Raw genomic sequence first — 117805 nt, 5'->3', positions numbered from 1 at the left:
CTGTACGGTTACTGTATAGTGCTAACAGAGCCACTTTTAACTGTCCTGGGGGCCTAGCTAAGCTGACAATCGTACCTCGACAAAAAAAAAAGAAATGTGACTAGAGTCTGTGCGGAAACAGAAAGTCGTAGAATGTGTCCGCACAGACTATCTCCATAAAGATACATTATTTTCTGTCGACCATTATCTTGGCTAGACCCCCTGACCTTGTCTTGTCATCTTGGCTAGGCCCCCTGACCTTGTTTTTACAGTAATGTTTAAATTACTTTAAATTGTTATCCAACACGCCATTATGTAACCATATTACTGCGAATAAACCATTTGTATGTGAACAGTACGGGCGATGGTCAAATAAGACCAGCCCTAGTAGCACGGTCGCATTTTTATCGTTTGTCACCATGCCTGTCACGTTCTAACAAGTACATATGTAAGTGAGAAAGTGAAGGGCGTAGTGATAGTCGATAAAAATGGAACCGTGCTGAGCCCGCAGAATTGCTCAAAAATATCGACAGAAAAAATTATATAGAGTTTGTAGTTTGCCAATTTGAATTTACTTCAGTTTCGACATTCATTGGTTCATTTTATATTATTAGTGATTTAGATTTTATGATTATTACGAATTACGTGCAGAGAAAATGGATTACGAGTATAACCATTTTATTAGGTCAGAAAACCAATTTAAAAAAAGTCAAAGTACTATTCATTTCATTACATCGTTTGTCCTAAAATTCGTACTAAATTATAAATCAATATCACGTATAATAAAAAAATATATGGCATAATAATGTTATAATTATGACTGTACGTGTTTATGACAACGTAGTATGACTACAATATGTTAGGACAATAGTACAGTCAGCATTCAAAGTGGTCATAAATATCTCAACGCAAAAAAAAAACGATATTATTCAATATCAAGAAAACATACGCATCGCGAACTACATTTTAAATAATGTATAATATAAACATCCATTTTAATGTTATTATTATCATACATTTCTAATTTTCTACGTATACTTGGATTAGCTTAGCTTTTCAATTTTAGGATGTACAGTCGCTATCAAATATATCGGAGCGGCCGAGGTGCTCAAAAATATCTGAACATGCACTCTACCGCCTTGGAAATAGACGCGTGTTCAGATATTTGTGAGTACCTTGGCCGCTCCGATATATCTGCTGGCGAGTGTACTCAGTGTACTCACAGCAAGAGAATTATATTATAATGATCCCAATATTGTTTTATAGTACGTCGGCGGTAAACAAGCTTACAGAATAGATGGTAAGCGGTTACCATAGCCTATGGACGCTTGCAACACATACATACTGTACTCCCTTGAGAAAATCGTGAAATAAAGTTACGGGGTCTTTGGAATAAATTGTCAAAAAAACGTAATTTTACTTGGCAGAATGCCTAAAAGTATTGAAAAAAAAATGTTTGTACGTATTATCAAAGATAATTTGAAATCGTCGGAGTAATTATGTACCCACAGTACATTTACTGCCATCTTTAGACAGAAGATTAAAACTGTTAGAACGCCTTTTGACATTGATCATTATTCTTTCACTGATGTGTTCATTTATTAAATATAATAAATTAACGCCATCTACTCGAGACTAGGCCAAAGGTATGGTGCAATCTTTTTAGAGCGATGGCGTTAATTATTGACATTTAACAAATTAACACATATCAGTGAAAGAATAAGGATCAAAGTCAAATGGCGTTCTAACAGTTTTAATCTTCTGTCGAAAGATGGCAGTAAATGTACTGTGGCTACATAATTTACTATGACAGTAACTCTCTATACACTCTATCGTCTTTGTTATTATGTATGTCACTTCGCTTTCTGTGTGTGTTCGCCTTTAATATTTTCACATCACGTTTGACAAATTCATTCGGAATCTTAGGCCCTCAGCACACGAGGCGTAGGCGTGAGCGTCGCGTGTAGGGATTGCAATCCGGTCCGGCGGATCCGGTAATCCGGTACATTTTTCAAGCTACCGGATCCGGCAAATTTTACCGGATCCGGTAAAAGGAATAAAAGCGCTAAAATATAAAATTACAGCTTAAAACACTGCTAAAATTTAAAAGTTCTCGCCAATATTCGGACGTAATTATATTTTAATGCTCCCCTCCCCGCGTTCCCGCTCGCAAACAGCAACACAACTTGTTTGTTAGTTGACGCCAGTCTTCTACCGACGAAATATGTGTCGTCGTAGTGTTGGTTGAGATTCCCGTGCACCGTAAGTAAGTACTGAATTGTTTTATATTTAATTAATTGTGTTGTTACATGATAATATAACGTACATGTTGTTTCGTTTAATTTAGTACAAACCATTGTAGCCCAGTTATAATAAGTGTTAACTGCATTTAAAATAGAATTAAGAAATATTTATAAGACTTCATTCAGCAGTCAAGTTAAATGTTTTGTCGAATTTAAAGTAAATAGAATATGTTATTTTGTTATTATTATGCTATTAAATAAAGCGAACAATTGAAAGCACCTTTTTGTGGGATTTGTGGGGCTATACATATTTTAAGAGAAAAAAGATTTTAATTTTGAGACTGATTATTATAATAAGACTTAGTGGTTACGTAATAAAAACATTGATTTTTGAAACCTCAAACTGTCGTTTTATTAACCCATTGGAAAAAGATCCTTAACTGCGCATATAACGCTAAAAAATATAATAAAATACGTGACTGGACGAAATTTTCATCCGCAATACCTATCCGGCCAGATCCGGCCGGATCCCCGGATTGAGGCCAAAATCCGGCCGGATTCAAAACCAGACCGGATTGCAATCCCGGGAGCTAAAAAAAGAACGACTATATCGTCGGCTGACAAGCAAGTCACTAAGTACTATCAAAAAATTAAAGTAACAATGCACTCTATTACACTTGTAACACGGTTTATTGTCCAATAATTTCAATGGTGTTAGCTAGTGACTTTTACTTGTCACCCGACGATATACGGCAATGGTTTTTATCAGCTGTCACAAAGACATGTTGACAGGTAAGTGAAATGAGGCATTTTGTCACAGTAGAATCCGCTTATAATGACATCGAAGGGAAGTGACAAACACGTCATACTAAGCGGATGTCATATAAAGCATAGTGGATTAATTTCTTATTATTGTTAATTTTTCCTTTGTAAGAAATGAGTTTTAATAACCTGGAACCAATTGTCAACTTGTCACCGAGAGTCAAAACTAAATCAACTTAAACGCCACGCACGCACCAAACGTCCTCGCAGGGATATAATTATGTGGGGACGGCCACGAAAACCAGCGAAGTGTCAGTATAACCGGACATTATTTCATGAAAATAGGATTTTTAGGTCATAGTAAGCGGTTTGTCACTATAAGCGAAGTCATCTTATCCGACTTTGTCACTAAGAATTTTCTATGAAAACCAAACTTCGCACAGTAATTGCGTCATAGTAAGCGGTTGGTCAGTATAGGCGGAGTCATAATATACGGATTCCACTGTATTTATGTTTTCATTCGGTTACTAAAACCAGGGAGTTCAAATGATATAACCACGAAAGCAAAAAAATACCACGTGTTACTAAATATTAAATAATATTTACAATATATGCCTAATAAATATAATACATGGCGGTCAAACTTAATCGTAATTTTAATGATTAAATAGTTGATTGAACTATGTCATCATTTTAATAATGAAACGTCAGTAAAATGGTTATTTAATTTAGTACAAATCAGTTAGGTAGGTAATAGGTGCAAGCATTGTAAAAAACAATTATATGGGACTTTAGAGGAACGCTAAAAAAATGGGTTTAATCACTCGATTACAGCACTAAAGTAATTTCAAAATAAGTAATTAAACTTTTTTTTGTGTTCCTCTAAATTTGTCCACGAGTGTATATGGAGCGGCGTGTCCGTGTCAGTGAGTAAAAAGTACCCACCACTCATAATCACATTTTTTTTATTTATAAATAAGAATAGTACGCATATAAAAAAAACCTAGGAATTCGCAGCAACGCTCCTAGGAGGAAACATTTATACACTTTTCGAAATAAATTCGTAAACGATATTAATATTAAAAAAATAAATGAAAATAATTTAATGGCAATGGCACATGCTACTCAATTCCATAATTAAACATAAGAAAGGAAAAATATATGATTCATTTTATATCTACACATTAAATACGAATTTTATAATAGTGGAAAGATTTTGGGATTATTCTTATTTCGAATACTGTCAAATTTAACATCTGTGACGAGTAAATTTGACAGTTACTATTTCTATTGAATTTGGACTGCGAATGTTATATTATGTTATGTTATGTGTTATAAAGAGGAAAGGGGCGACCACTTCTCCATACAAACGTAGTCACCATTTTCCTCTTCGGATGACATAATGGATAGTATTTCTACATAATTTGATGTATATTAACAATAGCTATGCCCCTTTAGATTTTTTGATTAATGTAAGAATTAGGAGCGGAAAACCAATTAAATACAAATTTTACGTTTTTATTTTAAATAGGGTAAATCGCCAGTAACTGGCCACCCTAAACAGAATTCATTTCAGTATAAACAGAATTCATTTCAGTATAAGGCGGCTAGTTATTGAAGGCTGGCCCGTTATTGAAACCTTATACTAAAATGAATTCTGTTTATATGTGAACAGAATTCATTTGGTGACCAATTACTAACAGTGGCCAGTTACTGGCGAACTACCCTACATCTAACTCTTATATTAATTTAAAATCCGAAAAAAAATCAAATGAAGGGGCATAGCACATATTTTTATATATTTCTTAACGTATTTCCTTGCCCAAATCCAATAGAACATTGGAACCACATCGAAAACGGTCTAGCCTTACCTACGCGTAACTACACGTTATATACAGGACCTGTATTACTCCTTAACGCCTAACATTAATTACCACGAGAATATTTGGGTTTCAAATGAATTATGTATTTTAGGTCTGTCCAAATTGAAAATAACATTAAAAATGAGAGTATTTTATGAGCTTCGTTAGATATTAATTTATATGTTTATTTTGTCTTGAAATGGTTTAAAATATGCATGAAATTTTTTGGGGATAAATTTGAAGGTAAAAGTAACTTAAATTTGCGTTTAGTTGTTGTCCATATGAGTGAAAGCACATTAATTTCAGCATATTTATTAAAACTTATTAAAGTTTCATATATCTATCAGAATTCTATACAAATTCAGCCCCAAAAGTACACGTAAAATTATTAAACTATCTGGACAGACCTTTACAATAAAACAGATATTAATAAGTAAAAAAGTTAAGTAAAGTCCCTCTTGTATGTAGTAATTACTTGACATTATATATTTTAAATTATTAATCACTTATTTCAAACAACATATTAAAACGGTTAGTACCTTTGCTGCATAATATTATTACTTCGTCAATTACTAGCCACTGTTTAGTATCTAGCCACCCTAAACTAAAAATGAATACTATTCTAAAGTCCGTCAACCAAATCTTGTCAGTAGTAAAAGGCGGCAAATTTGAAAAATCGCGGGTTAGCAACACTGTGTTCAAATAATTCCAAAACGCGTGTCATCTGTGTTTTATCTGTGGAACGTGGATCCTGAATGACAGCCGTCACCTTATTTGTTTTCATTTGGTTTTCATTCTGAATCGTTTCTGTTTCAAGAGATATTTCTGCTGTCACCATTAAATACCAATACATTAAATAAGAATAAGCAAAGCTAAGGGGCCTACAATGTACAATCATAACCGTCCATAGGCCCACATGTCTAATATTTTCAGCAATCAGTTGTGACTATTTACAAAGGTAAACCTTTTAAACAGTATTAAGAGCCTTGATTATATCGCCGTTCTTTCGCAATATCTACCTAATCCATACATGTTTGTTGCAGGATTAAATCTTGCCCAATATAAGGCGTTCGTAGTAGGTAGTATATTTTCAGACAATACTTACCTATGGCGGTTTATGTACGTGTACAACGCAACCAAGTCGAAAAGTGACCCTTATCTTATTTACCTTTAAATTAAATAAACACCCAAATATCAGTTGTTTTATTTTTAATATGTATATTGTACAATATATACCAATCAAAAAAATTACACAGGTATGTCATATTCATCCAGAACAGTACACTAATTTACATTAACAAGTGGCATATTATATTGTAAATAACAAATATATGCACTATCTAATTATCTGCATTTTGATATGATTTTATTTTAGTAAACTTAGAAGACATAGATAGGGAACAAAGAGAATATAAGCACTACGGTAGGGAGTTGTTTTTGATATCTTCAAATTTGTTCATCATTTTGATTAACATTGTTTTAACATCGCTTTTAAATTGTCCGTCCATGTTTCAATTTTTTTCAATAAACCGCGAGTGACAATTTGAATTGACGTACGCAGGGCGCGCTCAGCGGAAAAAAAACTGTTGGTTCGATGTACATTGCTGCTTTTCTTAGCGCAATACTGCTCTTTGAGTGTTGCCCTACTTTAGTTTGCTTTACATTGCTACTGACAAGATTTGGTTGACGGACTATATAAACAGAATTCATTTTAGTATAAGGTGGCTAGTTATTGAAACCTTATACTAAGATGAATTCTGTTTATAGGTGAAAAGAAATCATTTTTGGGTGGCCAGTTATCGACGATTTACCCTACTCAACAGGAAATTATAGGGCGGATCAAATTTGAAGATATGTTGTATATCACGCGCTCAGTCGGCCATTATGGAAATGGCTTATAACTATCACAAAATGCATGTATTTAAGTAAAATCAGGGTTTTCTAAGAGCGAGTCGTTTAGCAGTTGAGTTCTCCATGATAAGCTATATAAAACGTATATATATATATATATATATATATATATAAGAGGGGCTTTACTTGAGTCAAAGAGAATACGGTGTATAGAGAGTTACTGTCATAGTAAATTATGTAGGCACAGTACATTTACTGCCATCTTTCGACAGGAGATTAAAACGTTTACAACGCCATATGACTTTGATCCTTATTCTTTCACTGATGTGTTAAATAAAAATTAACGCCATCTACTCGACAGTATGCCAAAGGTATGGTGCAATCTTTTCGAGCGATGGCGCCATACCTTTGGCCTATTATCAAGTAAATGGTGTTACTTTTTGATATTTAACAAACTAACACATATCAGTGAAAGAATAAGGATCAAAGTCAAATGGCGTTCCAACAGTATTAATCTTCTGTCGAAAGATGGCAGTAAATGTACTGTGCCTACATAATGTACTTTGACAATTCGCCTCTATTTCTAATTCTCTTTAGTAAGTTTTACTAGCACGTTCGAATTTAAACTCAAAACTAAATCCCATTTGAAATGTCGACACCAGTCTACCGGTTTCACTATTACAATAGTTAAATATTATTGCCATGATGGTGACACTTACGTACTGCGCTATGCGGGCGCAGCGTCCTATATTTGGCAGCGTTCAGAGCTCAGTCCTGTAAATAAAATATTTAATTTTAATTAATGTATTTAAAGAATAAAATAAGTTTTTTGTCAGAAATTGCATTGTTGATACAAGATTTTATTGCTGACTGTACATATCCTTCCACAGGCAAATAGTACTCATCGAGACAATAGAGTGACTATCTTATCTGACTGTATTTAAAATACATTATTTTACACCACACATGAAATAAAGCACCAGAATTAGAAGAAATAGAGAAACGTAGACAGCAGTTATTAACACGCTTTTATTAGGTCGACCTGTATGTAACTATGTAATGGAATCTTGCAAGTTAAATTTGATCCACTTCCCGGTTTCCGATTGAGCTGAAATTCTGCATACACATGTAAGTCGGGTGACGATGCAATATTATGGTACCATCGAGCTGATCTGATGATGTAATTATTTTTGAAAAGATGTGTCCCGCCGAGTTTGTTGCCGGTCCCATAATGGGATACCCTCCTCCAATTGAGGGGGGATTTAAATCTTCTCGGGGCAGAGGTGTAGGGTTGGAGCCGGTCTACCTAGCTTTATTTGACGTTCATAAGCGCATTGTAATTATGCCTACTTGAATAAACTATCTTTTATCTTATCTTATCTTTATGGAGACAGGAGGTGGCCATAGGAACTCTGTGATGAAACAACGCAACCTAATTGTGTTAGGGGGTTTTAGAATTGTCTCGATGAGTATTAGTTGTCTGTCGTAAGAAAAGTACAGTCAGCGATAAAAGCGTGTACCAAAAATGAAATTTTTGCCAAAAACTTATTTTTAGACACAATTTCTATTTTAAAACCCGTATGAAACTATAAAGAGTAGGTAATTTGATTGTGACGTCACATGCTAGTGTTTCATATAAATTACTTAGTAGCAAAATCGTTTTGACAGTTCGAAACTGATTTGACTAGAAGTGAAATACCCTATTATGTATGTTTTTAACCTTATAATGTTACTGTTGTATGAACACTAAGTTCACCACGAAAAAATAAATGACTTATGATTTATACAGCAACACTCGAACACCGGTGGGCCTTATTACAACAGGCATAAGGTCCACAGGATTCTGACTCTTGGAGACCCTATACATCTCTAAGGATAATTTGATAAACTATGTTATCTTATAGTTTTGACACTTAGACATTTACACCTCTAAATAAGTTTAGATTTTATCTTTTTCTATGTATCTATTTTTTTTTATAATATTACTATAGGTTTTTTTATGTAATTCGACATTAAGAGACCTTATACATCTCTAAGTAATTGTAATACGTTAGAATGATTTGGTAGTTGCAGTTAGTTGTATTTTATAATTGTTGATGTATTTTTTTTTGCTTGTATGTAAATTCAATGTTGACGCGTAAAAGTGCCCTTGTAAATTTTTATATATCAAAGGAATATATATTGTTACTGGTGAATTCTCAATACAACTTGATACTCCAGTGCCGCTTAAAGATGTAGTCGCGTTACGGTAGATGTCGCTATACGCCACCCCAAAAGGCGTGTATGCATAAGCATAGAGAAAAAATACATAGAGTGCTCACTCCATACATCAGTTCAGACTATTAATTTCAGTGTCTACATCTAGCATCGAGTAGCGGAACTATCAGTACTGCTACTTGACAATAGATGTAGCACCGACCGGAAAGTCTTATCTCAACAGCATAAGACTTTCCAGTCGGTGGCTACATCTATTGTCAAGTAGCAGTACTGACAGTTCCGCTACTCGATGCTAGATGCTAATAGTCTTTTTGGTACTAAAACTGATGTATGGAGTGAGCACTCTATGTATTTTTTCTCTATGGCATAAGGGAAGGAATGGAAAGATTTGCGAGGTCCTGGTAGGCTTCCGTAGCTCAATTGGTTAAGAGCAACACACGGATTGTGGAGGATGCGGGTTCAAGTCCTGCCGGAAGCGTGACTTTTTCAATTTTTTTCCTTTTAGATAAAAATTTGGAATATCGCTCGCAGACGTATCTGCTAGTTTAAAAATTGATTTAGTGCCCTTGTGGCCTATTTGCTGAATAAATGTTGAAGTTGAAGGGAGCGGCGGGTATAGTTTGTAGCTTTCTAATAGACCCCGAAGGCTAATCCTATTGTCTATTGTTAAGTAAAACCGCTCGTGCCACGTGCCACAACCACCTGCATAAAAAATCGGTACTTCGGTTACTGAGTGCCGGCGAGTCGGACGCTACAGAACCAGTCTAAAATGTGTCATCGAGATGCGTAACAAAGGCGCGTTATCGGAGAGCGCACCTACACTGGTTTTTTGAGCGTTGGACTAGCCCGCGCTCAGGTGCCAAATAGAATAATTAGGACCCTTTTTTGCAGGTAAGTAGCACGTGCGGTTTTACTGAACAATAGACAATAGGATTAGCCTTCGGGGTCTATTAGAAAGCTACAAACTATACCGTTACAGGAAGAGCACGGGGCGGTCCTGCGCGCGCTCGGAGCCGCTCGAGTGCGAGTGGGAGCGGCGGCCCGTCTGTCCCGCTCCCGCGCCGCCCTCGGCCGCCACCGAAGCCCCGGACCCGGACGATGCGGACTTGGCCTCGTTCTCCCGAGTGCCTGAAGTTGAAAACCAGGGTTGACATTAATCAATCAATTATTTATAGTATTTTTTCTACTCCCGTACCTTTATTTGTCATTTAAAGGGTCATGCACACACCTTTAAAACCCTACCTTATAGTTGTCAAGACAAGTCTTTAGTCTATTCCCCAAAAAAGCATTTGTGCATACACGCAGTATCTTTTTGGCACTTTCGATGCTTCGTGTAATGACCACTTAAAAAATATTGAATGAAATCGTCAGGTGACAAGCAAAACTCACTAATTGCCACCACAAGTTCATAGCCATAGTGAACCATATTAGTACTAAAAGAAGGTTAATTTTTGTTTAAATATTTTTTAATAATTAGTGAGTTTTGCTTGTCACCTGACGAAATACATTGTTGCCAACCTTATTTTAAATGTCATCTCTGACAAATGAGTGAACCATTGACATGTATTTTTTTTTTAATTTCATTCATTCATTCTTTACCCGCCCGTACCCTCCATTTTTGCTACTTCTTGAATTAAAAATATTTGTTAAATTTACTATTTTATTTCAAAGTAAGTGCTTAAACAACGTTGCATACAATACTTTTTCTACGACCAAGCACTTACTTTGAAATAAAATTGTAAATTTAACAAATATTTTTAATTCAAGAAGTAGCAAAAAGCGGCCAAGTGCGAGTCGGACTCGCCCATGAAGGGTTCCGTATTTAGGCGATTTATGACGTATAAAAAAAAACTACTTACTAGATGTCGTTCAAACCAATTTTCGGTGGAAGTTTACATGGTAATGTACATCATATATTTTTTTTAGTTTTATCATTCTCTTATTTTAGAAGTTAGGGGGGGGGGGGGGGGGGACACACACATTTTACCACTTTGGAAGTGTCTCTCGCGCAAACTATTAAGTTTAGAAAAAAATGATATTAGAAACCTCAATATCATTTTTGAAGACCTATCCATAGATACCCCACACGTATGGGTTTGATGAAAAAAAAAATTTTGAGTTTCAGTTCGAAGTATGGGGAACCCCAAAAATTTATTGTTTTTTTTTCTATTTTTGTGTGAAAATCTTAATGCGGTTCACAGAATACATCTACTTACCAAGTTTCAACAGTATAGTTCTTATAGTTTCGGAGAAAAGTGGCTGTGACATACGGACGGACAGACAAACGGACAGACAGACGGACAGACAGACAGACATGACGAATCTATAAGGGTTCCGTTTTTTGCCATTTGGCTACGGAACCCTAAAAATGGAGGGTACAGGCGGGAAAAGAATGAATGAATGAATGAATGAAATAAAAAAAAATAAGATAGATGACATTTAAAATAAGGTTGGCAACAATGTATTTCGTCAGGTGACAAGCAAAACTCACCAATTACTAAAAAATATTTAAACAAAAATCAACCTTCTTTTTAGTACTAATATGGTTCACTATGGCTATGAACTTGTGGTGGTAATTAGTGAGTTTTGCTTGTCACCTGACGAAATACATTGTTGCCAACATTGTTTTTTAAATATTACTTATGGGTTTCACAGGGGAACGAAAATGTGATTATTTTTGCGCTACGACGCACGGTTTAGGGGATACAGCCCTATAAAGATGAAAACTGATGATGATGATGATGATTAACCAAAACATGTCTATGGTTCACTCATCTGTCAGAAATGACAATTAAAATTAGGTTGGCAACAATGTATTCCATACAATATGTTTTAAGTGGTCATTACACGAAGTATCGAAAAAGTGCCAAAAAGATACTGCGTGTATGCACAAATGCTTTTTTGGGGAATAGACTAAAGACTTGTCTTGACAACTATAAGGTAGGGTTTTAAAGGTGTGTGCACGACCCTTTAAATGACAAATAAAGGTACGGGAGTAGAAAAAATATAATGTTACCGGCGTGTTCCTTGGTCGTGAGGTCCGAGCCCGCACTAGAGCCCCCGCTACCAGACAGCACGCTTTCCTCGCGGTTGTACCTGCACACAAAATAGGATATTTTTTTTATAATAATACCATAGAGAAAAAAATACATAGAGTGCTCACTCCATACATCAGTTTTAGTACCAAAAAGACTATTAGCATCTAGCATCGAGTAGCGGAACTATCAGTACTGCTACTTGACAATAGATGTAGCACCGACCGGAAAGTCTTATGCTGTTGAGATAAGACTTTCCGGTCGGTGCTACATCTATTGTCAAATAGCAGTACTGATAGTTCCGCTACTCGATGCTAGATGTAGATACTGAAATTAATAGTCTGAACTGATGTATGGAGTGAGCACTCTTGTCTTACTTATTTCTCTATGATAATACTAACGACGATGTTTTTCGGAACTTATGTACGAAATATCATTTGATATTTACCAGTCGCTTTTCGGTGAAGGAAAACATCGTGAGGTAACCGGACTAATCCCGATACGGGCCTAGTTTACCCTCCGGGTTGGAAGGTCAGATGGCAGTCGCTTTCGTAAAAACTAGTGCCCACGCCAATTACTGGGATTAGTTGCCAAGCGGACCTCAGGCTCCCATGAGCCGTGGCAAAATGCCGGGACGACGCGAGGAAGATGATGATAATAATAGTAACGCGCCCCGGCTTCGCACGGGTTAACAAATTATACATAAACCTTCCTCTTGAATCACTCTCTCTATTAAAAAAAAACCGCATCAAAATCCGTTGCGTAGTTTTAAAGATCTAAGCATACAGACAGACAGCGGGAAGCGACTTTGTTTTATACTATGTAGTGATTATACACAATAGGTATTTTTTAATAGATAGAGTGACTCAAGAGGAAGGTTTATGCATAATTTGTTAACCCGTGCGAAGCCTGGGCGGGTCGCTAGTAATTTATATTACGCATCTGTAATAATGTATGTTATGTATGTTCAATACAAATTAAGAATATGTGAGCTTGGGCAGGCGTGGCTCACTCCGCGATTTCGTCGCTTTGCTACAGGTATAGTTTGTAGCTTTCTAATAGAGCCCGATGGCTAATCCTATTGTCTATTGTTAAGTAAAACCGCTCGTGCCACGTGCCACAACCACCTGCATAAAAAATCGCTCGTTCTCTTTACCCAGGTAATTGAAATACAACTCCTATGGAAATTGCAATAAGATTCAAAATGAACTAATGGATAAATATTTTGTTACGATGTGTGCGGTCAGACTTCGGTTACTGAGTGCCGGCGAGTCGAACGCTACAGAACCAGTCTAAAATGTGTTATCGAGATGCGTAACAAAGGCGCGTTATCGGAGAGCGCACCTACACTGGTTTTTTGAGCGTTGGACTAGCCCGCGCTCAGGTGCCAAATAGAATAATGAAGACCCTTTTTTGCAGGTAAGTAGCACGTGCGGTTTTACTGAACAATAGACAATAGGATAAGCCTTCGGGCTCTACTAGAAAGCTACAAACTATAGCTAAAAGTACATCCGTTCCGCCCCAATTTTGGGGAAAGCCATAAGCCGCGCGTGGCGCTGTCGCCACCTAGCGGCCATATCTGTGCTGATCGTAACAGACGCGTTTTGTTAGAGAGTGAGTCTTCTGTACTTAGTACTATTATTTATTCTGTGGTTAGGCTACATACTTTATTTTTCAATTATTAATCACGTTAATATTTCTAACCGTTTGTGAGATACAGTTTGTTAAACATTAGTGCAAAAATCTGCATGTTTCAACCCTAGCAAGTAGATCCGAGCACCAAATGTAACTTTAGTCAAGTTAATTACATGTGTCAGTTGAAAATGTAAAAGGGCGTTTTTTTTTTGTTGTCCCCTACACTTTTTTTTCAAATTTGGGATTTTTTATGTTATTTCTACTCAGAATAACGAGCTCTTTCTATCCTAATAGGAGAAAAGTGTCCTAAGGTTTTTATTTCCATTACGTCACCATTTTTCATAGACTTTGTATGGCGGTCGCGGAATGGAAAGATCGAAAAATGTATGGAAATTTTGGGACACTTTTTTTCTCCTATTAGGATAGACAGAGCTCGTGATTCTGAGTAGAAATAACATAAAAAATCCCAAATTTAAAAAAAAGTGTAGGGGACAACAAAAAAAACGCCCAAATAACTCTATAAATAACTTTGTAGTGGTAGGGTTGTCACTGATATAAAAATATTTCATTTTTAAATGATTTGCTGTACTTTTTAATCCAGCTTTACGATTATAACTCGATTGTAGATCACTTATAGTTCGTTTTTTTTAGCATTAGAAAGAACTTGCAAGAAGGTAAGCGATCTTGACATGTCTTTTAATTGAAAAACGCTTTTTAAAAATCAAAAACTATTACTTATGAAAGCAGAAGAATATAAATGATCGTATTAGATTCATAATTGTTACATATTTGCCGTAACTTATTTTTAAAATGTGTTTTTCAATTAAAAGACACGTCAAGACTGTTTACCTTATTTCTAATGCTAAAAAAACGAACTATAGATAACACTATCGTTTCAGCTCAGTCTCTAGAAATGTTTCACCCTGTATAAGTATAACTAACCCGTATATGGTGTGCTCGCTAGTGACACAGGACGTGTATTTGAACGGGATCGGCTGGTATCCGTACGAGCCAGCGTACGGCAGGTAGCCGGGTCCCATCATGCTGCGGAACAGACAAACATACAAACATCGTTCTATTGTAATCCTAGATGAATAAGCCAAAATATACTTGGTCAAGCCATAGAGAAATATAGTAAGACAAGAGTGCTCACTCCATACATCAGTTTTGGTACCAAAAAGACTAGTATTTTCAGTGTCGACATCTAGCATCGAGTAGCGGAATTATCAGTACCAAAACTGATGTATGGAGTGAGCAATCTATGTATTTTTTCTCTATGGTCAAGCAAATCTTGTCAGTAGAAAAGGGCGGCAAATTTGAAAAATCGCGGGTTAGCAACACCACTTTTGAATTGTTCGAAAATCGCGTGTCATTTATCTTATCTGTGGAACTGTTTTGTTTACATTTGATCGTTGTCCGATGTACATTGCTGCTTTTTGTTCGTCTCCTAGGGACACCATACTTTAGTTTGCTTTACATTGCTACTGACGTATCCAGCTTGGCTTGACAGACTATATATGGTATTTTTATATTAGATATTGAAACGATATGGATCGGATATGTCAGTGTCAAAAGTGACAGTGACGTTTCTTCATACATACATACATCATACATATCGTTTTAATATGTAATATTTGACGTATCTTATTGTTCGAATACGGCTGTTATATTTCATAATCATAATCATTTATTGTATAATACCACCAATAATAATTTGTATAATTTGACGACCAGTCTGGCCTAGTGGGTAGTGACCCTGCCTATGAAGCCGATGGTCCCGGGTTCGAATCCTGGTAAGGGCATTTATTTGTATGATGATACAGATATTTGTTCCTGAGTCATGGTTGTTTTCTATGTATTTAAGTATTTATATATTATATATATCGTTGTCTGAGTACCCACAACACAAGCCTTCTTGAGCTTACCGTGGGGCTTAGTCAATTTGTGTAAGAATGTCCCTATAATATTTATTTATTTATTTATAATATTAATATTACATGTCAATATAATGTATGTAGTCTTTTAGAGCAAAAGACATCAACGCGCCTCTGACTCAATATATTGCACTTCGTTTCTGGAGGTTACTTACTGGGGGTTGGGTAAAGGGGCTAGAGTGTCGCTGGCCAAGCTGTCAGCGTCAGGGGCACGCAGCCTCAACGCCGCCATGTCGCAGCACAGCTCGCCGCCAACATAATAGCACTGTTCGGAGAATGTGATCTTGTTCACTGTGTGCCGAATGAACCCCGCCTGGAAACGAAATAATGTTTTTTTTTATGCCTGTATGTTTTCATTTCAATTATGTAATATGTTGTGGCGTTAAATAAATGTATTTTCTTTCTTTCTTTCTTTCAAATAGGACTGAGCGTGAGCGAGATGGATGTGCGAGCTCGGGACCGCAGATATCATGAGTTTATGTGTTTTAATAATAAAAAAGGGGCCAAGTGCGAGTCGGACTCGCCCATGAAGGGTTCCGTATTTAGGCGATTTATGACGTATAAAAAAAAAACTACTTACTAGATCTCGTTCAAACCAATTTTCGGTGGAAGTTTACATGGTAATGTACATCATATATTTTTTTTAGTTTTATCATTCTCTTATTTTAGAAGTTACAGGGGGGGACACACATTTTACCACTTTGGAACTGTCTCTCGCGCAAACTATTCAGTTTAGAAAAAAATGATATTAGAAACCTCAATATCATTTTTGAAGACCTATCCATAGATACCCCACACGTATGGGTTTGATGAAAAAAAAAATTTCGAGTTTCAGTTCGAAGTATGGGGAACCCCAAAAATTTATCGTTTATTTTTTATTTTTGTGTGAAAATCTTAATGCGGTTCACATAATACATCTACTTACCAAGTTTCTACAGTATAGTTCTTATAGTTTCGGAGAAAAGTGGCTGTGACATGACGAATCTATAAGGGTTCCGTTTTTTGCCATTCGGCTACGGAACCCTAAAAAGTTGGAAGTGATACCTTGAGCATGTGCGAGGCGTATTTCCTGGCGTCCCGTCGGTCTGCGATCCCGGCCACGTGCTGCAGGATCCAGTCCACCACGTCAGCCCCGATGAACGCGTTCGGTATCGTGATCTTGAGCCACATTCTGTCCCGGATCTCTAGCCCTGGACATAGAGAAATAAGTAAGACAAGAGTGCTCACTCCATACATCAGTTCAGACTATTAATTTCAGTGTCTACATCTAGCATCGAGTAGCGGAACTATCAGTACTGCTATTTGACAATAGATGTAGCACCGACCGGAAAGTCTTATCTCAACAGCATAAGACTTTCCGGTCGGTGCTACATCTATTGTCAAGTAGCAGTACTGATAGTTCCGCTACTCGATGCTAGATGCTAATAGTCTTTTTGGTACTAAAACTGATGTATGGAGTGAGCACTCTATGTATTTTTTTCTCTATGCCCTGGAACATGTACCACATACCACTCATTTCTGACATTTCGTACCAGGGATGTTGCGAACATCCGCATCCGCAACCGCGGAACTTCCGCATTATTTTCAACATCCGAATCTGCATCCGCATCCGCATAAAATCGATGCGGAGCTTATGCGGATGCGGATGTCGAACAAGTCGGTACAGGAATGTCTTAGCGGCGGCGTAAGTGCTAGGAAATTACGTCATTACCTATAACGAAATCGTCTAGATCCAGAAAAGTCGGCCAAGTTACTGTTTAGTAAATATAACGCACCTATATTCTTGCTCAAATACTAAACGTTTCGTTTTTTTTTAATGAAATAATACTAAAAATGTGATATTTGACGTTTTCGAAGTACCTAATCTTGACATCCGCATCCGCATCCGCATCCGCGGATGTGAGACTTTAAATATCCGCATCCGCATCCGCGAATGTCAAAAAATCGGCATCCGCAACATCCCTGTTTCGTACTTATTTAAAAAAAAAAATTAAACTGTTTAAAAATATAAAACAGTTTCATATGCAGGGCAGGCATGAGTTTAAATAAAGTTGTTATAAATTGTGATATTGACATATATAGTGATAGCATACCAGTAATAAAAAATAAATTAACTAGATACTTCATGGGTGACAATAATTCTGGCGCAGGTCAGGGCTCGGTGCATTATTGAATGTGTATTACTCGCAAAAGGTTTTTTCTTTTTTCTTCTCTTCACTTATTTTTGTAAACATAGATCATATACATATAGATCATCTGTTCTTATGCTTTGTGAACTTGTTTTTTTTTTTTTTTTTTTTTTTTTTTTTTTTTTTTTTTTTTAATTAGTATGCAGTTTGGTCGACCTTGTGACCAGCGACTGCTCTTGTTGGGAGAAGATTGGTAACGTGGCCGTAAGGGCCACGTCACCACCAAGGACGAAAGGGAAAGGAAATTCACAGGAGTAAGAAAAGAGAAAAGCAAGAATAGAGAAGAGAAGAGAAGTTAATTTGTAGCAAAAACAATAACGCTAGGTTTGTGAACTTGTATGTGTAACTAAGTTGGGCAAAAACTTTTTATAATTTATTGTATTTCTATAAGTGAGAACCTACAATTGGCTCTGTGATTCTATTTTAATTTCTGGATATATGTAGCGCTGTTGGTTTTCCATGTACTAAAATAAAATAAATTATTATAAATAAAATTTACAATATTTTTGGAAACTTAACCTAATCTACACTATATTAGGTTAGAATTGAGTGGTTGGGTTCGTGATAAGGCATTTTTTTGAAGTGAAAACTTCTTTAGCGGCGCTGGACACTTTTTGAGGTGGGGAAAAAATGATAAACTCGAGACAGCGTAAGGCGATCACGTGACCGTAAGGGGCGTAAGGTTTAGATGGCCACTCATAATTTAGATGGCATTTAAATCAATAAAGAAAAACTCAATGTTATTTGACATTTATGTTGCGGACTCCTTTTCAAGACTCTTCTTTATGTAAATAAACATGTCAATGAAAAAGTGTGATCTTATTTGAGAATGATAATAATTTATCGAACGAGCGAGCGAAGCGAAGTGATCGAACGAGCGAGCGAAGCGAAGTGAAGTTCTTACATTCGACTTGGGACACGCGGCACGTCCCGGCATTTCGATGTTTTTAAGCTGAACTATCAGAGGATAGTTTGATACACAATAACTTAAGTAAATTTGTTCTAATTTAAATGAAATTGGGTAAACGTGTAGTCGAGGGCATTATATTTTAGTCATTAAATTATGAGCAGGCTCGATCAAGGGGTTATTGAGCTAGAAGAGCTTAGAAGGCTAAAAAGCTATTTGTGAGGGGTCTTGCTATTCTGGTCGTCTTTTTTGCAAGAAAGTATGGTCGAGTTTGGTATCAAATGAAAGTGCTCGGTTTAGATATTTGTAATTATTCGCACGTGGTTTTCTATTGTTTTCGATCCTTTGCCGACTAAGTACCTAGGTGCATTAAATTGATCTATCTTTTTGGCGAACCGCGAGTTCTCAGTTCGGGGCGAACTACTAGTTTATTTATTATTTATATTAGGGTCTCTTAATGAAAAATGGGACCCACGGAAAGAGATACGTACAAGAATAGAGATAGCAAGAAGCACATTCATGAAAATGAACAAGCTATTCACCAACAAAGACATAAACCTGAAACTCAGATAGAGAATGGTTAAATGTTACGTGTTATCTGTATTTATGTATGGCGTCGAAGGCTGGACCATAAACCGAACCATAGAGGCAAAAATAAACGCTTTTGAAATGTGGCTCTATCGAAGAATGCTAAAAATATCATGGAGAGATCGAATAACAAATGTAGAAGTTTTGCAAAGAATGAAGAAAAAATTAGAACTTTTGGAAACAGTAAAGAAAAGAAAAATCTCATATTTTGGACATATATACCGTAACAATAAATATCAAATTCTAAGGGAAATAATAGAAGGCAAAATAAAGGGCAAAAGAGGAAGAAGGAAGCTAGCCTGGATGAATAATATTAAAAGCTGCACTCATATTAATGACGCTGCCAACCTGAGCATAATGGCACAGGATAGGAATAAGTTCCGAGAGATGGTCGCCGACGTCCGATGAGGACATGGCACAACAAGAAGATATTAACCCTTAAATGCATAGTGATGCATTTATACACACAACATAAACATCAAATGTTATGCATTATTAAACAAATTCTATTTGTTCTTGTATATTATTTCAATAGTAAAACTAATAAATTTTCCGAATTATTACATAAATTTACGCAGTATTTTAATTTATAAAAGTTACATTTGTTTATAGACGAAATGTCGGAAAACTTGGAAAAACCTGGAAGTTGATGATTTTTAGTATGTGATTTTGGGCAGATTTTTCGGGGTTTGTAATTATTTTATATTTACAAATTTTATCATAGGAACATCACAAATAGTGTACCTTTCTGTTGGCAGTTAAGATTTTTCCTATACCCCTTACTAATAGCTATATATTTCCAAAAATATGATTTAGACTATACAACTTTTAACACTGATTTCCCAGTGAAAATCGATGATATATTTTTTTTTACTATTTTTCCTAGAAACGGCAAACAATTATGTGATATATATATTAATTTCGGGCAAAACGAAAAAATCATGTATTTAAGGGTTAGGGTGGGTGACTGACCGGAGTCGGGCCGGAGCATGGCCCGCACCACCAGCGCCATGTCGCAGCTGACGGACAGCTGGGGCTCCAGGCCTCCGGCGGGCAGCGTGCTGGCGTCCGACGCGCCGCGCTCCGAGCCCGCGCCCAGCCCCGGCAGCGCCGACAGCGGCGGCGGCGGCGGCGGGTACGCTTCCCGCAGCGCCTGCGTGTGCGCCACCCACGCGCCTGAAACAAACCAATAGGGATGATGACCAGTGATCGGAATTGGTAGTGCCATTTTACGGGACTTCGGTGCGTAAGCTTATTATGGATATACCTTTTCACCCCGGGTTTTCATATTACCTACTTCAATAGGGATGATGAGTAATGATGACACATGTTGAATTTTATAACAAAATGTAGTAAAATAGTCAAACGAGCAATTTATCACAATAATGTGGATATTAAAATAAAATATTGAAAAATTACAAAAATACAGGACGTGAAAGTTTCAAAATTTAAGTTCTTTTTAAACTTCCAAAAACTTGGAAGATACAACTAAACGGAGTAGCCATTAACAGAATTTCCCCTCTGTCGAAAATAGGCGGCCAACGGTCATACACAATGTATGGACTGACGTTTATCTGACATGGCTATTTTTACGTTACGTATACATTTGACGTTCCCCTCCCCCGCAAAAATCGGCAGACTGTTTTGTACAGAAAATTACAGACATGGCGTCTCCGTTTGATTATATCCTCCAAGATTTGGAACATGAAAATATTGAAAATATTCTGATGATGGGTACCGAAGTTTACCACAGGAACTAAAAGTAAATGTCTGTGTAAATAAGTTTTTGGCAAAAAAAAAACATTTTTGGTACAAGCTTTTATCGATGACTGTACTTTTCTTTCCACAGACAACTAATACTCATCGGGACGATAGGGATGATGACACATGTTGAATTTTATAACAAAATCTAGTAAAATAGTCAAACGAGCAATTTATCACAATAATGTGGATATTAAAATAAAATATTGAAAAATTACAAAATTACAGGACCTGAAGAGTCGTGTAATGTATGATTCCAACACATTCTACGACTTTCTGTTTCCGCACAGACTCTAGTCACATTTCATTTTTTTTTGTCGAGGTACGATTGTCAGCTTATCTAGGCCCCCAGGACAGTTAAAAGTGGCTCTGTTAGTACTATACAGTAACCGTACAGTAATGAATTTATTCATTTTAGTATAAGGTTTCAATAACTGGCCAGCTTTCAATAAATGGCCACCAAAAAAGGGCCAGTTACTGGCCAATTACCTACATGATTTCTATAAAAATGCCGAATGGATCTACTTATTTTAAGGGAATGCATTTATTTAATATTTAATATACGTCCTGGCTAAGGCTTCTGTTTTACATTAGTGTTTCAGTCGTAAGGATTTGGAACATGAAAATATTGAAAATATTCTGATGATGGGTACCGAAGTTTACCACAGGAACTAAAAGTAATGTCTGTGTAAATAAGTTTTTGGCAAAAAAAACATTTTTGGTACAAGCTTTTATCGATGACTGTACTTTTCTTTCCACAGACAACTAATACTCATCGAGACATCAGGGATGATGACACATGTTGAATTTTATAACAAAATCTAGTAAAATAGTCAAACGAGCAATTTATCACAATAATGTGGATATTAAAATAAAATATTGAAAAATTACAAAAATACAGGACGTGAAAGTTTCAAAATTTAAGTTTTTTTTAACTTCCGAAAACGATAAAAGTAAGGGTACCGTTCGATTCCTTACATTTCATCCAAAAAAATATTGTATAGCAACTATATACATAAACGCAATATTTCACCGACAAAAACGCAATTTTTTTGTTTTGTCCATACTACAAGATGGGCGATGACGTCACGGCCTCTGGCCGTTTTGTATAGGGCGTTTCGCGAGTGAAGTGCGACTGTCGGACTTTGACTACAATTTCTGACTTTTGTGTTACTTTAATGCAATGGGTCCCATATAGACATTTGATCCTAAAAACAAACCCGATCGATTGATACCATAAAAAAAAATTAGTCATGTAGCCTATTATAATTAGGGATGTGTCGACTAGTCGGGAAAGCCGACTATACGGCCACACTTGTAGTCGGCGATTAGTCGGCATATTATTAATTACAGAAAACAGTACATAAATAAAATAACAAGCCAAGATTAATACAATACAATACAAATCCTCTTTATTGCACAACCTCAGAATGTACATGGAAACACAAATAATACATGAAGACAGAGGTAAACAACAGGCGGTCTTATCGCTAAAGAGCGATCTCTTCCAGACAACCTTTAGGTAGTGGAGAAATGAAAAATGATATAATTAGGAGGTGCAAAAAAAACTAAATTTTTAACTAGAAAGAATACCTTTAAATTTTAGTTCTACAACAATAATACAATACATAAACTTACATACTACTAAAATTATTTATACCTACCTACACACTGTATACACAACACATATACATATAATACATATATACAATACTATAATTAATCAAATGTTACATGCCCATTTTACTCAAATACGTATCTAGGGTACAAAATGAGCGTGTGTTCATATTAAATTCACGTATAGGGTGTATCGTCGCAGTAGCACAGAACATCTTTCAGTTGATATTGAAAGCGCGACGACGCAAGGAGCAAAAAAATGTTTTTCTAATGCATGCGGACTTGGATAAAGCTACTACAGTTGCCATACCAATGTAATCGGTTTATCGGGAAGTAACGATTATGAACTTGGCCGACTAGCCGACTAGTCGGCCGACTAATCGGCCATCCGAGCGTCGATTAGTCGGCTAGTCGGCCAAAACTATAGTCGGTACATCACTGATTATAATCTGAAATACACGTCTTCACGCTCCGACAGCGTCCTGGAAATTATTGCGGACGAGTTCTGTCCGTATGTCACATTTTGCTGCGGACTTCATGCGCCCGGCAGCACTGTGGTAGACACATTGAGAAGTAGATGATGGTTGCCAATGTGCCTACCACAGTTGCTATAATGTTTTATATTTTAATGTTATATGTCTTAATGTTTGTTTGTTTAATGTTGATATGTTGCTATTTGTACTTATGAGAGTTATGTTATGAGTCACACAGTTACTTGGAATAAATGTTTTTTTTTAAAGGCGTTAAAGAAAATAAGTTTTTGTCAAAAATATATATGTTACAAGATTTTATCGCTGACTGTACTTTTCTTTCCACGGGCGACTAATATTCATCGAGAAAACTCTAACAACCCCAAACACAATTAGGCTGCGTTGTTTTATCACAGAGTTCCTATGGCCACCTCCTGTCTCCATCATCAGATCAGCTCGATGGTACCGTAATATTGCATTGTCACCAGACTTACATATGTATGCAAATTTTCATCTTCATCGGAAACCGGGAAGCGGGTCAGATTTAACTTACAACACTCCAATATAATAAATAATAAGTAATAAAATATTTTGAGCCTATATACGTCCCACTGCTGGGCACAGGCCTCCTCTCATGCGCGAGAGGGCTCGGGCTATAGTCCCCACGCTAACCCAATGCGGATTGGGGACTTCACGTACACCTTTGAATTTCTTCGCAGATTTATGCAGGTTTCCTCACGATGTTTCCTTCACCGAAAAGCTAGTGGTAAATATCAAATGATATTTCGTACATAAGTTCCGAAAAACTCATTGGTACGAGCCAGGATTTAAACCCGCGACCTCCGGATTGAAAGTCGGGCATCATATCCACTCGGCCACCACCGCTTCACTCCAATATAAAACTTTTTTTTCTCTCATTTTATCTGCACTGCTGCTGCTGGCTGTTTTAGCCATAATCAGATGTTATGTCTTTTTTGAGGTTTTTGAGAGATATTCCATTAAATACTCTCTCTTGACTTTGATAGAATTTATCTTCTAGTGCCACTTAGTGCCTCTGGTCTAGCCGCAGTATTTGCCACCTTTTCAGCCTACTCGGATTGTCATTGGTGTTTACCAAGTCTCTTGCAATATAAAACTGTTTAAAAATTACCAGGGTCAATAGGTCTGACGGGCTCGGTCCTTGGTATGGTGAAGTACCCCTTCGGGTTGGGGTCCCAGCATTTGGCAACCACCAGCTTGATGGGCCCCGGCTTCTGCACCACCTCCCTTAGCACACGCACTGCTTCATCGTTCGTCATGTCTTCGAAGTTCACATCGTTAACCTGAAATTCATATAATTCATACTAATATTATAAATGCAAAAGTGTGTCTGTCTGCTACCTCTTAACGCGTAAACTGCTGAACCGATTTAGAAATTTGGTATAGAGATAGTTTGTGTCCCGGGGAAGTACATAGGATAGTTTTAATCCCAGAAGTCATCCTTTAAGGGGGTGAAAAAGGGGGTGGAAGTTTGTACTGGGAATCGATAAAAAGCAGACTGGATCAAAAATAAGCTACCCACATTACTAACACCACGCGGACGAAGTCCTAGCTAAACTTAGCTAGAACCCTACATGGCTCAACAATCACAGAACGTGAAACGTGACTGACGTGACGTGAGTATGTACATACTATATACGCAATTTTCAAAACTATTCCACTTACGAAGTTATCCCAATTCACCTCATAAGATCCTTTAGTTGCATTTCAAAAATAACTAATATGAATAACACTTTGTTAAATTTTTTGTTTTTTTAATAAATGCTAGTGCCCCGCCCCGGCTTTGCACTGGTTACACAAAACCTTAACAAATTATACACCTAAACCTCAAGAATCACTCTCTTGATAGGCGAAAACCGCATGAAAATATGTTCAGTAGTTTTTGAGTTTATCGCGAACATATATACACACACAAACAGACGTGGCGGGGGACTGTCTTTTATAAGGTGTAGTGATTTTACTATCTCCTAATCCTTACCTAATCTATCTACAACCATACATCACTCTGGGTTTGTCTGGACATTGGATGATGGTAACAATATAATTCAGAATATCAAAATCTTATTCTTTAAGAATCACAATATAAATGGCCATAATAACAACATCCTGTTGTCTACAGTAATGTAATAATGATGTATCCTGTGTCACTTAGACTCACATTACATACTGAGCTGGGAAGAAATTGACTTACCAAGGATATCAAGAGCCAGGCTACTGAATTCAAAGATTTCAAAAGTAAAGATAGGCCTGCTCATAATGCAGAGTGAACATGCGCACCAAAAAAATGTGCACAAACACCCTTTGCACACCAATTTTCTTACCCACTTCGTAGTGCCCAAAAGGCCCGTATTTAGGAAGTATATAATTCAATGATTAAATTATGACGGTGAAGGTGAAATATTATATACGAACATAATTCTTACCTGCAGTATCATGTCTCCTGGCTCTATTCTTCCGTCCAGGGCCACCGCACCTCCTTTCATGATACTCCCAACATAGATCCCACCATCCCCGCCCTTATTTGACTGCCCCACTATTGAGATACCAAGAAAATTCACTGTATCCATGTTTAATGTCACCGTTATAATGTGCATGGACATTGTGGAGTCCGTTATAGATGAGTAGGATGAGGTTCTAGACATTACTTGAGGTCGCTTTCGTCGCCGTTGAGGTCTTTTTCTGTTACTGACTTGTAAATGTGATACGCTGCTGCATTCAGTTAGTGCTCTGTCTACTGAGGCGTTTGTGTGTCTCCCTGTCGTTGTGGTGATCTCTGATTGGCTATCGAAGAGACTCGTAGAGTCCAGGTCAGAGCTAAGGACAGAGGCGGTCTCGTATTCCAACCCATGGTTGCCGTACTTGGAATGACCATTTATTCTCAAGCCTCTGTATTTGTATTTGTCGCAGGACGCTCTGTGGCCGGGGCGGGAACTTATCGTACTGTCCGTATCCGTGCAGGTGTCCCGTGTGAGAGGCGCCGACGGAGCCCCGTGGGCGGCAGTCTTCGCTTTCCCTGCATTGCTGTCCGTGCACTGTGATGCTCCGTCGGACGGGTTAGAGCCCTCCGCGGACACCAGCCACGACACAACACGACCGTTAAAACACGGCAGATGAGCGTTGTCATCAACTATTTCTTCTTTAACAACACCGAAATCATCGTCCATAGATTTGAAGAAAAATTTGTAGTTCGGCCTATTCAACTGGTTCTTGAAGTCTACTAACGTCACTTTCTCCGGGGATATGGGGATTTTTACTAAATACGGCGTCTCCTCGTCGTCTATGTAGTAAATAACTTTTGTTTCCTCCATTTTAGAGCATTTATTATTGATAAAAAACAACACCCTTACGATCTATAAATATCAGTCGCCATCACAAAATATGGCGATAAACTAGTTCTGACTTTTGCCGTAGCGCTGCCATCGAGTTTTTCCTTCTAGTCCGAATTGCATGTAAGTATCAACCGGAATTATTTATTGATTTATACCAAGTTATTAAGGTATAGCCGGTCAAACAAGTTTGTCAGTAGAAAAAGGCGCGAAATTCAATTTTTCTATGGGATGATAAACCTTCGCGCCTACATTTTTTAAATTTGCCGCTCTTTTCTACTAACGGAAATGGCTTAAAGCTTTGGTTTCCTCCGAAAGCGGTGCCGTCATATAGCGGCCGTCTCCATACAAATACTACGACATCCATATTTAGCCGTATAATTTAGTATGGAGACGGCCGCTATATGACGGCACCGCTATCCTAGGAAAACCGATCTTAACAGACTTTTTTTTCAGTTAAGAATTTCTGAAAGACTAAAAAACAACGTCTTTGGAATCAAGGTCATACCAAATTTGTCAGCAAATAGGAACTTAAAAAACTATACTAATCTTTTTCTTTTGGGTGCTAGTACTAGTGTAAGACAAAGATATACTTGGTCAAGCAGATCTTGTCAGTAGAAAAAGGCGGCAAATTTAAAAAATGTAGGCGCGAATTGGGCGCGAAGGGATATCGTCCCATAGAAAATTTGAATTTCGCGCCTTTTTTTACTGATAAGATTTGGTTGACCAGCTGTATTTCTTTGATTTTGTGTCAAATACTATACGTATAACACACGTATAACGAAATGGTACGAAGTCGAGGACGTCAAAGTCAATTTGGCATTTGGCATTTTTTGAATTTTCAAAACAAACTCACGTGTTGGTTATGCATGTTGTATTAGTAAATTAAAATATATTTTATGGACCCTAGATATTAAATAAGGAAACCGGAAAAATGCAAATAAAACAAGAAGATACGGAGATAGACATATTTGTCGCCACTAAAATAGGTTCATTCAAACGTAAGTAGCGTGCTACCGTGGTAGGTATTTCAATGTACAACTGTCGATGGTAATAGATGCTGGATATTTATTGTATTTAAACCGAATTAACTTAAGTTTAAACTAAAGTAACACCTAATATAAATGTCATTATCTACATAATAATTTAAAAGAGAGCCAGACACGTCTTATTCCAGATTAAACATCGAACTAACCTTATTATATTAGGTCCCTTGTAAAATCATTTTTAACATTAATGTGTTTATTGTTGTGTTGTATTTTATTTCTATCATATATGTTGTCGTAAGTTTCTTTCACACGCACTGAAGTGAGCACATTTGTTAATTACTCTGCATAAAGAATGTGACTAATGGAGGAAATTTTTGGCTAGCCTCCGCAAGAGAACATTATGTGTGACTGAATTGAAAGGTCTAGAAGAAATTTCTTTTATCAATAAGACCACTTGTTTACATAAACTTCAAATTGTTCCAATTCCAAATTATTTGTTAAACATAGGTAGGTATGTACAACAGTAGGTCTTAAATGTATAATATATAGTTTGTCAAAGGACTGTCTCATTTCAAACATAGATAGAGAGAATCATACTATCTTTGTCTTACACTAGTACTAGCGCCCAAAAGAAAAGGATGAGTATAGTTTTTTTTGTTCTTACTGACAAATTGGTTTGACCAACTATAGTATCACTTTTGGAAATGCGAGTAATCGAGTATACATGTGTAAGCTAGAGATAGACCAAGATAACTGCTGCAAATTAGACAGCACAGAGTGTGCAAGTGTTATCATAAATGTCAAATGTCTATTAAATAATGACCTAATAACACTTGCACAGTCTGTGCTAACAAACACTGCAGAGTTATTTTGGTCCAACTCTTACTTTGCACTGTCTTGAACCAAACAAACTGAAGAGGTGTCATTATAAACGTCATATTTTGTCATTACTCATTGCAAATGCCATGCACACTTAGCTTAGTCTGTTTCTTATTGTAATCACCTGTTTAATATTACCTATTATTATTTGGAGCCTGTCCTGTCCCACTGCTGGGCAAAGGCCTCCCCCCAATTTCTCCACAAATCTCCGTCTAGTGCAGTGGTTCCTAACCTTTTCAGTCCGGTCACCCCTAGGACTAACTAGGGAACCTGATTTAACCCCTCCTCCCAATGGTAATAAAGAATAAAACGTGTACGTTTGTTGTATTGTTATATTAGGTTAGCTTATTACCCCCGTAAAATACCAGTTTTACCCCCAGGTTAGGAACCACTGGTCTAGTGCTATGTCTGGCCACTCCTTTAAAAAGGAGTCCAGTTCATCCCGCGAGGCAGGGTCTGCCAGATCCCCGGTTTGAGTTTTCGGGCTCCCACTCTGACGTGATTTTGCCCCACGACTCACTCGGCATTCTTAATATTACATCTCCAAATATTTCCAGATGTGAAATACCACACGGACGCTTCAAAGAATAATAAGAAGTGCGTAGAGAACCTGGTGGACATCAAGTCTCTGCAGAAAGATGAAGGCGTCACGTGCATGGAGTGGGGGAACCCGGAGCAGACCGAGATACTGCTGGGGAAAAAGAATCAACAGGTATTAGCCCCTAGCCAGGCGTGGCTCACTCCGCGATTTCGTCACTTTGCTACAGGTAGCTAAAAGTACACCAATTTTCGGTAAAGCCATAAGCCGCGCGTGGCGCTGTCGCCACCTAGCGGCCATATCTGTGCTGATCGTAACAGACGCGTTTTGTTAGAGAGTGAGTCTTCTGTACTTAGTACTATTATTTATTCTGTGCACTAGCGGAGTACCATACAAGAAACATTGCTTTGGTTTCATTGTACCTTAATTTCATTTTCTCATTTACCAAAATTCCTACATTTCAAAATGGAATTGTATCAAAATAACTGAATCTCAGAATAAAATAAATAAATAAATATTATAGGGATGGGAAAGAAGGTCAAACAATCTTGATGTGTCTTTTTATTTTAAAATATTGAAAAAAGCTTAAAAAATGAGATATTATGAAAGCAAAAGAATGTAAAAGATCGTATATGATTTATAATTATAACATATACATTATAATAATATGTAATAACTGTGTATGTAACTGTATGTGTAATTATATGCTGTTTGTTTCCCTTTGCAATAATATAAAAATAAAAAAATATTTGCTGTGACTTATTTTTCAATGGTGATTTTTAAGAGCCCATCAACGTGCACACTAGCGCCACTGCCAAATAATCGTTATTATTTAAATTTAACGAAATATATTTAAAAAAAGGGGGCCGCTACGTGCTGCATCTTGTATTAAAGTACCTTTTAAATACATCAAACTAGTTTCTATGTTGCTGGATTCGTCCATCTATGCGTCCAAAGTTAATTAAAACGGCCGTTTTTGGTTTGATAGGCTCTTAATAAGAAGACATGTCAAGATCACTTACCTTCTTTCTAATGCTAAAAAAGCGGCCAAGTGCGAGTCGGACTCGCCCATGAAGGGTTCCGTATTTAGGCGATTTATGACGTATAAAAAAAAAACTACTTACTAGATCTCGTTCAAACCAATTTTCGGTGGAAGTTTACATGGTAATGTACATCATATATTTTTTTTAGTTTTATCATTCTGTTATTTTAGAAGTTACAGGGGGGGGGGAACACACATTTTACCACTTTGGAAGTGTCTCTCGCGCAAACTATTCAGTTTAGAAAAAAATGATATTAGAAACCTCAATATCATTTTTGAAGACCTAGATACCCCACACGTATGGGTTTGATGAAAAAAAAATTTTTTTGAGTTTCAGTTCTAAGTATAGGAAACCCCAAAAATTTATTGTTTTTTTTCTATTTTTGTGTGAAAATCTTAATGCGGTTCACAGAATACATCTACTTACCAAGTTTCAACAGTATAGTTCTTATAGTTTCGGAGAAAAGTGACTGTGACATACACGGACAGACGGACAGACAGACATGACGAATCTATAAGGGTTCCGTTTTTTGCCATTTGGCTACGGAACCCTAAAAACGAACTGTATTTAACTATAAGCCCTTTTTTTCAGATTCAGGTTCATAGTTCAGACGGAACTCTCCTTCGCACCTACACTGCCGACCATGGGACAGGGCATGTAGTCGGCGTCGGACGGTGCCGACGACTGATCAGCGCGCTAAGCACTGGCGTTGTTAAGGTAACTACATACTTCCAATTCTTGGCACCTACACTGTCAACCATGGGACAATGTCGAAGACTCGCTAGCGCACTTAGTACTGGTGTTGTCAAGGTAATTACTTCCAATTCTTGGCACCTACACTGTCAACCATGGGACAAGTGTCAAAGACTGATCAGCGCGCTTATTACTGGTGTTGTCAAGGTAATTACTTCCAATTCTTGACACCTACACTGTCAAGCATGGGACAAGTGTCAAAGACTGATCAGCGCGCTTAGTACTGGTGTTGTCAAGGTAATTACTTCCAATTCTTGACACCTACACTGTCAACCATGGGACAAGTGTCAAAGACTAATCAGCGCGCTTAGTACTGGTGTTGTCAAGGTAATTACTTCCAATTCTTGGCACCTACACTGTCAACCATGGGACAAGTGTCAAAGACTGATCAGCGCGCTTAGTACTGGTGTTATCAAGGTAATTACTTCCAATTCTTTACACCTACACTGTCAACCATGGGACAAGTGTCAAAGACTGATCAGCGCGCTTAGCACTGGTGTTATCAAGGTAATTACTTCCAATTTTTGGCACCTACACTGTCAACCATGGGACAAGTGTCAAAGACTGATCAGCGCGCTTAGTACTGGTGTTGTCAAGGTAATTACTTCCAATTCTTGGCACCTACACTGTCAACCATGGGACAAGTGTCAAAGACTGGTTAGCGCGCTCAGCACTGGTGTTGTCAAGGTAATTACTTCCATTTCTTAGCACCTACACTGTCAACCATGGGACAAGTGTCCAAGACTGATCAGCGTGCTCAGTACTGGTGTTATCAAGGTAATTATTTCCAATTCATGGCACCTACACTGTCAACCATGGGACAAGTGTCAAAGACTGGTTAGCGCGCTTAGTACTGGTGTTGTCAAGGTAATTACTTCCATTTGTTAGCACCTACACTGTCAACCATGGGACAAGTGTCAAAGACTGGTTAGCGCGCTCAGCACTGGTGTTGTCAAGGTAATTACTTCCATTTCTTAGCACCTACACTGTCAACCATAGGACAAGTGTCAAAGACTGATCAGCGTGCTTAGTACTGGTGTTATCAAGGTAATTATTTCCAATTCATGGCACCTACACTGTCAACCATGGGACAAGTGTCAAAGACTGGTTAGCGCACTTAGTACTGGTTGTCAAGGTAACAACAAGTTCATAGTTCAGATGGAACTCTTCACCTTATACTGCCGACCATGGGACCGGACATATCGGTGTCGGGCACAGGCGTTGTTAAGGTATTTGTTATACTTATCCATAACTAAGACTATCTCCATATCATCTAAATCGGTTCAGCAGTAAGGGCTCATTTAGACGGCGCGCGCCGAACTCGTAAACGATTTTGGGCGTTTTTTTTTTGTTGTCCCCTACACTTTTATTTCAAATTTGGGATTTTTTATGTTATTTCTACTCAGAATCACGAGCTCTTTCTATCCTAATAGGAGAAAAAAAGTGTCCCAAAATTTCCATACATTTTTCGATCTTTCCATTACGCGACCGCCATACAAAGTCTATGAAAAATGGTGACGGAATGGAAATAAAAACCTTAAACACTTTTTTTCTCCTATTAGGATAGAAAGAGCTCGTGATTCTGAGTAGAAATAACATAAAAAATCCCAAATTTGAAAAAAAAGTGTAGGGGACACCAAAAAAAACGCCCTTTTAGTTACATTGCGCACCATGGAGGTTACATCAATTCAGCCGACCGATCAAATGACGCAATGTAATGAAACTCGCATGCGAGTTCTCGCACCGTCTAGATGAGCCCTTAGGGGTCGTTCAGAAATCATGTGGTCATGTTTAGCCTATTTTTTTATGATGCGAGCTTTTCTTATTAATGAACTTGCGATAAATGTTTTTATTCGGTAAATACGCATATAAAATAGAGCGAATTATTTGATCTGATTAAATTTTTGAGTAATATTGTTGTTTTTGGCTTTCCCGCTTCGAAAAAAAATTACACGTGATATCTTCTCTGACCATCTTATCTTATCTTATCTATTTATAGATATGGAAGAAGAAGGAGGAGGTGCTAATCGACACGGGAGGTAAATTGGACCGGATGAGGGTGTGCGCCGAACAACAACTATTTGCCACGGGTACGTTTTACCTATGCATCCTCTTCATACAGGGTGACCGTAGCCAGAGGGTATTTGACTGTATTTAAAATAAATTATTTCACACCATGCATGAAATAAAGCACCAGATAATTATTAGAAAAACACAGATAGCAGTTATTTTTAAACACAAGTTCTATTTAATTAATCGGATAGAAATTGAAAAAGTAGGTGAGTGACTGACATCCCGATGTAATGTTTCATATAAATCCCATATTAGAAATTTGTTTTGACAGTTCTAAAATAGTACATTATTGTCGAGGTTCGGAAGTAGCTACTTGCAGGCTGAGGATTCGTTTTAAACGGACGACCTTGGGAGTCCGTTTAATTGAATCCGAAGCCAGCAAGTAGCCTTCCAGCCGAGTCATATATAGGGCTTTTCTCAAAAATGGTGCAAGAAATAGAAATATTTTACAGAACTTACAGAAGCAACGTTCTAATGTTCACAGAAAAAAATACAACTATTAAAAAAATTTGCTTGCCGCCTTTAAAAAAAAAAAAGAAGTGTATTTTTCTGCTGAAAATACGCCAACCTATTTGAGACACCTAAATATTTGCGGTACCAACATTAAGCCTGTAACAGACTATCGCACCGCACCGCGACCTTGGAGCGTCGCACCCATAAGTGAGAGCGAGAAAGAGATATCTGTTTCTCGCTCTCACTTATGGGTGTATTATAAATTTATCTATGATTGTTCTAATTATAAAATGGTGGTGCCTCTTTAACTTTGCTCACCCGTTACCATCAAGATGTTCTCTCTTTGACTCCCCAATCCAAGTGAACGAGTCTGCACAACTGTCCATTTAACTCCCACTTACCCCTACCACTTGCTAACTCAAGTGTTGCCAGGTAAGTCATTAAACATTACCCATTACCCTAATATTACATTCAGGTATTTTCAGAAAGTTGCCAAGTAAAATTCATATTTGCTTACACTTTTTGATATAATTACCAAAAATCATGACATTCGGCCATCCTACTTCGTGCATGACTCCGGCGCACGAAACTCAATTTAAGGTTGAAAAGAAAATAGCTAAGAAAGCGCCTTTAGAAACACTTATAAAACATTTCTTATACACTGAAATAAATCGTACCTACTCCATGAAATTCCTCTGAGATCGAAATGCTTATTCAGCTTCTTATACCTAGTTGTAAACAATAACATTAAATGTGTAAACTTTGTTTTAAATCAATATGTTTGAGCTCGCGTCTATCATGACATTCGGCCTTCAGTTCTTTCCTTTCTTTATGTTTACTGTCAATTGCATATGTTTAGCTTTATGAGAATTTGACTTGTAGTTAATTATTTACTTGATGTTTACTACGTGTCTTACAAACGCTTAAAACATTTTTCATCATACAGCGATATAGGTTTATGCAATAAATAGATTTTATTCAATGAATTCGATAGTCTTCAAGTAAAATATGATATTGTACCTTTAAAAGTTTAAATTTTAATATTATGAACACAAACTATTTTTTTTATTGTATTAAAATATCTTGATAATTTAAAACAACACTACAAAGCAACAATGTAAAGAAAGTCTAAGCTTCTTACAGCTACAAAACTGCATTCGAAACACATAAACTACTCGAGGTTCATAAAATCAATCCATTATGTAGGTACTTAGGTACCTACTATTGAAATAAAATAAAGACAACTTACGTTTTTATTCTACCGATCGAATCTAAAAATCTTATTGTGGGTTAGTGGTACGTTAACACTTCTGAAATATTATAAATTTATCTATGATTGTTCTAATTATAAAATGGTGGTGCCTCTTTAACTTTGCTCACCCGTTACCATCAAGATGTTCTCTCTTTGACTCCCCAATCCAAGTGAACGAGTCTGCACAACTGTCCATTTAACTCCCACTTACCCCTACCACTTGCTAACTCAAGTGTTGCCAGGTAAGTCATTAAACATTACCCATTACCCTAATATTAAATTCAGGTATTTTCAGAAAGTTGCCAAGTAAAATTCATATTTGCTTACACTTTTTGATATAATTACCAAAAATCATGACAGGTGCGACGCTCCAAGGTCGCGGTGCTGTGCGATAGTCTGTTATAGGCTTTATAATAATAAGTGCTGATCATCTGTTTGGCTGTTTAAGGGACCTATGCCTTCATTTGATATGGCCATTTAAAGTTTTAAAAAGTTTGGAACTCGTTAAATAATGGAATTTGTATGCGACATTGCAGTCCCGAAATCGAGACTGCAATGTTTTTAACTTTTTAATTTTTTGAATGACCATAAACTACGCACTTCGCGACCTATTTTTTAACCGTCCATTTTTGAGAAAAAGAAATTAATTTGACTAGTAGCTGCTAGTAGGAAAGTACCCTATTGGACAAACCCTGAATTCCCACGTAGGGTTACTTCCAAAGAACGTAATTTTTTTAATAGAACAAAATAATACACTTTTCGTCGGGTAGTTGCACAAATCTCTGTTCTGACATTTTGCTGGGACATCAGTTAGCCGCGACCACGACCAGGGAACTGTGTCGAAACGTCGGTAAATCATGGTAATAAAATAAATGTTGCGATACACCCGTCTATAAATGTGAGTTAAATTTGACCCACTTCCCCATTTCCGATTGAGCTGAAAATTTGCATACATATATGTAAATCGGGTAACAATGCAATATTATGGTACCATCGAGCAGGTCTGATGATGGAGACAGGAGGTGGCCATAGGAACTCTGTGATGAAACAACGCAACCTAATTATGTTAGGGGTTTTTAGAATTGTCTCGATGATTATTAGTTGCCTGTCGTAAGAAAAGTGCAGTCAGCGAGAAATGCTTGTACCAAAAATGAAATTTTTGCCAAAAACTTATTATTTCCAGGAGGCGAAGAAAACGACCTGAAAATCTACCGCATCGGCGAGCCCGAGCCCATATTCAGCGCCAAAAACCTGGCCCATGACTGGCTCCAACTGCGCCGAGACATCTGGGTGTCTGACCTGTGCTGGTGCGGCCAGGGCGGCCAGCTGGCTGCCGTGTGCTCCCGTCATGGCTATATCAGGTACGTTGGTAATAGAACCCATCTTCAGCGCCAATAACCTGGCCCATGACTGGCTCCAACTGCGCCGAGACATCTGGGTGTCTGACCTGTGCTGGTGCGGCCAGGGCGGTCACCTGGCTGCCGTGTGCTCCCGCCATGGCTATATCAGGTACGTTAGTAATAGAACCCATCTTCAGCGATAATAACCTGGCCCATGACTGGCTCCAACTGCGCCGAGACATCTGGGTGTCTGACCTGTGCTGGTGCGGCCAGGGCGGTCAGCTGGCTGCCGTGTGCTCCCGTCATGGCTATATCAGGTACGTTGGTAATAGAACCCATCTTCAGCGATAATAACCTGGCCCATGACTGGCTCCAACTGCGCCGAGACATCTGGGTGTCTGACCTGTGCTGGTGCGGCCAGGGCGGCCAGCTGGCTGCCGTGTGCTCCCGTCATGGCTATATCAGGTACGTTAGTAATAGAACCCATCTTCAGCGATAATAACCTGGCCCATGACTGGCTCCAACTGCGCCGAGACATCTGGGTGTCTGACCTGTGCTGGTGCGGCCAGGGCGGCCAGCTGGCTGCCGTGTGCTCCCGCCATGGCTATATCAGGTACGTTAGTAATATAACCCATCTTCAGCGCCAATAACCTGGCCCATGACTGGCTCCAACTGCGCCGAGACATCTGGGTGTCTGACCTGTGCTGGTGCGGCCAGGGCGGCCAGCTGGCTGCCGTGTGCTCCCGTCATGGCTATATCAGGTACGTTAGTAATAGAACCCATCTTCAGCGATAATAACCTGGCCCATGACTGGCTCCAACTGCGCCGAGACATCTGGGTGTCTGACCAGGGACCGGAAAACCCCTTTTAAAGATTAATCGTATCGATAAAGTAACCCTATTAAATGCTTACCCAGAGGTCATGGTTACCCTATCGTTTGGCTTACCCTATCGTTATGGAAACCATTTTGAATATGATTAATCATATTAGATGTGGTTACCAAATCAAATAGGGTGTAGATAAGGTAGTTAAGCCTATAATATTTACCGCTTACCCCTTCATAGGGTAACCCTTTTTCCGTCTCTTTTCTACGTAGGCGGCGATTCTACCTTTCTCATTGAACAGAACAGGATAGATAGAGATAGGTAGGCGGGGGGCGGGGGGGGCGGCAGCCGCAAAAGCGAAACAAGTGGAGTGAATTGGAGCAGTCACATCACATTCTGGAATCCTCTCTAATTACTCGTGTTACTCGCGTCCTGAGTTTGGTGACACGACGTCATGGAATATACAGGATGGATTTTCTTTTTGGGTCAGTGAGGGCAGCTACCAGATCCCGTGCTGCTACGAGAAAACGGTCTAAGAAGACCTTCCCTCGATTTCAAATTAATGAAGATTGGCTTTTACAGGTTTTGGAAAAAACATACAGGGTGAGAGGAAAAGGTCATTTTTGACAAACTTTTTTTTTGATGCCAATCGATCCAATTCCCATTAAGGATCAAAAGCTTGTATGGAACCAAAAAAAAAATTTCCGGCTAGAAAAGCCACAAATTTAGGAAAACTTTTCCCATACAATTTGTATGAAAATGAAAACTTTTATTTTTCAGATGCTATTTTTGTATGCCAATCGATTCCATTCCTATCCAGTATCATTCGTTTCCTAGGGGTCAACTTACGGTAATGTACTAAAAAGCCACAAATTAATAAATACTTTTTCCATACATTTACTATGGATATGTTTTTGGTTCCATACAAGCTTTTGATCCTCAATAGGAATGGGATCGATTGGCATCAAAAAAAAAGTTTGTCAAAAATGACCTTTTCCTCTCACCCTGTATGTTTTTTCCAAAAAAAATAAAACCGACTTCAAAAAGAATGAAATAAAATATTATCCTTTTTGAAGTCTATGCGTTACCAACCATATGTTTGAAGTCGGTGCCAAGCCAAGTAGTAACAATACCAGTTAAAAATGGGATTTATAGCCGTAAAGCTGATTATTTTTGACTGGTATGGTATTGTTACTACTTGGCTTGGCACCGACTTCAAACAAATCAGTTGGTAACGCATATACTTCAAAAAGGATAATATTTTATTTCATTCTTTTTGAAGTCGGTTTTATTTTTTTTGTAAAAAGTTTTTATTTTTCCATTTTTAGTTTTAACGCATTGTTAATAGCGCGACACATGAATGAAAAAAATCGGACTACTCTGTAAAAAGTTATGCGTGGTCATACGTTACAATCGGTGAGTGAAAAATCAATCATCCCCTATTTTCCTACCCTTAAGGTTGGATTTTTTTTCCAAATTTATATGGGACCAACTTCGGGGTATACCAAATCCAATAAAAAAATAATTATCAAAATCGAACTACTCTGTAAAAAAAAATGTGATCATACATAAAAAAAAAATACGCGTCGACTTGAGAACCTCCTCCGTTTTTTCGTCAGTTAAAAAGGGTTAAAAAGGCGGGGGTTGAAAGTTTGTTTGGGGTTCAAATTTTATTTTAAGCTATGAATTTGTAACTTCGTAAAAAGTTATTTCATTAAAAAAGAAGAAAACCTATCTCAGCATTTTTCTAAAATTCATCCTTTAAGTTAAGGTGATGAAAAAGGGGTTGAAGATTTGTATGGAAGTCAGACATTTTTTTAAGTGCGCGACTTGAATCTTTGTAAAATGGCATATTATTAAAATACGAGAAAAGTCATGTCAGCGTTTTTAAAAATTCGTCTCTTAAAGGGTCGAAGGGGGGTTGAAAATTTTATAGGGTTCAAATTTTATTTAAAGCTACAAAGTTGAAATTTCGTAAAAAGGTATTTTATCAAAATAAAACTAATTTCAGAGTTTTTGATAATTCATCCCCCGAGGTGGTGAAAACGGGGTTGAATTTTTTTTTTGTTTTTCGTGTTTTTTAAATATTATTTAAGGGTTTCAAAGGGGAACGAAAATTTGATTATTTTTGCGCTACGACGCACGGTTTAGGAGATACAGCATTATAAAGTTTTTTTTTTGTTTTTTTTTATTTCTCTTTTGTTTTTTTTTTTAATATTAATTAGGGGCTTCCTACAGAGGAATGAACATTTTAATATTTTTGCGCTACGACGCACGGTTTAGGAGATACAACCCATAAACATTTTTCTTTCTTTTTTTTAATTTCTTTTTTTGTTTTTCGTGTTTTTTAAATATTACTTACGGGATTCAAAGGGGAACGAAAATTTGATTATTTTTGCGCTACGACGCACGGTTTAGGAGATACAGCATTATAAAGTTTTTTTTTTGTTTTTTATTATTTCTTTTTTGTTTTTTTTTTTTTATTTTTTTATATTAATTAGGGGTTTCTTACACAGGAATAAACATTTTATTATTTTTGCGTTACGACGCACGGTTTAGGAGATACAACCCATAAACATTTTTCTTTCTTTTTTTTAATTTTTTTTTAGTTTTTTGTGTTTTTTAAATGTTACTGACAGGTTTCAAAGGGGAACGAAAATTTGATTATTTTTGCGCTACGACGCACGGTTTAGGAGATACAGCCCTATAAAGATGAAAACTGATGATGATGATGATGATTAACCAAAACATGTCTATGGTTCACTCATCTGTCAGAAATGACAATTAAAATTAGGTTGCCAACAATGTATTCCATACAATATTTTTTAAGTGGTGATTATACGAAGTATCGTAAAAGTGCCAAAAAGATACTGCGTGTATGCACAAATACTTTTTTGGGGAATAGACTAAAGACTTGTCTTGACAACTATAAGAGAGGGGTTTAAAGGTGTGTGTACGACCCTTTAAATGACAAATAAAAGTACTGGAGTAGAAAAAACATTTTTTTTTATTTTGGCCATATGAAACGTAGAAATGTAGGTATTTTATTATTTACTAAGTCCAGCCCCCTACTAAATAACTATGATTTTTAAGCCGGGACAATTTCCTTATCGGCCGGGACGCCGGGACACCGTGCTTCAAACCGGGACATGTCCCGGCGAACCGGGACGTATGGCAACCCTACCTTAGGGGCTTGAAACTTCGTAGGTTGTGAATAGGGTTGCCAACTATTTTTTGGTAGAATATAGTATTTTCCAGAATAGGGCATCAAAAATATAGTACATTTCAAAAAAATATGGTACTTTTAGATAAAATACTAAACATAAGTGTAACATACGTTTAATCAGAAATATAGTATTATAGCGTACTATATATTTTTCCAAAAGTATATAGTACAGAGAGCCAAAATATAGTACAATACTATATAATATAGTACGGTTGGCAACCCTAGTTGTGAAAGACAAGTCTCATGCGTTGTATAATATTAATAATTAACAACTGATTAACCGTCCTACTGCAATCTTTTGCTGCATAATGTTCTAAGCTAACGTAGAATATATATATAACCACCAAGTGAAGTAAGTATTCACAATATTTTGCAATTTAAATTTCCGCCGACCGCAACGCACTATTACGAGCTCCGTCCGAACAATTCTATAAACACAAACAGCAAGCTCGGACTTGTTCGCCGCCGCCGCCCGGCAAATCACAACGATATTTTCGCGCACGGACAAGCAATAATAGCATCTTGATCAAAGGCGTAAGCGCTACGGCTAATGCATAAAGTCTGTTTATTTGTGTGTGTAGGCTCGCTCGTGCCGCCATACTTGTACCTATTGTCAACCATGCGCTTGGATGTTGCTGCAATAATCAGCCGAAAGCCTTGGTCACAGAGATTAAAATAGCTTGATCGCATTTGAAACCCACTTCATAGGGAAACTTTAATAAAGGGTTTTTGGTTTTGGTAAGCGCTTACCCGAGTTAACTGTATTCAATTTGGTAATTTTTTCGTTTGGGTAAGTCAATGATGTGCTTTCCGAATTGATAGGGTTTTTAAAAACCACTCTATCATGAACCCGGGGTAAAACCCTCTTCAGGGTAAGCGGTTCCGGTCCCTGTGTCTGACCTGTGCTGGTGCGGCCAGGGCGGCCAGCTGGCTGCCGTGTGCTCCCGTCATGGCTATATCAGGTACGTTAGTAATATAACCCATCTTCAGCGCCAATAACCTGGCCCATGACTGGCTCCAACTGCGCCGAGACATCTGGGTGTCTGACCTGTGCTGGTGCGGCCAGGGCGGTCAGCTGGCTGCCGTGTGTATAGTATTTTTCAAATTTGATGGTTTTTTTTAATACCACGTCCGTGGCAAACAAGCATACGCCTGATGGTCACCGTAGCCTATGGACAACTGCAACTCCAGAGGTGTTACATGCGCGTTGCCGTCCCTAACATCGCATACCCTCTGGGTACGCTGACAGGTGTCATTTCAATACAATTTTGCGAGATTTGGCGTTTTTAACACTTATAGAGATTTCACTCATAGAGTTTAAAATATACTATCGGTTGATCGTAATTAGATAAGATTATTTTTATTTCACGGTTTAAATTACAATACAAATTTGCCTGGCCATAAGAATTGACTAACGCACGGGTTAACAAATTATACATAAACCTTCCCCTTGAATCACTCTATCTATTTAAAAAAATCCGTTGCGTAGTTTTAAAGATCTAAGCATACATTCAGACAGACAGCGAGAAGCGACTTTGTTTTATAGTATGTGGTACACAGGAAATACGCCCATTTTCCGTATGTTATTAGTAGAGATGCACCGGATATCCGGTTACTATCCGGTATCCGGCCTATCCGGCCGTTATTTTAGTATCCGGCCGGATACCGGAAGTGACCTACTATCTGGCCGGATACCGGATAGTATAATTAACACATTTTGGGGTAAAAAATGGAATCTAAAAAACAGTCACGGTCATAATCGAATCAGTTTATTCTTTTAAAACAATATTAACTTAATATTTTCTTTAATAAAACAATTTTAATTAAGTTTGATGATCATTAAAAAAACGAGTTATTTGTCTTTAATATTGGAAATCCATCAAAGGCCAATTGTGATAAGTAATGACATGATAAAACCCTTTACGATCCTAGAAATGTGTCCGCGCGAACGTTCACTACGAAACAGGACGACGCGCACCTGCAAAACTCAAAATATAGGTATAGTTCCGCCGGCCGAATATCCGGCGGCCGGATACCGGAAATTCGGCCAGTGTCCAGGCCGGATATCCGGTATCCGGCCAAACAACTATCCGTTGCATCTCTAGTTATTAGAGCGGTTTCTTGTTTGTCGCAGGTTGTACGACGCGCGCGCTCAGCGCCGCCCGGTCACCAACATCGACCTGGACAAGATGGCGGCCACCTGTATAGCACCTGGGCAAGACGAGAGGTCAGTTAACTATTAAAATATAAATATTAATATTAGGGGACATCTTAGGGGTCGTCTAAAAATCGTGTGATCGTTTAGAGGGGGGGTGGGGGTAAGGAAAATATCACGATGGAGGAGGGGGGGTCAGAGAAGATGTCACTTGTAATTTTTTTTTTCAAAGCGGGAAAGTTAAAAACAACAATATTACTAAAATTTTAATCAGATCAAATATAAATCCGCTCTATTATAAAATAGATATTATATATTTGTATTATAAGCAGATTTTTACGATGCCTGTTTTTGAGAGAAAGCATCTTGAACATATACGCAATACAGAAGACACGCGACATTAGACTTGCTTAGCGTCTTAAGAGTACCCGCATCATAATTATCACGTGATCTTGTGGGGTTGGGTTGGGGTCAAAAATAGGCCAAATATGATCACATGATTTTTGGACGACCCCTTACACAGATCGTAGCCTCAAATTAAGCAAAGCTTATCGCTTGAATATGTAAGAGTGATAGAGAGGTTAGATAACAAAATGTCGGCTCTTTCGTTTGCGGTGACCTCAGATTGTGAGTGATTGTGATAGTCGCGCCCCCTACGCAGAGTATCGCGTAATATTCCTAACATACCGTAAAATGGGGTGAGTATGGATAAAACTGACATTCAAACCTTGATAAAACTTTATTTTTACATATGGCAAACTGATTTTTATACATAATAAACGGTCTGTATTTTATTTTTTTAAGATTTTGTGTAGTTTCATTTTATAACTTTAAAGATAGACACGAAGGTACTAAGGTGAGTTTTGAAATTTGTTGGATCGACACTTTGGGATTATGAATAAATAAATAATAATGGACATTTTTACACAAGTTGACTAAGCCCCACGGTAAGCTCAAGAAGGCTTGTATTGTGGAATATTATAATAGCTTGATTTAAACTGTTTAAACCAGTGGTTCCTAACCTTTTCAGTCCGGTTACCCCTATGACTAACTAGGGAACCTGATTTTACCCCTCCTCCCAATGGTAATAAAAAATGAAACGTGTACGTTTGTGGTATTGTTATATTAGGTTAGCTTATTACCCCCGTAAAATACCAGTTTTACCCCCACAGGGGTAATTACCCCCAGGTTAGGATCCACTGGTTTACACGACAACGGTTTCATTCACTTGAATTTTTAGTCGCCACTGGCGACACGTTTCGGGCCCCTCGGGGGCATAAATTAGTTTAAAATATGTCTCACGAAAGTTTAATATCGATAGCTCGATTTGTTATTAGAATATATATATTTGGCAGTTCGTTAGGGTTATTTTAAAAAGAAGGTCTATTCTTAATTAAATTCGTGTGAAAGTTAGGTTAAGCTATCTCATGATTTGTTACTTTTTACAGTTGTTATACCTACTCAGATAGCATTTCATAGTATTAAGTTTATTACAAAATATGTTTTGCATATAGGAAACTATAGGTCTACATTATAAAAAATTCTAGCTGTTTAGCTTATTTACCTACATGTTTATAAGACTGTTTGTTTCTAAATAAAAAAAAAAATATATATATATATATATAATTTACGTAGCGGGAGCCCGTAAAAACCAACTCGCCCCGCTGTCATCCCTTCTCTCCCCATTCATAACCTCCCTCGTAATCCCTACTCGCCCCGTTTTACGGTACTCGTGACGTTTAAGACAAGTGATGGTGGGCTTCGGTCGCGGGCAGCTCCACGCCGTCGACTTCCGCGCCGCCCGCCTGCACTCGGGCTTCAAGGGCGCCACCGGCGCGGTGGCGGCCGTCGCGCAGGCGCACCGCCGCGTGTACAGCGCCAGCCTCGACCGCCATCTGCGCGTGCACTGCTACAACACCAAGCGGCTGCTGTACAAGGTGGGGAACGGATTCCATTTTTTACGCCATAATGTGTTAATTTTACTATCCGGTATCCGGCCGGATAGTAGGTCACTATCCGGTATCCGGCCGGATACTAAAATAACGGCCGGATAGGCCGGATACCGGATAGTAACCGGATATCCGGTGCATCTCTAGTGTACAGCGCCAGCCTCGACCGCCATCTGCGCGTGCACTGCTGCAACACCAAGCGGCTGCTGTACAAGGTGGGGAACATTTATCAATGTGACGTTGTCTATGAAAAGGGACCTTGTGTCGCGCACCAGCACGGCCGCGTGTACAGCGCCAGCCTCGACCGCCATCTGCGCGTGCACTGCTACAACACCAAGCGGCTGCTGTACAAGGTGGGGAACGGATTCCATTTTTTACGCCATAATGTGTTAATTTTACTATCCGGTATCCGGCCGGATAGTATGTCACTATCCGGTATCCGGCCGGATACTAATATAACGGCCGGATAGGCCGGATACCGGATAGTAACCGGATATCCGGTGCATCTCTAGTGTACAGCACCAGCCTCGACCGCCATCTGCGCGTGCACTGCTACAACACCAAGCGGCTGCTGTACAAGGTGGGGAACGGATTCCATTTTTTACGCCATAATGTGTTAATTTTACTATCCGGTATCCGGCCGGATAGTAGGTCACTATCCGGTATCCGGCCGGATACTAAAATAACGGCCGGATAGGCCGGATACCGGATAGTAACCGGATATCCGGTGCATCTCTAGTGTACAGCGCCAGCCTCGACCGCCATCTGCGCGTGCACTGCTGCAACACCAAGCGGCTGCTGTACAAGGTGGGGAACATTTATCAATAAAATTAAATACTCTTTTACTTCTATAAATGGGTTTCTACAAATTCACATTACACATTCTTACATAATATAGTATTTTATGCAACCGTTGTTTAAGAGGGGTCAAAAAAGGCGAGTGGCGTGAGTAACAATTTGAGGCGAAGCCGAAAATTGTTAATAAAGACGCCACGAGTATTTTTTGACTCAGTTAAACAACGTTGCATACAATACTTTTTCTACGACCAAGCACTTACTTTGATATAAGTAAAAGTACTTAGATATGAATAAAATTGTAAATTTAGCAAATATTTTTCATTCAAGTAGTAGCAAAGAATGGAGGGTACGGGCGGGAAAAGAATGAAATCAAAAATCATATCTATGGTTCACTCATCTGTCAGAAATGACAATTAAAATTAGGTTGGCAACAATGTATTTCAATCAATATTTTTTATGTGGTGATTACACGAAGTATCGTAAAAGTGCCAAAAAGATACTGCGTGTATGCACAAATACTTTTTTGGGGAATAGACTAAAGACTTGTCTTGACAACTATAAGATAGGGATTTAAAAGTGTGTGCACGACCCTTTAAATGACAAATAAAAGTACGGGAGTAGAAAAAGTAATAAAATACACACATTAAAATCCATACTAATATTATAGATGTGAAAGTGTGTCTGTCTGTCTGTTACCTCTTCACGCTTAAACCGCTGAACCGATTTAGTTGAAATTTGGTATGAAGATAGTTTGAGTCCCGGGGAAGGACATAGGATACTTTTTATCTCAGAACTCACCCCTTAGGGGGGTGGAAATTTGTATGGGCAATCAATAACCGCTGAACCGATTTAGTTGAAATTTGGTATGGAGATAATTTGAGTCCCGGGGAAGGACATAGGGTAGTTTTTATCCCAAGAATCTTCCTTTAAGGGGGTGAAAAGGAGGGTGGACGTTTGTATGGGGAATCGTTAAAAAACAGATTGGGTAAAAATAAGCTACCCAAATTACTAACTCCACGCAGAAGAAGTCGCGGGCAAAAGCTAGTTAACATATAACTAGGACAGTTCACATAGACGGCTCTAACGCGAAACTTATTCAATTACTAAGGTAATAAAGATTTAAATATCGCGTTAGACCCGTCTATCAATGTGAGTTAATATGTGTTCAAAAAGCGAAAGTTCACACACAATAAATAAATAACTTCAATATATATAACTAAATAAAATCTTACTCTAACAGTAAGTAACAGCGAGTACTCCTACTGGGTCTAAAATTTTGAAAAATATACAAAATAGCTCTTTACCTATAGATGACAGGAAAACCTGTTAGAAATGTGCAGTCAAGCGTGAGTCAGACTTAATGCACGGAACCCTTGGAACGCGAGTCCGACTCGCACTTGGCCGGTTTTTTATATGTCTATGTTTGTAAATACTTAATAAATATATATGTATTTCTCGCAGCAATACTTGACCTCTAAGCTGACCGGGCTCCTGATACAGACAGAGGGCAGCACTGCTCTCCGCGCCGCACCGGAAGTCAAGGAGGAACCCGAGTGTCGAGACGAGATGGACCAGCTCTTCCAACACATGGATACCATTCAGTAAGATTATTTACAGTACATATGGTGCTACTTTCCCGAACTAGTGCGGGAAATAGCACTTTCCTTGCGTATGTCGAAAGTTTAAAGTACTGTAATACGTTGTACGATCATAGAGAAATAAGTAAGAGTGCTCACTCCATACATCAGTTCAGACTATTAATTTCAGTGTCTACATCTAGCATCGAGTAGCGGAACTATCAGTACTGCTATTTGACAATAGATGTAGCACCGAACGGAAAGTCTTATCTCAACAGCATAAGACTTTCCGGTCGGTGCTACATCTATTGTCAAGTAGCAGTACTGATAGTTCCGCTACTCGATGCTAGATGCTAATAGTCTTTTTGGTACTAAAACTGATGTATGGAGTGAGCACTCTATGTATTTTTTTTCTCTATGGTACGATACACGTGCGAATGGGTAATTCACAACGCATGTCGATTTATAGCCACTCGTTTCGAATTTCCTCTTTTCCGCACTTGTATCGTAAATAACTATTTTATTTCTCATGCTCTCAAATTAGATCGCTGTTGTTCTAAGAAGTGTGCAGAAAATGGTACATTTCTGCACTAGAGCATTTTACTTTCCAATTAGGGTTTTTTTCTTATTTTTTACCATATAAGCAATAAAAATTTGGTAGTAGATTTGGTGTACAATTTGCATTGTGATAATTAATTCCCAACCCAAAGTTTTACCCTACGGGACATGTATCGTACAACGTTTTACAGTACATATGAACCTTTAACTTTTCAACATAGTTACGTAATGTGCTAATTATCGCACTAGTGCGGTAAAGTAGTACCATATGTACCTGTGAAAGTAGATTATACAACAAGGGCATAAAATACACATCTTATGCAATCAATGAATGTGTTTGATACATAAACGTATAAGTATAACGACACATTTACTTTATCATACGTAATCACTAATAAAATAAATAATAAATAATTTTTGTACTGATCCAGAGGCCGTGTGTTCAGGTCTCACCCAAGACAGTAGTTTTTCCACTTTTAAATTTATTCTAAGCTTAATAGCATCGATCGCAGACTTTCCTGCTTGTTAAAAATTAAAAACAAATAATATTTTCACAGAGAAAAACCAAAAAGGAAAAAGCTACCACCAGTACCTGCCCCATCCAAGAAAGCTAAACCGTCGCTAGAGGGCAGCACCATAGACCTGGACGATGAACATAACCAAGGGGATCAAGAAGATGCCATCAAGAAGTTGCTGAGAAGCACCGAGAAGCAGAAGAGAAGGATGGAGAAGAAAAAGAAAGAGAAGAAAGCTAAAAGCGTGTTCCATAATGCTTAGAATAAATTGTTACCTACATCATATTTTATTTTATTTCATTATTATTACCACAGAATAAGTAATAGCATAGAGAAATAAGTAAGACAAGAGTGCTCACTCCATACATCAGTTCAGACTATTAATTTCAGTGTCTACATCTAGCATCGAGTAGCGGAACTATCAGTACTGCTATTTGACAATAGATGTAGCACCGACCGGAAAGTCTTATCTCAACAGCATAAGACTTTCCGGTCGGTGCTACATCTATTGTCAAGTAGCAGTACTGATAGTTCCGCTACTCGATGCTAGATGCTAATAGTCTTTTTGGTACTAAAACTGATGTATGGAGTGAGCACTCTATGTATTTTTTTCTCTATGGTAATAGTACCGTACAGAAAAGACACTTCCTACAAAACCGAAGTTTGACAGCGATTCAGGGTCGAATCATGATATCCCTTTCTAACTTATGGCACTATCCCTTTCGGCTATTTAGGGTTGTCAAAATTCAAGTAAATATCTGTGGTCGTGCACGCAAAGGGACGTCAAGTTGTGTCAACCCTAATAATTGCTCGGAGCAATGCTGAGCCGAACGGAGCCGAGTTATCCTGAGTTGTTATTATGAGAAAGACAGAGAACATATCATGCGTTAGAGTGGGACAACGTTTTAGTAATCTAGTAATATTATTGTATATTTTGTGTAGTGTACCTAAATAGTGCATAATTTGAAGGGTCCACGGAAAGAACATGTCTATAGTCACATTTTTCGAAAAATGAGATTTTAATGTCAAATCTCAAAGCTCTTAATGAACTATTAGTTATATCTTTTGCTACCACTGTATAATAAATGTAACAACTTTATTTTTAGTTAAATAATACCTGGTCACGGAATTACCATACGTTTTGACATTGTTCCAAATTTTAAAACCGCGATTACTCAAAATGTCACTAGTGTGACTAGACATGTTCTTTCCGTGTACCCTTCATTTGATAAACTCTTGTTTGATAAACATTTCTTTTAGGGGAAATATATTCAGTGAAAAATGTACCATTTTGTGTTATTTCAAAGTTGATATCGTCGGGTGACAAGCAAAAGTTACTAAGTACTATCAAACAATTAAATTAACAATGCACTTTATTACCCTTTATTGGTTTAGTTTAGTTTAACACGGTTTATAGTCCAATAATTTCAATGGTGTTAGTTAGTGACTGTTAATTGTCACCCGACGATATTAACCCAAAAGTCGATAGTTGAAAAGTAAAAGTATATCGTACACTTTTTTCTGAAGACGTTCTCGTATCAAATAAAATAAAACTTTATGTAAATAATTTATTTACCACTGGTACATTAAATTCGAAATAATTCTTAACAGTACCTATTTTCAATACAAAAATATATAGGTACATATAAACATTAATGATTACAAAAATTATGTTTGATTATGATATAAAAAATGTATAATAAAAAAAACCTCTTGTTTAAATATAAAAATTATTGCGGTGATCATACAGTAAGTATTACAGAAAAAAGTGCTCGGAAATTTCACAGGAAACTATATAATTACACTTTTATTTCGGAAATGGAAAATTTCGATTTCCATACAAAAATATGAAATGAAAAATGAAAAACACATGGTGTTAGGCTTCTGACAAAGCTAAGAAGCCGCTATTTGTCGAGATAACGTTTGATAATGATACTTTGAACTTAGCTTTTTTTACGCTATATACAGGATATCAGGAAACATCGACTATCCAAAATAACCCAAGAAAATTAGAAAAATCTGTTAGGCTACAAATATTAATATAATAGGAGTGTCTACAATTTAAAATAAGGATAGAACTAAACGAAGGTCGACCAGTATTTAGTTATTAAGGATCATTAAAAAAATATTACTCGTTAGAGGGGCGCGCGGGGAGGGGCGGAGGGGAGGGGTATTACTTACCGCGAAATCCGTTTTTCGCAAATCGCGGGGATCTTTCTCTTTTACTCCAAACTAAGGCGTAACTAGAGTGACAGAGAAAAATGCCCGCAATTTGCAAACTTCTATTTTCACGGTTATAGCCCAGATTTTGATCATATTTGGTATCTTTGAATTTAACTTTGTTCATCCATTCTGGGCGGAATAAATATGAAATCCCAATTTGGGATACTAAAAAATGTACCTATGTATTTTTTACGTTGAATTACGAAAATACCATACATTTCGTTAAGTTTTTCTCGTGAAAGTGCGCGTATATTGTACAGTCAACTGCAATTATATGTTACACACGAAGGCCGCAAAAATATCTGACACGATCTAATTTGTAGAGCCATAAGAACGTGACACATTTTTGCGGCCTTCAAAGAGTACCTAACATATTCATGAACCTATAACATATTATTGCAGGTGACTGTACAGAAAAGGGAAATATAAGATGACTGTAAAAGTATAGGGAACACCTCAATGAAACAACAAGATCGAGCAATGACTGTCTGTTTATTTTTAGAGGCGGGTAGCTCTCACCAAGTATCCTTACCCACATATACATAATATGACATCTTCCCTTTTCAAAAACAAAAAGAGAAAAAAAAATTAAATATCAAATATCATGCAACATGTTTTTTTTTTTTACATTTTTGATTTTATATTAATATGACATGACATGACAGACTTCTGAAATAAATTTAATTATTTTACAGTCTCTATTAATAATAGCTAGTATGTACTTAATTGTAATTGCATAATAATAACAAGTAACATACAAACATAACACACGGAATAATTGCACATTAGGTTAACAATGTGTTTGGTTTTATAATAACAAAAGTACGTTTTCCATAATAAGTAATATTACTTCGAACATATAATTTCAACAACTCTCATTCACAATTAACTGCATGAATGTCAGATACTTATTTAAAATATACAATAATGAACTTCTCCCCATCATTACATTAATGTTTTAAGGATTATCTACTTAAAACAATATTTTACATTACTAATAACATAAAAACTTACATGCGTACTTAATACATACTAACTAGTTCATGCAGCATACCTACACATAAAATAGTATTGCAGTTTTATTTACTACACGTTAATTAAGTTTTACTTATAGGCTGATTTCAATGCTTATTACGACAAATAAGTTGTTTATAATTTGTAATGAATACAATAGGTATTCTATGTTGATTATTTTAGTACATAGAAGTTATTTGGGATGCGTCTCCCGTCCTCCGTTGAGCATAGACATCTGTTGTTAGATCCAGTTACCCCATCTATCTGGAGCCCTCACTATCCTGCCGGAACGAGTAACAATATTATTACCGTTAGTTGGTATTGGTACAGTGTTGTTTACAATGTGCGGGGCAGCGCTTGATAACGGGGACGGCATTACGTCATCTAAATCAAAGAATAAATCCATATCAGGCGAGTCACTTCTGTGCGGCGAGTCGCTAATAATATGTCGACGATTTCTAATTATTTCGTTACCGTTTAACAATTTAATTTTATAACTGCGTGGGCCTAAAACTTTTGATATAGTTCCAGATGACCAACCTTTTTTATTTGGATCCAATAGAACTTTAACCTTGTCCGCCACTGATAAACTAGGCAAGTTTTTAGCGTTACGATCGTAGTATTTTTTCTGTATGTGCTTTTTATTAAGTAACTTATTTTTTACGTAGTTTTGAATTTTTGGTTTTAATAGCTTTGGACACATTGGAATTATACTTCTCATTTTTCTACTTTGCAGGAGTTGAGCTGGCGATGCTAAATCATTAGATAAAGGCGTATTTAAATATTCTAGAAGGCCCAGCCTGTAATCGGTGCGATTTTCACTCGTTTTAATTATAATATTTTTAACAGTTTGAACTGTCCTCTCTATCTGACCGTTAGACTGTGAATATCTTGGAGACGACTTTTTATGAGTGAATTGCCATTCATCAGCAAATTTTTTGAAACTTAAAGATGTAAACTGTGGTCCACCGTCTGACATCACTATGCTAGGTATCCCTTGGCGGCAAAATATATCTTTAAGTGATGATATTACGTAATCAGATGTTGTTGACGACAGCCTAGTAATTTCAATAAACTTGCTGTAGTAGTCGACTAATAATAAATAGTCAACCCCTTGTGTCTGAAACAAATCCACGCCTATCTTGACCCACGGTTCATCTGGAATTTCATGTGGAATCAATTCTTCCTTTTGATTATTTTTTCTATGCGACAAACAGATGTTACAATTATTTATCAAATTATCTATGTCATTAGTGATGCATGGCCAAAACATTATTTCTCTCGCTCGTAATTTACATTTTTCCTTGCCCATATGTCCTATATGTAGTTTTGTTAACATATCCTTTCTTAGGGACCTAGGTATGACTATCCTATCACCTTTCCAAACTAACCCCTGTGCCACAGTTAACTCATCCCTGTACGTCCAATAGGGCCTTAATACGTCAACTAAATCTTTTCTATCATCCGGCCACCCTTTTAAAATACATTTTCTTAACTGCACCAATTCGTCGTCGGTATCAGTTTGTTTTTGTAACGCGACAAACTGGTGGTCGGTGAAGTGGTCGACGGCGACCACGGCCAGCGCTCGCTCCACAGCACACACCTCGTCGTGCAGCGCCTCGCGGCCAGCATGCTCAACGCTCGCGCTCGGCTCGTATGCGCGCGACAGCGTGTCCGCTATATACAGATGTTTACCCGGCTTATATACCAATTTAAACGTATAACGCTGCAACCTTAATAACATTCTTTGTAAGCGAGATGGCGAGTCCACTATGGGCTTTTTAATTATACTAATTAATGGTTTATGATCGGTCTCGATCGTAATATCCGATCTTCCATATATGTACGGATAAAATCGCTCACATGCAAACAAACAAGCATACAATTCCTTTTCAATCTGAGCGTATCGTTGCTCCGTTTTGGTTAACGACTTGGAAGCATAGCATACGGGTAGGTTATGTTGCATCAGACAACAGCCAAGGCCGCTTTTACTCGCATCTACTGAAACAGTTATTGGCTCATTCATGCTATAATACTGTAACACTGGTCTCTTCATCAAGCATTCTTTAAGATCATTAAAACATCTACTCTGAGACTCATCCCAATGCCATTCAACTTCCTTTTTTAATAACTCTCTTAATGGTTGAGTCTTATCTGATAAGTTTGGTATGAACGTTCCCACGTACGTAATAAGCCCTAGAAATCGTTCAATATCTTTCCTATTCATGGGTGTAGGCATATTTTTTATTGCTGTTATGTGTGAGTCATCCGGACTCAGACCGTCCTTTGTTATGCGATGTCCTAAATACTTTATCTCTTGCAAACCAAACCGACATTTATTTCTATTAAGCTTAAGGTTCACTTTCACACACCTCTCTAACACATTTTTCAACCGCTGATCATGCTCTTCCTTAGTACGGCCATACACCAATAAATCATCTATGTACATACATACCCCTTCAATATCATCAAAATTTTCATATATCTTTTTGTGAAACACTTCAGACGCAGAACAGATTCCATATGGCATTCTTAAAAACTTGTACCTTCCAAAAGGCGTGTTAAATGTACAATACCTACTAGTATCGTCTAGCCGCACCTGCCAGAAACCTGAGCTCGCGTCAAGGGTACTAAAGTACCTCGCGCCTGACAAATTTGACACAATCTCATCGATGGTTGGAAGTCGAAAGTGTTCCCGCTTTATAGCGTTATTTAGCTCTTTTGGATCCAAGCAAATTCGCAAATCTCCGTTAGATTTTTTAACTACCGTTATGCTACTAACCCAGTCCGAAGGACCCTCAACTTTAGCAATTATATCCTGAGCCTCCATCTCTATCAACTTATTTTTTACCGCATCTTTTATCGCAAATGGTAATTTCCTCGGTGCATGAATGACCGGAACCGCATCTGATTTTAATTGAATTTTATACTCGCCAGGAAGACATCCTATACCATGAAAAACATCATTGTATTCGTTTATAAAATCCGGAATATTATCATTAGCCTGCTCGACAGACATAACTCGCCTGACCAAATTTAGCTCTTTACACGCATCCCGTCCCAGTATCGGCGAGGAATTTAAATCAACAATTTTAAACTGTAATACATATAAATCATTTTTGTATCTGACTCGTAAGAAAATCTTTCCTATGACATTAATACCAGCACCCGAGTATTCAGTCAGTCTTGTATTTGTTTTTAACAAATCCTCACTCGAAATACCTAATTTTATCAAATAATCTTTGGGGAGTATGTTAACCTCTGCTCCCGTATCTAATTTAAAACACACAGGTACATTATTTATTTTTAATTCCGTGTTCCACTCCTCACAACAGTCACAACATCGGTTTTTAATATTATTTACCTGGTCCTCGGACTCTTCCACCATGTACACCCTGCACATCCTGGCAAAATGATTCGGTCTGGAACATTTCATGCAGCTCCTGCCATATGCCGGACAGTCGTACTTCTTGTGAACGCCGCCGCACTGGCCGCACCCGCCTCCGCGATGCGCGTACGGCGCGCGGTGCTGAGCGCCGGCCGGGCCCGCCGCGCCCGGCGCGCCGCCACGCCCCGAGCCAGGCGCCCATCCGCGCCCGCGCCATCCTCGTCCGGTACCCGTCCTACGACTCGATTTTGCCTCGACTCTTGCACCTGACCGACTCGACTCGTACACTTCTTTGTTAGCTACCGCACAGACTTCGTTACCTTTATTCTCACTTGTACACTCTCGTTTAATGTCCTCCGAATACATTTTCGACACTATGGCAGCCCGACATATTTCTAACGCTTTGTTTAGCGTTAGGTCGTCCTCGCGTAGCAACCGCTCCCTAATCGCTGCGCTCACGATTCCGCATACCAGCCTATCTTTTATTAATCCGTCGTTTAGGGTACCAAACTCGCATGACTGAGCCAATTTTCTCAATTCAAAGACGTACTGGTCTATGGACTCATGTTCACCTTGTTGACGAGTAAAAAACCGATGACGCTCGACCGTTACGTTTTTTTTCGCTTTAAAATGATTATCGACTAGAGCTATTACGGCCGCTAGTGTTGTACATTTCGTCGTACTTTGTTCTATTATCTCACGGCACTGTTCCCCTACGACGTGTAAAAATATGTTCATTTGTATTTCTTCCGTTTTCTTATTAAGTTCGCATGCCTTCACGTATATTTGAAAACCATTCTTCCACTTCTCCCAAGATTCACACAAACTGCCGAACGCCATATTGGTTACATTTTCCTCAAACTTAAACGGCAACGGGGGAGTAAGAACCGATTCCATCTTGGTTTTTTTTCCGAATTTCTTACAATCTTAACTTTCTTTTTGTCTTCCGCTTTCTAATTTATCACTTTTTATCACTTTTTATCACTTTAACCGGCTGCGCCATGTAAAAGTATAGGGAACACCTCAATGAAACAACAAGATCGAGCAATGACTGTCTGTTTATTTTTAGAGGCGGGTAGCTCTCACCAAGTATCCTTACCCACATATACATAATATGACAATCCACTTTATCAAAATCCAATTTTATCAAAATCTGACAATAAATTAAAACAGACAACTAACAAAAAATGGTTCTAAGTTTGTGAATTCGGAGCATTTTTTTTATATATATTTGTCTGCTGTTTGGTATTGTGTTAAGTATAGTGTTGTTATATTGTGTAATTCGACATTTAGAAACCGTATACGTCTCTAATGAATTATTTAATATCTAATTGAATCGTACATATTTTTTTAATGATTTATTTTTATTGCCTATTTGCTGAATAAATGTTGGAGGTTATGTATAAGGTCCAAAAGGTCTCGTGATTCTGGCCGCGTAGCCACCATGCCAATCGCTAACGCTACGTAGGGAACGAAACGCAACTGTCACTATCACACTAATATAGAAGAGTGATAGAGAGACAAAGCGATTCGATGGCGAAGCGATAGCGATCGTCACCTTGGCTAGGCCGCCTGAGTAGAAATACTCGTAACATACGAATCCCCAAATTTGTCCCCGAAAAAAAAGTGTAGTGTAAGTACAACTTGAAAATAAAGAAAATATGGCCCATGTGGGGTTGATATAAGATGCATTTATAAAACTGCTAAAAACAAGCTCTACGTATAGGGTCATTGCGCCAGTTTCCGTCCATGCTCTAGTTTTCGTCCACTTGACAGATTAGCAAATAATTTATTTTTCACCTCAGCAGCTCGAACAAGGGTACTTTGCTATTTAAAAACAGTGAGCAAAATCGCATTTTGCTCACTGAGTGAGACAAAATGACATTCAAGTGACCTTAATATTCAAATGTCATTTCAACATGCGGGGTCTAATACAAGTTGGAAATACTTGGATTCTATTATCTCTGTCCCTTTCACGTTAGCACAAAGAAAGAGACAAAAAAAGTTCAAACAACATTCAACGGTATATATTGACGGTTTATAATAGACCCCCGAAAAACGTCAGAACGCATCGTTCCAAAACACATACGAGTATGAATTCTTAATAATTCATTAATGAAAATAAAGTTTAAGATATGATAGAAACTGATAAAAACTTTTACGTAATTTATTGTACGATTAAAATAATGAACTCAAAAAATACACAGAATATCACGTAAAATAAATAATTATACTTTTAAGAATCTCTACTATAGTTTACAAATAGTAAGTATCAGCAATTCGGACCGTATCTTACAATGTTTTTTTTTTACAAAAAAAAAGTTGTCGATTGAAGTGTCAATCAATTGATGGTCGTTGTTTCCATATAATTAATTAATTACCTATTTTACTGAAATTTACTAAGTTTTGTTTTTGTGTTTGATTGTGGTAATTAAACTTAATTGTTAGTATATCTTAAGAAAATATGAGTGAATAGGTAAGTGGTGAAGAAGGATTACATTTCCCAGGTTGCCTAATATGTTCTCACTGCTGAGGTGAAAAGTTTTGTGAACTACACGAGATCAAAGTTATTTACATCTCGTGCGCTTTTGAGTCCTTTACTACGCTCAAGATTCTAAATTAGATTATAGAATCTTTCGCTTGCACGGGACTCAAAATAAGCACTCGAAGAAATATCAAACTTTGATCTCTTGTTGTACAAATAACTATTCTTTTTAAGTTGCTACTTGCAATTTTTATGTAAGTAGATAGATATATTACTTTGACATTAAGGATCGCAATACGTACAAATTTGTGCAGCAATGTAGGTTTTTATATTCAAATTTCGTCAAGTGACGAAAACTAACGTAACACACCTACCCTGCGAAAAGAAAAATCGTAACCGAGTAAAAGTTTTTTTTTATAACATTTAACTTATTTGAGTCATTTGATACGTTAATAGTGTTAATCATGTGCTAATATAATTATTATCTTATCATGATATATGTATCTTTTATCAATACTAAATACCGGTCAAGCGAGTAATTTTGTATTTGACCATTTCTTATCTACCGATATACAATGTTCAAATTATCTTAAAACAAAATAATACTATAAGATAATGATAATGAAAGATAACGTATCGTGTACGATAAGTTGAATATAATATTATTTTATAAGACAAGCGAATGAGAAAGACATACATAATAGTGATGGGTAGGACATCAATTTAAAATGAGTTTGTATGAGTACCTCATTTTCTAAAATGAGGTGTTACAATGTCTTACTTCAAATGAGGTGAGGTACTAGCATATTTTCAGCGTCGACTATTCCATTAATTCCAACGGCGACAAAAATATTTAATGCATATACATATTTATGTATTCATCACTTCCTTTATAAATAAATAAATAGTAACATTTAATTGGAGTGCAATTCTGGAGGTTAAGAATAGAACTTTTAGGAGAAAGATAATTTTAGAATCAAGTAAAATGAATAGAGGAGTGAAGTAAGACATTTTTGCGGTACGAAGTACTGCGATAAATTAACAAAATGAGTGGTACAAATGAGGTACCTCACGAGTGAGCGACTCAACACTAAACATAATAAATTTATTTTCAACTGGTAATTCAGCGGTAACGTATTTTGCATCCTGTATATTTCTATACAGACCGACGTTTAAAGTGGAGTCCAGACGAGACACTTTTTCGCCAAACTGATGAAATTGTCCGATCTAATCAGGCCGTGCGGACGCAAACACCAATTTGATTCCCCGATCAAATCAGCAGGTGCGGACACAAAAATGCCAATTTTCGAAGTTGGTATATATGGAATGCAAATTGGTGATTAAATTGTGTACGTGTGGACGCTAGATGGGATTGTCGCCAATTATTTTTCACCTCAGCAGCTCGAACAAGGGTACTTTGCTACTTAAAAACAGTGAGCAAAAATGACTGTTTTTAAGTAGCAAAGTACCCTTGTTCAAGCTGCTGAGGTGAAAACTTAATTGTTGGTATATCTTAAGAAAACATGAGTGAATCGAGGTAAGTGATGAAGAAGGAATACATTTTTCGGGTTCTCTATTATGTTCTCACTGCTGAGGTGAAGTTTTGTGAACTACGCGAGATCAAAGTTATTTACATCTCGTGCGCTTTTGAGTCCCTTACTACGCTCAAGATTCTAAATTAGATTCACTCGCTACGTTCGTGAATCTAGTATAGAATCTTTCACTTGCACGGGACTCAAAATAAGCACTCGAAGAAATATCAAACTTTGATCTCTTGTCGTACAAATAACTATTCCTGAGCAAATCGGTCGATTTGCTCAGCTTGTCTGGATACGGCTTGATAGTGATTGTACGTTTTTATTATTAACTCGTCTTTAACTCCCCTGATACTTGTACAACGAACATTTCCTCTTATCTCGAGGGCTTAATGAAACAAAGACATTGTGTTTTTTGCGCAACTGGAAATTATTGCTTCAGTAGAAGGAAAATTAGCGGAATAATCAGTTTTAGTAGCGACTTTATTACCTAGATTGATTATGGTACTTTAAGTGAACTAGATAATACACTTGCACCATTCCACTAACCCAGTTTAACCGGTTAAACCCTGAGTTACCATGGTTACCAGCACAAATTGATACCGGGTTAACGGTTTAACCGCTTAACCCCGGGTTAGTGGGATGGTGCAAGTGAGCCTAAGCGCCAGTTACACCATCTCACTAATCCGGGGTTAAACCTTTAACCCAGTGTCAAATTGTACTAGTAACCATGGTGACTATAGGTTTAACCAGTTAACCCCGGGTTAGTGTGATGGTGCAAGTGGACATGGTATTGAGTAATTCAGGAAATGGGCTCTAAGTCTAACTAATTACATAATTAATAATTAAATAAACCATAACTTAGTTTGTGCAATATTTATTAACATTAAAATAGGATATTTTTTTACAATATAAAAGTAAAATTACTTATCCTTAGTGTACAATAAAGTACTAAGTATAGTTTTCCATTTCGAAACATAAATAAATCAAGTTTTAATATTTATACGTAATACTTATCGTAATTTGTTCTAAATTTAGTACGCCGGGACGTACAAGGTTAAACTGATAAAACAATGCATTATATTTGGCAGTTTAAAATGTGACCATTATATCGCAAATGCGTATACTCTAACTAAATGATAATTATTAATACGGTAAATATAAAATACCTATGTGAAAATCACTACAAAGTTACACCAAAAATAAGTGATTTTTGTCATAATTTTGGGCACTAAGGTACATTCGGATAATTTCAAATATTGACTCTTAATTTGATGGAATAGGGACTTATCTACTAGTCAAATCAGTTTCTTTTTAAAAACTAAAACTATCAAAACGATAATTGCCGATATGAAATTTATAAGAAAACTGCAGTGACATCGGATGATGGTAGCACGTAGGAGGAAACGGGGTCATTCGAAGCATGATTTTTGGATGATTTTATGGCTTTCTTTTGTGCAGGGTGTGAGTGAAGTGAAATCATTTATTTTATATACAGGAAACATCCCTGGTAAAGGTGATTGTTTTTAATTCTGAAGTATTCCGAATGAGCCGAATACACTCTAAGGTATAAAAACTTACAATACATATAATATCTTTAATTTAATTTAAGGTTGAAAGTATTTTTGAAGTGAAAACTTCTTTAGCGGCGCTGGGCACCTTTTGAGGTGGGGAAAAAATGATAAACTCGAGACAGCGTAAGGCGATCACGTGACCGTAAGCCGGTGCCTGTGTGACGAAGCCTTAAGATAGAAAATCTTATAGATAAAAAGTATTAAAACAGTCAATTAAACTAGCTATATATATAACCTGAAGTTTATTTACCTCAGATAAATAGCTACACAAATAAAACGGTTGTTTTAACATTTCTTATCTATATCATTCATAACTTTGTGAACAAATCAAATTATTATATTAAATATTTTGATTTGTGTTCTTTAAGTAGTCACACTAATATTATATAAATTATAAACAGATGGGATCTCATATATAGTGTGTCAAATGTCTGTTTGATGTCAAACATAGACAGAGAGAATCATACTATCTTTGTCTTACACTAGTACTAGCACTCAAAAGAAAAAGATAGATATAGTTTTTTTTGTTCCTATTTACTGACAAGACCCAGTATATTAAAGAAACAAGAGAGATTTTTTTCACTTTTTCTTTAATAAATATATAACATTTACTTCAGTTTATTTATCTATAACATGGGTTTTTTTTTGCTGTTCAGATATTTATTATTGAGCTATTAGGTTGATATCTATTTAAGTATTATTGCTTTGAACATTTCTTAACTAGGGGTCCCGTTGTTTCCCATAAAGTTTTAAGTCATACCGCGGTATTCGGAAAACAAGATCCGTTCTAGACTACAGAACGATACGATATGGGCTAGATACGTTGTAGTTTAGATTTCAACTAGTTCTCTTTTGCAGCTCAATTCGGGCAACAAATGTCACTTTTACGTTAAAATATCGTATTAATATCTTGTGCAAATCGTTCAAGAGTATCCTATAGATAGGTTAGGTTAGGTTTGTTTTATGGCAATCCTGAAAAATGACGCGTTTCTGAACCAAATGAATTATGACTAACGAAAATGCGGGCAAACAATACCTAGGTACATTATGGCTTAAAACTATTTCGGAAACAATAGTCTTAACTTATTACTTTACCTCTTAACTATCTATAACATTTTTATGACCTTATGACTGTTGTATACTTTCCTAATTGCGTGAGGGGACGCGTAATATCCTCTGTAGCTTCAATCTCATATTTTTGTTATTTGTGACGATACCTGTAACAAAAATGGTCTTATTCATATTACAATTTACAATTCATGCTAATATCAGTGTGTCCCTAGCCATTGGACATAGCCGAAATGTACATATGCATTAGGGCAGCGGTCGGCAACCTTTTAGCAGCCAAGGGCCACATAGTAGTTAACGTAGTTGATGCGGGCCGTACTTTGTTAATATTTATGACTTTATCAGACATTGTCGTTTGTCAATATAACATACAAAATAGCCAAGGAGGCTCGCGGCCCGCAAGTGACAGGTTCACGGGCCGCAGGGGCCGACCGCTGCATTAGGGTATTTAGAACCAGAGGGCCTACCGCGAACCACGTTAGACGTGTTGCCTCTCTGTCGCACTTGTAAATTCGTACGTAAGTGTGACAGGGAGGCAACACGTCGAACGTGGTTCGCGGTAGGCCCTCTGTGTACAAACAAAGTATCATAACAACCGGTGTAGCGGTTACGAAGAAATTAAGTAATTACGATTTCTTTACTTAGGATCAGCCTGTATGTAGCTCCTTAGGTAATGTAATACATACATGCTCATATACTCAATAGTATGAAACCTTCTTCGACCATTTTGATTATCTTTTTTAGGGTTCCGTACCCAAAGGGTAAAAACGGGACCCTATTACTAAGACTCCGCTGTCCGTCCGTCCGTCCGTCTGTCACCAGGCTGTATCTCACGACCCGTGATAGCTAGACAGTTGAAATTTTCACAAATGATGTATTTCTGTTGCCGCTATAACGACAAATACTAAAAACAGAATAAAATAAAGATTTAATTGGGGCTCCCATACAACAAACGTGATTTTTGACCGAAGTTAAGCAACGTCGGGCGGGGTCAGTACTTGGATGGGTGACCGTTTTTTTTGCTTGTTTTGCTCTATTTTTTGTTGATGGTGCGGAACCCTCCCCTCCGTGCGCGAGCCCGACTCGCACTTGGCCGGTTTTTTTATTAATTCCTCATACAAACTTAGTCTGTTCGGAAAGAGAAGAGTCGCGGAATGTATTGGGCCTCATACATTCCGCGACTCTTCTCTTTCCGCACAGACTCTAACACTCAGTATTGGCATTGTCACACCATAAATTATGAAGGCTGTAAACATTACATAAGAGCCTCGAATTGAGACGTGACATGGCCGAGGTCGGACCTCAAATAGCACCGCAGCATACGTGCTAAATAGCCATTACGCCATTCTGACAAACGAATTTTACTATTGTTTGTTTATATCGAAAAACCATTAATATAATTACCCTAACCTTCCTCCAAATTGCCTATCATGACAAACATTGACTGGCCAAAAATACAAACCAAAATCAGCGATGTCTACCTAATTAATAAATTAATAATATTGTTCGCGTTTCTCCCATTATTACAAATATCTGGGAGACAGAGCTTTGCTCGGATAACATATGAAAACTCAAAAATGCGCGTTTTCCCAGAGATAACACCTAGCTAGATCGATTTAGCAATAAGTATAGCAAATTTCGTCGAAATCATTAGAGCCGTTTCCGCGAATGGCAGCACAGCGGCCGGCGCGTTCCAGACTGCGGTTTCTACACTTCGGAGAACAAAATAAATAAAAAAGCTACAGTCTACGCTCGACAGTTATTTACGATACAAGTGCGGAAAAGAGGAAAAAGGATACCTATATTAAACCACGACCGAAGGGAGTGTTTTAAATCGACACGAGTTGCGAATTACCTATTCGCACGTTTATCGTACAACGTTTTACAGTACATATGGCACTTTAAACTTTCGACATACGCACGGAAAGTGCTCTTTCCCGCACTAGTTCCAGAAAGAAAGATTTAGATATTTATTCTCATAATATGAAATTACATTATAAATTATGCTAAACTAATCTACATGCATTTATATTATGATCGTCATTAATATTAACATGATATTATATACCTCGTGGTGCACGCATTACCGTTGCACGAAGCCTCACCGAGTGCGTAGCTAAGGTTGTTGTTGAAAATTCTTTTCAGGCTTGGGAGCGTCTACTCACGTTTCCTTACAAAGTTTTACATGCAGATAGATCCAACAAATCGTCACTCACCTCTCAGATAAAAAGTAATACGTTTTCTATATCCGACTCGCCTTTCATCTCGCAAGGTCGTGACATCAATACTCGCACTCCTGTGAGTTCACTGGCTTTTAAAGTTAAGTCCATCGAAAATAAACTTTCGGAGGGAGACGTGAGGGGAGCTGCCCGGCTTCTTTTCTCGTGCGACGACTTAGCTACGCACTCTCCCGAGACTTATGCCGCCCTGAGGGAAAAACACCCAGTCCCAGCTGCCACTTCGAGCCTTCCAGATCCCCCCGCCACCGACGATCCCACAGTTATCGTGTCAGAGGACGCAGTTCAGTTGGCAATATGGTCATTTCCCAACGGATCTGCCGGCGGGATGGACGGGCTAACTCCCCAGCACCTTAAGGACCTAATCAATACACCATTAGGTGACAGTTCTGCCTTGGTAAAAGAAATAACAGGACTTATCAATCTAATGCTTGCAGGACTCGTGCACGCCGAGATAGCCCCACTTTTGTATGGCGCCAACCTAGTAGCTCTCGCAAAAAAGGATGGCGGTATTCGTCCGATTGCTGTGGGATGCACGTACAGACGTTTGGCCTCAAAGCTGTGTTGTAAGAAATTTAATGATAAACTTACACATCTGTTTAAGCCTAAGCAGCTAGGTTTTGGTGTAAAAGGGGGGTGTGAGGCTGCAGTGCATGCTGCACGCACGTTTTTAAATGGTCCGGATTTCGAAATTTTTGTAAAAATAGATGTAAAAAACGCTTTTAATTCGGTCGATCGCGGTGCTCTGCTAGCAGCGGTGAAAAAAGAACTGCCAGACCTCTACAAATACATTTGGCAATGTTACGGAGCACCGTCAAAATTGCTATTTGGAGATAACATTATTTCATCGAGCATGGGCTGCCAACAAGGGGACCCGCTTGGGCCAGCCATCTTTAGTCTAGTCATCCACCCCATCATATCAGGTTTAAAGTCCAAATTCAACATATGGTATTTAGACGACGGATCCCTTGGAGGAGACGCTGTAACTGTTTTAGAAGACTTAATATGTATCGAAGAAAAGTTCTCAGAAATCGGACTCTCACTAAATTATACCAAATGTGAAATTTTTTTCCCTGAAAATCTTCCTTCGGACATAAAAAATGACTTTTTAGCAAATTTTAACGAAGTTTTACCAAATATTTCAGTTCACTCAAAATCATCCCTCACTCTTTTGGGCTCACCGATCTTTGACGAAGCTATCGCACCTGTGATTAACAATAAACTAAATCTTTTTAACAGTACATCAGAGTTACTTTTCAAAATAAACCCGCATATAGCTCTCTTCATCATCCGTTTCTGTCTATTCACCCCAAAATTTATGTATCTGCTACGCAGCTGCCCAATTTGGAAGTTTCCCTCTATTCTTTCTTCCATTGACACCTCCCTTCAGGCCACGCTATCCAAAATTTTAAATATACAGTTTGATACTAGGTCATGGACCCAGGCGGTTCTCCCAATTAGGTTTGGGGGGCTCGGAGTTCGCACTTCGGCCAGCTCGGCTTTACCTGCTTTTCTGTCTTCCGTGTACGGCTCGCTGTCTCTCATCGGTGTTATTTTAAACCTTCCTCAGACACTCGATGATGAGGTAGCGAGCCTCAGGGAGGCCAGAGAAGCATGGTGTCATTCATGCCCGAGTGCGGACATCCCAGACGACAGGCACATTCAACGGGCTTGGGACTCCCCTCGCCTAGAGGTAGTCCATGCCACACTCATAGACAACAGCCCGGACGACTTTGATCACGCTCGAATTCTGGCAGTTTCGGCCCCCGAGTCGGGCCACTGGTTACAGGCTCTCCCTTCCAAGGCAATAGGCACGGTTCTGGACCCAAGTAGCCTAAGAATAGCAATAGGCTTGAGGCTTGGGTCCAGAATTTGCGTTTCCCACACATGTGCCTGCGGCAAAAGCGTGGACCAGCTGGGTCGGCATGGCCTCTCTTGCGCAAAAAGCGCCGGCCGCATGTATCGCCACGGCACTATCAACGATTTGGTCCGTCGCGCGCTTGCCACCGTCTCTGTGCCTGCAGTTTTAGAACCAGTGGGCATGGCTAGAGACGACGGCAGGCGTCCCGACGGAGCCACGTTAGTGCCGTGGAAATTAGGAAGAGCCCTGTTGTGGGACGCGACGTGCGTTGACACCCTTGCACAGTCCCACATCGGGGCGACTCGCATCCAGGCTGGCGCTGCGGCTGACCGGGCCCAGATTCTCAAGCGCCGCAAATACTCGTCCTTAGTTAACGACTATGAGTTTGCGGCGCTTGCAGTTGAGACTCTGGGACCTTGGTCATCCGACATGAAGGCATTTATGAAGGCTTTGTCGGCGCGGCTGGTCGATTCCACAGGGGACCGTAGGGCTGGCGCGTACCTCCCTCAGCGTATCGCGCTAGCGGTACAGAGAGGTAACGCCGCCAGTGTAATGGGGTCCATGCCGCAGGCCGAACTGTTGGACGGGGCATTTCTTTTATGATTGGGTCTTTTATAGGTTTTTTGTAATTTAGTATTAGTTTTTAGTTCTAATTTAGTTTTATTTTATAGATAAGTTAGTTTTTTTTTTTTTTTTTTTGAATGTACAATATCTTGTTCATAAATTTATTAGATACAAATTAAAAATGTCTGAAAAATAATCAATCATCTGTCAACAATTTTATCCATTCATGTCAAAACAAAATACGGGAATAACTAAACTAAGTACGAGTATCTCTTAATGATCGTCATGTTCTAAATACAATAAATACTAGGTATACACACTGGTATACATTACGTTGAATATCAACCTACCTACCTACTCATTTACTGAATAAAGTGGTATGATATGTAGGTACTGTAAAGAAAATGAAGCAAGTAGAAGTTTTGTATGTAAACCTTCTACTCGCTGATCTGATAGGTCGTTATCTCCATAAAAACAGTAAACTAGTACAAAGAAGACTTAAGTAAAAAGTAACAATAAAAAAACCGGAAAGTCCGGATCCGGGTATAGTTATCAGAAAGTAAATAAAAAAACCGGCCAAGTGCGAGTCGGACTCGCGTTCCAAGGGTTCCGTACATTAAGTCCGACTCACGCTTGACTGCACATTTCTAATAGGTTTTCCTGTCATCTATAGGTAAAGAACTATTTTGTGTATTATAGTATAAGGGGGGGGGGGGGGAATGGTCATTTTTTGCCTATTTTCTTGAATAACTGCTAAACTATTCGTCCTAAAATTATAAAAAATATATATTTGAAATCCTTACAATGAGCTATTTCATTTGATATGTAACATGACATAGTTTTTTAATTTTCTCATTTACCCCCCCACAAATGGCCTCCATATTTAAAATTCATTTATTTACGTTACACGTCCATCTTTGGGTCACAAACTTACATATGTATGCGAAATTTCAACTTAATTGGTCCAGTAGTTTCGGAGAAAATAGGCTGTGACAGACAGACGCACGAGTGATCCTATTAAGGTTCCGTTTTTTCCTTTTGAGGTACGGAACCCTAATAACTGATATGAATCACGTAAGGAAAACCCATACTGATGTACATATTACGTGAGTGTGTATTTGCGGAGCTCAATGGCTATGTGTTATGTCAAAGGTCTATGAAGTATTAGTGGAATCCAGGCGAGACAATTTTTCGCCAATCTGATGAAATTGTCCGATCGAATCCGGCCGTGTGGACGCAAACGCCAATTTGATTCCCCGATTAAATGCGTCCAATGTCATATAATAATATATTTAAGTTGTTTATTTATATATCTAATCTAATAAATACGATTTTCTGCGTTTACACAATTTTACACTTACACTGTTCCGCGTAACTTGATTTCATACATTTTTTTCATGGTTAAGACGAAAATTGACGACCTCGAGAAATTTGTATGGAAGGCAATACAAACGTAGGCCTCATTTTCCTCTCTGGATATTAACATTATAGAAAGTATGTTTACACAATTTGATGTACACGACCCGCCCCGGCTTCGCACGGGTTAAAAAATTATACATAAACCTTCCTCTTGAATCACTCTATCTATTAAAAAAACCGCATCAAAGTCCGTTGATGACAATTGACACTGTAAATGTTGTATTGACTTGTATTGAGGCTTGGGACCCTTATTAAGACTTTCTCACAGAAACTATTCGAGTATAGTTTCTGTGAGAAACTCGGCAGCAAGGCAGGTCTGTATGTTGAGAAAACGAAAAACCTTCAGTCAAACTTGTATAGGAGCATGGTAGCATGCTTTTAAGGAAATCGCACTGATGAAATCAAGTCTAAAATCGATTTTGGCGCTTTGCTTAACAAAACTGTTTCGATAAAGTCGAAGACAGACAGATGGAAACTGCTGGAGTCCTCCTGGCCCCTTTCTCTTGGCACCGGAAACACAAGCTCGTTCAGGCGCAGCGGGTTTATTTGTCCCATTTTGTTTATTAGGGGCTTGGCGAACGAGTTCGTCTTTGTAAGACGGAACTTCGGTTTTGAGCGGAGCACACGGGACCTTGTCTGCCGTCGCCTTGGCGACGGAGGAATCCTTAACCGAAAGCAAGAGTTTAGCGGTCTGCTCGTGCTGTTGCACCATAGCTATAAGCGCCTGCGTACCTCAATGGGGCCATGGCCTCAATGGGGACAGGGAAAACTGGTACCGTGGTACACGTGGCGCCGGACGGCAGCGGCGTGGCGCCCGGCCGGCGTCGGCTTGGCGGGCTGCATCGACGCGGCCGCTGGCGATATCATTGGGAACGGCAACAGGTAAGTTTTCTTACGAACAGAACATGGGTGCCATTGCAAAGGACGACAGCGTCGTACTTGCAGCATCGATGTAATTGCCGGCGCTATCATCGCAATCTTAATAAGTCTTAATAGGCCTACTTACAGAAAACATTTTTGAATGTTTTTTATTTTATTTTGAAGTGTGTAAATTTACGCAGACAATGGCTAGATGCTAGTCTTAAATATGATAAAAACTTAAGTAATTTACAATACATACTTCTATGAAGTCTGGCTGCCCTGCGCCCGGATGCTGCTCGACCGCGACAGCCTTTTCCCGATAGTCTGAACGTGGAACCCTATCTCCAGCAGCGCGTCATGGTCCAGGATCTTCCTTCCGTCAAACAAGTACGCTGGCTTCATCATCACATCGAATATCTTCTTATAATCCAGCTCTTTAAACTCATCCCATTCTGTACAGAGCACTATAGCATGCGCTCCCGAGACCGCCGAGTACGCTGAGTCGTGAATTTCTACATTCTTCTTTACCGATTCAGGATCAGATGTTACAGATGGATGCGTTAGTTCATATAGCATCTGCTCTTTCTCTACTTTCGGATCATAGATGTGCAGTTTGGCTCCCTCATCTAATAATGTCGTAGAAACAAGAATAGCGGGAGACTCTCTAGTGTCACCAGTGTTTTTCTTAAATGAGAAGCCAAGTATAGCTATCTTTTTATCTGAAACTGTATTGAAGAGTGATTCGATAACTTTCCGAGTGAATCTGGTCTTCTGGTAATCATTCAAGCTGATAACCTGCTGCCAATAAGCAGCTACTTCTGGTAAGTTTAGACATTCACATAAATAGATTAGATTGAGGATGTCTTTTTGAAAGCAGCTGCCTCCAAAGCCGACGGAGGCTTCTAGGAACTTGGGACCGATTCGGGAGTCTCTACCGACGGCCCTGGCTACCTCTGACACGTCAGCCCCGGTAGCTTCACAGACAGCTGTCAGGGAGTTGATACTAGAGATTCTTTGAGCAAGAAAAGCGTTAGCGGCAAGTTTAGACAGCTCGGAACTCCAAGTGTTGGTTGTCAGGATGTTTTTAGCGGGTATCCAGTGCTCGTACACCCAGCATAGCTCCTGCACAGCTCGCTGGCCATCGGGTGTGTCCTCTCCACCAATCAGGACTCGGTCAGCTTCCACCAAGTCGACTATAGCCGTACCTTCAGCCAGGAACTCCGGATTAGACAGTATTTGGTAGTTGACGCCAGGTTTGGTGTTCGCGCGTAATATTTTCATGATGATCTCCGCAGCTTTCACCGGTACAGTGCTTTTTTCGACCACTATCTTATTACTAGTGGCTATATCCGCAATCATACGCGCAGCCCCTTCTATATACCTCAAATCCGCTGCGCGACCTTTTCCATTACCTATAGTCTTCGTAGGAGTGTTGACAGAGATGAATATCAGATCGGCTTCCTGGATACTGGTCGCTATGTCCGTAGAAAAGAATAGATTCCGCCCTCTGCATTCCTTCACGACGTCGTCTAACCCAGGCTCATATATTGGTAATTTCTCCGAATTCCACTGGTTTATACGATCTATACTTTTGTCGCACACAGTCACTTTGATGTCCGGGCATTTAAGAGCTATAACGCTGCAGGTAGGCCCGCCGACGTATCCCGCTCCCAAACAGCAAATCTTTTTAATCACCATTTTAATTCAAAACACGACAGTTTCAAGCGAAATTCTAACAAAGAATAATCCTTAATCGCGTAGATTAATTGATTACGCGATTACTTCCTGCTAATTAATTTAAAATGCTACTTATCGTGTTTCGAGATAGGATTAAACTTTGATGGGCCGATCGTGATTTCCTGGTCTGATCGTGGCACACACGCCACGGTGGACGTGTGAGTGATTGTGCCAGCCGCGCGGAGGCTACCTCGGTATTATTACTGTAATTCTCTGATACATTAGGTCTACAATCTATCGATATGGGTGCACTTTGCGGAAATGATGACCTCGGTGCGGCGAGACATCTGCTGAAGCAACGCAACGGCGCTATTGAGATCAATTTACAACGCTGCCCTAGAAAAAAACTAAAAATGTGTTAAACAAAACTTTGCTGTCACTTAAAGCAGTACAGTTTAAAGTCGTTTGACATATAAGTATAGAAAAAGTTGTTCGTAATGGAAAGTAGCGTGTACTCGAACGTGCTGATTTAGATGTCATTGACATTTGCTCAGTGTTGTCACTATTTTTGGTATATTTTACGATTTTAATAACCGCTCTGCAAATATAAAGAATAACTTCAATATTATGAAATAGTAGACGCAAGCTAACAAGGGTAAATAAATTCACTATTCAGTGTACAATGTAAACAGACCATGGTTACATTTTTGTATTTAGTTTGTGTGCAAAGAGCAGCCCAGTATGAACTTGAAATTGGTTCCAGCATGGAATTATTATTATAGAGGAAAAGACTTACAGATTTAAGTCTTTATAAACGATTTTTATTTTGATATTTTATGTATTACTGGACATTAGGACAAGCCTCCTAGAAAGTAATTAGATAAATAGGATGCCAATTCGCGTATCCAGATACGTTGCTTTTACATTTTAATTGGTAGATCGGATAGCTCCAATATGCAAGTGATAAGTGATAGAGGGGCAGATAACGAAACTTCGATTTTCGCAGTATGTAGGCCCTAGGAACACGTCTTAAGTTTTTGAGCTATCCTAATGAATACTTGTGAAATTGGTTTTCTTAAGCTGGTCACATCGATCTGTCAACCTAATTGAGGCGTTTTTTACATTCATAACCATAGAAGGTAGCATCCTATAGAAGTGGTCTACGCGTGCCTCCGTGAGGGACAAAACATACGCAATGCGACGCTATGATTGGTCGAATTTATTTGTTATGGTGGGCAACAAATAAATTCGACCAATCATCCATGCTAATTTACGGCGAGGAATAAAAAAAAAAAGTGAGACTGTAACAAGGACAAACAATAATAGCGCTTTCGCTGCTACTCCTACTGAAAGATACATAAGTCTATCCCGTTCTGTCAGTTATCCCCACCACTCATGCCCAATCCAGTTTAATACTAGATTCATGTTCATAACATATTCATAACCGTTCATGCCTTGGAGGATACAACTAAACGGAGTAGCCATTAACAGGCTTTCCCCTCTGTCGAAAATAGGCGGCCAACGGTCATACAGAATGTATGGACTGACGTTTATCTGACATGGCTATTTTTACGTTACGCATACATTTGACGTTCCCCTCCCCCGCAAAAATCGGCAGACTGTTTTGTACAGAAAATTACAGACATGGCGTCTCCGTTTGATTATATCCTCCAAGGTTCATGCAGACATTGCAGACGTTTTTATAAACATTATCCTAAATTGAAAAAGTACTAGCACAAAAAAGTTCAGATGCTAACAAATAAATGTCTGCTCAATTTATACAACTGCTTCGTTTGCAATAAAAAATATTTTTAAATAAGTAAACCAATCTGTCAGTAAATAAGAACAAAAAAAACTATACTCATCATAGATGGTAGTATTTCTATAGATGTGGCCTACCGCGTGCCCCCGTAAGGGATAGACATAGATGACGTCACAAACCCGGGGATACCATATAGGTAAAAATTACCCCAATATTAACAAATATTGGGGTAATTTTAATCACGTTCGCCAGTAGTTCGCCTACGTAAGACGCAGCGATAAATAAAATATCAATGGGCCAATATTCTTTTTTTTTTATTTATGTAGAAAACAAACAGCCTTTTACAAATAAGTCTTACAAAAATTACTAAAAATAGGCCTAAAGTTTCATACGTTACTAAGTTGACTATTACAATGAAAAGTAAATAGGTTAGTTAATTATAAATTACCAGTAGGTATAGTTGTGAGTACAACACGCAAATAAAGTAAGAAAACAATGCAAAATATTTACATGAAACAATTGTATTACTAGTAAACAAAATATGCCGAACTTTGTTCTTGAAAACGGACAAACTATGAACAAAAATGTCTATATCATTAAGCGATTCATTATACATATTAGCATACTGTGTGCCACAGGAAGAAATAGAAAAGGTAGGTTTTCGTAATATGCTTTGAGCATATCCGGCAGTTTTGCGTCGGTGCCCAGTTTCTCCTTCTGGTTGCTAAAATCCATTTAGCACGCGTGCCTGCATCTTGTGGAAATCTGGAGGTAAGAAACGAAATATTCATTTTGTAATCTGTCACTCTTATTGCAAAATTAAGAATTAGTGCCTGCAGCATATCATAGAATTAGATTCTCTGAGTCGTGGCAAAACCCCCTATAACGTTAATATAATTTACATTCTAATTTAAACACAGTTCAATTTTATTGTTCGTATATGTCCAGTTCTACAGCAAAATTATTTATAAAAATGTTAATAAAATACAAAATACCCGAATTTTGGGGTAATTGTAATAATTGTATGCATCACGGGCTGGTATCCCTCGAATAATAGCAATGCGACTAAATTGAATACACATTATTAAAAGGGTGACGGCTTACTGTCAATATGCGTACGTAATTTGGTCGGTTAATTTATCAGGAAATATTTATAGGTTAATTTTTTTACCCAGAGTTATTATTTACTGTAAATGCTTTTTCACCTCAGCAGCTCGAACAAGGGTACTTTGCTACTTAAAAAGTGAGTGAGTGAGTGAGACAAAATGAGCAAAATGCGATTTTGCTCACTCAGTGAGCAAAATGCGATTTTGCTCACTGTTTCTAAGTAGCAAAGTACCCTTGTTCGAGCTGCTGAGGTGAACATTTAATTGTTGGTATATCTTAAGAAAACATGAGTGAATAGAGGTAAGTGATGAAGAAGGAATACATTTTTCGGGTTCTCTAATATGTTCTCACTGCTGAGGTGAAAAATGTTGTGTACTACACGAGATCAAAGTTATTTACATCTCGTGCGCTTTTGAGTCCCTTACTACGCTCAAGATTCTAAATTAGATTCACTCGCTACGCTCGTGAATCTATTATAGAATCTTTCGCTTGCACGGGACTCAAAATAAGCACTCGAAGAAATATCAAACTTTGATCTCTTGTTGTACAAATAACTATTTCTACAGAGATTTTAATTGATATAGATTGTAGGATGCTGTTACTAAGCATGATAATGTGACCGAAGTATAAAATACTGTATTTACCTGTGAAATGTTACGTTGTCCTGTTTTTGCCGGCAGTCACTTGTACAGCGCAAAACTGAGCAATTCACCATATTTGTTGAATTTTTAAGTACTACTACATGCACACGAAACACTGATTTCAATATTTTTCCTGATAATAATCTTTGCACTGTTCATATGTTTCACACCAATTTGACGTTTACGCATTGTTTGTATCCCACCATAACCTACGGTGGGGAATAAAAAAATATGAGACTGTGACAAAGACAAACAATAATAGCGCTTTCTCTGCTACTCCTAGTGAAAGATTCATAAGACTATCCCGTTCTGTCAGTTATCCCCACCACTCATGCCATGCCCTCGATACTCATTCATTTCTTTTGGGTGCTAGTACTAGTGTAGTGTAAGACAAAGATAGTATGATTCTGTCTGTTTGAAATGAGACATTTCGGCGCATACACCAAGTTGATGAATTTGCCGTTAGATGGCACTGTTCTTACTGTAAACTAGCGCACGGTTTTCCTTCCTACATGATACACCCGACCCGATATAGCCCTCTAGTGTTAAGGGTTGTCCTGCCGATTATTACCATATCCAAGACAATTGTATGAAATTCACACTAAGGTGAATTTTTTACAACTATCGCAGACTTCTAGTGGTCGTCCATATTTCCAATGGGGTTGGCCCAGGGCCGGTCGAAGTATCTAGCAGATGGCGCTAGCATAGCTTGCCGTCATTCCCTAAAACTGTGTCAAATTTTCGTTTTTTTTTAATGCCCTGGATGCCAGCCCTTAAGCCAAATCTCATAGAAAAAGGGGCAAGCTATGATGACGCCATCTATGCAAACCTTTGACAGTTGCCAACCCATTCCTAACTTGTTCCATAAGATAATCATTTATTTGTTTATTTAAACTTTATTGCACAAAACATAAAAATTATGTCTAATGGCATTCTCTACCAGTCAATCATCGGGCCAAACAGAGTCATGTAAAATGTGTTAATTATGACATGACTAGCGACCCGCCCCGGCTTCGCACTGAACCAATTTTCATGCGGTTTTCACATATCAATAGAGTGATTCTTGAGGAAGGTTTAGGAGTATAATTCTTGGCACACCTCCTGAGATTAAACAAACTCGGCTTACACGCATTTAGGACTAAAAGAAAGTATTTAAACAATTTCCATCTAATTTGATTGGCCTACAACTGAAGTAAAATAAAACTCAAATTAAGCGCAGTTATTTATTAATAGTCATTTACGATACAAGTGCGTAAAATAGGAAATCTCGTGTCGATTTAAAACACGACCCGTTTTAAACGTCGCCACTCGTTGAGAATTTCCTATTCGCACGTGTATCGCAACGTTTTACAGTACATACAGCCCTTTAAATATTCGACGTAGTTACATAATGTGCTTATAGGGTATTTGACTACTAGTCAAATCAGTTTCTTTTTTCGAACAGTTAAAATGATTTTGCTCCTATGGAATTTATATGAAACACTAGCATATGACGTCACAAGTCACAATCAAATTACCAACTCTTTATAGTTTTATATACGGGTTTTAAAATAGAAATTGTGTCTAAAAATAACTGCTGTCTACGTTTCTCTATTAATCTTCTGGTGCTTTATTTCATGCATGGTGTAAAATAATTTATTTTAACCCTTAAATGCATGATTTTTTCTTTTTGGCCGAAATTAATATATGTATCACATAATTGTTTGCCGTTTCCAGGGTTGGGCAAAATACTGGCTTCCACGTATTTGAAATACAAATTACAAAATACATTTTTAAAAGTATTTGAAATACAAAATACAAACTACTTTGGTGACGGGTATTTGAAATACAAAATACAAATTACAGTGTTTAAAATAATGTATTTCAATTACAAAATATACCTTTATTTATTTTTTTGTTTAGCATTTAGTTTTAACGTTAACGAATATCCTTTCATATAAACTTATAGGGTTATTGCGCTAGTTTTCGTCCAGCTCTAGTTTACGTCCACTTGACGAAATTTGAATATATACCTACATTCCTGCACAAATTTGGACTGATTTCAATCCTTATGTCTAAGGCGTCTAAGCAATATATCTGTCTACATATAACAATGATATTTCGCAAAGAGGAAGCGCTGGTGGCCTAGCGGTAAGAGCGTGCGACTTGCAATCCGGAGGTCGCGAGTTCGAACCCCGGCTCGAACCAATGAGTTTTTCGGAACTATGTACGAAATATCATTTGATATTTACCAGTCGCTTTTCGGTGAAGGAAAACATCGTGAGGAAACCGGACTAATTCCAATTACGGCCCTAGTTTACCCTCTGGGTTGGAAGGTCAGATGGCAGTCGCTATCGTAAAAACTAGTGCCAACGCCAATTACTGGGATTAGTTTCCAAGCGGACCCCAGGCTCCCATGAGCCGTGGCAAAATGCCGGTACAACGCGAGGAAGATGAAGATTTCGCAAAAAGTAGTAAATTAAAAATGAAATATATATTTGATAATCCGTCAAGTCGTCGAAAACTAGTGCATGGACGGAAACTACTGCAATGACCCTATCCCCTAGATTTAAACGAAAAGTTCCACGCAGAAGTTGACCTAATATAGATCCAGTATCCAGCCAATGAAAATTGTATCTCGGCTGGATCGGAGGTTCGCGGTCGGCTCACAGCTTGTGCGAGAGATTAGACATTTTAGGATTATAGAATTTAATAAAATGTATTTATAGAAATGTATTTTGAAGCTTGAAGTATTTGAAATACAAAATACTAAATACATGTGAGTGCAGTATTTGAAATACCAAATACAAAATACTTTTGAGGTAGTATTTGAAATACAAATACAAAATACTAATTTGTATTTCAAATACGTATTTCAAATACATGTAATTGAAATACTGCCCAACCCTGGCCGTTTCTAGGAAAAATAGTAAAAAAAATTATATCATCGATTTTCACTGCGAAATCAGTGTTAAAAGTTGCATAGGCTAAATCATATTTTTGGAAATATATAGGTATTTGTAAAGGGTATAGGAAAAATCTTAACTGCCATCAGAAAGGTACACTATTTATGATGTTCCTATGATAAAGTTTGTAAATATAAAATAATTACAAACCCCGAAAAATCTGCCCAAAATCACATACTAAAAATCATCAACTTCCAGGTTTTTCCAAATTTTCCGACATTTCGTCTATAAACAAATGTAATTTTTATGAATTAAAATACTGCGTAAATTTATGTAATAATTCGGAAAATTTATTAGTTTTACTATTGAAATAATATACAAGAACAAATAGAATTTGTTTAATAATGCATAACATTTGATGTTTATGTTGTGTGTATAAATGCATCACTATGCATTTAAGGGTTAAGAGCCCATCAACGTGCACACTAGCGCCACTGCTAAATAATCGTGATTATTTAAATTTAACGAAATATATTTAAAAAGGGGGCCGCTGCGTACTGTATCTTGTATTAAAGTACTGTACTGTTGCTGGATTCGTCAATCTATAGCCCTTGCTACACGGTCGCCGACAAGCCCCTCAGACCGCGTGGCCTTGGTCTGGACGGACCGTGTAGACAGTTGTTTCCAACAAAATTTGACCAAAACTGATCAAGGTCAGACCAAGGACAGACGGTTAGAAGGCTTGTCGGCGACCGTGTAGCAAGGGCTTAAGCGTCCAAAGTTAAAACGGCCATTTTTGTTTTAAGTTTATAGCACAGACTTGTCATTCTCGCGCTCGCGCTTGACAGACAGCTGAAGTGTGCGAAAGGGAAGCCATCACGTATATGAACATCGCATGAGTGCGAAAGAGTCAGACTACAAATGAGAAAACGTGACCATTTTTGAGTTTGACGACGGCCGCGGACGGCCAAGAGCGTATCACCGTAATTTTCAATTTGAAAAATATACACAAATTCGGAAGAAAACTATTTGATAAAGTAATACAATGAAGATAGTGTCTTGTAGTATACCGGATTTCAGTGTCTCGGGGCCAAATAAACCTAGCAAATACTCATTTCAGAGGAATAATGATATTCCGAGCGAAATTTTCTTAACGATATTTTGTCAAATTAACAGCATAAAAAGTGTAAGAAGCCGGTTTATACAGTTGATTATAAGTTTTTCTTCCTTTGTGTGCTAATATTTTATCATATTACTCAATAATTTAAAATATTTTGTGTAAAAACATAACCTGTTACTTTAAGTTAGGGCTTGACAAAATGTTCAGATGACAGTATCGATAACTTGTCGGTATATTAATAATCATCGGTATGTAATCATTTCTTCACAAGACATAATCCAATATTATTATGGAATAATAACATCAATAAATTGCTCTGATAATTAGCTTAAGATAATTTATAAGTATGTTACGATTCATAAGTGCTTGTTGCTAGGCCTACATGAATAAAGTATATTTTGACTTGACCTGACTTGACATAATTAAGATATTAACCTTTATAACCGACTTCAAATAATAACGATTGTTATACCCTTTTTGAAGGTGCAGATGTTTAGCAGTAAATTTAAACTTCACTTTCCAACACAGTAAGAGTTAGACTAAGATAAGGCTGTAACGATTTTGATAGCACACGCAGTGCAGGTGTTATTTTATACATCATAATGTCGTAGAATTTTAACGTTTAAAATAACACATTTGAAAAAGTAGTCGATAAAGCAATCAAACACCGACAGATTATTAATATGTTGTAACATGACATCACTATTTTTGATCTCACATAGACAATTTACGCACACACTTGAATTTCATTTTTGGTCGCACTTTTGAAGATTAGACAGTTGTTCTTTATAGATTGACGAATCCAGCAACATATAATAGTAGTTTATGCAACAGTGATATAATAAGGGTTCTTAAAATTCAAGGGTCGAAGTTACAAAACGAGACGTAGTCGAGTTTTGTAAAAAAAAGACCCGAGACAAATAAGTGAAACATAGCCATGTTTTTTATTTATTTCATTCATTCATTCATTATTTTCCCGCCCGTCCCCTCCATTTTTGCTACTTCTTGAATTAAAAACATTTGTTAAATTTACAAATTTATTTCAAAGTAAGTGGTCGTAGAAAAAGTATTGTATGCAACGTTGTTTAACTGAGTCAAAAACTACTCGTCGCGTCTTTATTAACAATTTTCGGCTTCGCCTCAAATCGCTACTCACGCCACTCGCCTTTTTTGACCTCTCTTAAACAACGGTTGCATAAAATATAGTTTGTAGCTTTTTAGTAGAGCCCGAAGGCTTATCCTATTGTCTATTGTTCAGTAAAACCGCACGTGCTACTTACCTGCAAAAAAGGGTCTTCATTATTCTATTTGGCACCTGAGCGCGGGCTAGTCCAACGCTCAAAAAACCAGTGTAGGTGCGCTCTCCGATAACGCGCTTTTGTTACGCATCTCGATGACACATTTTAGACTGGTTCTGTAGCGTTCGACTCGCCGGCACTCAGTAACCGAAGTACCGATTTTTTATGCAGGTGGTTGTGGCACGTGGCACGAGCGGTTTTTCTTAACAATAGACAATAGGATTAGCCTTCGGGGTCTATTAGAAAGCGACAAACTATACTATAAGATCACGCGAGGTCTGGCGACCAGAGCTTGAAGGTCCTGTCGTACGAACACGTCGCCATATACTTGTTGTCGTACGATATATCGCCCGACATCACCTGAAACAAAGTTTTTGTTAAACGTATTGCGTATAGCAAAGATACTAGTGTATAGAGGGTTATTGTCATAGAATAATTTCACGGTTAAGTTAGACTCACTTTAAAGTCACTCGCGCGACATGTTTCGGAGAACCTAGGTCTCCTTTTTCAAGCACTAACAGTGCGAGCAGCGTTCACGACGGCCGTGTATCGCGTACTGAGTTTTGGTATCAAAAATACTATTATTTTCATAGTCGCCATCTAACATCAAATAGCGGAATTATCAGTACCGCTACTTGATACTAGATGCCTAGTGAGTCGCGACTCACGAAAATTGTATTGAACAACAATTTACAACTAATATTACAAGCAGAAGGAGTTAAACACAGAGTTCCGGTTAATCCGGTTATATTATTAGCTGAAAATTGTTGAGCATTAGACTTTTGGGTCGGTGCTACATCTATTGTCAAGTAGCAGTACCGATAATTCCGCTACTCGATGCTAGATGGCGACTATGAAAATAATAGTATTTTTGATACCAAAACTGATGTATGGAGTGAGCACTCTATGTATTTCTTTCTCTATGGTCTCAGTGAGTCCTCTAATGTGAGTAGTACCAGCGTGCGGAGGGGATGCCAGGCCGGGTTGGACCACAGCTTGGCACTCTTGTCATAAGACGTCGATGGTCTCGGCATAGAGAAATATAGTAAGACAAGAGTGCTCACTCCATACATCAGTTCAGACTATTAATTTCAGTATCTACATCTGGCATCGAGTAGCGGAACTATCAGTACTGCTACTTGACAATAGATGTAGCACCGACCGGAAAGTCTTATCTCAACAGCGTAAGACTTTCCGGTCGGTGCTACATCTATTGTCAAGTAGCAGTACTGATAGTTCCGCTACTCGATGCTAGATGCTAATAGTCTTTTTGGTACTAAAACTGATGTATGGAGTGGGCACTCTATGTATTTTTTTCTCTGTGGTCTCTTTGGTGGTGGTCGTTTTTTTCTATGGGCGGTACCTTGTTGTCGTGTCCAGCTAGCGTGCGGAGGGGATGCCAGGCCGGGTTGGACCACAGCTTGGCACTCTTGTCATAAGACGTCGTCATCAGGAAGTGACCGTGGCTCTTTTGGTATCGCACGTCTACAAAAAAAAATTACATACATTGTTCAAACATTCCTTTTTGTTACCGCCATACAAAGTATATTGAGAAATGGTAAAACAATAGAAAAAAACTGGGATTTTTTTTTTATCCCATTAAGGTGACAGTCCATTTCCAACCCCAGCTGCACTACTGTTCATTTTACTATGGAAATTGACAGTAACAGCGACGCGTTCAGTACCAGTAGTGCAGCTGCGGTCAGAAATGGAATGTTACCCTTGTAACGGTTTGCTATAAAACCTCGTTTGCGCTAAGCGTTTTGTGCTGGCGGATTGTAAAAATTTAGAAAACATTTTCAAATAGTTTTCAGAAGTCTGTGACTTGAAGAAAAATAATGACATCGTCGACAATTTTATGCAAAAAAGATCTCTAAAATAATGTAATTTATCTAACTTGATATTATTTTAGATCATGCCCTATTAGTATTATGCTGTGGACATTTCCCCGGATCGGGATCAAGTCTGGGGTTGACTCTGAAAGCCCACTAGCCTGCACTACCCCGGGTTGCGCTATGCGCATGCTCCACAATCTGGAAGGTTTCCATTCCGAGCTGAGGATCCATCTTAGAATACTCTGGACCTGCGACTGCGATGCCTGCTTTGTTCAGCGGAGCCATCTACAACTGCCCGCCTGCGAAGTAGAGTTCCAGGAAAGTGCCTCCTATTAAAGACTTGTTTCATTATTTCATTCTTGCCGGCTCAGTTATAAGGACTCACGGCCCTAGCTAACTTATTGTAATTCTAAGAACCTAATATTAATTAACTTTTCTAAATTAAACTTTCATTTCCTTCCTACCTCTATCCAACTTTCATTTCCTTCCTACCTCTTTCCAACCCTAACTGCGACGCTAAACGTCACACCCTTAGGATCGAAAGAGCTCGTGATTCTGAGTAGAACAACACAAAAATGGCAAAAGGGTCATAATATATAAAAATGCCAAAAAATTAAAGAAACGCTCACTTATTACAAATTTTAAGTAACCCCTATTCGCTAGGTGCACGACTGGTGCTGCCCTCATTTTGTCGGACTTTCTACGTTAAATCTTATGGAGTAAAAATTAGTTCAAGCGGCTGCCGCTAGTACTAATGTCGGACATTCCATAAGATTACCTGTGTTTGAGACGATCAGCGCCACTTCCCCCTCCACCGACTTCGCACCTTGCCAATAGAAGTTTTCATAACATCTTATGATTGTTTCTCGATACAGTCGCCATCAGTCGGCCAAGGTGTCACAAATATGTGGACAAAAGCTTCGCTTTTCTGCTTTGCTTTTTGTTCACATATTTGTAAACACCTTGGCCTTGGGGCTTGGAACTTCCTTGAGCAAGAAGATTGCTAATTCAATTTATGGCAGCCGTGTTGTGATCCAAAAAAGCGATACGACTTTTTAAAATCTCCTTTTTCTGAGCCTAATGCACCATAATTCCTCGAGCCACCCAGAGACCTATAAAAAGGTCTCCTGTTCCATTCTAATTTGAACTTTGTGTTGACAAAATAAAATTTCATTTTGCTTGGCAAGGTTTGACGTATGGGCGGGTAGAGGTTAAGCGATTCAAATATGTATGTACTCGTACAAACATATACATTTATATTGGTAGAATAGAATGGGAGAATATGCCTTTCTTTGCTATAAAGTTTTAAGTCATAATGTATCGTTTGTCATATTATCAATTTATCATTAGGGGTTGTGCACAAATCACGCGAGTTATTTTCGGCTACTTTTTGACCAATTGGTGATATTTGGTGAGGTTTTTGGCTACCCCAACCCTTTTTTTTTCTTAGTTTCGTTCACTGTAGAAAAATACACGTGAGGTTTCCTTATACCCCCCCTCGCTCAACGTGATCTAGCCCTTAGTCCTAAAACTAAAACCGTTAACTTTTCAAGATTTTCGTAAGGTTATCCTATAGATAGGATAGGTTAGGTTTGTTTTATGTGGCAATCCTGAAAAGTTACGCAATTTTCTAAACCAAACTAATTATGTTTAACGAAAATGCGGACAAACAATAAATTATGGCATTTATGGCTTATAACTTTTTCGGAAACAATAGAGACCCGTGTAGAACAAAAGTATGAGTATAGTTACCGCTTAGCAGATGTGTGTGTGCCGCTATAGTGTACACGCAGGATCTCTTCCTAAGGTCCCAAATTTTCGCCTGCAAATAAAAAAAGAAACTCAAATATCTGAACACGCCTCTATTGTCAGGGCGTTAGAGTGCGTGTTCAGTAATTTTTAAGCACCTCGGCTGCTCTGATATATCTTATGGCGACTGTATAGTGTACGTATTTCACAGCTTCATCACTACATAGTATAAAACAAAGTCGCTTCCCTGTCTGTCTGTCTGTATGTATAAATAGATAATAATAAATAAATAAATATTATAGGACATTTTTACACAAATTGACTAAGCCCCACGGTAAGCTCAAGAAAGCTTGTGTTGTGGGTACTCAGACAACGATATATATTATATCATATACGAATTCTTAAATACATAGAAACCAACCATGACTCGGGAACAAATATCTGTGCTTATCAAATAAATGCCGTTACCGGGATTCGAACCCAGGACCGCTTCACAGCAGGGTCACTATCCACTAGGCCAGACCGGACGTCAATGTATGCTTAGTCAGGCGTGTCTCACTCCGCGATTTCGTCGCTTTGCTACAGGTAGCTAAAAGTACATCCGTTCGGCCCCAATTTTGGGGAAAGCCATAAGCCGCGCGTGGCGCTGTCGCCACCTAGCGGCCATATCTGTGCTGATCGTAACAGACGCGTTTTGTTAGAGAGTGAGTCTTCTGTACCTAGTACTATTATTTATTCTGTGGTTTAGATCTTTAAAACCAGGGATCGGATACCGGTATTTTTTCGTTCTTTGCTAATTATTACATATCTAACATTTCTAATGAGCAATCTAATAATACGAAGTCGTAATATATAGTATATAATATGGTTATTTCTAAGTTTTTGCAAAAAACCGGTTCCGATCCCTGTTTAAAACTACGCAACGGATTTTGATGCGGTTTTTTTTAACAGATAGAGTGATTCAAGAGGAAGGTTTATGTATAATTTGTTAACCCGTGCGAAGCCGGGGCGGTTCGCTAGTTTTTAATAATTTAAAACGGTGTCCAACATATAAATGTCGACAGCCGTCAGCAAAAAATGTAAAAATTTCAACTCTCTAGTTAACCTTAGCAGCAAAACGATCGACACCCAACGTTTTCGAATAGACACGCCGTTAGCCAGTTTACGGCGGGTACAGCGCCATCTAGCGGGGGATAGGGACAACTCAGCGGAGTCCGCCTATACTTGACGCGTCGAATGGTGACAGTTCCTCCAAGAATAGAGAGTATTACTGCAATGTTTTGCCGCCAGAGTGCAGCACTAGCGACGTAAGTATACCATAGAGCAGTGCTTTTCAAACTGTGGGGGGGTCGCGAAGCCTCTATCAGCTGTAAGGCAATACATAAGCGAAATATTTTGTTCATACTAAGGGGGTCGCGTCATGAAAAATATTGTAAAACACTGCCATAGAGTAACTTATACCAGGTGTGTCTCACTCCGCGATTTCGTCGCTTTGCTACAGGTAGCTAAAAGTACATCCGTTCGGCCCCAATTTTGGGGAAAGCCATAAGCCACGCGTGGCGCTGTCGCCACCTAGCGGCCATATCTGTGCTGATCGTAACAGACGCGTTTTGTTAGAGAGTGGGTCTTCTGTACTTAGTACTATTATTTATTCTGTGACCGGGGCGGGTCGCTAATTTCCAATAATTTAAAACGGTGTCCAACATATAATGTTGACAGCCGTCAGCAAAAAATGCGAAAATTTCAACTATCTAGTTGCCCTTGACAGCAAAACGATCGACACCCAACGTTTTCGAATCGACTCCCCGTTAGCCAGTTCACGGCGGGTACAGCGCCATCTAGCGGGGATCGGGACAACTCAGCGGTATCTGCCTATATTTGACGCGTCAAATGATGATTGATAACAATAGGGAGTATTACTGGAATGTTTTGCCATCAGAGTGCAGCACTAGCGACGTTAGTACACCATAGACTTCATAGAATAACTTATACATACTGTACCTTAAACTGTTTTTTGACAAGTTTGATTACAAAGAGCCTACCGGGAAACACGAAATCGAAACTCATCTATCTGCCTCTTTATCGCTCGAATATGCAAGAGTGATAGAGAGGTTAGATAACAAAATCTCGACTCACTCGTTTGCGGTAGACCCTTAAAGGCCCATTTACATGGTGCGAGTTTCTCGCCTCGACCATACGATTATCGTAGCACGAGAAAAAATATAGTATCATGTAAACTAAACGTACGATATCGTACTAGAAGGAGCGATAATCGCCTCGCCTTTGCTGATTGGATGTCTCCGTGTAAACAAAATTTAAATGCGATAATCGTATTTCGATTTTCGATTTTAATTTAGATTTAAGACAACCTAATCTTGGAGTGATTTTAATCTTAAACATACAATAATATGCTTAAAAATTTAATCATTTCTACATATGTACATATGTTTTTTGCATGCCTGTTGGTCAAATATAGCGACACCACTTATTGTAAGATTACCATCACTGTATGTACTACCTATATTTGCAAATAAAACATTTTGAATTTGTGTTTTTCGAGTTCATGTTTGTTGGATACCCAATTTTATGTGTTTTTTGGGAGAGTTTAAATGTTTTATTAATAGCCAAACCACACAACAATGTTTTTCTTTTCATAGAGTGTATTTTGTGATGTTTGACCATAGGTACTCTGAGGGGTGAATTATGTTAGGCTGGCACGGCTTTTACTATGTAGCCAACTCCGAAATAGCGAAAAATAAATCTGCTGTTCCATAGAAAACATTGACGTATGTCATGATTCTTAGAAATTTATAATCTTTTTTTCGCGATTTCGGGGCTGGCCCCATAGTAGCTATAAGTTCTTTTGTATGACCTACATAATATGTATTCACCTCTCAGAGTATGGTCAGATATAAAACAATGTTACTGTTTCCCGACAACTTATTTTTTCTTAAAAGCAACGTTTATTAATTTCAGGCAAGTTCAAATAAATGCAACATAAAATACTTTATTACCTCTAAAATTAAAAATAATGTGAGAAACACGAAATATTTATTAAGAATATTCACAGTATAGTGAAAATGATTACCAACTAATTACGTAAGTTGACAGGTAAAATTCGTATGAAAATCGGTTCGCACCGATTCGTGCGATACTCGCACGTTCGTGAAAAAATGTCATACCAGAACCAGTTTAGACGAGTCGAGAAATCGTAAGCAAATATCTCCCTAGAATGCAGCTCTCCATGTAAACTATTTTTCTGGCGATAATCTCCGTACGAGTATCGCATGACATAATCGTAGGCGAGTTTTTATTTGCGTGAATGTAAACATTTTTGTACGAGAATCGCCTGACGATAATGTCATACGATTTCTCGCCCCAAAACGTGCGAGAAACTCGCACCATGTAAACGGGCCTTTGATTGTGACTTGTTGTGGGAGTGGCGCCCCCTACGCAGAATTTCGCGTAAAGTTCCCTATTTAGAACGGCGTCTCACATGTAAATGTGGACGACCGCCAGCAAAAAATACCAAATTTCAACTTTCTAGTTGTCCTATGCAGTACACGACTCGATATCCAACGTTTTCGAATGACTCTCCGTTAGCCAGTTCACGGTGGGTACAGCGCCATCTAACGGAGGATTGGGAAAACTCAGTAGAGATACTTTGTCCAATGTGTATTTGCGTCTCACATTTTGCTTATGATCTTGCGCGGCAGTAGCGAGTGTCGGACCAGTCGACCCCTAATACGGGCCCTTAATGACCCCTTACACGCCTAATAAGCGTTCAAAATGACCCCCAACATGAGCTTACATGTCTCTGCTTACCTGATGATCTTGCGCGGCAGTAGCGAGTGTGTAACCGCACGGGGACCAGTCGATCCCTAATACGGGGCCTAAATGACCCCTTACACGCCTAATAAGCGTTCAAAATGACCCCCAACATGAGCTTACATGTCTCTGCTTACCTGATGATCTTGCGCGGCAGTAGCGAGCGTGTACCCGCACGGGGACCAATCGACCCCTAATACGGGGCCTTAATGACCCCTTACACACCTAATATGGGTTCAAAATGACCCCCAACATGAGCTTACATGTCTCTGCTTACCTACCAAACCGCACAACAATGTATTTCTTTTCATAGAGTGTATTTTGTGATGTTTGACCATAGGTACTCTGAGGGGTGAATTATGTTAGGCTGGCACGACTTTTACTATGTAGCCAACCCCGAAATAGCGAAAAATAAATCTGCTGTTCCATAGAAAACATTGACGTATGTCATGGTTCTTAGAAATTTATGCAAAATCTGATTTTTTCGCGATTTCGGGGCTGGCCCCATAGTAGCTATAAGTTATTTTGTATGACCTACATAATATGTATTCACCCCTCAGAGTATGGTCAGATATAAAACAGAAACACTCTGTACACTTAAATGTTACTGTTTCCCGACAACTTATTTTTTCTTAAAAGCAACGTCACATAATTTCAGGCAAGTTCAAATAAATGGAACATAAAATACTTATATTACCTCTAAAATTAAAAATAATGTGAGAAACAAGAAATATTTATTAAGAATATTCACAGTATAGTGAAAATGATTACCAACTAATTACGTAAGTTGACAGGTAAAATTCGTATGAAAATCGGTTCGCACCGATTCGTGCGATACTCGCACGTTCGTGAAAAAACGTCATACGAGAACCAGTTTAGACGAGTCGACAAATCTTAAGCAAATATCTCCCTAGAATGCAGCTCTCCGTGTAAACTATTTTTCTGGCGATAATCTCCGTACGAGTATCGCATGACATAATCGTAGGCGAGTTTTTATTTGCGTGAATGTAAACATTTTGTACGAGAATCGCTTGACGATAATGTCATACGATTTCTCGCCCCAAAACGTGCGAGAAACTCGCACCATGTAAACGGGCCTTTGATTGTGACTTGTTGTGGGAGTGGCGGAGTGGCGCCCCCTACGCAGAATTTCGCGCAAAGTTCCCTATTTAGAACGGCGTCTCACATGTAAATGTCGACGACCGCCAGCAAAAAATACCAAATTTCAACTTTATAGTTGTCCCATACAGTACACGACTCGATATCCAACGTTTTCGAATGGCCCTCCGTTAGCCAGTTCACGGTGGGTACAGCGCCATCTAACGGAGGATTGGGAAAACTCAGTAGAGATACTTTGTCCAATGTGTATTTGCGTCTCACAATTTGCTTATGATCTCGCGCGGCAGTAGCGAGCGTGTACCCGCACGGGGACCAGACGACCCCTAATACGGGGCCTTAATGACCCCTTACACACCTAATAGGCGTTCAAAATGACTCCCAACATGAGCTTACATGTCTCTGCTTACCTGATGATCTTGCGCGGCAGTAGCGAGTGTGTACCCGTGTACAGGGACTAGTCGACCCCTAATATGGGGCCTAAATGACCCCATACACACCTAATATGGGTTCAAAATGACCCCCAACATGAGCTTACATGTCTCTGCTTACCTGATGATCTTGCGCGGCAGTAGCGAGCGTGTACCCGTGTACAGGGACCAGTCGACCCCTAATATGGGGCCTAAATGACCCCATACACACCTAATATGAGTTCGAAATGACCCCCAACATGAGCTTACATGTCTCTGCTTACCTGATGATCTTGCGCGGCAGTAGCGAGCGTGTACCCGCACGGAAACCAGTCGACCCTAATACTGGGCCTAAATGACCCCTTATACACCTAATAAGCGTTCAAAATGACCCCCAACATGAGCTTACATGTCTCTGCTTACCTGATGATCTTGCGCGGCAGTAGCGAGCGTGTACCCGCACGGGGACCAATCGACCCCTAATACGGGGCCTTAATGACCCCTTACACACCTAATATGGGTTCAAAATGACTCCCAACATGAGCTTACATGTCTCTGCTTACCTGATGATCTTGCGCGGCAGTAGCGAGTGTGTACCCGTGTACAGGGACTAGTCGACCCCTAATATGGGGCCTAAATGACCCCATACACACCTAATATGGGTTCAAAATGACCCCCAACATGAGCTTACATGTCTCTGCTTACCTGATGATCTTGCGCGGCAGTAGCGAGCGTGTACCCGTGTACAGGGACCAGTCGACCCCTAATATGGGGCCTAAATGACCCCATACACACCTAATATGAGTTCGAAATGACCCCCAACATGAGCTTACATGTCTCTGCTTACCTGATGATCTTGCGCGGCAGTAGCGAGCGTGTACCCGCACGGAAACCAGTCGACCCTAATACTGGGCCTAAATGACCCCTTATACACCTAATAAGCGTTCAAAATGACCCCCAACATGAGCTTACATGTCTCTGCTTACCTGATGATCTTGCGCGGCAGTAGCGAGCGTGTACCCGCACGGGGACCAATCGACCCCTAATACGGGGCCTTAATGACCCCTTACACACCTAATATGGGTTCAAAATGACCCCCAACATGAGTTTACACATGTCTCTGCTTACCTGATGATCTTGCGCGGCAGTAGCGAGTGTGTACCCGCACGGGGACCAGTCGACCCCTAATACGGGGCCTAAATGACCCTCCAGGAACATGACACAACGTCCCGTGCGCAAGTCCCACACGCGGCCGAATGCGTCCATGCCACTGGAAATAATACGAAACAATATAAAATAAATGTAGGTATATCTATCAAATCTAATCTAATACCTTTAAACGAGCAATTCTTGTTTATTTATTTATTTATATATATTTCGGGGATCTCGGAATCGGCTCTAACGATTTCGATGAAATTTGCTATATGGGGGGTTTCGGGGGCGAAAAATCGATCTAGCTAAGTCTTGTCCCTGGGAAAACGCGCATTTTTGAGTTTTTATATGTTTTCCGTGCAAAGCTCGGTCTCCCAGATATTTATTTTATAAGTTGCAAAGAGAATAGAGTATATAGATAGTTATTGTCATAGTAAGCTTTGTAGTCACGGTAAATTTACTGCCATCTTTCGACAGATGTTTAAAACTTTTAGAACGCCATTTCACTTTGATCCTTATTCTTTCACTGATATGTGTTAAATTTGTTTAATTTCTGCAAGAAACGTCTGCAAACGATGCTATTAAGCTAATAATAAATTTAAAAGTGGAAAAAATACTTTAACCTCGTACCTAGGGCTTGCAATTCGAATATTCGAATTTGTCGAATATTCGACCTGTTTTGATATTCGAATATTCGGCCGCTCAGGTTTCGAATATTCGAATATTTTTTATTACTATAAAACAATCTATGTCATCCACTGTAGTTACAGTTTCTGTGTGTTTTACGGTATTTACAGTGAATGGGGAACGGTAGGTACCCAAATACGAAGGAAATAATATTTTTACTGTATTCCTCTCGATAGACTTCGTGAATACAGTGAAACCTAACTCAATTTAAAAGAAAACGAAATCAAAAAGTATGTTATTTTTACGGTGCGTAAGTTTTAAGTTAAAGGGTCATTCTGTTTATTCAGTACTAGCGTACGTTAAGCGAATTTTTGAAGTCTAAACCTTGCCACTTATCGCAATTCTCACATTTAATCATACCCAACCTGCCCAACTTGGTAATCTAACCATGCACCTTTAGCTGACGAATAATCCACCCAGTACTCAACTAACTTTTTCCCTTAAATATTCCAATATTATATAATTAGCCGACCATTAGGAGTAATAACTTGCCAAAACAAATAAAGTCAATAAAGATTCAAAATACAATGAAATTAAAGGCCTTTTTACAGGCCTATGAGTGATTTCAAGTTAATTTAAATCGGAAAATAATTACCTACTGAAAAAAATATCTTACATACCTAGGTGTTTGGATGGTTAAAGTTATATTATTTCACGCAACGACGCATTTATAATAAGTTTTATCTAGAAATATTAAATGTCTAATTTTGGCGTTTTACTTGTTTTTATAAATGTGGGCATCTTATAAATAGTAATAGTAGGATGATAAAATCTAGTCAATTAAGTGGATTTCTGTCAAATATCCTTAGTTTTAGCAATATGTGATAAAAGCTTTTGAATAAAACGATAATAAACCGATTTCTCGTTCCTTTTCTTATTTTTTATAATATTCGAATATTCGAATACGTCGTCAGAAAAAGTCGAATATTCGAATATTTGAAAGTTTCGAATATTTGCAAGCCCTACTCGTACCGTTAGCTTCACCCCCACCCCCCGGTACTTTTAGTATGTTGTTTAATACCATTCCCTACAACTATGCCAAAATACGCGACCACACATATTATATCCCCCGTTTTTCCTTCGTTTGGTGGCCTAAAAAGCGACTAGTAAAAATCAAATGATATTTCGTACATAAGTTTCGAATAACTCATTGGTACGAGCTGAGGTTTGAACCCGCGACCTCCGGATTGCAAGTCGCACTCTCTCACCGCTCTATTAGTGTAAAGCCTGAGTGGCCGCTCTTGTTGTGCGTGCAGCGGGGCGGGCGTGCGGCGTGCATGTTAAACAAATGCGCTCGTATAGGAGCGGCCTTAGTTAAAAATAATCGAGAGCGCACTATTCGCTAACAAACTGTCTACAGTTTGGCGAAACTTTTGTATACAAAAAAAAAAAAAAGTGCACGCTGCTCACATCACGCGTGAGCCCACAGCCACGCCGCACGCGTCGCCGAGCGAGCGTCCACTCAGGCCTTGAGCTTTGGATTCCTCCGAAAACGGTGCCGTCATATTACGGCCGCTATATAGCGTTGACTGACGTCACTAGAACGTTGTCTATGTAAACAAGATGGCGCGGTTTCCTAGACAGCGTTACGTTACGTTGATTGTCAACGTAACGTAAGATGACGGCCGTCATGACCTTGTCGATAGTTTCGTGAACGTTTTATTAGATAGCGGTGACGCCATTTTGAATAAATGACACGAGATTTGAATAAATGATTCCGTACCACGATTATTTTGCTCTTCTGATGATATTTCATCCTCCAAGTAAATTATAGATGATCAAGCAAATCTTGTCAGTAGGAAAAGGCGCGAAATTCAAATTTTCTATGGGACGTTATCCCATCGCGCCTACATTTTTCAAATTTGCCGCTTTGACCTTGGTGGATGACGGTGTGTTATGACGCCGTGGTACTTTCCACATGTCGCCACCGTAAAGACGGCCGTCTTTTGCTGCCGCTATATGACGGCCGTCATATGACGGCACCGTTTTCGGAGGAATCCAAAGCTTAACACTTATTTATTCTGTGTGCCTCACCCGGTGACCGCGAGGGACCCGTCACACTGGAAGGCGACGCTGTAGACCTCTTTGGCGTGACCTTCTTGATGTAGAACCTCCGTCGCTGAAAAAAAAAACTGTTAAGATCGGTTTTCCTAGGATAGCGGTGCCGTCATATAGCGGCCGTCTCCATACTAAATAATACGGCTAAATATGGATGTCGTAGTATTTGTATGGAGACGGCCGCTATATGACGGCACCGCTTTCGGAGGAAGCCAAAGCTTTAGAGCGCTTTCACGTTGCCCAATCAGGTATTAGCGCTGGCGGTACAACGCGAAATTCAGTAAAATTCTGCAAATGATGTTAAAGGTATGAAAATCGGTACGATTGATCTTTAGGACATTTGAAATAATTTGACCCGAAGCACCAACAATTAAAAAAAAAACGAGAGGAGTTATGACGCCATCTTTTTTTTGTATGGAATAAACAATTTTTTTTTAACCTGTCGAATCCCACGATATGACGTCACCCATAAGCGTTCTGGCTCATATATGAGCCACTGGGAGCTGACAGATACCTATCGTGTGTGGTATTAAACGAAAGGGCTTTCTGAGCCGATTCCAAAAATATATCACATCATTACATTTAAGTCATTTTTTTTATTATAATCAAAATAATTTTCAAAACATACCATACCAAGTTTGGGCTTCTCCAGATACAATACCGTTTAATATTTTTTTGTAAAATATACCTAATATCTTCTCTATCTATTAAAAAAAACCGCATCAAAATCCGTTGCGTAGTTTGAAAAACCTAAGCATACATACAGACAGACAGACAGCGGGAAGCGACCTTGTTTTATACTATAGCTGGTCAACCAAATCTTGTCAGTAAAAAAAGGCGCGAAATTCAAATTTTCTATGGGACGGTATCCCTTCGCGCCTACATTTTTCAAATTTACGCCTTCTACTGACAACATCTGCTTGACCATCTATATGTAGTGATTAAAATGTTACCTGTTTCCAGGTCCCACAGCCTCCAGCTGCTGTCGAAGACTGCCGCCGCCAGCATCCTGCCCGAAGGGTGGAACTCCACTCTGGAGACGCGGTGCGGACTGTGGCCAGGCAGAGACGCCATCGGTGAGTCGCTGGAACTACAAACTACAAATGTTACCTGTTTCCAGGTCCCACAGCCTCCAGCTGCTGTCGAAGACTGCCGCCGCCAGCATCCTGCCCGAAGGGTGGAACTCCACTCTGGAGACGCGGTGCGGACTGTGGCCAGGCAGAGACGCCATCGGTGAGTCGCTGGAACTACAAACTACAAATGTTACCTGTTTCCAGGTCCCACAGCCTCCAGCTGCTGTCGAAGACTGCCGCCGCCAGCATCCTGCCCGAAGGGTGGAACTCCACTCTGGAGACGCGGTGCGGACTGTGGCCAGGCAGAGACGCCATCGGTGAGTCGCTGGAACTACAAACTACAAATGTTACCTGTTTCCAGGTCCCACAGCCTCCAGCTGCTGTCGAAGACTGCCGCCGCCAGCATCCTGCCCGAAGGGTGGAACTCCACTCTGGAGACGCGGTGCGGACTGTGGCCAGGCAGAGACGCCATCGGTGAGTCGCTGGAACTACAAACTACAAATGTTACCTGTTTCCAGGTCCCACAGCCTCCAGCTGCTGTCGAAGACTGCCGCCGCCAGCATCCTGCCCGAAGGGTGGAACTCCACTCTGGAGACGCGGTGCGGACTGTGGCCAGGCAGAGACGCCATCGGTGAGTCGCTGGAACTACAAACTACAAATGTTACCTGTTTCCAGGTCCCACAGCCTCCAGCTGCTGTCGAAGACTGCCGCCGCCAGCATCCTGCCCGAAGGGTGGAACTCCACTCTGGAGACGCGGTGCGGACTGTGGCCAGGCAGAGACGCCATCGGTGAGTCGCTGGAACTACAAACTACAAATGTTACCTGTTTCCAGGTCCCACAGCCTCCAGCTGCTGTCGAAGACTGCCGCCGCCAGCATCCTGCCCGAAGGGTGGAACTCCACTCTGGAGACGCGGTGCGGACTGTGGCCAGGCAGAGACGCCATCGGTGAGTCGCTGGAACTACAAACTACAAATGTTACCTGTTTCCAGGTCCCACAGCCTCCAGCTGCTGTCGAAGACTGCCGCCGCCAGCATCCTGCCCGAAGGGTGGAACTCCACTCTGGAGACGCGGTGCGGACTGTGGCCAGGCAGAGACGCCATCGGTGAGTCGCTGGAACTACAAACTACAAATGTTACCTGTTTCCAGGTCCCACAGCCTCCAGCTGCTGTCGAAGACTGCCGCCGCCAGCATCCTGCCCGAAGGGTGGAACTCCACTCTGGAGACGCGGTGCGGACTGTGGCCAGGCAGAGACGCCATCGGTGAGTCGCTGGAACTACAAACTACAAATGTTACCTGTTTCCAGGTCCCACAGCCTCCAGCTGCTGTCGAAGACTGCCGCCGCCAGCATCCTGCCCGAAGGGTGGAACTCCACTCTGGAGACGCGGTGCGGACTGTGGCCAGGCAGAGACGCCATCGGTGAGTCGCTGGAACTACAAACTACAAATGTTACCTGTTTCCAGGTCCCACAGCCTCCAGCTGCTGTCGAAGACTGCCGCCGCCAGCATCCTGCCCGAAGGGTGGAACTCCACTCTGGAGACGCGGTGCGGACTGTGGCCAGGCAGAGACGCCATCGGTGAGTCGCTGGAACTACAAACTACAAATGTTACCTGTTTCCAGGTCCCACAGCCTCCAGCTGCTGTCGAAGACTGCCGCCGCCAGCATCCTGCCCGAAGGGTGGAACTCCACTCTGGAGACGCGGTGCGGACTGTGGCCAGGCAGAGACGCCATCGGTGAGTCGCTGGAACTACAAACTACAAATGTTACCTGTTTCCAGGTCCCACAGCCTCCAGCTGCTGTCGAAGACTGCCGCCGCCAGCATCCTGCCCGAAGGGTGGAACTCCACTCTGGAGACGCGGTGCGGACTGTGGCCAGGCAGAGACGCCATCGGTGAGTCGCTGGAACTACAAACTACAAATGTTACCTGTTTCCAGGTCCCACAGCCTCCAGCTGCTGTCGAAGACTGCCGCCGCCAGCATCCTGCCCGAAGGGTGGAACTCCACTCTGGAGACGCGGTGCGGACTGTGGCCAGGCAGAGACGCCATAGGCGAGTCGCTGGAATTACAAACAAACTATGTATATATGAGACTAAGCTTATTATCTTATAACTTTAAACGAGGAATTCTTGTATATTTATATATCGTCGCCTAGCTCCGATAGTACAAGCTTTGCTTAGTTTGGGGCTAGGTTGATTTGTGTAAGATGTCCCCTAATATTTATTTATTTATATGTAAATATATTTCGGGGATCTCGGGAACGGCCTTAACGATTTTCGGTTTTACGATTGGGGGTTTTCGGGGCGAAAAATCGATCTAGCTAGGTGTTATCTCTGGGAAAACGCGCGTTTTTGAGTTTTTATATCTTTTCCCAGCAAACCTCGGTCTCCCAGATATTTATTTACTTAAAAGAAATAAGTAAGCGTAGAGTGCTCACTCCATTCATCAGTTTTGTTACCAAAACGACTATTATTTTCGTAGTCGACATCTAGCGTCAAGCAGCGGAACTATCAGTACTGCTACTCGACACTAGATGTCACGAGTGTCGCGACTGACGAAAAGTGTGTTGCTCAACGATTTACAACTAATATTAGGAGTTGAAAATGGAGTTCCGGTTAGACTTTTAGTTAATCGCGACATATATTATTAGTTATTGTCAATAGTCCGACACGCAACACTCACAATATCCACGCACACATCCGAAGATAGATCCCTAGGCTTGGATTTAACTTATGGAGTCTATAAATGTGAGTTAATATGGGACATTATCTATGAAAAGGGACCTTATTGTCGATGGCGCTTACGCCGCTCAGCGTCGGGCGCGGCATTGTATTTATATCCGAGCATCGTTAACAAAGGCGTAAGCGCCATCGACAATAAGGTCCCTTTTCATAGATAACGTCACATATGTGTTCAAAACGCGAAGGTTTTAAATATTATATTACCTGCTAAAGTTCCATAAGTGGACGGTTCCGTCGTAAGCGCAGGACGCCATACTGCACACTTCAGATTTCTCCTCGCTCGAGCCACCTGTCTCCATGGGCTCACTCTCAGGGTCTGACTTTATTTTTAACTGTAAAACAATACATATAGTCTGTCAAGCCGGATATGTCAGTAGCAATGTATATCAAACTAAAGTATGGTCCCTAGAAACCATGAATCTAGTATTAAACTGGATTGGGCATGAGTGGTGGGGATAACTGACAGAACGGGATAGTCTTATGTATCTTTCAGTAAGAGTAGCAGCGAAAGCGCTATTATTGTTTGTCCTTGTCACAGTCTCACATTTTTTTTATTCCCCACCGTAAATTAGTATGTATTATGGTGGGCAACAAATAAATTCGACCAATCATAGCGTCGCATTGCCTATGTTTTGCCCCTCACGGAGGCACGCGTATACCACTTCTATAGGATGCTACCTTCTATGCTAGAAACGAACAAAAAGCAGCAATGTACATCGAACAACGATGAAATGTAAACAAAACAGTTCCACAGATTAGATATAAATAACAGGCGATTTTCAAACACTTCAAAAATGGTGTTGCTAACATAACCGAGTGAAGCGAGGATAACTGTGCAAGTACCTTGTCCTTGAAATGTTGGGGCATAGCGGCTGCAGGGTGGAAAGTGGCGCCGCTGACGTTACAGGTATGGCTTTCAGCACCGAGTGAAGCGAGGATAACTGTGCGAGTACCTTGTCCTTGAAATGTTGGGGCATAGCGGCTGCAGGGTGGAAAGTGGCGCCGCTAACGTTACAGGTGTGGCTTCAGCACCGAGTGAAGCGAGGATAACTGTGCGAGTACCTTGTCCTTGAAATGTTGTGGCATGGCGGCTGCAGGGTGGAAAGTGGCGCCGCTCACGTTGCAGGTGTGACCCTTCAGGACCTGGAGTTCTTGGCACTCGGGCACCGACCACACCTTGACGAGGCCTGACCTGGAAATAAATACGTAGTTTAATGAAAGAAAAGTCGGTTCAGCCAGCAAAGTTTTTGAAAAATCGAAACGCTTTTTAGTACAGAATAAATAATAGTACTAGGTACAGAAGGTTCACGCTTTAACAAAACGCGTCTATTACGACAGATATGACCGCTAGGTCACTAATAGGCCAATAGTTGCCTGAAAATAAAGTTTTTCATTTCATTTCATTTAAATGTCAAAATGAAATTATGGAGGTGTAACAGCTCTCCAAGCGTTAAAAGGAAATTATATGAAATAAGTGTTTCTTTTCAGGGGTCTAGCCAAGGTGGCAATCGTTAGCAGTAAACGAAACACTGTCGCTCTATCACTCTTCATATTAGTGCAATAGAGACAGCACCGAGTGAAGCGAGGATCCTTGTGGAAGTATCTTAGCGTTTCATTCCGTTTCTCTGCGAACGATTGTCATCTTAACACTGATTTAAACTTTCACGACCAAGACAACAAACAAGACCAAGTGCGGGTAGTTCGAAAAACTCGCGCGGTTAGACGATGCTGATGTCAACTTAAGCCAGTCTTCTCCGAGACCACGGGGACAACGCCGTCCTCGAAACGTCGGAGGTAAATCTTAAAACTTAGATACGCGATTAAGTCCCGTTGTATAATTTAATAATGTGATTGTCATCTTGGCTAGGAGTTTTAAGCTAACTATTTGTACTCACTTTGCTCGGTCCAGAGCGGTATCAGGTCAGCTTTCGCCGACGCCGAGCTCACGGAGATCTGCCTCCACTCTGTCCAACGATATTTAGGATGACCAACAGGACGGCGTCCCGTTGGTCGACCCAAGTAGGCCCTTTTGGCTGCCCGGTCTTGACCCGTGGCGTGCTCTTGTGTTGGAGGCCAAGACTCATTTTGGGTCATCGCGCCAGCCAAGTAAGTAAAGCTTTGGATTCCTCCGAAAACGGCGCCGTAATATGACGGCCGTCATATAGCGGCCGCAAAAGACGGCCGTCTTTACGGTGGCGACATGTGGAAAGTACCACGGCGTCATAACACACCGTCATCCACCAAGGTCAAAGCGGCAAATTTGAAAAATGTAGGCGCGAAGGGATAACGTCCCATAGAACATTTGAATTTCGCGCCTTTTCCTACTGACAAGATTTGCTTGATCATCTATAATTTACTTGGAGGATGAAATATCATCAAAAGAGGAAAATAATCGTAATACGGAATCATTTATTCAAATCTCGTGTCATTTATTCAAAATGGCGTCACCGCTATCTAATAAAACGTTCACGAAACTATCGACACCGTCATGACGGCCGTCATCTTACATTACGTTGACAATCAACGTAACGTAACGCTGTCTAGGAAACCGCGCCATCTTGTTTACATAGACAACGTTCTAGTGACGTCATTCAACGCTATATAGCGGCCGTCATATTACGGCACCGTTTTCGGAGGAATCCAAAGCTTAAGTATTTGTACTTACCAACTAGACGTTATTAACATCTGACTGTCCGAGCTGAACCGGCAAAAGCTTATGGGTCGCGTATCGCCGACCTACAACAAATACATTTACAATACAAACACATATACATTTATAGTTTGTCAACTGTTACAATACAATACAAATACTCTTTACAGTACATATGGTGCTACTTTCCCGAACTAGTGCGGGAAATAGCACTTTCCGTGCGTATGTCGAAAGTTTAAAGTGCCATATGTACTGTAAAACGTTGTACGATACACGTGCGAATAGGTAATTCGCAACTCGTGTCGATTTAAAACACTCCCTTCGGTCGTGTTTTAATTTATCGCCACTCGTTTCGAATTTCCTCTTTTCCGCACTTGTATCGTAAATAACTATTATTGCACACCTGATTACAGAAAACAAAACAAAGAATACAGAAGAGGTTAAACAACAGGCGGTCTTAACGTTAAAAAGCGATCTATTCCAGACAACCTTTAGGCAGCGGAAATTAATAAACTTATGCAGAGAGTACTAGCATCCAAAAGAAAAGGATGAGTATAGTTTTTTTGTTCTTATTTACTGACAATTTGGTTTGACCAATTATATATTCCACAGCGGTGCGCTAGACATGGGTAGTTCGCGAATGAACGATTCAAATGAAGTACTTCATTAGATGTAACTCACTCATTCACTAGTTCAGTTCAGATTCATTTAGTTCTGTACTTCAGCAGTTCAGTTTATCTATCTTTTCTTTTACTTGCTCACTCGCTCATAAAGTGACAAGGAGAGCGCATCGCATCCCGACGGCATAACCCCGAATAATCCCGAACGCGGCCGAAGCTTTTGGCGCGAACAGCCGTGAGCTGAGCGGCGTCAAAATCGGAAACACTCCTTGCACTTGCGCGAGAAAGTTATATTCCATTTCACTTAGGCCTTGGCTTGTACTCATAAACTTAACGATAGGAAATAACAAATAACTACGCAGCGTACATTGCTTGCTTATCACAATGAATGATTTTTTTACTGCGTGCAAGTGAGAGTTCACACTTTATAGGTAGTTTGGATATTGTTTCTAGGAATTGAATTAGCGCTAATATTTTAAATGAAATTGATCTATAAAAAAGTTGCATACACATTTTATAGTGTGCTTACCTCGTTCGCGTCTTTTCATGTAGACATGCATCGCAAAAATAAGGGAATCTAAAGCACATTTTTACGTACTTGAGACTCAAATAAGAAAAACGGGATATTTATGTACCAGAATTGCTAACTTTTGTATTGTCAACAGGAGTAACCTTTTTCAAAGATTTAATTGACCCACTCCACAATTCCACATTCCCTTTTCCAAGTGTACATTCTACAACCTTCGTTTCATTACTTCATATTTAGAATGAAATAATCTATCAAATTCTATATTTCACTCAATATATCCGCGAATGAGACATAGAAAACCAGTACTGTTGATATAGACGGATCTGTTGAGCCACTGAACTATACTGAACTAGTGAACTAAAAGAGTGAAGTACTTCACAGCGTACGAAAGATGCATATCAATTTTTTCTTTTCTGTGACACATTTTGCGCATGTTTACGGTGCGCTAAAATGAGTACACCGCTACCAAAAATTAATTAATTAAAAACACTGACTTAATATAAAAGAAAGAACTATTCTTTATACTATATCAAAGTAATTGTTTCAGTACTACAAGTATCTCTTTAATAAACTATGGGATTATACCGTTCGTTAGTTTGCGGTAAGCGCAGCGACATCTAGCGGCGAATTTGGAAACTAAATCTTAGATGTAACCATAGACAAATATAAGTAAAAAAAGAGGGGTAACTCCACACATCAGTTTTCTTACCCAAATGCGAGTTATTTCGTAGTCGATACCAAGCGTCAAGTAGCGGACATTATCAGTACTGCTAGTTGACAACAGATGTCGCGGCGAACGAAAACTCTAATGCTCGACAATTTTTAGCTAATATTATAACCGGAACTCTATTTTCAACTCCTTCTGCTAATATTAGTTGTAAATTGTTCTAGCAGTACATTTTTCGTAGTATCGGACAACGTTATAGTACAGGGTGTCGTAATAGCACCTAAAGCTTTGGTTTCCTCCGATAGCGGTGCCGTCATATAGCGGCCGTCTCCATACAAATACTACGACATCCATATTTAGCCGTATTATTTAGTATGGAGACGGCCGCTATATGACGGCACCGCTATCCTAGGAAAACCGATCCTAACCAGGTGGACTGTGAAGTATAATCCCATCAAAAACATTACATGTAAAAAGGTGCAAGTCTCGCAACGCTTCTACTACAAAAAAGTTTTGAGATGTAATGTGAAACCAAGTCGGTTATTTTAATCAGTGCCAGGGGGTGTTAAAACCGTATCAATAAGATATCTTTAATTTGTAATACGTATAATGACTTGGCCATCGCACGGCTGCATAATGACAAAAGGATCATCGTCACCTATTAAAAATAATTCTAATTGAACATAACGCTAGCGCTAATTGCAGTTTGAGCATTACACTTATATATACGAGTACGGTACGAGTAGAACATTATGTGCGATTGCCAAGTCTTCATACATAAGCAGGCGTGTCTCGCTTCGCGATTTCGTCGCTTAACTACATGTAGCTAAAAGTACATCCGTTCGGCCCCAATTTTGGGAAAAGCCATAAGCCGCGCGTGGCGCTGTCGCCACCTAGCGGCCATATCAGCTGATCGTAACAGACGCGTTTTGTTAGAGAGTGAGTCTTCTGTACTTAGTACTATTATTTATTCTGTGACATAAGACAGAAGTGCAAAAGCAAAGCACGCCGCCTTGAAAAAATTGCAGGAATAAAAATCACTATTATTTTTAAACACGTCTGCGTAAAACCCGTAAACACCATGTGTCATTATTATGGCAACACACCATTAGCCAGTTTGTGGTAAGCACACCGCCATCTAGCGGACATTGCGGACTTTACAGTACATATTGTCACAATTATATTTTACTAGCGACCCGCCCCGGCTTCGCACGGGTTAACAAATTATACATAAACCTTCCTCTTGAATCACTCTATCTATTAAAAAAACCCGCATCAAAATCCGCTGCGTAGTTTTAAAGATCTAAGCATACATACAGACAGACAGCGGGAAGCGACTTTGTTTTATACTATAGTTCGTTTTTTTTAGCATTAGAAATAAGGTAAACAATCTTTATGTGTCTTTTAATTGAATTTTAAAAATAAGTTACGGCAAATATGTAACAATTATGAATCTAATACGATCATTTATATTCTTCTGCTTTCATAAGTAATAGTTTTTGATTTTTAAAAAGCGTTTTTCAATTAAAAGACATGTCAAGATCGCTTACCTTCTTGCAAGTTCTTTCTAATGCTAAAAAAAACTATATGTAGTGAAGTATAGAGAATAAAACGCCATTTGACTTTGATTCTTAGGGCTCATGTAGACGGTGCGAGAGCTCGCATGCGAGTTTCATTACATTGCGTCATTTGATCGGTTGGCTGAATTGATGTAACCTCAATGGTCCGCAATGTAACTAAAATCGTATACGAGTTCGCGCGCCGTCTAAATAAGCCCTAATTATTTCACTGATATGTGTTAAATATCAAAAAGTGTCGCCATCTACTCGAGACTAGGCCAAAGCTTTGGCACCATCGCTCGAAAAGATTGCACCATACCTTTGGCCTAGTGTCGAGTAGATGGCGTCACTGTGTGATATTTAACTTGTATGTAACAAATTTAACACATGTCAGTGAAAGATTAAGGATCAAAATCAAATGGCGCTCAAAAAGTTGTGATTTTCTGTTGAAAGATGGCAGTAAATTTTCTGTGGCTACAGTAGTTCCCAATATGCCCATAATGGCCATTGGCCAGTCATGGCAAAACAAGGACCGTACAAAAACAAAAATGTAACACCTATATATATATATATATATATATATATATACGCTCGTTTGACGCAAATAAACATTCATTCATTCATTCAATTTACTTTGACAATCCGCCTCTATTTCAAAATTATCAAATTCTCTTAAGATCGGTTTTCCTAGGATAGCGGTGCCGTCATATAGCGGCCGTCTCCATACTAAATAATACGGCTAAATATGGATGTCGTAGTATTTGTATGTAAACGGTCGCTATATGACGGCACCGCTTAAGCTTTGGTTTCCTCCGAAAGCGGTGCCGTCATATAGCGGCCGTTTACATACCGCTTTCGGAGGAAACCAAAGCTTTAGCTCAAACGCAGCGCAATAACATATGAACTGCATACAAAAATAGGATTACATTAAAACGGATAGATCGGAATCTGACAAATGAGCAACTTGGTTGTATCTGCTACATTCTGAGGGGCGTAATCGTTCGCTAGTTTGTGGTTAGTACAGCGCCATCTAGCGAGACATGGTCACTAGTTACAGCGCCATCTAGTGAGATATTGGGATATTAGTTAGATAATGAGTGAATGAAAATTTATGTCTGTATCACATTAACCAATAATGGTGGCTATACTATGTCTAAAGGACCGTGTGTGGAGTACCTTTGGTTTCCTCCGATAGCGGTGCCGTCATATAGTGGCCGTCTCCATACAAATACGACGACATCCATATTTAGCCGTATTATTTAGTATGGAGACGGCCGCTATATGACGGCACCGCTATCCTAGGAAAACCGATCTTAACAAAACGCGTCTGTTACGATCAGGACAGATATGGCCGCTAGGTGGCGACAGCGCCACGCGCGGCTTATGGCTAGCCACCAAAATTGGTGTGGAACGGATGTACTTTTAGCTACCTGTAGCAAAGCGACGAAATCGCGGAGTGAGCAACGCCTGCCCCGACGTGATACCTACCTACATAGGGACAGACAGACAGCGGGAAGCGCCTCTGTTTTATACCAGGGATGTTGCGAACATCCGCATCCGCATCCGCGGAACTTCCGCATTATTTTCAACATCCGCATCTGCATCCGCATCCGCATAAAATCGATGCGGAGCTTATGCGGATGCGGATGTCGAACAAGTCGGTACAGGAACGTCTTAGCGGCGGCGTAAGTGCCGAAAAGTTGGCCAAGTTACTGTTTATTAAATATAACGCACCTATATTCTTGCTCAACTACTAAACGTTTCGTTTTTTTTTTTAATAAAAAAATACTACAAATTTAATATTTGACGTTTTCTAAGTACCTAATCTTGACATCCGCCCGCATCCCCGGATGTGAGCCTTTAAATATCCGCATCCGCGGATGTCAAAAAATCTGCATACGCAACATCCCTGCTACCTACATAGGGACAGACAGACAGCGGGAAGCTCTGTTTTATACTATGTAGTGATAGTACCTGACTGCAGTAGATACTACGTCTGTCTGTCTGTACGTATGCTTAGATCTTTAAAACTACGCAACGGATTATGATGTGTTTTTTTTAATAGATAGAGTGATTCAAGAGGAAGGTTTATGTATAATTTGTTAACCCGTGCGTAGCCGGGGCGGGTCGCTGGTATAGTATATGTCAGCGGTTCTCAATCTTTTTTTTTGACGGAACCCTTTTGGAAAGCGAAATACTTGATGGAACCTTACAATAAAACAATAGTTTTTAGAAGTGTATTTTTTTATTAATAAGCATAATAATTATGCTTAAATCTAAATCTAAATTATTCTAAATTCTTTCGGAACCCCTGCAGGGGTGTCGCGGAACCCTGAACACACTTTGAGAATGGCTGGTATATGTATAATAGTTATTTGTACAACAAGAGATCAAAGTTTGATATTTCTTCGAGTGCTTATTTTGAGTCCCGTGCAAGCGAAAGATTCTATAATAGATTCACGAGCGTAACGAGTGAATCTAATTTAGAATCTTGAGCGTAGTAAGGGACTCAAAAGCGCACGAGATGTAAATAACTTTGATCTCGTGTAGTTCACAAAACTTTTCACCTCAGCAGTGAGAACATATTAGAGAACCCGAAAAATGTATTCCTTCTTCATCACTTACCTATTCACTCATGTTTTCTTAAGATATACCAACAATTAAGTTTTCACCTCAGCAGCTCGAACAAGGGTACTTTGCTACTTAAAAACAGTGAGCAAAATCGCATTTTGCTCATTTTGTCTCACTCAGTGAGCAAAATGCGATATTGCTCACTGTTTTTAAGTAGCAAAGTACCCTTGTTCGAGCTGCTGAGGTGAAAACAATGTTACCTGGCTGCAGTAGATGGCGACGGCGGCGGCGCGGCGCTGCGCGTCCTGCTTGCCGGCCGCGCGCACGCTGCCCGCCAGCCGCAGCTCCGCCCGGGCCCGGTTCAACCTGGACCATAGAGAAAAAAATACATAGAGTGCTCACTCCATACATCAGTTTTAGTACCAAAAAGACTATTAGCATCTAGCATCGAGTAGCGGAACTATCAGTACTGCTACTTGACAATAGATGTAGCACCGACCGGAAAGTCTTATGCTGTTGAGATAAGACTTTCCGGTCGGTGCTACATCTATTGTCAAATAGCAGTACTGATAGTTCCGCTACTCGATGCTAGATGTAGATACTGAAATTAATAGTCTGAACTGATGTATGGAGTGAGCACTCTTGTCTTACTTATTTCTCTATGACAAGGGGGACATATACTAAGTAGACTTACATATACTGGATCAACCAAATCTTGTCAGTAGTAAAAGGCGGCAAATTTGAAAAATCGCGGGTTAGCAACACTGTGTTCGAATAATTCCAAAATCGCGTGTCATCTGTGTGTTATCTGTGGAATGTGGATCGTGAATGACAGCCATCATCTTATTGTTTACATTCTAAATCGTTTCTATTTCAAGAGAAATTTCCGCTGTCACCTTTAAATACCAAGATTATGCATGAGCTCAAGCAAAGCTAAGGTGCCTACAATGTACAATCATGCTCGTTGACGGTAAACATTACTAAAATTTGAGGTTATGATAATTCACTCGAACTGACGTATAAAGGGCGGAAAAATAAACACGTTTTGGTTCGATGTACATTGCTGCTTTTCTTAGCGCAATTCTGCTCTTTGAGTGTTACATGGTGTTACCCTACTTTAATTTGCAGTACATTGCTACTGACAAGATTTGCTTGACGCACTATACATACATACATACAGCTAACGGCCTCCGTAGCCTAGTCGAGTGACCCTGCCTACGAAGCTGGAGGTCCCGGGTTCGATTCCCGGTAAAGCTTTGGATTCCTCCGAAAGCGGTGCCGTCATATAGCGGCCGCTATATAGCGGTGAATGACGTCACTAGAACGTTGTCTATGTAAACAAGATGGCGCGGTTTCCTAGACGGCGGTGAGACGGCCGTCATGACGGTGTCGATAGTTTCGTGAACGTTTTATTAGATAGCGGTGACGCCATTTTGAATAAATGACACGAGATTTGAATAAATGATCTTCCGTACTACGATTATTTTCCTCTTCTGATGATATTTCATCCTCCAAGTAAATTATAGATGGTCAAGCAAATCTTGTCAGTAGAAAAAGGCGCGAAATTCAAATTTTCTATAGGACGATATCCCTTCGCGTCTACATTTTTCAAATTTGCCGCTTTGACCTTGGTGGCTGACGGTGTGTTATGACGCAGTGGTACTTTCCACATGTCGTCACCGTAAAGACGGCCGTCTTTTGCGGCCGCTATATGACGGCACCGCTTTCGGAGGAATCCAAAGCTTAAAGGCTAAGGGCATTTGTGTGTTCATCACAAATATTTGTTCCTCAATTATGGATGTTTTCTATGTATTTAAGTACTTATATGTATCTACAGGGTGGATTTTCTTTTTGGGTCAGTGAGGGCAGCTACCAGATCCCGTGCTGCTACGAGAAAACGGTCTTAGAAGACCTTCCCTCGATTTCAAATTAATGAAGATTGGCTTTTACAGATTCTGGAAAAAACATACAGGGTGCGAGAAAAAGGTCATTTTTGCCAAACTTTTGTTTTGATGCCAATCGATCCCATTCCTATTGAGGATCAAAAGCTTGTATGGAACCTAAAAAAAAAATTCGGCTAGAAAAGCCACAAATCGAGGAAAATTTGTATGAAAATGAAAACTTTAATTTTTCACATGCTATTTTTGTATGCCAATGGATTCCATTCCTATCCAGTATCAATAGTTTCCTAGGGGTCAAGTTACGGTAATGTACTAAAATGCCACAAATTCTGCTTACCATCAGGCGGGCCGTATGCTTGTTTGCCACCGACGTGGCATTTAAAAAAATAATATATACCCGGAGCGTCTAAAATGCCCAAAAATATCTGAACACGCGCTTTCACAAAAGCGTCTTGTTCCGATATTTGTGAGCACCTTGGTCGCTCCGACATATCTGACGGGGACCGTCTATTCACGTTCAAGAATCTGCCTACTACTAGCGCCATCTAGCGATATATTTATGAACTATAAACTTACCTTGCTTTTGCTCTCGGCAGCGAGTATTTAGCGATCCAGAGTCTAGCTTCCCGTAACTCTTTAGGACCCTCGTGGTACCAGGTCCCTTCGCGTCCTCTGTCTCGCTCTATCCTAGCTTCCTCCTCTTCTAACTTCTTGTGGATCGCGTCTTCGCCCAGGCTGGAATAGTCAGCTTTATATGTTACAATGGGCAAAGACATATGTAACTCCATATAAGACATAGAGAAAAAAAATAGAGTGCTCACTCCATAAATCAGTTTTGGTACCAAAAAGACTATTGTTTTCATAGTCGACATCTAGCATCGAGTAGCGGAATTATCAGTATTCAGTACTGCTACTTGGCAATAGATGTAGCACCGACCGGAAAGTCTTATGTTGTAGAGCATTAGACTTTCCGGTCGGTGCTACATCTATTGTAATGGAATGAAATGTATTGTATTGGAATGGAATTCCTTGCCGGCGTCTATATTTCCGAGCTCATATAACCCGGCAAACTTCAAATCAAGAGTGAACAGGCACCTTCTGGGCGCATTGGGGGGAATCCACAGACAGGACATCCTCTAGACTGAGCATAGTAACGCTGCCCCCTCTGCCACTTATACGGTAGTTTTACTCCATCTTCGAGTCAGTCCCGTGCCGTGATTGGTCCGTGTCTTTGAACGGACCAATCACGGCACGGGACTCGCTCGCCTCGTCCCCCCGTATTTTTGGCAGCATCGGTTTCATGAAATAATTGCTCTAAACTCAGTCTAGAGGATTCCTAGTCTATGGGGGAATCACACCAGCCCCATTAATACCAATGGTAGGCACCGTTTCCTACGCCTGTTCTGATGCGGTTAAATTGGCTCCATACCCGCCGCTGTTTATCGAAGCCAGGTGGACGTGCTTTTGGGTCGAGTGTGAAAAGTTGTTAACCCTTAAGTGCCACTTGCACCATTCCACTAACCCAGGGTTAACCGGTTAAACCTGGAGTTACTACGGTTTCCAGTACAATTTGGCACTTGGTTAACGCTTTAACCGCTTAACCCCGGGTTAGTGAAATGGTGCAAGTGACCCTAAGTTGTTGGGCACTCCACTCGGTCATCCATGAGTCGTGTATGTCCCACTCGTAGTAAATATGCACCAGGGATGTTGCGAATATCCGCATCCGCAACCGCGGAACTTCCGCATTATTTTCAACATCCGCATCCGCATCCGCATAAAATCGATGCGGATTTAATGCGGATGCGGATGTGGAACAGGTCGGTACAGGAACGTCTTAGCATCGGCGTAAGTGCTAGACTGCTAGGTAATTTAGTCATTAACCAAAAAAACCTATTAGAAATGAGCAGTCAAGCGTGAGTGGGAGTTAATGTACGGAACTCTTGGAACAAGAGTCCGACTCGCACTTGGCCGGTTTTTTGAAATAAAAATTACTAAAATGTAATATTTGACGTTTTTTATGGTACTATCTTGACATCCGCATCCGCGGATGTGAGCCTTTAAAAATCCGCATCCGCATCCGCATCCGCGGATGTCAAAAAATCGGCATCCGCAACATCCCTGATATGCACCATCCCAAGAGGTTACGAGAATTACGACGATGACGAGACCACAGAATAAATAATAGTACTAAGTACAGAAGACTCACTCTCTAACAAAACACACGATCAGCACAGATATGGCCGCTAGGTGGCGACAGCGCCACGCGCGGCTTATGGCTTTCCCCAAAATTAGGGCCGAACGGATGTACTTTTAGCTACCTGTAGCAAAGCGACGAAATCGCAGAGTGAGACACGCCTGACGAGACGTACAGATGATACAGAAAATACAGAACGATAAAAAAAAGATAACTCACTAGCTAAGCAGATCGCGGAGGCGCACGCGCCGCTCGGCGGGCCCCTCGCCGAACAGGCACACCGGCTCTCCCAACTGACGGAGACTCCTGCGCACCTGAAATATTAATTTTATTTTTATTTTATTTATTAGGCACACAAAACAGATAACATTTGTTACATGAAATAATTATTTTCAGTACAGGTTTTGGTTGGGAATGCCATCCAAAGCATGTATGCACATCATGAAAACATATTGGAGCGAAAACTACAACTATGCTAAGGCTACAGCTAACTAACTTAATTACACAGTAAAGCAATTTTTGACATTTTTTAATTGAATTTAACTTATAATAAATACCAAATAAAATATATTTAGCGCCACCAGGCGTGGCTCACTCCGCGATTTCGTCGCTTTGCTACAGGTAGCTAAAAGTACATCCGTTCCACACCAATTTTGGTGGCTAGCCATAAGCCGCGCGTGGCGCTGGCGCCACCTAGCGACCATATCTGTCCTGATCGTAACAGACGCGTTTTGTTAGGGAGCGAGTCTTCTGTACCTACCTATAGTACTATTATTTATTCTGTGGCGCCACTTGCACCATTCCACTAACGCGGGGTTAACCGGTTAAACCTGGAGTTACCAGTACAATTTGACACTGAGTTAAGGCTTCGTCACACAGGCGCGTATACCGGGCGTAGCGTGAGCGGGGCGTTAGCGTTTTATACGTATAAGCGGCGCGCCCCGCTCACGTGCCGCCCAGAAAACGCGCCTGTGTGAGGAAGCCTTTAATGCTTTAACCGCTTAACCCTAGGTTAGTGGGATGGTGCATTTGCAAGTGGCCCTAAGTGTACTAACTAGTTAAATCTGCTCTTTATAAAACGTCAAAATTATTATCAAGGAAATAAAAACGCATTATGTAATATCACAATACGATTAAATGAGTTTATATTGATATTTAACAGTAGTTTATGTGACTGTTATATAATGAAAGGCATAATAATACGAATATGTTTATGAAATGAAATAAACCCGGGTATAGGGTATTTGCCTGTATTTAAAATAAATTATTTTACACCATGCATGAAATAAAGCACCAGAAGATCAATAGAGAAACGTAGACAGCAGTTATCTTTAGGCACAATTAGGCACAAGAGTAGATTATTTGATCGTGACGTCACATGCTAGTAAATGCTAGTAGTCTCTCTAATCTTTTTGACAGTTTGAAAAACGACACTGATTTGACTTGTAGCCAAATACCTTAATCTGTATAACAGACAATGTACACTAAACCAGGCGTGGCTCCGCGATTTCGTCGCGTCGCTACAATTTGGTATCAAGCTATAGTATTTGCCGCGCACCGCTACGGAACGCACGCCTGCTCACGCCATCTAGCGGTGATATCTGTCGTGATAGACGCGTTTTGTTAGTGAGTGAACCTTCTGTACCTAGTACTATTATTTATTATATTTATTCTGTGACTAAACTAACCTCATCATCATCCGTGGACACGTTCAGCTGGCGCGCCTTCCGTCTGCGCTCAAACTCCTCCAGCAAAGCCTTCTTGTCTTTAGACATCTCGTCCTCCAGATCCATGTATTCTGGAAATTGTACATAAATATCAGTGGATTGTCTGTATATACGTCTGCTACACGATGCTTCTCGCTCTGCCATGATGTTGCCCTCTCTGGATTAATAATGACGCTCTAGATTTTCCGCTGTCTGTCCTTATGTATGCTTAGATATTTAAAACTACGCAACGGATTTTGATGCAGTTTTTTTTAATAGATAAAGTGATACAAGAGGAAGGTTTATGTATAATTTGCTAACCCGTGCGAAGCCGGGGTGGGTCACTAGTATACTATATATTTAAAAAAACTAAATTTCTTGTGATGTAATGGACAACCCCATACATAGATTTAAAACAATATTACTGTATTCAGGAATTAATCGAGAAGTATATCTTATACCTTTAAAGGAGCAATTCTTGTATGAATAGCCGGAAATGGCTCAATTTCGATGAAATTTGCTATGAGGGTTTTGGGGAGTAGAAAATCCATCAATTTAGGTCTTATTTCTGGGAAAACGCGCATTTTTGAGTTTTTATATGTTTTCCGAGCAAAGCTCAGTCTCCCAGATATTTTATATATTATTTAAGTTTAGAGTTATAAGTTTATGCCGCTGTACTGTATCATGCGAGGTTCATTTAAATATTTTAAATGTATCACATTTAACCATACTCATATTTAGTTTGAGTATGAGGCAGTGGAGCAGTCCAAATTTATGTTAGCATTGGTGCAGAACACATCATAGCAGGGCTATAACCGAGAAAATCGAAGTTCGCAAATTGCGGGCATGGTGCTCTGTCACTCTAATTACGCCTTCATTGGAATAGAAGAGAAAGATCCCCGCAATTTGCGATTTTCGCGGTAGGCCCTCAGGCTGCCCTAACGTGAGTCCATGGCCTACACTAACCGCCTAAAATGAGTATGTATTAAAATCACATGAACTTACAACACCGGTACTCACCATTCGCAACCTGGATGTCTCCCAAGTCTTTTCCTCCTGTATCTTCCACGCCTTCCTTGGCCGCGGCAGCCAGGGCTGCAAGCCGCGCCTTTTCCTGCTCTTCCAGTGATCCATAGTGGACCTGTTTACTTCGCTTCACTAAAATTACATCTTCATCGTCAGACATTTTGAGGTTATGTTTGTGCGCTGAAAACGCTGATGATTTCAGTTAGATCAAGAAATAGGTTGTGTTCTAAATTGTTTTTACGACAGTGTCAATAAATAACAATTAATTCACGTTCACAACTAATTAGTTAATACAATAGCATAAACCAAAACTTGCCCAAAGTTGGCAAATTGTTATGTCTACACCCACAGATAAGATAATTTAGTGACGTACATTCGTTTATTTTCTGTAATCGATTCCTCGATTGGTCGAAGTAATTCTATAGCCCAAGCGTCAGCGTCAATAGATTTTGTTTAACCTTTTCGTAGCGATGGGCGAGTCGAGTTATCTGATTCGAATAATTCGAATCAGCCTACAGATGAGTTAATTCGAATCAAGACTATTGGCAATTCGAATCAACTCGACCACTAGCTAACTCGGCGAATGATTCGCCAACTCGCCGAGCCGAGTCAACGCTATCATACTGCTACTAAGGCCATTCAAAAATAAACCTTAATACCGTAGCCCGAAGGCTCTTTTTACAACAACTGCCGCTCGATTCGCGGTCTCAACTCGAGTTGGTACTATGACCATTCAAAAATAAACCTTAATTCCCTGACCCGAAGGTTCTTTTTACAACAACTGCAGCTTGATTCGCCATCCCAAGTATCCCAACTCGAGTTCACTGCTAGTATGGCCATTCAAAAATAAACCTTAATTCCGTGCCCTGAAGGTTCTTTTTACAACAACTGCCGCGTAACTCGCCGTCTCAACTCGCTCCGCGCCTGTGACCTTGTCGCGAACCGTCGAGTCGAGTCAACTCGATTTTGAATTCGAATCAACGGCCGAATCAATTCGAATTGAAAAAAGTGGACTCGTCACATCGCTACGCCGTGTCAAACACAAAAGCTGTCACGCAGACGCCACGCACACGTCACCGAAGTGTCAAAACTGAAATTGAACTTTATGCATATGCACGTAGGTCGATGTTGCTCTGTGGTCTGTGACCGATTAAACGATATTTGGCGTTGAACCTACGGCGCTGAGAGGTTACCGCGAAAACCGAAAATCGCAAATTGCGGGCATTTTTCTCTGTCACTCCAATTACGCCTTCATTGGATTAAAAGAGAAAGATCCCCGCAATTTGCGAATTTCGGTTTTCGCGGTAGCCCCTCTGATATTTCGGTCATTGGCGTCCAATGTGCGTCCAATAGGTTAAATGCCACCGAAAACTGATACCCATGAACAAAGAGTAAAGTAAGTAGGGTCATTGTGCTAGTTTCCGTCCATGCTCTAGTTTTCGTCTACATGACAGATTAGCAAATAACATATTTGATATTTAATTTACTACTTGCCAAATACGTTTTTTATGTAGATAGATATATTGTCTCGACATTAAGGATTGTATGAAGTCCAAATTTGTGCAGCAATGTAGATTTATATTCAATTTCGTCAAGTGGACGAAAACTAGAGCTGGACGAAAACTAACGCACCTACTATATACTTCGTTTTTTTTAGGATTAGAAATTTGGTAAACAATCTTGATGTGTCTTTTAATTGAAGAACACTTTTTAAAAATCAATAACTATTACTTATGAAAGCAGAAGACTATAAAAGATCGTATTAGATTCATAATTGTTACATATTTATTGTAACTTATTTTTAAAATGTGTTTTTCAAATAAAAGACACGTCAAGATTGTTTACCAAATTTCTAATCCTAAAAAAAACGAAGTATAGGTAAAGAGAGCCCTCTTGAAGCATTTTATGGAAACTCATTTGAAAGAGCCATCTCTGATTCTCCGCCGATACTAAGTATGTTTGTGTGCGTGCACAACTACATATGCATCCATACCAGGGATGTTGCGAACATCCGCATCCGCATCCGCAACCGCGGAACTTCCGCATTATTTTCAACATCCGCATCCGCATCCGCATAAAATCGATGCGGAGCTTATGCGGATGCGGATGTCGAACGTCGTAGGTACAGGAACGTCTTAGCGGCGGCGACAAGAGTGCTCACTCCATACATCAGTTAGACTATTAATTTCAGTGTCTACATCTAGCATCGAGTAGCGGAACTATCAGTACTGCTACTTGACAATACATGTAGCACCGACCGGAAAGTCTTACTTATCTCAACAGCATAAGACTTTCCGGTCGGTGCTACATCTATTATCAAGTAGCAGTACTGAGAGTTCCGCTACTCGATGCTAGATGCTAATAGTCTTTTTGGTACTAAAACTGATGTATGGAGTGAGAAATCTATGTATTTTTCTCTCTGATAGTAGTCTGTTCGGAAAGAGAAGAGTCGTGGAATGTATTGGGCCCCATACATTCCGCGACTCTTCTCTTTCCGCACAGACTCCTCTCTATTCACTCTATTCTATTCTATTCTATTCTGTTTATATAACGCACCTATATTCTTGTTCAAATACTAAACGTTTCGTTTTTTTTAAATAAATAAAAAAACTTAAAATTTAATATTTGACGTTTTCTAAGTACCTAATCTTGACATCCGCATCCGCATCCGCGGATGTGAGCCTTTAAAAATCCGCATCCGCATCCGCATCCGCGGATGTCAAAAAATCGGCATCCGCAACATCCCTGATCCATACGTGTACTTTCGTTCCACATAATATTAGGTCTACTCGGGCGGTTTACAAGTCCATTTTTTGTTTGGTTTCTTGTAACAAAAACCTTTAATTATTTACAAGAAATCAAACAAAAAATGTACTTGTAAACCGCCCAAGTAGACCTAACATTATGTGGAAAAGGTTAATGTTATCAATAATGGAATAAATAAAAAAACAGAATATTAAATTCAATATGTTTATTGCATACATGTTTTACATCACATTATCGCTAGGAAAGTACAATTTTAGGTAAACAATAGAAAAGAAAGCGAGTGTGGTGAAAAAGCATTCACACACAAGAAAATACATGTTAATAAGAAAATATGAATAATTTACTACGCACAATACAAGCACATAGTCTAGGCATTGTAGCAGATTTATCGATAGTGGTGTGCCTTATCAAAAGTAGGTACTTATTAGATACCTACCACGAAATAAATTTACTCTAAAATAGCGTCCATATTGCACAAAATAACACAGAACTCAACGCACTTTCTGGAGGTTTTCACAACAGGGCATGGCAGGGCAGGGCATGCATGTGTTTTCATTCGGGCTATAATCTAATTTCCTCCAGCACCATAACCAAACCATAACGAAGAAAATGGCTCAACCATCACTAAAATATTTTTAATTTACGCTCTTCCAGTGACAGCTAAAAAATTGCATGTCTTGGCCATATACCTAGTATTATATACTTAGATGAGCTATACGCGTGCGCCCGTAAGGGACAGAACATACGTGATGCGACCAAATTAAAAACACTTTTTGACGTTCCTGACAACCTACCAAACATAACCTACGTAATTTGGTCGGGTTATTTCAAAAGCGCTTTCTCTGCTACTCCATACTAAAAGTTCTATAAGTGCATCTCGTTCGGTCAACTGGCTCCTCGCCCATTTCATCTATATAATTATGATTGTACCTCTATGGTCTTGGCGGTTATGCAAGTGTTGCCAGCATAATTAAATCACATTTTAACAAAACTCTTATTTTTTCGCAAAATTAATTGAAAATTATAATAATTAAAAATATTAATTCGTACTTATTTTTATTTTAATACTAATGCCACTAAAATTATATGAATTTTATAGTGACATCTGGTGACGTAGTTTGTGTAATCGAAAGTCAACTTTACGCAATAGTATGTTGTCGGGGGCAAAATATAGAAATCGCCTGCATCTTTACTGACGTTAACTACATTCCTAGTGTCCCCCCCCTGCCCATGAATCTAGTATTAAACTAGATTGGGCATGAGTGGTGGGGATAACTGACAGAACGGGATAGTCTTATGTATCTTTCAGTAGGAGTAGCAGCGAAAGCGCTATTATTGTTTGTCCTTGTCACAGTCTCACATTTTTTTTATTATAAGATGTAATTTTTTTTTGAAAAGATGTGTCCCGCCGAGTTTGTTGCCGGTCCCATATAGGGATACCCTCCTCCAATTGAGGGGGGACTTAAATCTTCTCGGGGCAGAGGTGTAAGGTTGGAGCCGGTCTACCTAGCTTTATTTGACGTTCATAAGCGCATTGTAATTATGCCTACTTGAATAAACTATCTTTTCTCAAAAATGGACGGCAAAGTCGACGTTGCCGTTTAAAAAATAGGTCGCGAAGTGCGTAGTTTATGGTCATTCAAAAAATTAAAAAGTTAAAAACATTGCAGTCTCGATTTCGGGACTGCAATGTTGCATACAAATTCCATTATATAACGAGTTCCAAACTTTTTAAAACTTTAAATGGCCATATCAAATGAAGGCATAGGTCCCTTAAACAGCCAAACAGATGATCAGCATTTATTATTATAAAGCCTGTAACAGACTATCGCACCGCATCACGACTTTGGAGCGTCGCACTCATAAGTGAGAGCGAGAAACAGATATCTCTTTCTCGCTCTCACTTACGGGTGCGACGCTCCAAGGTCGCGGTGCGGTGCGATCATGGTGCGATAGTCTATTACAGGTGTAATGCTGGTACCGCGACTATTTAGGTGTCTCAAATAGGTTGGCGTATTTTCAGCAGAAAAATACACTTCTTTTTTTTTTAAAGGCGGCAAGCAAATCTTTTTAATGGTTTTACTTTTTTATGTGAAAATTACATGAAAATTAGAACGTTGCTTCTGTAAAATATTTCTATTTCTTGCACCATTTTTGAGAAAAGCACTATATATGACTCGGCTGGAAGGCTATTTGCTGGCTTCGGATTCAATTAAACGGACTCCCAAGGTCGTCCGTTTAAAACGAATCCTCAGCCTGCAAGTAGCTACTTCCGAACCTCGACAATAATGTACTATTTCTCTTTATGTTATCTATGTACATATATTTCAGTAGGAGTAGCAGCGAAAGCGCTATTATTGTTTGTCCTTGTCAGTCTCACATTTTCTTTATTCCCCACCGTAAATTAGTATGGATTATGGTGGGCAACAAATAAATTCGACCAATCATAGCGTCGCATTGCGTACGTTATGTCCCTCACTGAGGCACGTGTAAACTACATAAGTGTAGCTTTACGACTATATTTTTTGTTTTGAGATTTCTGCAATCCTTTTTTATAGGTATTGGCATGGACTAATTGGTAATTATTTAAAAAAAAAACAAAAATACTTTTTTTAGTCTTTTCTACTTTATTCATTTTTTTTTTGTTAGAAAGTGCATTGTTTTTGTTCTAAAAATATATTCCTCATCCTCAATTTATTTTATCTGAAAATGATATATCACATGCCCTTAAACCCGTAGCTTTAGAGAAATGTTGCTTTAATTTAATTGAAGCGCGGCAGGCGTCGAACTCCCCCCCCCCCCCACTAAGTAAATGGGCGGTGGCTCTCGAGGGCTCCCGGTCTCTATCAACTCAGGACCAGCTAAGAATCAATTGTGCCAAGTTTCAGCGCATAGCACAGAATAAATAATAGTACTAAGTACAGATGACTCACTCTCTAACTAAACGCGTCCGGCGTCTGTTACGATCAGCACAGATATGGCCGCTAGGTGGCGACAGCTCCACGCGCGGCTTATGGCTTTCCCCAAAATTGGGGCCGAACGGATGTACTTTTAGCTACCTGTAGCAAAGCGACGAAATCGCGGAGTGAGACACGCCTGCGCATAGTCACAAAGTGCAAGGTGTCGTGCATTATCAAACCAGCTATCGTCGAGAGATTCCGAAATAGGCCGCGAATGAGTGTGTACATATCATACGGCTTTCTTCTCGTCTCGGCTCGCCCTCCTCTGATTGGGTTTACGAGGGGTGTTCAAAATATTCTCGGTATGAGAATGAAAACAAACAAGTACGAAAAGTTTGATATTTTTATTTTTCAATATACTCCCCCCCTATGTTCATACACTTAAAAGATCGATCAATTATTTGTTTTAATCCCTCGTAAAAATATTTTTTATCTTTCGTGTAAAAATGCTCCTCCACTGCCGCCTTCAATGCTTCATCGTCAGAAAATTTATTTCCACGCAGATCCTTTTTAAGATTGGGGAGCAAAAAGAAGTCGCTGGGGGCTAAGTCCGGACTATACGGTGGGTGAGTAACAGTTTTAAACCCACATTCAACAATAGCTGCCTTGGCAATATGAGCAGTATGGACGGGGGCGTTGTCATGCAGAAGCAGAATACCTTTGGTTAACTTTCCTCGCCTCTTTTCTTTAATTACATCCTTTAATTGACGTAGAATGTTAGCGTAGTACTGTCCTGTGATATTTACACCTTTTTCTTTATAATCGATTAGTAATACTCCTTCACAATCCCAAAATATCGTGGCCATGACCTTGCCAGCTGAAGGGATGACCTTGAACTTCTTGGGATGAGCTGAACCCTTAATGTGCCACTGCATGGACTCTTGTTTACTCTCTGGGTCATAATGATGAACCCAGGTTTCATCTCCAGTAACTATTCTTTGCAGCACCTCATCAGGATTTTCGCCGCACAGGTCAATAAAATCGGAACAACAAGCTACACGCATGTCTTTTTGAAGCCGAGTCAGCATTCGCGGAACCCATCTTGCACTTACTTTTGACATATTAAGATGGTCATGTATAATATCATGTACGGTACCAATAGAGAGATTGGTTACTTGTGCTATAGATTTTACCTTCACTCGACCATCTTCCAATATAAGTTTTTCCACTTTATCAATATTTTCTTGTGAAGTAGCTACTACAGGCCGGCCAGGTCTAGGGTCATCTTCAATACTCTCCCTTCCGCGTTTAAACTCGCTTGACCACTTTTGAATGGTAGATAAAGAAGGAGCAGACTCACGGTAAACACAATCCATTTCCTCTTTTATGGTTTTTTGATTTTTACCCTGTTTTGTCAAGAATTTTATCACGCATCGATGTTCTAATTTAGTTAACATTGTCAATTCGCACATGATGTTCATGTTTGTTCAGCAATTGCAGAAAAACAAAAGACTATCTCGGTTCGAATTATACTTTTTTTAATGTCAATGAATAAACCTTAGCGGCCAGTAACGAAAGAAATTTTAGAAGAGGTCGTAAGATATCAATACCGAGAATATTTTGAACGCCCCTCGTAGGTCGGAGCGGTGCCGAGATTCTCGGCGAGAGGCTTCAGACGAGTGTGTACAGCCGGCATAAGCTTCGCCTCTCCGCATTTCCAAACGTCAGTACAAGCTTCGCTTAAGATCGGTTTTCCTAGGATAGCGGTGCCGTCATATAGCGGCCGTCTCCATACTAAATAATACGGCTAAATATGGATGTCGTAGTATTTGTATGGAGACGGCCGTTATCGGAGGAAACCAAAGCTTTAAGATCGGTTTTCCTAGGATAGCGGTGCCGTCATATAGCGGCAGTTTCCATACTAAATAATACGGCTAAATATGGATGTCGTAGTATTTGTATGGAGACGGCCGCTATATGACGGCACCGCTATCGGAGGAAACCAAAGCTTTAAGATC

At 39.4% G+C, this 117805-nt stretch overlaps 5 protein-coding genes across 5 annotated transcripts; 1 reads left to right on the top strand and 4 right to left on the bottom strand.

Annotated features, from left to right (window-relative positions):
- Nucleotides 1-7336: 7336 nt before the first annotated feature.
- LOC134659624 (segment polarity protein dishevelled) lies at nucleotides 7337-26539 on the bottom strand. The gene is made up of 9 exons (XM_063515306.1): nucleotides 25513-26539; nucleotides 24201-24372; nucleotides 20175-20378; nucleotides 16563-16744; nucleotides 15674-15831; nucleotides 14527-14628; nucleotides 11931-12010; nucleotides 9886-10042; nucleotides 7337-7471 (listed from the first exon to the last, which is right to left on the bottom strand). The coding sequence occupies exons 1-8, from the start codon at nucleotides 26395-26397 to the stop codon at nucleotides 9888-9890; spliced, it is 1938 nt and encodes a 645-aa protein (XP_063371376.1). The 5' UTR covers nucleotides 26398-26539; the 3' UTR covers nucleotides 7337-7471; nucleotides 9886-9887.
- An 810-nt stretch (nucleotides 26540-27349) lies between these two features.
- Nucleotides 27350-47611, top strand: LOC134659629 (WD repeat-containing protein 74). The gene is made up of 9 exons (XM_063515311.1): nucleotides 27350-27416; nucleotides 28841-28995; nucleotides 30456-30581; nucleotides 32617-32707; nucleotides 35579-35756; nucleotides 41920-42012; nucleotides 43685-43877; nucleotides 46149-46288; nucleotides 47380-47611. The coding sequence occupies exons 1-9, from the start codon at nucleotides 27350-27352 to the stop codon at nucleotides 47597-47599; spliced, it is 1263 nt and encodes a 420-aa protein (XP_063371381.1). The 3' UTR covers nucleotides 47600-47611.
- Nucleotides 47612-50759: 3148 nt separating this feature from the next.
- On the bottom strand, nucleotides 50760-54874 carry LOC134659816 (uncharacterized). Its single transcript, XM_063515521.1, has 2 exons — nucleotides 53939-54874; nucleotides 50760-50855 (listed from the first exon to the last, which is right to left on the bottom strand). The coding sequence occupies exons 1-2, from the start codon at nucleotides 54857-54859 to the stop codon at nucleotides 50835-50837; spliced, it is 942 nt and encodes a 313-aa protein (XP_063371591.1). The 5' UTR covers nucleotides 54860-54874; the 3' UTR covers nucleotides 50760-50834.
- A 5842-nt stretch (nucleotides 54875-60716) lies between these two features.
- Nucleotides 60717-69603, bottom strand: LOC134659601 (UDP-glucose 6-dehydrogenase). Its single transcript, XM_063515277.1, has 2 exons — nucleotides 67826-69603; nucleotides 60717-60773 (listed from the first exon to the last, which is right to left on the bottom strand). Exon 1 carries the CDS (start codon nucleotides 69262-69264, stop codon nucleotides 67828-67830), a length of 1437 nt encoding a protein of 478 aa, XP_063371347.1. The 5' UTR covers nucleotides 69265-69603; the 3' UTR covers nucleotides 60717-60773; nucleotides 67826-67827.
- Nucleotides 69604-78323: 8720 nt separating this feature from the next.
- Nucleotides 78324-110331, bottom strand: LOC134659625 (U4/U6 small nuclear ribonucleoprotein Prp4). The gene is made up of 14 exons (XM_063515308.1): nucleotides 110116-110331; nucleotides 109078-109187; nucleotides 107609-107703; nucleotides 105772-105930; nucleotides 103555-103660; nucleotides 97364-97434; nucleotides 95761-95890; nucleotides 94903-95030; nucleotides 93886-94016; nucleotides 90868-90952; nucleotides 88123-88264; nucleotides 81644-81713; nucleotides 79420-79541; nucleotides 78324-78416 (listed from the first exon to the last, which is right to left on the bottom strand). Exons 1-14 carry the CDS (start codon nucleotides 110279-110281, stop codon nucleotides 78324-78326), a joined length of 1608 nt encoding a protein of 535 aa, XP_063371378.1. The 5' UTR covers nucleotides 110282-110331.
- Nucleotides 110332-117805: the final 7474 nt, after the last annotated feature.

The sequence above is a fragment of the Cydia amplana genome, chromosome 25 (assembly GCF_948474715.1).
Source record: "Cydia amplana chromosome 25, ilCydAmpl1.1, whole genome shotgun sequence".
Classification (NCBI taxonomy): domain Eukaryota; kingdom Metazoa; phylum Arthropoda; class Insecta; order Lepidoptera; family Tortricidae; genus Cydia; species Cydia amplana.
This window is presented reverse-complemented; position numbering and strand designations above follow the sequence as displayed.

Bases quoted from the DNA above. Each gene is read 5' to 3' on its own strand.
- LOC134659624 (XM_063515306.1), bottom strand. From the start codon at position 26,397: ATGGAGGAAACAAAAGTTATTTACTACATAGACGACGAGGAGACGCCG. The intron at 20,379-24,200 runs GTAATTTTTAAA...GGTTTGTTTCAG, and splicing joins CGTCAGACCTATTGACCCTG to GCGCGTGGGTGGCGCACACG. The intron at 15,832-16,562 runs GTATCACTTCCA...TTTCGTTTCCAG, and splicing joins ACGCCTCGCACATGCTCAAG to GCGGGGTTCATTCGGCACAC.
- LOC134659629 (XM_063515311.1), top strand. From the start codon at position 27,350: ATGCAAATAAAACAAGAAGATACGGAGATAGACATATTTGTCGCCACT. The intron at 28,996-30,455 runs GTATTAGCCCCT...CCTTTTTTTCAG, and splicing joins TGGGGAAAAAGAATCAACAG to ATTCAGGTTCATAGTTCAGA. The intron at 46,289-47,379 runs GTAAGATTATTT...ATATTTTCACAG, and splicing joins CAACACATGGATACCATTCA to AGAAAAACCAAAAAGGAAAA.
- LOC134659816 (XM_063515521.1), bottom strand. From the start codon at position 54,859: ATGGAATCGGTTCTTACTCCCCCGTTGCCGTTTAAGTTTGAGGAAAAT. The intron at 50,856-53,938 runs GTAAATAATATT...TCGTTCCGGCAG, and splicing joins TGGAAGAGTCCGAGGACCAG to GATAGTGAGGGCTCCAGATA.
- LOC134659601 (XM_063515277.1), bottom strand. From the start codon at position 69,264: ATGGTGATTAAAAAGATTTGCTGTTTGGGAGCGGGATACGTCGGCGGG.
- LOC134659625 (XM_063515308.1), bottom strand. From the start codon at position 110,281: ATGTCTGACGATGAAGATGTAATTTTAGTGAAGCGAAGTAAACAGGTC. The intron at 95,891-97,363 runs GTAAGTACAAAT...ATTTATTTCCAG, and splicing joins ATGTTAATAACGTCTAGTTG to GTCAGGCCTCGTCAAGGTGT. The intron at 90,953-93,885 runs GTAACATTTGTA...TTTTTTTTTCAG, and splicing joins GCTGTGGGACCTGGAAACAG to CGACGGAGGTTCTACATCAA.